This window comes from Macaca fascicularis, chromosome 9, assembly GCF_037993035.2.
Source record: "Macaca fascicularis isolate 582-1 chromosome 9, T2T-MFA8v1.1".
Classification (NCBI taxonomy): Eukaryota; Metazoa; Chordata; class Mammalia; order Primates; family Cercopithecidae; genus Macaca; species Macaca fascicularis.
Window position 1 is genome coordinate 58,601,592 of NC_088383.1, and position 144,179 is coordinate 58,745,770.

At 41.2% G+C, this 144,179-nt stretch overlaps 1 protein-coding gene across 29 annotated transcripts; it reads right to left on the minus strand.

The window, feature by feature from the left end:
- Positions 1 to 31,736: 31,736 nt before the first annotated feature.
- On the minus strand, positions 31,737 to 116,021 carry LOC101866198 (DNA excision repair protein ERCC-6). Of its 29 annotated transcripts, none has more exons than XM_065520724.2 (22): positions 115,907 to 116,021; positions 109,664 to 110,095; positions 107,969 to 108,089; positions 107,167 to 107,286; positions 105,626 to 105,734; positions 101,312 to 102,062; positions 83,188 to 83,316; positions 77,834 to 77,992; positions 70,089 to 70,224; positions 60,330 to 60,500; positions 59,673 to 59,849; positions 55,031 to 55,147; positions 52,929 to 53,024; positions 50,743 to 50,958; positions 50,192 to 50,302; positions 49,628 to 49,747; positions 49,097 to 49,191; positions 47,723 to 47,868; positions 46,932 to 47,639; positions 38,129 to 38,333; positions 37,154 to 37,232; positions 31,737 to 36,003 (listed from the first exon to the last, which is right to left on the minus strand). In XM_065520724.2, the coding sequence occupies exons 2-22, from the start codon at positions 110,083 to 110,085 to the stop codon at positions 35,584 to 35,586; spliced, it is 4,608 nt and encodes a 1,535-aa protein (XP_065376796.1). In that variant the 5' UTR covers positions 110,086 to 110,095; positions 115,907 to 116,021; the 3' UTR covers positions 31,737 to 35,583. The 29 variants fall into 29 exon arrangements, 27 of the variants coding, with proteins under 27 accessions (XP_065376796.1, XP_065376795.1, XP_065376798.1 ...); XM_065520723.2 differs by having other exon boundaries at positions 109,664 to 110,099; XM_065520726.2 differs by lacking the exon at positions 115,907 to 116,021 and adding an exon at positions 115,647 to 115,742 and having other exon boundaries at positions 109,664 to 110,099.
- Between the last annotated feature and the right edge of the window lie 28,158 nt (positions 116,022 to 144,179).

Genomic DNA, 144,179 nt, shown 5'->3' on the forward strand with positions numbered 1-144,179 from the left:
TTGTTCAGTGACCACAGGACAAAGTATATTCCCATGTGGTTCCCAGGGATCTTAGAGCTCAGCTTCAACCTTTGGCCCTGTGTTTGCTGCAGAGCTTGGAGGGTTGCCCATGGCCTCCTAATTCTCACAAAGAAAGAGAGCACAGCCCAGGAGGAAGGCCCACAACCTGCGGAGTCTGCACCCCTGCCTCCATTCAAGCAGGCTTCGGTCCTCAGGAGAGTGAGCTTGAGCAGGTCACTTACTCTCTCAGGACCTCCCTGTCTCATTGTGTGACATGGGACAACAATGCCACATCAAGTGCTGGAGGGAGGATTAAAAGACAGTGCTGGCCTGGTGCAGTGGCTCACACCTGTAATCCCAACACTTTGGGAGGCCGAGGTAGGCAGGTCACAAGGTCTAGAGATCGAGACCATCCTGGCCAACATGGTGAAACCCTGTCTCTACTAAAAATGCAAAAATTAGCTGGGCGTGGTGGTGCATGCTTCTAGTCCCAGTTACTTGCGAGTCTGAGGTAGAAGAATCACTTGAACCTGGGAGGCAGAGGTTGCAGTGAGCCAAGATTTCGCCACTGCACTCCAGCCTGTTAACAGAGTAAGACTCCGTATCAAAAAAAAAAAAAAAAAAAAAAAGGCAGTGCTAAAGGACTTTTAGGACAGTTAAAACTATTTTAATGGTAGATATATGGCATTTGACATTTGTCTAAACTCATAGAATGCACAACACCGAGATGAACCCTAATGTAAATGGTGGCCTCTGGGTGATCATGACATGTCAATGCAGGTTCACACACTGTAGTAAATGGGCCACTCTGGTGCTAATGTTAACAGTTGAGGAGGCTGGGGGTGGATATATGGGAACTCGCTGCACTTCCTGCTCAATTCTGCAGTGCATAGAAAACTCCTCTACAAAATAAAGTCTATTTTAAAAATTAAAAAATATTAAAGACAGTACTGAACACAATGCCCAGCATGTAGCAACTGCCCTGTGAACATCAGCTGCAACTGTGGCATTATCATTATTATTATTGTCTTGCTGCTAGGGCCACGTTCCTGGAGAAATGCTCTTGTGAGCTGTTTTAGGAACTTACAGATGGCACCTGAATCTTCTGGTGGTCTCCTAAATTAGCCCCGTCCCCTACCAGGCAAAAGCCACAACACCCTTGGGAGAGCTCACACTTGCCTGTCTGCCACACTTAACTTACTTCCTTACCATTTTTTGTTCTTCACACTTAATTGCCTGGTTTGTTGTACTGTACCCAAAACACCTATTTTGCTAGAAAACCTAAACAAAGGTCCTTTGAGCTGGATCAAAGGCATCTTATCCAGTTAATAGAAATGTTTTAGAAATTTAAATCCATTGCCTTTAGATTGGGCATGTCAACTTTACTTGGTCACAGACCTCACCATTCCCTACTACTTTCCCCTCTCCAGGCTGTGTAACCCCCCTGGCTCCTGCAGTTATCTGTCTTTCCAACCCTTGACATAAATTCTATGTGAGTCTATCATTATTTTCAGACTAATAATGACTTTTTGTCAAGTGTTAGGATAAGAAAGGGGTATGTTGAGGAAGGCCAAGTCCTCAGCTTCTAGCATTTCAGGGTCTCATTCAGTCCATTTCAACCCTTCTCTCCTTCTCCCTTCTTGCTTTCTCTCTCTCCTTCTTTCTCTCTCACTCTCTGTCTCTCTTCTTTCTCTCCTTCTCTCTCTCTCTCTCTCTCTCTCTGTCTCTCTCTCTCTCCTTTCTCTGTCTCTCTTTCTTTCTCTCCCCTCCTTTCGGGTATCTAGCACCTACTCTGTGCTATGCCAGGGTATGCAGATCTGAGCTCACAGCCCTGGGGAACCAGCCCCTAGGGATTCTGGCTAGGGAGGGAGATGGGGACACAGAGGGAAAGGAAACTGGTACCACATGGAAACAACACCCAAAGGTACTGGATCCACTGGACCTTGTCTCCACCACCCTAGAGGAACTTCTGGATGGGCAGCTCTGAGAACATAGCTCACCTCCACCTGGGGAGGAGTTCCTGTCCTTATGTGCTCTCCTGCAGCTTCCAATGGAGAAGAGCCCAAAGACACAGTATCTCTGTCCCAGAGTTATCGCCAGAGGCTTGTCGAGGGGTCATGACAGGGCTAAGCATCAGCCATCAGCCTCCTAATGGGACAATCTTGAGGGGCTGGACTCCACATTGGTCTGGGAGACCTCCTCTGGGTACACCCACAGGTTCAATTTCTAAGATCCCAGCATCCAAGACTGCTCTAATTGACTCACTGGAGTCACTGACTTGGAGCAAAATATTTTTATAAGTATTTAGTTGTAAGTCTAGCTATTATTAACATGCAGTAATGAATTGCTAATAAGAAAACTAAATCAATCTAAGGAAATCTCAAACTGGGACCGACCAGAAATAGAAGAAAGATCTCAGTCTCCAAGTCTAAATTATTTCACCAATAAATCTCTAGAAAATAAAATAGCTTTCAAGGTCAGCTCTTGGGTGCAAAGCTCTTTGGGTGCATTCATACGACTTGAATGGAGCTGTGGCACATGGAGAGGGGACTAGGAACAGCAAAGGCAGGGTTGGCGGCCAGTCCTCCTGATCCCCAGCACAACACCCCTGGCTGCTCCCTCCTAAATAGGACATGGCTTCCCTCAAACAAAATGCACATTTGATTGCCCATATTAAGTGCTCAACAAATGTGTGGAATTTAATGGAAATGACTATGGAAGGAATGAAGTAAGTTTGCTACATGAATAATTAGTAAACACAATGAATCTTTTCCATTTCTGAGACTTACATTATGTACATAGCTGCAGCAGGAGGGGTACGGGTTTTCAACCAGGCGAACTTGGGGTCAAGTCTGGCCTCTTAAACCTCCCTATTGACAAGGCCCGCCTGTCAGTACTTGATCCAGGCATCAGTAGGTTATTCTTGCTGCTCCCCATCACTCTCTCTTCTTTCTCTCTTTCTCTATCCCCATCTCTCTCTCTTCCTTTCACCACTTCTTTCTCTTCCCAGCCCTCTCTCCCTTCCTCTTTTTTCTCTCCCTCTCTCTCTTGCTATTTCTCTCCTTCTCTCCCTCTCCCTCTCTCTCTCTTCTTTCTCTCCTTCTTTATCTCTCATTCTCTCCTTTCTCTTCCTTCTTTCTGTCTCCTTTCTCTCTCTCCCCTTTTTTCTCTCCCCTTCTGTCTCTCCTTTCTTTCCTTCTTTCTCTCTCCCCTTCTGTCTCTCCTTTCTCTCCTTCTTTCTCTCTCTCCTTTTCTCTCTCTCCTTCTTTCTTTCCCTTTCTCTTTCTCTCCCTCCCTTCTTTCTCTCTCTCCTCTCTCTCTCTCCCTGCTACTCTCTCATACACACAAAGACACACACAGTGAGTACTTCTCAGCTGTGACTTCACTGTCACGCTTTTGCAATCCTGGATCTGCAGGGCGCTCTGTCTCCCCACCTGACCAGCCCACTCCCATCCACATTGGTCCCACCTCACCAGGACTGCCCTCTGGCCCTCCCCAACGTCTCACTGCTCTGCTCTTGGTGACTTGGTTGGCCATCACCTTGCCTGGCATAGCCAGGCTATAACAGGGACTCCTCAGCACATTTCCCAGGGGTGGGGCACTGCCTCCCTCTCCTTCCCATGGCCTCAGCCTCACTCAACAGCAAACTCTCCGAGCACTCTTAGATCCCAACAGAAATTTTTATTTCATGAAATTGCCCGCTGTCTAAGCAAAGCTGGCTCAGGCAATTCCCACCTTTCAGCCCCATCCCCAATCAGCCCACACCCTCCACAGACCAGCCTAGCAAGAGACAAGGTAATACACAAGGGGCATGCCCCTTTGCCCACTGATCCAACCGCCTCCTCATCCATTATTCAAATAGCTATGCAGCCCTGGTTCTGTGGTCAGGTAACATTCAGCAGATGTACCTGGGGACCTGGGGAGTTTGGGGTGTTGGGAGGGCCTCATACAGCCATTGTAACAAAGCTTGCCAAATCGAGACCTCCAGCAACAGGCAGCAGGTCCTCTGGATGCAGCCCTGGAGGGGACCTCAGCTGTCCAAGGCAGCCCCTCAGCCCTGGCAGCTTGGGCTTAGGGAGTCCCAGCCAGCCAGGGTGGCCATGGCGTCTTCACTCCCCAGCCGCACCAGCCCAGCTCAGGACCAGGCCTCCCTTTTGCCGGAGGATGGAGGCCCCTCCTGTAGCCTGCATATTCTTCTTCTCCCTTCCCCATTCATTTCTTCAATAGACGCTCACTGAGAACCCTGTTCGTGCCAGCCTTACATGGGGACAAAAGAAAAGAGATATCATTTCCTTCATGATCCTTAAAACTTTTAATATAATATTTGTGTGTGTTTGTGTATGTGTGTTTACCGATATTATTTCCCCAACTAGATTGTAAATGCTGACTGTAAACAGCAGGTCAGCATGGGCTTAGCAGTGCCTGGCACCTAGTAGGCATAAAATAAAGATCTGTTCAATGCATACATTAATAAGACAAGATCTACAGCTTCAAGTCACAGAGGACATAGCCGTGAACAAAGCATTTGGAGATAAGTGCCTCAGACAGCGAACAAAGCCAGTGCCTCCCTGCAGTGCTGGGCTGGTGTCCTTCAGTGCTCTCCGGGACAAGTCAGGCCTTGAATAATCGCATTAATTAAAGAGGGACAATCAATCGTCTCTTCTTTCCCGTATCTGTTACTAAAGGTTGCTAAGGGCCTTTGGAGAGTCACCTCCTACATGGTCATGGGGATACGTGGTGTGCGAGCCAGGTGGACACCCTGTCCAGTCTTACTGGAAAGGCTGCAGCAGTGGGAAGGCACTTCTCCCTAGCCTGCTTCTCTTGACTGCACCCACAAACCTTCCCAATGGCTACTCTCCCCCCATGCTGCAGCCAAAGTCATAGAATGGATATGGGGCTTCATGTCCCAAATCCTTGTTGCTGCTTTCCAGCTCTTGGGTTGTCTTAGTTTTTTGAGCATCATTTTTCCCATCTGCAAAGCCGAAAGGATTCCCATCATGGAAGAACTGCTGCATGAACTGGTAACATTTTCCACAGCTGGTGGTGGTGATTAGCAAGTGTGACAGCCTTTCAGAAAATGGAGGAGGCAGGACAGCCCTTCCACATCTGCATATCTGTCCTCAATCCTGAAATGTCCCCCTTTCTCTCTCTCTCTCTCTCTCTCACTCTCCTCCCTCCTTTTCTTTCTCCTCCTCCTCCTCTTCCCTTCTTCCCACCCTCTCTGCCTACTCTCCCCTCCACTCCCTCCTTCCCTTCCTCTTTCCCTTCCCTCCCACTCCTTCTCCCTCTCTCCTCATCCCTTTCTCTCTCCCCTCCCTTCTGTCCCTCTTCCTCCTTTTCCTTCTCCTCCTGCCTGTCCCCACCCAGGTCCAGCCTCTGTCTGGCAACACCTATGCCGAACTCTGCTGTGTCCAAGTAATGCCTATTCCCCATTCCCTACGATGGCTCTCCCAGGCGCACCTGCCTTGGCTCTCATGGCCTCACCCCTTTAACCAGAAAATTGTGTCTGGAGTTTGGGCGGTAGGAATGCAGAAGGGGTGAAGGAGAGGGGACCCTTATTTCTTACTTTGGGCAAAGGTTACCTTCTGGCTGTCCAGCCAGGGTGAGAGTTGTGTTGTTTGGCCAGCGTCAGTATTAGCCTTGTTTTATATTTTCTAAAATGTGAAAACAATTGCATGGACTGCATCTGGCCAAGGTCCTGGTCCCTTGGAACGTCTCACCCCTCACACCAGGATACTTTCTGTCTCATGTCTGAAGGCAGCTGAACTTACAATCCCTGAATGGATTTTTTTTAAGTGGTTTGTTTATGGCTGACTTTCCTTTTATTATGCTCTTCAGAAAAAGTTGTCTAAAGGAAAATCAATCAATCAATGAATTAAATGTTTAAAAAAATTTTAAGGAAGCACATAAGACAAAAAATTAAAACTAGCAGTGAGTGGTGGCTCATGCCCAGCACTTTGGGAGGCCAAGGCAGGCCCAGGAGTTCAAGACCAGCCTGGATAACATGGCAAAACCCCATCTGTAGGAAAAATACAAAAATTCGCTGGGCTAATTTTCGTTATTTTCTTAAAACAAACTTTCAGTAGATAAATGATTTGATCAAAGAATAAGCATATTGCAGATGCCTCAATTTACTCACACTGCTTCCCATTTCTGTGATAGCCCATCAGTGACCAGTGGCATGCAAGTATTTTTCTCTTCAGCTTCACTTCCACCTTGAGCACCCTTCAACGTCCCCTCCTTAACCAAGTGGCCCATCCTTGTGGATGGTGAAACACCCATGAGCATAGCTCCACGTGGAAAACTACATTCATCATGCTAATCCCACAGGCCTCTGAGTCAGCCACTCTAGTCAGTGGTGGCAAAGTTAGAGCCAGGCAGGGTCTGATGGACAGCCTGAGATGTTGGACATTTTTGTGAGGACCCAGGCCAGGGACAGAGGTCTGTAGGGAAGCCCTGAGCCTCCAGATAGATGCTTCAATAAAGAGGTTGGCTGGAGGAAGAAGTCATAAGCAGGTAGCCCAAAGTCAAAGGTCTCTGGGGTGGAGCTGGAAGGCTGTAGAGGCAGGTCCTAGGACAATCAGGCATCAGGTCAGGGGTCTGTTTTCCGTGGCCAGGAAAAAAGATACTCATAAGTTCAGATAGTAAAGATGTCAAGGTCAAGGCTGCTGGCTGTTTCTCCCAGGCAGGGTCATCTAGCATGTGGCATATGGTGGTCCTCAGAGCCTCCCCTGAACCCACTTGGCTCCACCCACGGTCTCAGACGGCTGTCTGCAGCAGATGGGACTCTCTGCCTACAGCCCTACAGAGAAACTCCTCAGTGACCATACTTTCTGGGTCACTGGACAGAACTATACACTCCATTTAAATGTAAATTCAGGGTAGAAACCACTGCCTCCGAGGGAGAACAGGGTAAACAGTGGGAAACCAGGTAACCTGCCACCAATCGTGGGAAAAGGGAAGTGGCGGCAGGGAGGGGACTCTGCCTTCCCAGCATTCTCCCAGCTCAACTTCCTCAGACTGGGCTGAGAAGAGGCATTAACCCACTTGGTACTTTCTGAAACAGCTGCTGCTGTCCTGAAGTTGCACAGAGCCACCCAGCCCAGAATCATCCTCACCGATTTCAGCCAGAGCCAACAGCTGCCACCAGGTGGCACCAAACTGCAGAGTAGCTCCTTTTCCACTGGAGAGGCAGCTTCAAGTGGATGGCAGGAGCCAGGACCGATCTATCTGGGTGTTCCTGCTCCTGCTAAGGCCCTGAAACAGCCTGGGGTCTCAGAAATTGCAAATGCCTGCTGGTTGGAGAATGGATGGATAAGTGGGTGGATGGAAGGAGGAAGGAGGAATGAACAAATAGATGGATGAAGGGACAGATGATGGAGTTCATTCTACCTCCCTAGCCCCACAGGAGCCGGGCACCCCTTTTCCTTTAAGTGGAAACCACAGGTAAAGCTGGAGATGTGCCCTGGACCTCACAATGAACTCCAAATCAAGAATATGCCCTCCCAGGTGCCTCTGCCTCCAGCTCCAGCTGAGGTACACAGCCTGGAGAGAGGGCCTTTATTGAACAAATTAGTGGAGACAAGGTCTGCCCTCTGTGTCACAGGGTAGAGAGCAAGAGGTCACTGGGGTGTCCTCACACTCTGCATCACACCAGGAGCAATCGGGGGAAAAAACCCTTCCTGTACCCAGTTCCTACCCCAGCCTGGCCAGACACCATCACCCACCTTCCCACCAGTCCTTGCCCTTCCCCTTGTCTGGAAAGCTGCCCCTGGGTGGCCTTCAAGACTCTGGCCCTCACTTCATCCCAATCTCAGCTTAAAGTCATCTCTTTAAGAGAAGACTTCTGAGACGATAGAAGCCCGTTTCTCGTCCCCACCACTCTCCACCTTTATTCCTGCTTTGGTTTCCTGCTTAGCTGTTAAGTCCTTCTCGAATGCTTTATTGGCACATGCTTGGTGTCTGTCTCAGTGCTCGCATGCAAGCTCCACAGTGCACCCTGGCTTCTAGAACAGCATCTGGCATGCAGCATTTTGTTACATAAATGAGCCCCAGCTCCCCCACTGGCTGGACCAGCAATAGGCAGCCCCTGGTCCCCGTGGCTACCCCCAGCCAGACTCCCCTCCACCAGGAGAGTTCATTATCCCTGAGAAGTGCACTGTCGCAGTAAAAAGGCGACATCTCCTTAATTGCCCTACTAATTACAAGTCCTGTAGTCCTCAACTGTGCACCAACACCATTGCAAATCTCATTTCCTTACAAAGTCCAGGACAAACAAATCCAATATATTTTGTTTTAATTATTGCTGTTTAATGGACCATAATGAAACTATAGTGAGGGTGCACAAAAGGAGATCATTTGGAGTATCCACCTGTGCAGGGCCAGTGGTGAGTGGGAGCCTTAATGTTCAGGTTTCATTTACCGTAATCCCAGCTGCCTCTCTGTGCCCAGAAATCCCATCACTTATTTATCTGCCTTGCCTTTGGCTCTGAGCCCACCACTGGGGCAGGATGTCCGCTCTCCTGGAGAGCAATCCAAAACCCAGGGACCTTGTGGATGGTGGAAGTTCCCCACATGCCAGGTGCCAGGATTTGACAAGCCACACAAAAAGGCATTTTGTTTTATCTCAGGGTTTTTTTCTTTTTTCCATTTTTACAGGCTAAAAGAGTTTATCATACATATATTGACTATATTGTATTTCTTTTAAGTTGTTTGTGCCGGGGCAAAGTGGGGGGACTTCCTCTTCTTTGCTTGTTTTCTTATTGAAAGGTTCATGACTTGTGAGAGCTTTTAATGTCATAAGGCTTTCATCTTCCATTTGTCATCAGTGACACAGATGTTTTTCCTAGTTTCTTGTGTGGCAGTGGCTGTGTGTCCACTCACATGACAATCTCAACTTCCTCGGCCCTTTTAGTCTTGGCGAGGGTGGGATTCAGCCCCCAAGGCCCCATTCTCCCACAAGGTCCCTGTGGCAGGAACATCAGAGCTCCACCAGTTGGGTGAGGTAGCACACAGCACTGATTCTCTGGCTACCCAAGAAGAGAGACCCCCTCCTTGCCATCCCCCAGGAGGGCCCGTCTCACCCATCTGCCCCCCAGGGGCCCTCCTCCTTGCTGCCATCCTGCATCCCTGGCTTTTCAGCCTCGCTTTATTCCCGCCGTGCATTCAGCTCCTGGCTCTTTTGAGTCTTTGTTTCTACTTAGGAAGGGACTAGGGGAGGACAAAACAACCCTGGGACACCAAAGAAGGAAGAAGGGAGAAAGAAATCTGCAAGAAAGCCACACAGTCCAGGAGCGCATCCAGCAGGACAGCTGGCCTTCACCTGTGTGTTTTCTCAGAAAGTCTTCTAAATCCTGTGGCCCTCCCCAGGTCTGCAGGTGGGGCTTCTTCCAGAATTCACCATCATCAAAGGAGCACTAGATAGTAGGACTGGGGGAGGCTATGTCAACAGCAGACAAGGTGGAAGGACCTTTGAGACTGCCACAAGTGAAGCTGGGCTCTGCAAGCCCACATCAGGCTCCTCACTCACTGCCCTTGACCACAGAGAGCCCAGAGAGCCCCAGGAAGAAGTGGCGGACTCCCCTCTCTGGGATTCCCTGGCTCAGCCTGGGGTTGGTCCCGGGCACACAAAAACCCAGAGGGGAGCTGAGGCGAGCAGCGGGCTTTTCTGACTCCTACTTATGGTCCTGGGATTATTGGAAGAAAGTGGGTCTTGCATGTGCTGCCATCTATTCAGTCAACAAACTGTTGCCAGGTGAGAGGGTCCCAAGCATTCCCAGGGGTGTCCTGCTGTGGGGCACCTGCGTAGTGATGGGACAGCAGGCTCCGCAGGTGCACTAAGGAGTTTATTCCCATTTTGCTGCTGCCAGCAGCCTGTGCTTTTATAGATTCATTCCTGCGGTCCTGTTACCTCCCCCTCATCTTCATTAAGTAGCAGACATGTTCCCAACACCAGCTCTCTGCCAGGCCTCGGCACTGCAAAGGAGGGCTGGCAAAATCAGCTCCTGGGTGCCCCCAGCCCAGCCCTACACAATCTTCTTGGCTGGCTTTTATGTGAACTAGTGTTTATCTCATCTCCTCACTAGAGAGGAGCGTCTCTTGCTTTCTATTTGCTTACTGTGCCATTTATTCTCCCAAAAGCCCTTTAAGAGATGTGGTATTTCCCGTTCTTCGCAGATGAGAAGGCTGCCACTCACAGAGATGAGGGAATTTTCCTAAGGTCACACAGATAGGTGGCCAGGGACAGAGCCAGGTCCAAACGTGGAACTTTGAACATATCCTTGGTTCACGTAGGGCTGGGACGGGACTGCCTTCACCTCCCCAACCCTAGGTCCACAGGGCACCGAGAGGCTGTCCTCGAATGGCATCTTAGGTTGATCTAGGAGCCCTGAGTTGGGTGAAGCCTCAGAGGTCACCAGAACCTCATTCATGCCAGGTAGGAGCCCACCAGTACCTGGCAAGTGAAGCCTGAAGATGCCCCTGCCTGGCTCTCCCCACTTTCCCGCCGTGGACACCCCTGTCTCCCAGTCAGATCCAAAGAACACACAGAACACATCTGCTCTCTTTTTAAATCAGTTGGGTTTTTTCTTTTAAATAAAATTAATATATCTTCACTGAAGAAAATGTAGAAAACATAGCTAAATAAGAAGAAAATAAAAACCACACAAGATCTTACTAACAAGAGAAAAGCTTTCCAGTGTTGACTGTAATGTATTTCTGGCTGGTGTTTTTTCTATGCAAAAAGTTGTAAACAAAAATAGGATCATATTGTGAAGACTTCTGTGACCAGCTTTTTGAATCAATGTTGTTGAACATCTTGCTATAAACATCATCTTCAATGTCTTCACCATAATTTGGATGGATGGATGGATGGATGGATGGGTTTGTTTCACTTTAATCTAAGCAGTACCACACATCCACAATGGATGACAGGAAATTGTCCTATTTCTACTACCTGATTGAGAGTGGTAGCTTACTGGCATGGCAGGGCTCTTGTTCTGATTTCATTATATCTCAAATGGTCTCACTTGGGCTCCAGGGGGGTCGTCAAGAAGAGTGAAGATTAAAAAGGTTTTTCCCTCCACCACTCTGTCCCAGTGGTACAGAAACACAGGTGCCACTGGCCTCCAGCTGTGCAGGGTCTCAGCTCTGCCAGTGACCTGCTTCCCTAAGCTTTATAAATTCCACTGCTGATCACCTGCTAAAGCTGACCAGTTCCACCATCTCCAGTCAGCCAGCCAGGAGAGTTTATGTTCTGCCCTCAAACCAGGACTTCTGTACCTAAGCTGGGAAGGAGGTTGGGGAAGGTAATAAAGCTATAAAACTCTTCCTCCTGCCTTAAAAACAGGACATAGCCTTGTGAAAGGAATAGCTAGATATGATGACACTGGGCTTTAAGTGGAAAAAAAAACTTAAAAAGAAAAAGAATGACAAGAGAAACCTCTGATCCATTCATTATTCATTCAATAAATACCAAGGGCTGTCTCTGTGCTGGGCCAGTGTTGCCCTGGGGACCCAGCTGTAAGTTTTTATGGAATAGAATAACACAGGAGGCAACAGTCCCGCCTAAACTGGTCCCCATACCTCCCCTCAGCTAGCACCATTCCAGGAGGGATAAACCGAGGCTTAGGGAGAATCTACACCTCACCCAAGATCACACAGGGACCTCAATGTCATCATTAAATGAGATCTGGTGCTCTGAGCTCCCAAGTGGATATCATCTCTTCCCACACCATTCTCACTGCTCACCCTACTCAGCAGTCATGAAAAGTCAAGAGAAGTTCATGCCAGGGTGAGACTGTCACCACAGCCACACACTCCAGTGCCATGTTTGCACACTGCCTCAGCACGACCATCTTCTGTGAGTCCAAGTAAAGGAGTCTGGTGGAGTGGAGCTTGGTGGGGACATAAGATGGGTTGGAGATGTCAGGGTTCACTTGAAGTGAGAGAGGAAGGACATGAGGGAGGTGTGATGGGAGGCATTGGTCTTGTGGCCCACTGGGAAGACACATTGACCCTTGCAGTAATTGACTTGGTAGCTTGGTGGGTGGCGGGAAGACTCGGCCAATGTCCCAGAAGTCCACTTTGCGTCTCACACTCCTCAGACATCTGGGCTGGCTGGGGGTGATGTCTGGAGGTGGCTCCCACTGGGGCAGATGCTACAGCCCCAAGGGCAGCTGCACAGCAGTGGAGAGCATCAGAGGGGGCTCAGTATGACCATCCACACTTGACCCTGCCCTGCACCCCAGCTCCCTCTGCCTATGCCCCAGTCCTTGCACACCACTCCTGGCCTCACAGGCAAAGCTTTACTGGCCAACCAAGAATGACTCCTGCCTTCCAGGTGGTCCCACCTTTTCTTTGCCTCATGGCCACGAGTAACATAACCAGGAGTCAGGCACCGAGCTGTGTGCTACCCCGTGTTAACTCTGCACCAGGTGCCAAATGGGTAGGAGCTAAACAGGACGCCAGCAGCCACACTGCCTGGATTCAAACTCTGGCTCAGGCTCTTACCAGCTCAGTGACCTTTGTGTACCTTTGTCTTCCTCGCTGTATAATAGTAATAATAATGGTATAAATGTCCTAGGCCTGCTGAGAACATTAAATTAATACGACTTGGTATAAATGACAATTGATTCAATTCCACATAAGAGGAACCAAATTGACCCCAGCTTAGGGCTCAAGTGATTCTCCCACCCAGCCTCCCAAGTAGCTAGGACTACAGGTGTGCAACACTATGTCTAGCTCATTTTTTTTTCAGTAGAGATGGGGTCTTGCTATGTTGCCAAGCTAATCTCAAAGCCATCCACCTGCCTCAGCCTCCCCGAGTGCTGGGCTTACAGGGCATAAGACACTGAGCCTACCCTAATACCATAATTTTACGGCACCTCTTCTATGTTTAGATATGGTTAGAGACACAGATATTTACCATTGTGTTTTCAACCACTTGCTGTACTCAGGAGAGCAAAAGCCTGTACAAGTGTGTAGCCTGGGTGTGTAGTAGGCTATATCATCGAGGTCTGTGTAAGTACACTCAATGATGTTCACACACCAACAAAATCACCTAATGATTCATTTCTTGGAATGTATCCCCATCATTAATCAACACATGACTGTACCTACCAATTCCCCTTCAGACAAACTGAATGATCAAGTCATTGCTTCCAAGCCAGTGCACATTTGCAATGGAAAGACAACCCCAATAAACATTTTATCTTTGAATATTAGCAATAGAAAAAAATCTCCAATTTGTGCAATCTAACATCCCATACCACAAAGTAGGAACCCAGAGAACAATATCCCTGATTGCCATTATAAACTTGAGTTCCTACAGCACCAAGGTGCCCCGCCTCATTGATTGGCCTTCTGTGCCTCAGTTTCCCCATCTGTACAATAGCAGTAATACTGGTAAACCTCATATGCTTGCTGAGAGTATTAAACTCATATGCCTTGGCATGGATGAGCTGCTTCTCAAAGCCCAAGCCAACATTCCCAAGGTTGGGCATTCAGTGGTTTGCAAGGATGCCAAAGAGCCCATTGGTGTTCAGACCCAAGTCCAGCATGATGTGGTTCAGGTTTTCTTGGTTTTACTCATTCCCATTCTCTGATTTCAGCCACACTCCATCTTTGTATCTAAGGTCTACTATTGACTTCACATTTTTCTATCAATTGCCTCACTTTGGTAACCAAAAGTGTAATTTAAATGGACACCTGGTAGCACTATGATAAACCCAGTATTCTTATGTGCACAAGGATAAATTTAAAATAAATACATCATATAAATGATATTCCAAGTGCAATGTGCACAAAAAGGGCTCATTGGCTTCTAAATAATATTCCCCACTGCAACAAGGGCCAGACTTGCAAATGTTACATAAGTTTGAAATTATTTCAGAATGAAGAGTTTAAAATCAGGAGGAGGAAGGAAGGAAAAGAAGGACAGGACTCCTCAGAGGGAGGTCTGATTCCAGCCAGGATACGGAACGTACACAGTGAGCTGTGCCAGGAGGTGAGGACATGGACAAAGGCAATGGGAGCCTGTCAAAAGGCCACCAGCACTATCTCACAGCAGCTCCTGGCCAAGACCAGGAATATCTGAGCATCAAAATAAATGATGAGGCTAATGGATTATAATCTAGTGAATAAAACAAAATTCCATGAGTCCATTCTGATGTAAATAAATAAGTAGGAGTGGCTCTTCCTTCCAGTAAATGCCGATAATAAATGTAGGAGTGACAGAGTCAGAAAATCCTTTGGCAGCCCTCATAGTAATAATGCATTCAGTCAAAACTCATCAATGAGGTTAAAACAGTGGGCAAAAGGGAATTAGTGAAGTGGAAGATAGTTCTGAGGAAATCACTTAGAATGCATCACAGAGATGCAAAAAAAATAATTTTATTAAAAACCTTGAGGGGCTCAAAAACTTGAGAAAAGAATAAGAGCTGACACACAGCTGATGGGCATTCAGAAAGGAGAGCTTTCTGAATGAAGAAGGAGGAGAAGCCATATTTGAGAGATTTGTCATTTTAAAGAAATTATTAAAATATAAATCCTTGGGTTGAGTAAGCACAAGTAGTTCTGAGCACAAAAAGTAAAAATGAATACATGGGCCGGGTGCAGTGGCTCATGCCTGTAATCCCAACATTTTGGGAGGCCGAGGCAGGCAAATCACTTGAGGCCAGAAGTTCAAGACCAGCCTGGCCAACATGGTGAAACCCCATCTCTACTAAAAATACAAAAAATAGCCAGGTATGGTGGCTTGCACCTATAGTCCCAGCTACTCAGGAGGCCAAGGCAGGAGAATCACTTGAACCCAGGAGGCAGAGGTTGCAGTGAGCCCAGATGGTGCCGCTGCACTTCACACTCGGCGACAGAGCAAGACTGACTTAGAAAAAAAAAAGGAATGCATGGATATACCTCAATAAAAATCATAAAATGTCAAAGACAAAGAGAAAATCTAGTTAGCAACCAGGGAGAAAAGACCAATAACCTAGCAACCAGTATCTGCTTGACTGACCACAGATGCCTAAAGTGCAATAGAAGAGGCCTGAAGAAAAGAGAATCACGTCTTCAATGTGCTGGAAACAAACAACTTTTAACTGAACATTCCATGCCCTGTTCAACAAGCATTCCAGAGTGAGAGTGAAATGAAGTGATTTTCATTCAAATAGAGCACCCACACACACACACATACACATGCTGAGAGAACTAGTGAAGAACATACTTCAGAAACAAAGACAGAGTAAGATGCAACAAGCAGGAAAAGTAATAAACATGCAGGGAAATCTAAACCTCATGACCACAAACTGTGTGAAACAACACTAATGATGAATGGGGATCATTAGAAACAGGGTGGACCTAAAATTAAGACAACAGAGCATGAAAGTTGAGGGAAAGATACAATAATAATAGTTAAGGAGTTCTGTGGTTCTTTTATTCTGGGGAAAGAAGATGAAAATACCAGCTTTAAAAGTGCATATTAAATTTGTAAAGACTAGGAATAAACTGTGTAACTTCAGTGAAAAAGGGAAAGGGAATACACAAGTCCAATTAATTCATAGAAGTCAGGGCTGGGTGTGGTGGTTCATGCCTGTAATCCCAACACTTTGGGAAGGTGGGTCAGGTAGATCACATGAGGTCAGGAGTTCAAGACCAGCCTTGCCAAAACATCGCTACTAAAAAAATACAAAAAATTAGCCGGGCATGGTGGCAGATGCCTGTAATCCCAGCTACTCACAAAGCTGAGGCAGGAGAACTGCTTGAACCCGGGAGGCAGAGGTTGCAGTGAGCTGAGATCACACCACTGCACTCCAGCCTGGGCAACAAGAGCAAAACTCCATCTTAAAAAAAAAAAAAATTAGCCAATATCATACTGAATGGGCAAAAACTGGAAAAATTCCCTTTGAAAACTGGCACAAGACAGGGATGCCCTCTCTCACCACTCCTATTCAACATAGTGTTGGAAGTTCTGGCCAGGGCAATCAGGCAAGAGAAAGAAATCAAGGGTATTCAGTTAGGAAAAGAAGTCAAATTGTCCCTGTTTGCAGATGACATGATTGTATATTTAGAAAACCACATTGTCTCAGCCCAAAATCTCCTTAAGCTGATAAGAAACTTCAGCAAAGTCTCAGGATACAAAATTAATGTGCAAAAATCACAAGCATTCTTATACACCAGTAATAGACAAACAGAGAGCCAAATCAGGAATGAACTTCCATTCACAATTGCTTCAAAGAGAATAAAATATCTAGGAATCCAACTTACAAGGGATGTAAAGGACCTCTTCAAGGAGAACTACAAACCACTGCTCAGTGAAATAAAAGAGGACACAAACAAATGGAAGAACATACCATGCTCATGGATAGGAAGAATCAATATCATGAAAATGGCCATACTGCCCAAGGTTATTTATAGATTCAATGCCATCCCCATCAAGCTACCAATGAGTTTCTTCACAGAATTGGAAAAAACTGCTTTAAAGTTCATGTGGAACCAAAAAAGAGCCTGCATTGCCAAGACAATCCTAAGTCAAAAGAACAAAGCTGGAGGCATCATGCTACCTGACTTCAAACTATACTACAAGGCTACAGTAACCAAAACAGCATGGTACTGGTACCAAAACAGAGATATAGACCAATGGAACAGAACAGAGTCCTCAGAAATAATACCACACATGTACAGCCATCTGATCTTTGACAAACCTGAGAAAAACAAGAAATGGGGAAAGGATTCCCTATTTAATAAATGGTGCTGGGAAAATTGGCTAGCCATAAGTAGAAAGCTGAAACTGGATCCTTTCTTTACTCCTTATACGAAAATTAATTCAAGATGGATTAGAGACTTAAATGTTAGATCTAATACCATAAAAACCCTAGAAGAAAACCTAGGTAATACCATTCAGGACATAGGCATGGGCAAGGACTTCATTTCTAAAACACCAAAAGCAACGGCAACAAAAGCCAAAATTGACAAATGGGATCTAATTAAACTAAAGAGCTTCTGCACAGCAAAAGAAACTACCATCAGAGTGAACAGGCAACCTACAGAATGGGAGAAAATTTTTGCAATCTACTCATCTGACAAAGGGCTAATATCCAGAACCTATAAAGAACTCAAACAAACTTACAAGAAAAAAACAAACAACCCCATCAAAAAGTGGGCAAAGGATATGAACAGACATTTCTCAAAAGAGGACATTCATACAGCCAACAGACACATGAAAAAATGCTCATCATCACTGGCCATCAGAGAAATGCACATCAAAACCACAATGAGATACCATCTCACACCAGTTAGAATGGCGATCATTAAAAAGTCATGAAACAACAGGTGCTGGAGAGGATGTGGAGAAATAGGAACACTTTTACACTGTTGGTGGGATTGTAAACTAGTTCAACCATTATGGAAAACAGTATGGCGATTCCTCAAGGATCTAGAGCTAGAAGTACCATATGACCCAGCCATCCCATTACTGGGTATATACCCAAAGGATTATAAATCATGCTGCTATAAAGACACATACACACGTATGTTTATTGTGGCACTATTCACAATAGCAAAGACTTGGAATCAACCCAAATGTCCATTAGTGACAGACTGGATTAAGAATATGTGGCACATATACACCATGGAATACTATGCAGCCATAAAAAAGGATGAGCTTGTGTCCTTTGTAGGGACATGGATGCAGCTGGAAACCATCATTCTCAGCAAACTTTCACAAGAACAGAAAACCAAACACCGCATGTTCTCACTCATAGGTGGGAACTGAATAATGAGATCACTTGTACTCGGGAAGGGGAACGTCACACACTGGGGCCTATCATGGGGAGGGGGGAGGGGGGAGGGATTGCATTGGGAGTTATACCTGATGTAAATGACGAGTTGATGGGTGCTGACGAGTTGATGGGTGCAGCACACCAACATGGCACAAATATACATATGTAACAAACCTGCACATTATGCACATGTACCCTAGAACTTAAAGTATAATAATAATAAAAAAAAATATATATATATATATTTAAAAAATAGCTAGAAAAGAGAAGTTTGAATGTTTCTGGCATAAAAAATGATAAAATTTTGAGGTGATGGATATGCTAATTATCTTGATTTGATCATTGCACATTGTATCAAAATATCATTGTGTACCGCATAAATGTACAATTATTTGTCAATTTTAAAAAAGTGATCAATATTTTAAAAAAAAATCATAGAAGACAGGAGAGGAAAGTAAAGTTAAAGATGAAACAAAGCATGATAATAAATACAACACACACACAATGACAGAAATAAATCCAAATTTATTAGTAATCTCAGTTATACATTGACTATGTTTGTATACTGATGAAAATTATTTGCATTCTGATGAAAATTATTTGTAAAATGATAAATGGAAAAAACATACTAGGCAAATATAAATCAAAAGAGAGCAGTTATAGCTATACTTACATTAGACAAAAAAAACAAGACAAAAAGCATTATTAGGGTGACAGAAGTTATCATGTGATTATAGGAATAACTTCTATCACATATGACAATGAAAATTCACCATAAAGATATTTTTAAAATCCAGAATCTGTATGTTTCTAACAATATAGCCTTAAAAAAGAAAAAGCAAAAATTCATAGATTTATAAAGAGAAATTTTAAAATCCATATAATAATGGAAAAGTTCACATACCTTCACTCAGTAATTGATAGATTAAGCAGGGAAAATAAAGATTAGCAAGGACACAGAAAATTTAAGCAGCCCAGTTTACACACTTGACCTAATAAACAGTCACAGAACACCCAACAATCAGCACAATCTAATCAGCTGCTAAACAACAAAACTGGCCGCAACAAACACCAAAACCGCCGATCCCACGCACAGCACAGTCTCTGACCACAGTGAAATGGCATTCAAAATTAATTACAGAAGACAGTCAACCTTGCAAATGTATTTGAAAATTCCACACTTTAAATAGCTTATGAATTGAAGAAGAAACCATACTGAAAATTAGAAATTAGAACCAAATAATGATGACTGCATAGCATATAAAAACTATAGGATGAACCTAAAGTGGTACTCAGAGGGAAAGTTATAGCTTTAAATGCAAGTATTAAAAAGCAAGAGGGCAGGGCATAGTGGCTCATGCCTGTAATCTCAGCACTTTGGAAGACTGAGGCGGGTGATCACTTGAGGTCAGGAGTTCAAGACCAGCCTGGCCAACACGGTGAAACCCCATCTCTACTAAAAATACAAAAATTAGCTTGGCGTGGTGGCAGGCGCCTGTCATCCCAGCTACTCAGGAGGCTGAGGCAGGAGAATCACTTGAACCTGGGAGGCAGAGGTTGCAGTGAGCTGATATCATGCTACTGTACTCCAGCCTGGGCGACAAAATCAGACTGTTTCAAAAGAAAGAAAGCAAAAAAAAAAAAAAAAAAAAAAAGCAAGGAAGACTAAAAAACTATGAAACAAGGGTCCAGCTCAAATTATTATTTGAAGAATTAACAGACTAAATTCCAAAGCCACCAAAGGAAGAAAATGATGTCATATTCATTGGTGAAACAAATGAAATTGAACCTCTACCTCTCTCTATGCTTAAAAATTAATTCTAGCTGTATTAAGTAATTAAATGACAAAATTAAAAATTTCAGTAGGAAATACAGGTAAAAATCTTTCCAAATGTAGAGTAGGAAAAGACTTTTTTAAAAAGACACAGCAAACACTAGCAATAAAATAAAAGATTGATAAATTTGACTATATGTAAAAAAGTAAGCTCATCAACAAATACCTTAGCGAAACAGAAAGACACATTAGAAACTTGGAGATAATATTTACATAATCTATGCTGAATCTGAATCAAGAATACAAAGAACCCCTACAAATCAATAAGAGAAGGACAAACAAGCCAATAAAAATAAACAGGAAAAATAACTGAAAAGGAAACACACATGAAGAAATGTCTGAAACCATTAGACATAAAGAAAATCAAATAAAGGTCAAAATGAGATTTTAAACTCATATGGTCTACAAAAATTGAAGTCTGATAGCATTACATATTGGAAAGGATACAAATCAGCAGGATTTCTTATAAAGTGTGATAGTTGGCACAATGGGTACAATTCCATTCTTGGCTCTATGTCCAAGAGACAACCTCACTCACATGTACCGGGAGGCATATATCAGAGTGTTAATAGCTGCAGTATTTATAATGGAAAACACCTGAGATAACTGAATGCCTTTCAATAAGAAATCACATAGGAAATTAGAAATTAGAACCAGGTAAGAGAGAATAGATAAATTGTGGAATATTTACAAAATGGCCTATCATACCATGGTGAAACATAAAAAAAAAGTACAGTGATACGGTTTGGCTGTGTCCCCACCAAATTTCATCTTGAATTGTAGTTCCCGTAATTCCCACCTGTTGTAGGAGGCACCCGGTGAGAGATGATTGAATCATGGCGGGTGGTTTCCCCCATGCTGTTCTTGTGGTAGTGAATAAGCCTCAGGAGATCCGATGGTTTTATAAGGGGAAACTCCTTTTGCTTGGTTCTCATTCTCTCTCGCCTGCTGCCATACAAGACATATCTTTGTTCTTCCCTTGCCTTCCACCGTGATTGTGAAGCCTCCCCAGTCACGTGGAACTGAGTCCATTAAACTTATTTTTATTTATAAATTGCCCAGTCTCAGGTATGTCTTTATCAGCAGCGTGAAAATGGACTGAAATATATAGCTACATGCCATAATGTGGATAAAACACACCAGTATAACACTGACTTTAAAAACGAAGTCTCAGAATATTAAGTAGAGCAAGATCCCTTTTGATTACATTAAGAACAACTAAAAATAATGTTATTCTAGGTATACACAAACATAGAAGCAAGGAAATAGTACAAAGCTGAGAATAGTGTTTACTAGCTGTGGAAGAAAGGTGGATGAGAGGAGAGGAATAAACAGGTAACTGTGAGTTATTGGGGTGTCCTTTCTCTTATGCTGGGCAGTGGGTTCATGGGTGCTTACTAGTACAGGCACAACCAAAATAAAACAGGCATGACAGGATGACAGGGAGCCTCTTCTGCCAAGAATTCTGGCTTATCTGGTTCTGAGCACCTGAGGTCTGTTAGAAAGTTAACAACAGAGTAATCAAATAAATAATAAAAAGCTGATTTTTTTGAAGAGGCTAATAAGAGAGACAAATCTCCAGCATGAGATCAAGGTGAACAAAGGGAAGAAAAACATGGAAACAGTCTTAAAAATATTAAAAAAAAAAAAAAAAAAAGTAATTAAGTTAAAGTCAAAATTTAAATAACCATTTGAGAACAGGACACATGTGCATTTAACATAGGCACATCCTCCTGTGTACTTTACATCATTTAAAGACTACTTGCAATACCTAATACAATGTAAATGCTATGCAAATAGTTGTCATACTGTATTGTTTTTTGTTTGTATTATATTTTATTGTATTGTTATTTTCTAAAAAAGTATTCTTGATCTGAGGTTGGTTGCAGATCCAACCACACTGCAGATCCAGTGTGGAAACCAGGGACAGCGACGGCCAGAAAGGCATGGTCAGTGAATGAAGCACGCCCGGAGACCAACACACATCAACTTTAGAAGGGGAGTACATTAGTCTGTTTTCACCCTGCTGATAAAGACAACCTGAGACTGGAAAGAAAAAGAGATTCAACTGGACTTACAGTTCCACATGGCTGGGGAGGCCTCAGAATCATGGCGGCAGGCAAAAAGGCACTTCTTACATGGCAGTGGCAAGAGAAAATGAAAAAGTAGCAAAAGTGGAAAACCCTGATAAACCCATCAGATCTCATGAAATTTATTCACTATCACAAGAATAGCATGGGAAAGACCAGCCCCCATGATTCAATTACTTCCCACTAGGTCCCTCCCACAACACATGGGAATTCTGGGAGCTACAATGCGAGATTTGGGTGGGGACACAGCCAAACCATATCATTCTGCCCCGACCCCTCCAAATCTCATGTCCTCACATTACAAAACCAATCGTGCCTTCCCAACAGTCCCCCAAAGTCTTAACTCATTTCAGCATTAACCCAAAAGTCAACAGTCCAAAGTCTCATCTAAGACAAGGAAAGTCCCTTCTGCCTATGAGCCTGTAAAATCAAAAGCAAGCTAGTTACTTCCTAGATACAATGGAGGTACAGGTATTGGGTAAATACAGCCATTCCAAATGGGAGAAATTGGCCAAAACAAAGGGGTTTCAGGACCCATGCATCCAAAATCCAGCAGGGCAGTCAACTTTTAAAGCCCCAAAATGATCTCCTTTGACTCCAGGTCTCACATCCAGGTTACGCTGATGTAAAAAGTAGGTTCCCATGGTCTTGGGAAGCTCCGCCCTTGTGGCTTTGCAGGGTACAGACTCCTGCCCAGCTGCTTTCACAGGCTGCCATCGTCTGAGGCTTTTCCAGGTGCACGGTGCAAACTGTTGGTGCGTCTACCATTCTGGGGTCTGGTGGGCGGTGGCCCTCTTCTTACAGCTCCAGTAAGTGATGCCCCAGTAGGGACTCTGTATGGGGGCCCTGACCCCACATTTCCCTTCTGCACTGCCCTAGCAAAAGTTCTCCATGAGAACCCTGCCCCTGCAGCAAACTTCTGCCTGGGCATCTAGGCGTTTCCATCCATCTTCTGAAATCTAGGTTCCGGAGGTTCCCAAACCTCAATTCTTGTCTTCTGTGCACCCTCAGGCTCAACACTATGTGGAAACTATCAAGGCTTGGGGCTTGCACCATCTGAAGCCACGGCCTGAGCTCTATGTTGGCCCCTTTCTGTGACAGCTGGAGCAGCTGGGATGCAGGACACCAAGTCCCTAGGCTGCACACAGCTGGGGGACCCTGGACCCAGCCCATGAAACCACTTTTTCCTCCTAGGCCTTCAGGCCTGTGATGGGAGGGGCTGCTGTGAAGACCTCTGACATGTCCTTGAGACATTTTCCCCCATCGTCCTTGATTGACATTTGGCTCTTCATTACTTATGCAAATTTCTGCAGCCAACTTGAATTTCTCCTCAGAAAATGGGTTTTTCTTTTCTATCACATTGTCAGACTGCAAATTTTCCAAACTTTCATGCACTGCTTCCCTTATAAAACTAAATGCCTTTAACAGCACCCAAGTCATCTCTTGAATGCTTTGCTGCTTGGAAATTTCTTCTGCTAGATACCCTAAATCATCTCTCTCAGGTTCAAAGTTCCACAAATCTCTAGGGCAGGGGCAAAATGCTGCCAGTCTCTTTGCTAAAACATAACATTGAAAGTTAAGAAATTAACAGAAAAAAATTGGTCCCAGGCTGATAATACCCATGAGACACAAGCACATACAAAAACCATGCTGGTAAGAAAGCCCCTTTGAAGATGACTCACCCATCTTTACACACACAAGAGTCACACACACAAAAAAAACCAATTTACTGTGAGGGAGAGAGCCAGCAGACACCACAAAGAGCAGGATCAACAGCAAGACCTGCAGCCAGTGCAGTAATCCGATGAAGACTATGAAACAGTGGTGTTTAAAATTATTATAGCCACAAGAAGAAAAAATAAGAAAAAAGCATTGTAAGACAAAATCGGGAAGCTTAGAGGGGAGAAAGAAGCAATTTTAGAAATCAACATTATAATTATAAAATTAAAAATTCAGGCTGGGCACAGTGCCTCATGCCTGTCATACCAGTGCTTTGGGAGGCCAAAGCAAGAGGATCACTTGAGGCCAAGAATTCAAGACTGGCCTAAGTGACACAGCAAGACTCTGTCCCTCTGAAAAACTTTTCAAACTTCAGCCAGGTATGGTGGCACCTGCCTGTAGCCCCAGCCTCTTGGGAGGCTGATCACTTGAGCCCAGGAGTTCGAGGTTGCAGTGAGCTATGGTCAAAAGTTTGCAGTGAGCTATGATCAGAGCTATGATCATGCCACTGCACTTCAACCTGGGCAAAAGTGAAACTATGTCTCAAAAAAATAAAATAAAAAGTCAATGGATAGCCTAACCAGAAAGTTAGAAATAAAAAGTTCCAGAAGGGTGAAAGCAAATGAGGAGAGGCAGTATTCAAAGAAATAATGGCTACAGTCTTCCAGAACTGTTGAAGGACATGAATCCTTAAATTCAAGAAGCACACACTCCATACAGGAGTGTAATAAATCCACATATCTCTGAGGACTGAACCAGAAGGGGAAAAAAAATCACATAAATCAGAATGAAACTGCAGAACACCAATGACAAACAGATGATATCCACAAAGGAACAACTTTTAAAAGAGACAAAATAAACAATTTTCTAGAAAAATCTTACCAAAATTAACTGAAAGCAACACGGAACACCTGAAGGAATTTTTTAAAGTGTACAAATCAGCAGCCTTTAGTACATTCACAATGTTGTGCAATCACCACTTCCATCTAGTTCCAAAGCACTTTCATTACCCCATAAAAGAACCCTATACCTATTAAGAAATCACTCCCCATTCCCCCTCCCCACCCCAGCCTCTGACAACCATTCATCTGCTTTCTGTCTACAGAATTTCCTGTTCTGTGTATTTTATATAAATGGAATCATACAATATATGCTATCTTTTGTGTCATACATGTTGTTGCATCAGTATTTCATTCCTTTTGTGGCTGAGTAATATTCCACTGTATAGATATACCACATTTTGTTTACGCATTCATCTGTCAATGGATGCTGCAACTGTTTCCACATTTTGACTATTATGAATAGTGCTACTATGAATATTCACAAACAAGTATCTGTTTGAGCAGCAGTTTTCAGTTTGTGGAATATTCCACAAAGTATAACTGTTGGATCATATGATAATTCTATGTTTAACTTTTTGAGGAACCACCAAACTGTTTTTCACAGTGGTTGCACCATTTTACATTCTCACCAGCAATGTACAAGCGTTTGCTTATCCATGTCCTTGTCAACACTTGTTACTGAGTTTAAAATATTTTATTATAGTCATGCTAGTGACTGTTAAGTGGTATTTCATCACGGTTTTGACTTGCATTTCCCTAAAGACTAATGATGTCAAGCATCTTTTCATGTGCTTTTTGGCCATTTGTATATCTTCTTTGGGAAATGTCTATTCAGATTCTTTAAGCATTTTTAATTGCGTTGTCTTTTTGTTAAGCTCCCAATTTATCTTGCACCTTATGTTAATTATGTATTAACAACTGTACTGAGATATAATTCATATACCATATAACTCAATTTATTTCAGTAGCACAATTCAGTAGCTTTTAGTATATTCAAAGATATATGCAACCATCACCACCTCAATTTTACATTTTCATCACCTGAAAACCTAAAAACACCTCCAAACCCCCAACTTTTTAACTATTGTCCTCACTTATGACCCTTTACGCAACCTACTTACCACTTTTTCTTTAAGCAACCACTAACCTACTTCCTATTTCTATAGATTTCTCTATTCTGGACTTTTATATGGATGGGATCATAGCATGTGGTCTTTTATGGCTTTTTCACTTAGCAGAAAATTTTAGAGGTTCGTTAGTGTTGTAGCATGTATCAGTCCTTCACTGCTTTTTGGGGCTGAATAATATTCCATTGTATAGATACACTGCATTTTAAAATCCATTCACCTATTGATGTATATTTGAGCTGTTTCCATTTTTTTACTATTATGAACAATGCTGCTAGAGACATTCATATACAAGTTTCTGTGTGGACGTATGTCTTCACTTGGTTATATACCTAGGAGAAGAATTTCTAGGTCATAGGCTAGCTCTGTGTTTAATCATTTGAGAAATTGCAACTGTTTTCTAAAGTGGCTGCACCATTTTACATTCTCACCAGCAGTATCCGTGGCTTCCAACTTCTCTACAATCTCAACACTTGTTACTTTTTTATTATTTTAGCCAACTTAGTGGGTGTGAAGTGGTATCTCATTGTGGTTTTGCTTTGCATTTCCCTGATGACTAATGATGTTGAGCATCTTTTCATGTGCTTCTTGGCCATTTTTATTTATTTGGGAAAATGTCTAATCAGATCCTCTGTCCATTTTTAAAGTTATTTCTGAGTCTTTATTAGTATGATTCACAAATATTTTCTCCAATTCTGTAGGTTGTCTTTTCCCTTTCTTGATGGTATCCTTCAAAGCACAGAAGCTTTAAATGTCAATGAAGTCCAAATTCTCTTTTTTCTTTTGCTGCTTGTGTTTTTAATGTCATATCTAAGAATGCTTTGCCAAGCCCAAGTTCATGAAGATTTACCCATTTTCTTCTAAGAGTTTTATAGATTTTGCTTTGACAGTTAGGTCTTTCATCTTTTTTTTTTTTTTAGACAGAGTCTCACTCTGTCACCCAGGCTGGAGTGCAGTGGCACAATCTCGGCTCCTGGGTTCAAGTGATTCTTCTGGTTCAAGTGATTCTTCTGCCTCAGCCTCCCAAGTAGCTGGGACTACAGGCACATGCCATCATGCCCAGCTAATTTTTGTATTTTTAGTAGAGATGGGGTTTCACCATATTGGTCAGGCTGGTCTCAAACTCCTGACTTTGTGATCTACCCACCTCGGCCTCCCAAAGTGCTGGGATTACAGGCGTGAGCCACCACGCCTCGCCTCTTTCATCTACTTTTTTTTTTTTTTTTTTTTTTGAGATAGGGTCTTGCTCTGTCACCCAGGCTGGAGTACAGTGGCATGCTCATGGCTCACTACAACCTCGACCTCCTGGGCTCAAGTGATCCTCTCACCATAGCCTCCTGAGTAGCTGGGACTACAGACGCACATGACCATGACCAGCTAATTTTTTTTTTCTGTAGAGACATGACTTTGCCATGTTACCCAGGCTGGTCTGAAACTCCTGAACTCAAGCAATCTGCCCCTTTGCCTCCCAAAGTGCTAAGACTCCAGACATGAGCCATCATACCCAGCCAACTTTTTAAATATAATGTAAGGTAAGCGTTCAGCTTTATTCTTTTGCACATGACTATCCACTTGTCCCAGCACCATTTGTTGAAAAGACTGTTCTTTCCCCACTGGATGGACTTGGCACCTTTGCTGAAAATCAGTTGACTACAGATGTTTGCATTTATTTCTGGAATCACCATTTTTTAAAAAATACAATGATCTATGTCTATGCTTGTGCCAGTAACACACTTCGTAATTACTGTTGTTTTGTAATTCAAAATGAGGAAATGTGAGTTTTTCTACTTTATTCTTTTTCAGGATTTCTTTGGCTATTCTGGGTTCCTTGCAATTTCATATAACTCTTAGCATCAGCTTGTCAATTTCTGCAAAGAAATCAGCAGAGATTCTGACAGAGATTATGCTGAATCTGTAGATAAGTTTGAGGAATACTGTCATCTCAACAGCATTATACTCTTCTGATCCACAAACATGGGATGTTTTTCCACTTATTTATGTCTTCTTTAATTGCTTTCTGCAATGTTTTGTAGTTTTCAGAGTATAAGTTTTGCACTTTTTGTTAAATATGTTAAGCACCTTATTCTTTTTTATGCTATTATGAATATTCTTAATTTCATTTTTGATTATTCACTGCAAGTGTGTAGAAATACAATTGATTTTTAAATACTGATGTTGTATCCTCCCATCTTGTTGAATTCATTTATTAGCTTCAATAGTTTTTTTTTAGCGGATTCCCTAGAATTTTCTACATACAAGATCATGTTATTTGCGAACAAAGTTTTTCTTCTTCCTTTCCACACTTTTTTTCTTCTTGTATAATTGTAATGGCTAGAACTTCCAGTACAATGTTAAATAGAAGTGTGATAATGGGCATCCTTGTCCTATTTCTAATCTTAGTGGGAAAGCATTGTTTTTCACCATTAAGTATAAAGACAGCTGTAGATTTTTCATAGATGCTCTTTATCAGGTTAAGGTAGTTTCCTTCCATTCCTTGTTTTTCAACCATTTTTATCATGAAAGGGTGTTGGATTTATTCAAATGCACCTTTTTTTTTCATCAGTAGAGATGACTTTTAAAAATTATATTGACATACGTATTACATTGATTTTCACATGTTAAGCCAATCTTATATCCCTGGGATAAATCCTACTTGGTGACGGTGTATAATTCTTTTTATATGTTGCTGGATTTGGTTTGTAGCATTTAGTTGAGGATTTTTGCATGTATTTCATAAGACACATTGGTCTGCAGTTTTCCTGTGATATCTTTGAGTGGTTTTGTTATCAGGGCAATACTGGGAAGTATTCCCTCCTATTTCTTGAAAGAGTTTGAGAATAATTGCTATTAGCATTTCTTTGATTGTTTGGTAGAACGCAGGGGTAAAACTGTCTGTGCCTGGGCTATTCTTCGTGGGCAATTTTCTGATTGCTGGTTTAATCTGCTCACTAGTGATAGGTCTATTCAGATTGCCCATTTCTGTAAGGTTGGTAGTAGTGTCTATTATTTCATATTATATCCTAGTAATTTGAGTATTGCCTTTTTATTGGTCAATCTAGTGAAATATTTGTCATATTTATTGATCTTTTCAAATAACCAGTTTCTAGTAATATTTTCTCTATTGTTTTTCTATTGTTTCATTAATTTCTACTCTATTATTTCCTTCCTTCTGCTTGCTTTAGGTTTAGTTTTTCTTTCTTCAATGACTCAAGGTGGAAGGAAGGTTACTGCTTTATTTCTTCCTCCTTAATACAGGCATTTACACCTATAAATTTCCCTCTAAGCACTTTTTTAGCTGCATCTGTACAGTTCACTTGTGTCTTAATTTTCGTTAGTCTCAAAGTGCTTTCTGATTACCTTCTTGTTTTCTTCTTTAGTGTATTGGTTATTTAATAGTGTGTTGTTCAATTTCCTAATTGTGAGTTCTTCAAATGTTCCCATTTTTTATTTCTAATTTAATCCTGTGATTATGACCACAAAATGCTCTTTGTATTATTTCTATCCTTTTAAACGTATTGAAGTTTCATGGTCTAGCATAAGGCCTATCCTGAAGAATGTTCCATGAGCATTTGAGAATGTATATGCTGTAGTGCTTGGGTAAAGTGTTCTATAGATGTCTGTTAGGGCCTAGTTGGTTTATAGTGTTGGTCAAGTCTTCTATTTCATTAACCTTCTGTCTAGTTCTGTCCATTATTGAAAATAGGTTATTGGAGTCTCCAGTTACTATTATGGCCATTTTCTTTTTTCATTTCTGTCAGTTTTTGCTTTCTGTGTTTTGATACTGTTATTAAGTTCATATATATGTTTACAACTGTTATTTTTTTTTTTTTTTTTTTTGATGAGTTAACCTTTTTATCATTATAAAATGTCTCTATCTCTAGGAGCATTTTTGTCTTAAGATCTACTTTGTCTGACACTAGTACAGCCAGTCCAGCTCTTTTGTGGCAATTGTTTGGACTATTTCTCTATCCTTTTACTTTTAATCTATCTGTGTCTTTGAACCTAAAGTGTGTCTCCCATAGATAACACAGAGTTGGAATGCATTTTTAATCCAATCTGACAGTCTCTGCCTGATTAAATTAACATTTATTATTGATAAGTTGAATACACATTACTTTGTTTTCTATTATCTATTGTGTTCTTTTCATTCTCTTTTACTATTGCCTTTTGCATCAAGTGAGTATTTTCTAAGGTAGTATTTTAATTTTATTAATAATTTTTCAACTACATTTCTGGAGTTATTTTCTTAGTGGTTGCTCTAGCATTTACCATATACATCTTATCAGAATCTAGTAGAATTACACAAGCTTAAGTCCAATAATATATAGAAGCTTTCCTCCTATATAGCTATATTCCCTTTCCCCCTTTTTGTGATATTTTAGGTATACATACTGTATCCATTAATGTTACAAATCCAATACATTGTTATAATTATTATTTTACCATCTGCCATTTCATTAGTCTATTACAGCTTTGCTCCCAGCCACCTCCTTTGTGCTGTTTTGACAAATGTTATATATATGACATTTCTGAATGTTATAGACCAATACATTACATACATATTATTTGATACAGCTGCATTTTGAATCAGTTGAGAGGAGAAAAATATGCATTTATGTGACTTTTATAATTATATAATTGCTTTTACTGGTGCTCTTCATTTGCTTTCAGCCTAAAGAACTTCCTTTAATACTTATTAGGCAGGTTGGTTAACAACAATTTTTCTGTTTTTGTTTATCTGGAAAAGTCTTTATTTCACTTTCATTTTTGAATAATACATTTGCTGGATATAGGATTCTTGGTTGACACTTCTTTTCCTTCGAGCACTCTGACTGTTATACCTGCCCTCTGGCCTCCATTATTTCTTCTGAGAAGTCAAGTATTAATTTTGTTCCCTAAGTGATGTATCTTTTTTTCACTCACTACTTTCAAGGTTTTCTCATCTTTGTTTCCAGCATTTTTTACTATGATGTGTCTGTGAATCCCTCTGCATTTATCATGCTGGGAGTTCACTAAGCTTCCTAGATGTTTTTCAATCAATTTGGAGAGTTTTCAGTCATTATATCTTTAAATATTTTCTTTTTCTTCTGTCCTTCTTGTAATCCCATTACATGCACACTTAATGGTCTTCAATGGTGCATATAATGGTGCTTCACATTTCTCTGGGGTTTTGCTCATTTTTCATTTTCATTCTCTGTTCTTTGGAAAGCATCTCTCTCTTACTCTATCTGCCAGTTGGCTGACAATTTCTTCTGCCAGTTCAAATCTACTATTGAACCCCTTTCGTGCATTTTTTCCTTGTCATAGTTTTTAACTTCATGAATTTAGCTCTTGCCACTTGGAGCTGCAGGGATAAGAAATGCTGGCATCTTGCCCCTCCCTGTGAGGTACCATACCTCTGGACAGGGAGCTGAGGGAGACGGAGCTCTGTTTTCTTGGCTGCACCCACTGAAATGGGAGGGAGGGGGGAGTGTGTTGTGGCTGAAGAGTCTGACTCACTGTTCTTACCAAGATTTGGATTTCCTTGAATAAGTGTTTCTTTATTCTACATGCTTTTAGGATAATTTTCAGTACATTAAGTGTTTGTGTCTCTCTGTATAAGAGGAAGGTGTTTATTTTTTGTTCCAATTTTCACCAGTTAAAGCTAATTCCGAGGACAGGGGGTCCAGAGGGCCCTTCACATTGCCATTCTGGAAGTGAAAGTCTAAAGGATATCTCAATGTTAGAAAATTTAACTGTGTACTTTACTACACTAAGAAAAGCTATACAGTTATATCAATATATACCAGAAAAGACTTTGAGGACAATCATTCTACCATGTGTGATAACCAATTATGGCACCACAATGATAAAAACAGTGGGTTACTAGCAAAGTTAGATAAATGGACCAATTTAACAGAATGCAGAGCCAAGAAACATTTCCATAATTATATGTAAATTGGTAAAGGTGGCATTATACATCAGGAGGAAAATAATAAACTATTTGCTAAAGGTGGTAGGGAAACTAGTCATCCGTATGGGATTAATAATTTATGAGAATGTATTCATGACCTTAGCTAGGGAATGGTTCTTACAGAAACAAAAAAAATGGAAAGACTGAATTTACTGTATTTTAAAACTTCCATATGATAAACATCACAAAGTAGATATGAGAATATGCTAATTCTCCATATTTTTATATAAAAGTTAAAAGACTCACAACCAAAACTAAAAATCTGTAAAACACCTAGGAATAAGCCTATTATGAAATGTGCAAGAGATTTATGATGAAAGTTACTAAAATTTCATCCAAGAATATAAAAGACTTTAATAAAATGAGGCCTATCATAATACTAATCAGAAACATAATATTAATTATAAAGAAGTCTTTTATTCTTAAATTAATGTGGAAACAAATGCAACCCTAGTCAAAAGAACACCACAATTTTACTGGAATTTAATAAACTAATTCTTGATTCAGCCGGCACAGAAAACACCCAAGAATAAGACACTGAAGAGGGGGAGAAAGGAAAAGCAACTTGCCCATGAATGGCAAAACACAACGCAAAGCACCAAATGACAGCGTGAGGAGTGTGGTTGGTAGAACCAACACCTGGATCCACGGGTCAGAAATAGACAACTTAGCATGTGATGAGTTGAAAGCTGACATTTTAAACTGGTGGAGAAAAGAATATTTGTTGATCATTGGAATAATTGCCTTTTTGTTTTTGTTTAGGGGAACAATCCTAAAAGATAAACAACCCACAGGAAAACTAGGCAAATATAACACAAATAGGCAAAGTATGGTAGAGATCTACAAATGGCCAATAACACGCAAATGTTTGATTTTATAAGTAATCAGGGAAATTCAAGTGAAAAAAAGGTACCTTCAATCATGAGATTGGTTAAAACAAAACAAAACAACCTACCGATATTGATACCACTTACTGTTGGCAAGGGTTTGGAGAAATGGGTCCTTTTATGGAGGGTGAATTGAAGCAAGCAATTTTGCTACATCAACTGACATTTAAAATCTACATAATTAATCCAACAATTCTATGCAGGCAGAGCTATACTTACAGGAATAGAAATGTCTTGCACATAATATTAAATGAAAAGTTAGTTGCAAAATAAGGATGGTATCACCCCATTAATATAAATTACATATTTAAAGCAAACTCGTTGCTGTAATAGACTTCAAAAGACAGTAGTTTAAGCAAGTCAGTATTTTATTTTACTCTTAAATAGCAAGTCAAAGGAGAATAGTTCAAGACTGGCAGGCCAACTTCTCCTTCCTCAACACATGACTTCCATCTCTTGAGATGCCAGGTCACTACTGAAGCTCTCATTGGCCTCCCAGCCAGCAAGAAAGGGGAATGTCAAGGAGAGTGCATACCCTGCTTCTTTATTTAAAGGGCCAATTTGGAAGTTTAAAACTTAGTCATATGGCCACAATTAACTTTAAGGGAGGCTAAGTAGCAGTCTTAAGCTGAGCAGCCAGACGTCCAGGTAAAACTCAGAAATTTTATTAGTAAAGGAAGAATGAGAAAATGACATTATAGCAGCAGTCTGTGTCATGTAATTCTCTAAATGCATGGAGAAGACACACCAAACATAGGACTGTACTTAGCTGTGGAACAGGTGCAAGATGGTGTGGGGGTGGGGAGGCAGACTATTGCTTGAACATTTTTAATGGTGATGGTATTAACATATTTAATTTTTTGACAAAATTTTAAAATCCTTTATTTGTGCTGATAAAGCATGTTAAATACATTAAATCCACACTGTACAAAGCTTTTAAAGTTCCAAAAATTAGATTTTTATCTAAATGAATAAACTTCTCTGCATTGTTAAAACCATTCTACTTACTGCAATGTTCTCCAAGTCCCTCCATCCAGGAGGCATGATGACAATGTGTGCAGATCTCCTCACTGAGACACCACCTTCCCAAGATCATGGTACGTCAGAAAAACTGAGACAAGAACTGGAACAAGGACCACCTTGCTCCTACTGCATTATAGCTTTTGACAGTATTTGTTACTTGAAGAGAAGGCTATACCTTGTCTAGCTCAATACAGTTTATGTTTCAGACACTATAAATGTGATGCCCAAATGCTTCATATGAGTGAACAAGGTCAGTAGATCACCCTGAGAACAAGGAAGACACAATTTCCTTATAGGCTAATGATTATAAAAATAGAAATTAAGAGCTCCCCAGAAACAAACCACTTAGTCAAAAAGGAAGGAGTTTTGACTTCCTTCTAAACCAAGTATTCAAGTTTAAGACTTATTGGCCTGTTTAAAAATTCCTTCTATGACTTCTCAACAATGATGGCAAAGTGACAAGAATAATGTAATCATCATCTTCCCTCATTATATATAAACCAAACTAAAAACCAAAGAAATGAACAAGCTATAATCCAAAAAAACTAGAAAATCCTGGCAGGAATCATAAAGAACATCTCTAAGAAAAGGATTCTTGGCTTAAGCAAAATATTAGAGCAGAGAAAGCAAAACTCATGTCCTCTCATGCAGTCCGGCAAGGCTCCCCCTGCCCAGGACCCTCCTGTCTGAGTCACAGGGACAAGCAGACAGAAGATCTGGACACAGCTATCCATGTTAAGCATGAGCGAGATGTAAAGAAACAGCACGGTAGGAGGGCAGGTATACTACAGAAAATGAGAGAGGAAAAGAGCAGACCAGAGAACACAAATCCAAGAAACAAACTGCACTGAGATAGCTACAGAAGAAATTCAAGGAATACAATGAATTTCAGAAAACAACACTTCAAAGATGAGATGATAAAATCATCCTGAGAAGGAAACAAGAAAAACACAGGTAAGAAAATAAACTGGGCTAGGCGCGGTGGCTCACGCCTGTAATCCCAGCACTTTGGGAGGCCGAGGCGGGCGGATCACGAGGTCAGGAGATCGAGACCATCTTGGCTAACACAGTGAAACCCCGTCTCTACTAAAAATACAAAAAATTAGCCGGGCGTGGTGGCGGGCACCTGTAGTCCCAGGTACTCGGGAGGCTGAGGCAGGAGAATGACGTGAACCCGGGAGGCGGAGCTTGCAGTGAGCAGAGATCACGCCACTGCACTCCAGCCTGGGCGACAGAGCCAGACTCCATCTCAAAAAAAAAAAAAAAAAAAGAAAAGAAACTGAGGATCAAAGCAACACCATCACAGAACCATAAACACATAAACAGTAGCGAGATACAAACAGCCTTGGCTGGAATCCAAACCACAGAAACAGGAAAGCCCGTCACAGGGAATGCAAAGGCAGGCGCAAGACAAAGGCAACTGGAGAGAAGACAGCCTGCCAGCCTGCAGATAAGAGAGGTCTGGAGTGGTGTCACTTCATAGTAATAACAGCTGGGTCTGCTGTGGGCTGCAGTGATGTTTGTGTGCATGCACATGTGTGGTTTTTATGTACCTACTTTTGGCTTTAATTGGATTTTTTTTTTTAATAGCACATTTTGTGACTGTAGGAGGGAAAAAGATGCCCTTTTGTGACTGTAGAAGGGAAAAAGATGCCCTCTGCTTAAAGGAAAGCCAGGGTAAACTGAATACCCTACAACTTTCCACAAATACATGTCTTATCATTTATTAACAAACTGTTTCATGCTTTACTAATAAAAATACCCACCAATTTGCCAGTACCTTGAAAAGAGGATCTTTTCAAGAAAATTAATATAATTATCAAACAACAAATAACAAACCTGACCTTTGTGGGTGGCAAACAGTAAATTTAAATGTTTAAAGGTTATGCATCAAAATAATGCTATTACCAGATATTGATGAACTTACTGAACAGGTTTGACTGAATATAAAACCTGTTTTTAGCACCAATAAAAAAAATTATTGAGATTTCTGTTCTGCAAACTTCTAACTGTGCTCCCTGACAGCATCTTTTGGGTAAAGGAACAAATGTGCTCCAAGGAGTAACCGTTAGGTCCCTGATTTTTTAACATAATTCAGAGTGCCAAAAAAAGAAATCAATCCAAGTATTTTCTCCTTTAGCTAGCATTATTAAAACTTTTTAACTTTCAGAGAAGAGTTTCGTCTTCTTAAAGTTTTAATTCTGAGGTAGATGTCATGCAAACAAACATCAAGTGCAGCCAACTTCCGTTGACAAACATGATTATTAATAATAAATTAATAATCAGAAATGCCCATTAGAAAAAGTGACTTGAAAGTTTAGGAAGCAATGTTGTTTAGCAGTATTCTGGCTTAAGTTTCCAAATTCCTTCACCACCAGAAGTTCTATGAAAAGTGCACAGATTTCTCAATAGTTCTCGGAAGACACAAGACTGCGATGCAGATAACTTGGATTCAAACTCCTGTAGTATCTCCCTAGTGCTGGCCTGGCCATCAGTGTGGGCCTGGAAAGCGATGAAGTTTCTCATCTCCACCAGAAGGTCATCATGTTCTGTGGTGGGAAGCAGGGCAGAAGCTTCCTGCAGGTGCCCGCTTTCACTTTCTAAACGCTCTGGCAGAATCAGGTGGTTTCTAGCTCTCATTTTAGCCAAGAGTGAGGAGGAAGCGAGGGCCCCGGACGAAGAGTCTGCATCTTCTGCTCTTCCACTAAAATGCTCAGGGACATTATCTTTTCCCTCCTTTTTCATGATGCCATCCTGGAAAAAGAAGACCACTATATTGATATATTTAATCTCTAGTTTATGCCCCTACTTCCTTCCCCAAAAGCTGTGAGGGGTCACCAGACAACACATGTGCCAGGGTGGTGAGGTTGACGGGGTAAGACTAAGACTCCACCTAATGAAAAGGGAAAGGAGGAGGGTCCGGTATCTAAATCCTCCCACTGTTAAGAGACCATTTCCTAAAAAAAAAAAAAAAAAATTAAAAGGGGGGCAACCAAGCCATTCCCTTAGTCACCACTCTGCATGGTGGTGGAAGGAAAGGCAGAGTGGAGGTTTCCAGGCAAGGTTTCAGGAAAATCTGTCTCTAGGAGGCCCAGGACCACTTTCAGTGCCCGTGGGCTTTTCCTATTCTTCCTCTCAAATGGACCCTGACCTGTACACTGTGGATAAGGAACAGTATCATAGCTATACTTCTTTTTCCTCACTTTTAAATCTTCTTACTCTTTCCTACCTTACATCTAATGCAAGTTTCCTTAAAAAAACACAAATCTAACTCTGAAAGGGTCTCAAATCCCTACTGCTAAAAGCACAGAACATGGGAAGTCAAAAAGGTACTCATATTCCTAAACACGTTCATATTAACTTAAAATTGGAGTCTGAATCTGGGAGTTTTAACATAATCCTTAATCAGAAAGACCAGAAAGACTTTCACTGAATGGTGGAGTCTGGACTAGTTTTAACCACTGTAGCACTCAAGGCAAGCAGGGCATTCTTGAACAGAGAAAGACAGGCACTCTGCTCTAGCAGCTAGTGAGTTACAGACACCAACATTCAAGGCAGTTTTCTGGACCTTTATTTCAGAGGGTTGTGGTCTCTGGAGCTGGCACTTCCCCTCTAGACAAGGCAGGCTGTCCTAGCAGCGACACACCCATCCCTGTGTCAACCTTCTAATGGCAAAACAGAAATGCTGCTACGGATCTTGGGTTAAAGACTTTGTCTTTAGGAAATCAGCAGATCCTTTTAGATTCAAGTGAATGTGCATCATAAATCAGAGCATGCAACACAAATATCAGGTGTCATTACACCAGAGATAACCATTTTCTTCACACCCAAAATCAGGTGAAATTTTCATGGCATTCAATCAAGCAAATCTCACCCTGGAAAGCAAAAAGGTTATCTATATTACCTGGCACTTCTCTGTTGGAGATGTCGATGAAGAATGCTGCACAGAGAAGTTAGAATTCCTTTTCTTACCAAATCTACTCCTAAAGAAGGAAAATAATCACAGTAGATTAAATGTTTGCTTTTGCGACTCAGAGATCAAAATACTCTTTCAACAATGAACTTCTTCCTGGAAACATTTCCATTTGCATGGTTATTCTTTCACAGCCACGCCATTTCTGCTCTATCCCCCTCGACTCTTCCACACCACCCTCCTAGAAAGTAACTGCTGGCCGGGTGCAGAGGCTCATGTCTGTAATCCCAACACTTTAGGACGCCGAGGTGGGCAGATCACTTGAGGTCAGGAGCTCGAGACTAGCCTGGCCAACATGGTGAAATCCCATCTTTACTAAAAATACAAAAATTAGCATGGCATGGTGGCGGGAGCCTGTAATCCCAACTATTCGGGAGGCGGAGGCTGCAGTGGGCTGAGATCACACCACCGCACTCTAGCCCGGGTGACAGGGCGAGACTCCGTCTCCAAAAAAACAAAAAAAAAGGAACTGCTGCATCTCAGAATGAGAACCACTCAGTTTCTTGTTCAAAAGATGATGGGAACCATTCTCAATTCCAGGTAGGAAAATCATTCTAAAAGAGCATACTGAATAACAAAGTAATTAATGTGTGTTGTAAATTGGCTAATTATCTCATTAAAGTTTAATCATTATCCTGGATCTCTTACTATTTTTAACAACACCATCTCTCAAATAAAACCAATCACTTCTCCTGAAGCCACTTTGGAAAACAGGGGATGAAAGCAAGTAGGAAGGCAAAGTTGTAACAGTATTTCTACAAGTCACCCAGATTTCGCTGCTATAATCTTTCCATGAGGGATTTATTCCTGAAGAGAAATAACATAAGCCTCCACACCTGCTCTGATTTTATTTCTAGCCTTAGTTGTTTGGCCTCCTTGCAAGTATGGCATGCAGCAATCTCTTACTTTGTTCCTGCTGGTGCACCAGAAATCCCCCTGTGGCCAGTCCAGGTGGGAACACCAGACACTGCTCCCAGACACCGCTGACGAGAGAGCCTCAGTGCTTTCAAGGCATCCTGAGCCACTCGGTTGGCTTCTGCTTCCACCAGTACATAATCTGGGCTGGCTCCATCCATGATGGCATCGTGCTTCATGACACTGTGCACGCCAACTAGCAAGAAAAGAAACAGCAAAGTGATATTTCACTTTGTACACAAGAAAGACACTTTTCTCCTCTGTATAAGTACAATATTGTGGTAGACAAAAAACAAAGTCATAGTAAACTTAGATAACCCTAGAGAATCAATGATAAAAAATAGTAAAATAATTCAGGCAACATAAAAAAATAAAATTCACATACAGAAACCTGCAACGTTCCTATTTACAAACAATAGCCAGCTAAAGATAAAATGGCAGGAAAATTCTACTTACAGTAGCAGAAAAGACAAAACACTTAGGAATAAACCCAAGCAATGTGTAAAGCTTGTATGGAGAAGACATGAAAACACTCCTGGGAAGAGAGACCATCAGACTTAAACAAACAGAAAGATATCCCTTGCATTTGACAAGAATGACTCAATAACCATTTTCCCTGAGTTAATTTATATGTTTAATGCAATCTCAATAAAAATATCAAGCTTTCTTATGAAGTTAGACAAACTGATATTAAAGTTCATATAGAAAAATAAACCTTCATGAATAGATCAGAAAACACTGAAAAGGCAAAGTGACACCCTACTGGACAATAAAACATGCTCCAATTACAACAGTTTGGTGCTGAGGAAGGAAGAGACACAACAGGAGATTGACCAGAAACTAGAAATAGATCGAACTACATATGGAAATGTATTACATGATAAAGGCATCTCTCATCACTGAGAAAACCATATTTGAAATAAATGATGCTACAAACGTTGGGGCACAAATGTTGGGGCATTTTATCTTTGAACCAAGATAAAATCCACACCTCATACTCTAAATGGATCAGAAATCTGAATGTAAAAAGCAAAACCATACAAGTAGTACAAGAAAACATGGTGAATTATCATATGATCTATGTGTAGAAAAGGCTTAGAACTACAATTCCAATTAATAAAAGACTGACAAGCGTTTTTTTTTAAAAAAAAAACCTGTTTCATAGGAAAAAAATTATCATAATAAAAGACAACCAATGAGGAAATACTTGTAACATATATGAAAAATGAAAAGTTAACATCCCTAATATATAAAGAACTCTTTAAAAAGATTTAGAAAATGGACAAAATATATGAACAGACAAATTCACATAAAGAAAAATTTTTTAAATATAAATGGTTCTATAAAAAGTTCAATTTCACTCAAAGAAAATAACTGCAAATTAAAACTTAATATATCTTTTCTCACCTATCAGACTGGGAAAAATTAAAAGTATAACACCACACTCTTGACAAGGCTCTGGGGAACAACTGCTGGTGACAATTCAAATTGATCTAAACCTTACAAAAGGGAGTTGGGCATTATTCAAACAAACAAAACAACCTTACATATGTGTTCACCTTTTGATCTAGCAATCTCTCTTGTACAAGCACAGGATTATTTAGTGCAGCATTGTGGCTGAAAGAAGCTATAAACAATCTAAATCCTCATATGTGGATAAACTGTGGTACAGGTTTAATATCTCTTAATCAAAATTCCTGGGACCAGAAGTGTTTCAAATTTTCACTTTTTTGGAATTTGGAATAATTGCATATACAAAATGAGACATCTTGGGGGTGGGCCCCAAGTCTAAACACAAAATGTGTGTATTTTTAACATACACCTTACACACATAGCCTGAAGGTAATTTTAATATAATACGTTTATCAATTTTGTGCAAGAAACAAAGTGTTAACTGTGTTTTGACTGTGACCCATCACATGAAGTCAGGTGTGGAATTTTCCACATCTGGCATCATGTCAGTGCACAAAAGGTTTTGATTTTTGAGCATTTTAGATTTCAGGTTTTGGGTCAACATAGCAGAGCACTCTAGCAATAAAAATTGCTAAAGGAGGAATAGCTCTCTGTTAACTAATACAGGAGTGGCTGTCAGGATATATGAAGTTTTTTAAAAAAAGAAACAGAAGATAACATAATGTACAACCTTTTGTGTAAAAGAATAAGGGAATATGAAATTATACATGTGTCTGCTTATTTCCACAAAAAGAAACTGATACAGTGCAGCTGTGTCCCCACCCAAATCTCATCTTGAATTGTAACTCCCACAATTCCCACGTGACAAGGGAGGAACCCAGTAGGAGATGATGAATTATAAAGATGAGTCTTTCCTACACTGTTCTCATGAGTGAATGAGTCTCACGAGATCTCATGGTTTTAAAAATGGGAGTTTCCCTGCACAAGCTCTTTGCCTGCTGCCATCCATGTAAGATGTGACTTGCTCCTCCTTGCCTTCTGACATGATTGTGAGGCCTCCACACCCACATGGAACTGTAAGTTGATCAAACCTCTTTTGTAAATTGCCCAGTCTTGGGTATGCCTTTATCAGCAGTGTGAAAATGCACTAATACAGTCCATCTGTACCAGTGGGGAGGTGCGCTGCTGAAAAGATACCCCAAAATGTGGAAGCAACTTTGGAACTGGGTAACAGGTAGAGATGGGAACACTTTGGAGGGCTCAGAAAAAGACAGGAAAACATGGGAAGTTTTGGAACTTCCTAGAAATTTGTTGAATGGCTTTGACAAAAATGTTGATAGTGATATGAACAGTAAGGTCTAGACTGAGGTGGTCTCAGATGGAGATGAGGAACTTGTTGGGAAGTGGAACAAAGGTGACTCTTGTTATGTTTTAGCAAAGAGACTGGTGGCATTTTGCCCCTGCTGTAGAGATTTGTGGAACTTTGAACTTGAGAGAGATGATTTAGGGTATCTGGCGGAAGAAATTTCTAAGCAGCAAAGCATTCAAGAGGCGACATGGGTGTTGTTAAAGGCATTCAGTTTTATAAGGGAAGCAGTGCATAAAAGTCTGGATAATTTGCAGCCTGACAATGTGATAGGAAAGAAAACCCCATTTTCTCAAGAGAAATTCAAGCTGGCTGCAGAAATTTGCATAAGTAACGAGGAGCCAAATGTTAATCCCCAAGACAATGGGGAAAATGTCTGCAGGGCATGTCAGAGACCTTCATGGCAGCGCCTCCCATCACAGGCCCAAAGGCCCAGGAAGAAAAAGTAGCTTCATGGGCCTGGCCCACGGTTCATGCTGTGTGCAGCCTGGGGACTTGGTGTCCTGCGTCCCAGCCACTCCAGCTGTGGCTGAAAGGGGCCAACACAGAGCTCAGGCCATGGCTTCAGATGGTGCAAGCCTCAAGCCTTGGCAGCTTCCACAAGGTGTTGAGCCTGAGGGTACACAGAAGTCAGTAACTGAGATGTGGGAACCTCCACCTAGATTTCAAAAGATGTATGGAAACACCTAGATGCCCAGGCAGAAGTCTGCTGCAGGGGCAGGGTTCTCATGGAGAATCTCTGCTAGGGCAGTGCAGAAGGGAAATGTGGGGTTGGAGCCCCCACACAGAGTCCCTACTGGGGCACCACCTAGTGGAACTGTGAGAAGAGGGCCACAGTCCTCCAGACCCCAGAACGGTAGATCCACTGACAGCTTGTACCATGCACCTGGAAAGGCTGCAGACACTCAATGCCACCCATGAAAGCAGCCAGGAGGGAGGCTATGCCCTGCAAAGCCAAAGGGGCGGAGCTGCCCAAGACCATGGGAACCCACCTCTTGCATCAGCGTGACCTGGATGTGAGACATGGAGTCAAAGGAGATATTTTGGAGCTTTAAGATTTGACTGCCCTGCTGGATTTCAGACTTGTGTGGGGCATGTAGCCCCTTTGTTTTGGTCAATTTCTCCCATTTGGAATGGCTGTACTTACCCAATGCCTGTACCCCTTTTGCATCCAGGAAGTAACTAACTTGCTTTTGATTTTACAGGCTTATAGGCAGAAAAGACTTGCCTTGTCTTGGATGAGACTTTGGACTGTGGACATTTTAGTTAATGCTGAAATGAGCTGAGACTCTGGGGGACTGTTGGGAAGGCATGATTGGTTTTAAAATGTGAAGATATGAGATTTGGGAGAGGCCAGAGGTGGAACGATATGGTTTGGCTATGTCCCAGCCAAATCTTATCTTGAATTGTAACTCCCACAATTCCCACGTCATGGGAGGAATCTGATGGAAGGTGACTGAATTATGGGGTCAGGTCTTTCCTGTGCTGTTCTTGTACTAGTGAATGAGTCTCATGAGATCTGATGGTTTTAAAAACGGGAATTTCTCTGCACAAGCTCTTTGCCTGCTGCCATCCCCGAAAGATGTGACTTGCTCCTCCTTGCATGATTGTAAAGCCTCCCCAGCGTGTGGAATTGTAAGTCAATTAAACCTCTTTCTTTTGTAAATTGCTCAGTCTTGGGTATGTCTTATCAGCAGTGTGAAAACAGACTAATACAGAAACACGTGAAGGAAATGCCAGAAACTCAAGAGACTGGAAAGGGAAGGAAGGGGTGGGGACAGGGTGGGGGATGACACAACTCTGGTATTTCTTTTTGCATATTTTGTCTTTTGTTACTATGTTAATGTGTTGCTACTCAGAAGATAACATAGAGTCAACAAGGATGGGAGGAAACCCTAAAGTGGAATACAAACAAATAAATTAACTAACTATATTTTAAATTGATAGCACACACTGAAAATACAAAGAAGAGAAAAAAGAACCAAGTTTTTTTTGACTCAAGAAGTGTTTTGACCAAAAACTTAAAGACAAAAATAAATAAAAACAAATACTGAACTCTAGTTAGTATAAATAAAAACAAATATTGAATTCTAGTTAGTATAACTGTTTTTGCCGTAGTTCAGGTTAGAAATTCTAAAAAACTACCATGTATCCTAGGATTGAGGAGTAACTCAGTACGTTGTGAATGAAGGTCTTGAAGAGGGAAGCTACAAACATGGAAAGGGCCCTAGGGCACTGAAATGAAATTGGAGACAACAGTATCCCCTCATTTTATTTTGCTTTTTGGAGCTTGTTAGAGTGTAACTGATATGCAGTAACTGCTAAAGTACAGAATTGGTAAGTTGTGACATTATGTACATACCATGAAACTATCACTACAATCAAGACAATGAACATAGCCATCACCTGTAAAACTCACGTCCCTTTGTAATCCCACCCTCAAATACCCCATCCCCAGACAACCAAGCCACTTTCTGTCATGACTGTGTTTTCTAGAATTTTATGCAAATGGCATCAGAGTATGTACTAATCTTACTAGTCTGAAAGTCATCCATGCTGTAGCATGTATCAATACTCTATTTCCTTTTATTGTTGAATAGTGTGTATATATATATATATATATATATATATATATATATATATATATATATATATTTTGAGATGGAGTCTCGCTCTGTTGCCCAGGTGGGAATGCAATGGTGTGATCTCGGCTCACTGCAACCTCCACCTCCCAGGTTCAAGCGATTCTCCCGCTCAGCCTCCCAAGTAGCTGGGATTCCAGACACCTACCATCATGCCTAATTTTTGTATTTTTGTAGAGACAGGGTTTCACCATGTTGTCCAGGTTGGACTCGAACTCCTGACCTCAGGTGATTCACCCACCTCAGCCTCCCGAAGTGCTAGGATTATAGGTGTGAGCCACCAAGCCTGGTCTGTTGATTAATATTTGATCATACGGATATGCCATGGTTAATTTAATTTACTTGTTGATGGACATTTGATTTCTACATTTTGGCTATTACTAATAAAGCTGCTATGAATATTCACATACAAGCCTTTGTATGGACATATTTTCCAGTTCTCTTGGGCAAATACACATCCAGGACTGAAAAGGCTATATCATAAGGAAGGTGCATGCCTAATTTTTAAGAAACTGCCAAACTGTTTTCCAAAGTGATTGTGCCACTTTACATTCCCACCAGGCGTGTATGAGAGACCCAACTGCTTCACATCTTTACCAACACTTAGTATGGTCAGTCTTCTTTCATTTTAGCCATTCTAGAGGGTGTGTAGTGGTGTCTCATTATGGTCCTAATTGGCATTTCCCTAATAATTAATAATATTAACAAGTTTCATATATTTATTTGCCATCTACATATCTTTCTTGGTAAAGTCTGTTCAAATTATTTGTCCATTTTAAAAACTGGGTTATACATTTTATTTATTTATTTTTTGACATGGGGTCTCACTCTGCTGCCCAGGCTGGAGTGCAGTGGCATGATCACAGCTCACCACAGCCTCAACCTTCCAGGCTCAAGCAATCCCTCCACCTCAGCCTCCCAGGTAGCTGGGACTGCAGGTGTGTGCTACCACACCCGGCTAATTTTTTTCTACTTTTTGTAGAGATGGGATCTGACCATGTTGCCCAGACCTGTCGCAAACTCTTAAGCTCAAGCAATCAACACACCTCAGCCTCTCAAAGCACTGGGATTACAGACTGAGCCACCACACCCAGCCAGTAATTTTTGATTGGGTTCCAGACATTGTGAATTTCATCTTGTTGGATGTTGGGTATTTGTATATTCCTGTAAACTCTCAGGTGGAGCTGAAGCAGTGCTCACTCCAAGGCTGATCATTCCCTACTACAGAGGCAAGACCCCCTACTCTGTCCTATACCCAATGCCCCATGAAATATTTTTCCAGTCTTAGCTGGTGGGAACAGGCACTATCCCTGGCCATGGGAGAGCACCAGACATCTCTCCTCTAATTCAAAAAGTTAAAGAGGAAAGGCCTTTTCACTGACCTTAAGTAGTTTTCTTGCACAATGTGCTGGTCAGTATTCAGCTGAGTGCCAAAGGAGATTCTGCAGACCTGTGGGGTTCTCTCCCTGTGCAGAGCTGTCTCCTCTATCACCTCTTTCATGTGAATGCCAGCCACCCTGGCCTCCCCTGATGTTCAGCTCTGTTTTTTCAACAGAGGGTCTGCCTTGGACTCCCATCTGGTTTCTTCCTCTTTCTGTCACAGCATGAAAATTCTCTCAAGGCAGTAGGGCAGGGCAACTGGAGAGTTCAGTTCATTTGTTTCCCATCTCTCAAGAGATCACCGCCCTTTGGTGCCTGAAAACCAATGCTTCGTACGTTTTGTCATTGTTTTCATTGTTTCACATGGAAGGATAAATGTTAATCTGTCTTTGCTGGAAGCCAAACTCATGGTTTTTATAGACATAGAGATAGGTGTATCTGTGCAATTTGTTGTGCACATATATGCATGTATGTATATGTATGTACACAACAAACACATACACACACATACATACATCTATTTCCTGATGTTGGCTACAAAAGCAATGACATACTAGCAGCAATGAACACTCTCAGAACCCAGATCCTAGTTCCTAAATACCATTCTCCAGGGCTCCTTGAAGAAATGGCTGATTCCAGGGCTGGCACAGAATATCAACTGAGCTCAGCATATATTAGTATAGCAAGAAGAAAGGAGGTGCTCAAAGAATGGGGGGGACATACCAGAGGGACAAAGGAGCCTGCCTGAAGGAGCTCCCACCCACGAGGCAAATCTAAGACAATATGAGCATCATAATACCCCTACTAATGGATTACAGTTATGGAAAAAAAGAATCCATTAGTCCATACTGATCTAAAAATAAATTAATAAATAAATAAGGGAGAAGGAAAACCTTCCTTATAGTAGAATGTTAATCACCACTTGGCAATCACTGTAGTAATAACTGACTGAGGAAAGAATCATCAATGGATATTAAAACTAGTGGATAAAAGTTGGATGAGAAACAGGATATTTACACAGTCTCAAAGCATATTCCTTGAAAGTACAAATTAATTACAAAGGGAAAAATATTAACATTAGCATTGAGAAACCTGGCAGACTCCACCTTAATCTTGAAAATTAACTTGTACTAGGTCAAACCACCATGTGTCTCCTGACAGATGCATTGAGTAAGATACAGTATCACCTCTGTGGTATTCCTGCCAAAAAAAACAATGTATGCATAGATGGGTGTGTGTGTGAATGATAAAGCAAAAGCTGAAAAATGTTAATAACTTAGGTAAAGGATATAGGAGAGTTCTTCGTATTATTCAAACTGATTTCTTTAAGTTTGAAATTACTTCAAAATATGAAATTAACAAAAAAATTAACCATGCTAAATAAAAGTCTTTCTGAAATGCTACACATAAACCTGCCTTCTTAAACTGAGTGCCATAAGCAGCAATCTTTGGTAACTCAAGGTCATGACATTGTGAACACAGTGACTGCTAAGGGATCACTAAGCAGGGCTATCTATACTCCATGGTCTTGAGCAATTGTTGAGTCTACATCTCCTAACTTTTCTCCCTTGACGTAAGTTATCAGCTTTCGTACTTCTAGAATGTCTGTCTCTAGCCACAAGCCTGTCTCTTTCCCTTAAAATGTTACTTTAATCTCCTATGGTTGGAAAATCAGATTAATGTAGCACATAGCATGTAAAGTAACTGCCTACTAATGTTCAGGTAGTACACATCTATTTAAGAATTGCACACTTCCCATAAGTGGCCATAAGTACTACCGTTTTCCAAAGTTTCAAATTCTTCTAGGTCTTCAGAAAAGAGGCGTAAATACAATTTTTAAAATGTCAATATATTTCAAATCTAAATTTTTGAAGAAAAACGCTTCTGGCTGAGAGCCCTCTATGCACCATCAGTTAAAGACTGCTACTGCTAGAAACAGCCTACTCATTTTCTGGTCCTAGCATCCCTGTGGCAAATGTATCAAACGGATTACCTGATTTTTTGAAAAGCTTTTCCAAAACATAATCATCATTGCTCTGTTCCTTGGCCTCACTCTTGTTTTCACTATCTTGCTTCTGGTAACGCCTTTTCTTCACCAGGTGCGGAATTCGAGTTCCTTCAAACTTGGCGTCTCTGCAATGCTTAGGGTTCTTAGGCTTTTGCTTTGGTCTCAGATGCTTCTCTAGGGTCTCTTCTTCTGCCACACTATGATGTTTTGTTTTTGACTTGTGCTTATAAAAATTATTTTCCATTTGTTTATTCTCCCAAAAAGATTCTGTTTGAGCCTGGCTGGGTCTTTCTCTTTTGTAAGAAAGACCCAACTTTTCATCAATGCTTTCATCACCAGATGGCCTAGAAGTTTTGCCTGTTCCTGAAGAATTTGAACATTCCCCATTTCCACTAATCACTGACGACTCTTCCAGTCCAGATACTGCATTTGTCTCTTCTCCAAGCCTATCATTGCTAGCTATATTACTACTCATGTGAGGGTCATCTTTCAAAGGATCACTTTGATTAGAAGGTACTACATTTACTTCAGCTCCTTTAGCCTCAGATTTCTCTTCAGATGATGTGGCATCATTTATTGATATGCTAGAAGCAGGGAACTTTTTGCGTTTTGGAACATCATGGTCTGCTCCAAAGGCTGGTTGAATCTTTCTTTTTAGATGGCATTTGGGTGTCTGAACATCTGATCCAGTTCCTGTAGAGGAAAAACACCACTAATACTATATTGTATCATCTTGTGCAATTGATTACTTTAAATTAAATGATTTTATGTAATACCTGCAAAAATCGCACTTGTTTCAGTGCTCTGGGATGCATCAGGGCTAGTCAGAGTAAATAGCTCATAGAGATCATTGGATTTGAAAAAACGCCTTTGTTTTGGGTCTTTTAGCACTCTATTTGTCAAAAACTGCTTGAAGATTTGTCTAAAAAAATAAAAGATAAGCTGGTATAAAACAATGTGTAGCTCTACCTAAAAATTCAAGTTATAAAGCAATATAAGAGAGATACGATAATAGCTGCTGCATGAATGGCTAAATAATCCCCCAAATTTTCAGCCTTGGAAAATTACAATTCAGAAAATATATAATACATCAGTTAATCTCCCACATCTTGCAGAATTTAAATTAGAAATAATACCTTATTATTTACACCAAATGAGCTTTTTCAACCTCTAAGATCTAATCCATTTCAAGAAACACCTTTTCACATGCCATCATGTGACTCATAGCCTCTCTTAGCCTCCCTGACTTGAATACCAAGGGTCCTGCCCTGCCTAGAACCTTCCTATCATAGGGCTCAGCAAACTCTCTTACCTGGGCTTTGCAACATCTCCACTCTGACCTCTCTCTCCCTGCTCCCACCTGCAGGTCCACACTCTGCTGAAGCCCCATGCCACTGCCACTCTGGAACAGGCATCTCCACCAGCCACACTGTCCCTCTCTGTCATATATTCTCCTGGCTAAAGCATAAATCTGTAAGAGGAAGCTCTATTCTCACAGGATCCAACTCGTCCTCCACCGTCACACAACAGTCCCTTGAGGAAGATGTAATGTTCCCAGCATGTGATGAAGGGCATAGAACTTCCTATAAAAGCTGGGCTATGGCTCAAGGAGAGTCTGTGGTGGGGGAGTGGGAGAAGCTGGCAATGTGTTGAAGTTACCACTGTCTAAAATCCCCTAGTCATTACAGAAAGACAGAGGAAGAAACAGGCATCCTGTCAACTTCTTTGTAAGGGGCCTCAGAGTCAAAGACCGCCAGAACACCCACACTGATCCCACCTGCATAGTATGTGTAAATACCAATATGGTAACATTTAACCTTGTCACTTTTTAAAATTTTTCTGAAGGCAACACACCATAGTAGGCAGAAATATTCCTTTCAAATAACAATACGAAGTTTACATGTACGTGATTCTTGAGGTAGAATAAGGTACAACAATTATCAGGTTCAAAGACATTTTCTGACAACTCACAGTAAGCCATCTAAGCATATTTTAAAAGGAAAGAAAAAATACAAAACAAAAACCAAAACCTTAACTTATAGCAACTATTATTCTAAGATGTTAAGACTTTTAAAAATAACACTTTGGAAAAATTCCCTGCTCAAGACTCTGGGAACGCACAACCAAGAGCGGCCGTCGTGTGCACTGACCGGTGGTAGATCTTTTCTTCAATGGTGCCCGCAGTGAGGAGCCTGTACACAGTCACCTGCTTCTTCTGGCCTATTCTCCATGCTCGCTCCCGGGCCTGTGGCAGAGAGAGACCTCTCAACAAGAATCCTTCCCAATGACAAGCACTGACTATAAGAAACAAAGCTAGCCGGTCACAACCTTTCACTCCCAGAGTCAGAATTTTGACTCGTGATGTCAAGTACACCTAAGGCCTACTCAGGAAGATGAAGAGCCAGTTGACAAGATATCTGTACTTGAAAAAAATGTTTGTAACTATGCCTATGTTCTTTTTGCCCCAACTCTAGGAAAGAATGCTATGGATAAACTGTTGAAGATGGTTCCTGTCCACGTGGCTCTGAAGGGTGTCTTCTTCCACGTTGAAGAACAGCAGACAACCAAAATGTGAAATGTACTCTGAAGTCAACCAGAACATCAAAGGACAGTCACAAGCACTAACCATGAAACTATATTTCTACTAACATATTCCTTTCTTAAAAAAATAAAAAACAAACCTGTGTGTCTGTGCTTGGGTTCCAGTCGGGGTCATAGATGACAACTCTGTTTGCCCCTGTCAGGTTGACACCTAAACCTCCCACCCGCGTGGTCAGAAGAAACACAAATATGGATGTGTCCTAGAGAGGTAAGACACACAACACTGAGCACACACACTTAAAACCAGTTATAGCTCTCAGCCTCTGCCTCCACATACTGTACACACGGAACTACTGGGCTGTTCCCAATACAAGGAATGGTAATGTCCTAGAGACCTCTGGTGAATCAAAATCTCATTTCACACCTTTTACTTTTAATATTTAATAGAAATATTGAAAAATTGGGTTTTTAGGAGGAAAATACATTCTGTGGAAAACACATTCTTTGTTTGAACACACACATGCCCACCCCCACCCCCAAATATCTAGAAGTGCACAGAGTTAAAAGCAACAAGTCTTCCCTTAGGCCCCCTCCCAAGCCCAGATGTCAACGCTGCTTCGGGGGGTAAGGGTGTGGATACGCTTAGTCCTTTCCCTCCACGTACAGCAGCACCGCTCAACTTTCCTGTTACATTCACATGTTACCTCATTGTATCTTGTAATCAGTGGCTGTCTTGAAGCTATTGTAGTGGTACCATCCATCTTGAGATAGGTATACTTTTGGGCTCTAAGGAATACTTCAAGTATGTCCAGCATCTGTTTGGAGGTGGAGGATAGGAATTTGCAAAGCAAATACACATTCCCAGTGAGTGCTTCTCTATTTGTGTAAATGGTCACACCTTTCCCCAACAGGCCTATGTTAAAAGGAGTTTCTTGCTTTAGGACAGATAAACAGAACTGTTAAAATAGTAGTTTTAGTATATCCGTATGGTTAATTCTTACTTTTGTAAACAGCCAAAGCTCAGGCCTAAACTCACTTGCAGACCAAAATCACATGGTGAGCTTTTTTAAAAAGTCAACTTTTAGATACCAACTCTAGAGAAAGATCTAAACTCCCAAAGAAATCCGCAGACTGCCACCTCAGCATCAGTGGTAGACTTGCTTCAGAATCATTACTCTAGACTGAATCCCATTTTGTGAGTTGATGGCTGTCATAAAGAACCAGCCTGTTTCCTGTCTGAAGTCTGTGCACTCACCTGCCTTGACTGAGAAAACAGCAATACTCGCTGACCCTGCTTGTGCCATATTTTCAACAAAGATTCAACAACAATCATTTTCCCAGAACGTTTCCAGTACCCAAACTGATCTTCTTCTAGTTCATCATCAGGAAGACCTTTGAGATTCTTGGGACCTCCAGAAAAGAGATCAGGGTGGTTGCAAATTTTTCTTAGGGCTATGAGTCCGGAGAAAATCTATGATAAAAAAGACCATATGTACACTCAGATGACCCCATGTAAGGTAAGATTCCCTAGGCAAGGAGGCTATTCAACCTATAACACAGACTAAAAAACAGGTCTCCACCAGTTTCTTAGTCTTCTCTAATCACAGCATTATCAGGAGCTGGGAGAAATTAACTTTCACTCATCTTGTTTCCCTGATAGAACAAGTTCTCGGAAACAAAAAAATTCTACTGGACTGAACACGTCTACAGGGGTCATATACAATTGCTGACAATTCATTTTCCCTCACTAGAAAAAAGGCACGCTGTTCACAGCATTATAAACTTAATATAAAAAAGGAACTTGCCTTTTAAATATAGATCAGAAATGTCCTATCAACCTAAACTTGAAGACATCAGTCATGTGACTTATCAAATGCATTTAAATATTACACTCCTAAGTACCTCACTAAAAGTTCTGCAGTTTAATATGAGTCTGAGGTTGAGGATCCATTTACCTTTAGACTATTATTATATCCGAAAAAAAAAAAAACTGCATGAAAAATGCACGAATCGGAAACATATGAAGTATGGTCCATGCAGAAGGGCACAGAAGATGAGGGGTGAGTGCCCCTGGCCCATCCCCACAAAAGGACATTAACAAAACTTCAATAATGGGGCTCTTCCAGCCTTGAGAGGATGACTCAAATCAAACTCACTGGTATAAAAGCTTGAGCAAAGAAAGGAGAAATCACCATTAAGCCAATAATCAAAGGGTAGGGTAGCTATCACTAGTAAACAGCAATTAAACAGATTAACAATAAATGATCTGAATAAGGCAGGAACACTGGCAAACCTCCCCAGAGTCATCCGTGACTCATTTTTCTTCCTTTCAATCTGCACTGTCCAATGCAGTAGTCACTAGTCACACGTGGCTCCCGAGTACATGAAGGGTAGCTAGTTCAAATTGTGATGTGCTGCATTTGTAAAATACACACCCAATTTCGAAGACAAAAACAGGAGTAAAATATCTTGCTAATCATTTTTAATTTTTGATTACATATTAAAATGTATTTTAGATACATTAGGTCAAATAAAATATATGATCAAAATTAATTTCACCTGTTTCTCTTTTTCCTTTTTAATGTGACTACTAGAAAATTTACAATTCCAAGTGTAGTTTGCATTCTCTCTCCTGGATAGTGTGATCTAGACCTTCTAACTTGGAGAGACCTGAAGAAGTTAAGGGGAGATTCATGGAGACGAACAGATGTGAATGACTGAAAAAACCTCCTGTAGCTACCAATAAGAAATGAAATAAGAAATTGTGAGAGATGGTTAAAAGAAATGAAATGACCTAATCACACTCACATTAATAGAGTCTTTTGGAGAAAACACTAGCTAGGAACTTCTGAAATCTGGACACTAGTAGAAAGAGAGCTTTCTCAGTATTGAAAGGAACAGAATCACCATAAATAAACTACTGTCCTACCCCGGGGACAATGAGTATTAGAGCCAGGGACATTTGAACTAGATTTATATCTGGTTCCTAATATGGCAATGGTTCATAAACATTTATTGGGGAATAGGGCTCCTTTAGGAAGCTGATAAAAGTTATGAATCCTCACGATCCTCTCCACAAGATATATAATTTTGGTCATAATATCTGGGAAAACCCAGTTATGTACCTGACACTTGCCCACCTACCAAGTAAGACCCTCGGAAGTAACAGTAACTGCACAGCTCGCAGCTGCATTTGCGTCTGGGTTCAGATCCACAGTGCACAGCTCTGCAACCTTCCACCTTCCACCAGTTACCTAACTCCTCTGCACCTTACAGCTCCAGGCCATAGGCTGACTGCACATCTACCATGCAGGACTGCATGCAAGTGAAGTGAGATGACAGTATGTGAAAAGCCTGGCATACTACAGATCCTAGTTTCTTTTCCTCCCTCGCTTCCCTTGGTCCACAATTCATTTCTCCAGCTTCTATTTTTTAGCTGACCTGCATCTCTCCATTGAGAATCCTGTAAACTTCTTTGGAATCAACGAAATTTTGGTAGACTTTATGCTGCTCATCTGTAAGACGGCAAAATAAGACCTACGGAGGGGAAAAACAAGGAAACTATAATTTCAAAAAAAAATTAACAGAAATAATTAAAATATCAACAAAACTTCCCGATCAAAAGAGCACAATGCATGCGATTTTAATGATATCCCTATAATTAATATGAAAACAACAAAGGGTGATAATACTTCTCACCATACCCTCCATCTCTGTCACTCATCTACCTCCAGGGCCCACCCCACAGTCCCCAAAGACTGGCTTCCTGCTCATGAGCAAGTTCAGGGCCCAGGTGCACAGACCATCCTCCATGTTAGCCTCCAAGTGCTCAAACCATCCCACCTCCCATGACCATGCCATGACCAGAGACCACAACCTCACCTGGAGTTCTCCCTTTCCTGGAGCTCTAAGTGCAGGCCCATGAGTTACCAGACTCGCCTTGGAAGGCAATCCCTACCCTCCCAGCCCACTGCACCAACCACTCCATGCCATCGTGCTCTGTGACCCTTCACCTCTCAACCCTCCCTCCTTCGTGAAGTCCACTACCACCAGTTACATTCCCATGGATGCTCATTTAGCTACCCCTCTGTCACCTACCTGGACTGCTTTCAACTCCCTGCCTCTTCCCTGTAGACTTCCAAATACAGGTCAACTCAACCATCAGTCTTCTGTAGGCCTATGGTCAGTGCCGGTGCTGCTGGAGAAAAGCTCCTACCCGGCAGCTTCCTGCCATGGCCTGCCCTGCTCCAGGGGGTCCTCTACGCATGCCCACCCAGAGCCTTCCATAAGCCCAGAGCAACTGTGCCCATGCTCCTCACCACCTAAGCCACCCACACCTCTGTCTCAACTTCTACTTAAAAACAATCAGACAAATAAAAACCAAATGAAAATCAAACCTGAACCTACCAGGATCAGGCATGATTCCCTGGTTTTCACTCCCTAACATGTCTCTACTTCTGCATCCACCTCATCTTCCTTTATTCCCAAAGAAAGAGGTTCCTGAACGGGATGGAAGGCAACGCTTCAACCTCTGCACTGCATCTGAAGACCCACTCATTCTCCTCAGTATAGTGTGCCTCACCTGTTAGCCTCCAAGTGGAAGATGGGGGCTTCCCTGAGAAAATAAGGTACAATCCCCACCTCCACTTCCTCACCTCCACTCACTCATGAAGCCTACACACAGAGGAAGCCTCACATGCACCTCTGTTGATGTCACTGAGGCATCACTCATGACTTCCTAGTGGCCAAACACACTGGGTCCTTACCAGGTCACCCTACTCACCTTCCGACGCCCAGGCCTTCACTTCTGCTCATGCACCTGTCTGCGCCAGCCTCCCCAGTCTTCCCAGCTAGCTCCTCCTCTTCTACCCTCCTCCTTGCTCTCAGCCCCGACCACACTGGCCTCCCTGCTGTCCATGGAGGCCCCAAAGCACTGCCACAGCCCACCATCTGCAATGCTCTGCCTTCAAAACCTATATGACTTGCTCCTTCGCCTTCTTTAGGCCTCTGCTCAAGTGTCAGTTCATCAAAAGTCTTCTCTGACCATCCCTTATAAATGGCCCACTTCCCCAAATCCTTGCCCTCAGCATTCCCAGCTTATCCTTCAACCCTGCTTCATTTGTCTCCACACTTACTGCTGCTACCTGACATCTTCTAGAGTTTCTGTGACACTCTCCCTCAAGAATAAATGTGGGTTCCCACAAGAACAAAACTTGCTTTGTTCACTGCTATATCTCAGAGCCTAGGATCATGACAGGCACATGGTTGGCACCTAATATAATTTGTAGCATGAATGAATTAGGGGCCTAAGGAGAATGGAGATGTTTAAAAGAGCAATTGTAGGAACCCATGTGTCAATAAGAGGGAGGTCAAAGCCTGTGGATTAGAGAAGAATCCACTGAGGGCAGACGCCACAGCAGGCCTAGCCTGACCACAGTTCCAGGATCATACCTCACCAGACTCACCCACAGAGGAGAATCAGAGTGAAGAGAAAGGCACACTTATGCTTTAGGAATGCTTTGTTAACTCCTGGATTTACAGACCTGTTCATTTTTATCTGGCAAAGAAAGGCTCATCTTGACATCTGACTTCATTCTCCGTAGTAGATATGGATTTATGGTATCTCGTAATACACATGCACACTTGTAAGCAGTTTTGACCTTTAAAAAGAGCAGAGAAGAGAACAATACCATACACGTTTAAGGAATGTATTTGTTCTTACCTCTCAATAGATTCCATTCCTTAAAAAAAATAAAAGAATGACCAACAGCTGTACAAAGTCAGTGGGAAATGATTGCAAAATGGTTTGAAAAAGCTAGCATAAGTTCCATATACTCCAAGGGGTGGTAGCTTTCATAATACTATCAGTTAAAAAAATTATCTCATTAACCACAATGTACAACAAAACTGATAATTTTGTGCCTTATTTCTCTTGTACACTTTCTTTTAATTATTACTGTACAGTTAAACCCTAAAGTAGAGACTTATTGGGTTCTTGACCACCACCCCTAGGGGAAAAACTGCTTTTGTACAAATCTCTGTTTATGATCTTGTATTCTCCAAAAGCTACAAAGGCACTCTGTAAAGCTGAAGATCAAAAGCTAACTCTAGGGAAAAGCTGCAGTGATGGAGCAGCCAGCCAATAAGCAGAGATTAGTGCCCACTGGAGACTTACAAGAGTAAGTTCAACAAGAGCCCTCTGATCCTAGAAACGAAAGGTCACTCTGCCCTAAAATGCAGCATATGGTTCTGTAATGGAGCACGGCCACATGAGATGAGTACTAAATATACGCAAAAAACAAAGCCCCACAGCCCAGAAAACCACTCCCTCTGCAATTCACTTACAGGCAAAGCAGTCAATAAATTATTGCTACTTCAAAAAAAAACTAAATAGGCTTAACAACTTAGTAAATTACTATTTCATGGAAAAAATTCCAACCAAAGTTTCAATTTAAGAAAGTCAGTTGTAAAATGAATGATAATAAAAAAGAGCTTGAACACACAGAAAAAAAGTTAAAAAATTAACTTGTTAAAAAATATTTTTAAAGAATGCTAAAAATACCTCACTCATGCACATATATGTATGTGTGTGTATCTGTTGTGTGAACGCATGTGCATAAATATTAAAATAGGCTTTATTTGGAATAATACATAAAAAAGCTCAACTAATCAATGACTTTTATTTATATATAACCCCTTAAATATATCATTCAGACATTGATAAAAATCACCTTGAAGATAATGATGAGGTACCTATTACTATTTCTGATGCAGAGATGATGAAATTTCAGAATTTAAAAACACAGTCCCACCAAGGAAGCATGAATGTACAGTCTGTAAAGAAAACTGCCCCCACATCCTTCCTCCACCCACACTCCCTTCCGCAGAAGAATGAGCATGATGGTTGGAGGTGCTGGTTAACTACACCAGGGCTAGGCTGGGGAGCGGCCGGGCTGTGGCTCCTGCTCTTTCCTGCATGCCACCCCACGGAGATGATCTTCTGTTTCACTCCCAACTGGCTCCCAGTCTGTTTCTCTGTTCATAAAAATACAAGGTGGGATCCAGCTAGATTTCTCTACCAATGCTCACATCCCAGTGCTGTGGAAAACGGACACCTTGCTGAGCATGCCCACGCTACTTCCTACTCTGACAAGGAAGAGTTCTGCCTCTTCCTGAGCACAGTGGCCTTAGGCGAGTCACCAGAACGCTGGGAATCAAAAACCTTGTGTGTGGAATGAAGAGGGTCAACTAGGCATCTCTACAGGCTCTTCTCAGTTCTCACATGCCCTGCCCCAGCTGAGCACACCAACCCCAGCAGCAGTCTGTATTTGGGCTGCTGACATGCTCCCCCTCACCTTCCTCACCTTTCAGGCCCCAGCTTAGTCATCCCTTCTCCAGGAAGCCTTTCTGAGCTCCATAAGCTCTGACACTGGGCATCTCCCCTGATCACAGTTGTCACTGTCCTGTACTGGGACCAGGTTTATTTGCCATTTTCCCCTGTGCCCACCCCTACTGGACTGGAAATACCTTCATGGGAAGGTTCTGGTTTCCAGCTCCTGCCATCATTTTAGCACCAGCATGACAGAATAAATATCGGCACACAGACTATCTTCTTAGAATTCAATAATGCACGGCAACATGGTCTTTTTTTTTTTTTTTTTTTTTGAGATGGAGTCTCGCTCTGTCGCCAGGCTGGAGTGCAGTGGCCGGATCTCAGCTCACTGCAAGCTCTGCCTCCCGGGTTCACACCATTCTCCTGCCTCAGCCTCCCGAGTAGCTGGGACTACAGGCGCCCGCCACCTCGCCCGGCTAGTTTTTTGTATTTTTTTAGTAGAGACGGGGTTTCACCGTGTTAGCCAGGATGGTCTCGATCTCCTGACCTCGTGATCCGCCCATCTCGGCCTCCCAAAGTGCTGGGATTACAGGCTTGAGCCACCGCGCCCGGCAACATGGTCTTAAACAAAAAGGAGCAAATATAACCAATGCTCTGCTTTCAAAGATCTCACCCGCTAGGAAGGGGAGAAAGATAAGTACACAGATTCCTGAAACAAGAACTTCAAGGAAAAAATAGATCATAATGACATGTTCTCAAATCATTTTTCTATAAATGACTTATTAATGTCAAAGGAGAAGTGGTAACTTCACAGAGTTTAGATCTGGCCAACACCAACTTAAAGTAATCAGAGTTAACATCACCCATAGTGGGAGAGACAGACAGACAGCATGTTCCTCCAGATACCACACACTGAGGAAGACACATCATTTCTGTGATATTCCTGGTCAAAATGTATAACCTGAATCCAATCATGAAAAAATGTAAGGCAAACCCAAACTGAGGTACATTCTACAAACTAACAGGCCTATAGTCTTTAAAAATGTCAAGATAATGAAGGGCAAAACAAACGGTCCCAGATTAAAGGAGACTAGAGACACAGAAACTACTGGAACAACTGACAAAATATGAGTGATTATAGACTAGATAACAGACTCCTATCAATGTTAAACTTCCTTCTGATTTTGTTGCTTACACTGGCTATGTAAGAGGCTATCCTTGTTCTTGGAAATACACACTGAAGGATTTGGAGAAACGGGCATCAGATCTGCAACCTGCCCTCAGATGGTTAGAAAACAGTAACTTCAGCTGTGAATCTACATGGAAAGAGGTGCGGGAGAGGGAGGGGAGGAATAGTAAAGCCAATGTGGCAAAATGTTTGCAAAATGCTAACAATCAGTGAATCTGGGTGAAGTGTTAAGAGGGTTTTCTTGTTTGTTTGTTCTTTTAAAATTCTTACAACTTTTTGTTAAGTTTGAAATTATTTCAAAATGAATTTTTTTTAAAAAAATAGAATGGTATAATGGGAGATTGAGAGAAAGAAGAGAGTCCTTACAAAAGTTAGCTGAAAACAATTCAATCTCAAAATGTAAAAGATGTTAAAATTGTTTCTGACAATCTTTTAATCTTAAAGGTCTAAAATTCTTTTTCTAATTAAATATTCCAAAATATAAGAGCTTCTCTTTTGGTGGAAAGTCTCATCCCTGGCTCAGCCATGACCTGGTAGGCACAGGCCAACCCAAGAAGGGCTGCCGAGAAACCCTGCCTCCCATCCAGGCTGTAGCCTGCCCTACAAGCCACAAACTGCCCTGTGGCTAACTTTACCTCCTGGCATTTCTGCTTGTGACCACCCCATTCCATCAGGTGCCCGGGCCTGAAACCTCAGGAGTCAGTCAGTCATTCACAGCAAGCTTAGCCCCTACTCCATCTCCTCGATCCTATCAGCCTCCAAACCTTGTTTGTTCTGCCTAAAAATGCCACCTGAGTCTCCTGCCCCACCATCTTTCTCAGACCACCACCCAAGATCAGGTACAGGTCCTCATGGCCCTCACCCCAGTGGTTCCTGCAGGTCACTCAGTGCCAGCCTCCCTCCTGTGACTACCCTGTAGCATGACGAACCCCTGAGAACCAGCATCTTCCAGAGTCCTGCTCAGACACTTTCAGTAGCCCAGTCCTCCCCGAGTGCCACTGCTTCCCTTTCAAGGCCCTTCAGTTCTGGCATCCACAGCTTTCTAGCTATGCCCCCACAAGCATCTCCGATCCAGTCAAGTGGGTCTCTTCACTGCCCCCAGCCACATATGGTGGCTGCATTCACACTGTTGCCCTAATCAAGGATGCCCTCACCCTCCATGGCCTACAATCCCAGAATCAGGTTAAGGGCCATGTCTCATTAAATCATCCCTGAACAGTCCGATCCTCCTGGTGTTTCTAAGTTTCTCCACCACTTTATAAGATGCACTACCCCAATTTGCAGAACTAAATTACATGCTGTTCCAAATGATTTGTCCTTGTTTCATAATTTCTAACTGCTCTTCTGACCACATGTGACATCTTTTTAAAATTTGTTGTCTGACTAAAACATCCCAGGAACAATGCCAAAACTGTTTAATTTCCATTAAACAAAGAGATATTTTATTCTAGGGCTTTCCTCTCTGTGAATATTTTTCATGATATTTTAAGTAAAAAAATACGATCAAGCAAAAATAATTTTGTGATTTTTTTTAAATCAGATACCAATTTATAAGCCTGGCCATCTTTCTCACATTCTGAATGACTTGGCTACAAATTATAGTATTTAATAGGAGCATTTTAAATACTAAACTGCCAAAAGTATTATCATCCTAATATATTACCTGTACTGGGGAAGCATTTGAATATCCCCCCATGGTGATGGGGACGGAGAACTGCTCCATAAACACAGGCAACGTGCCTAACTTTCCCGGGAAGATGAAGTCAAAGAGTGACCACAGCTCTCGGAGGTTATTTTGCATTGGTGAGCCAGACAGGATGATCCGATGAGGGGTGCGAAACTATTTGAGGAAAGGAAACACCTTTTTATTAAATTTACCTTTTAGCAATCACCATTCCTACCCCAAAATGCTCCTGTGCAATATTATTTACACATTTACTCATTATTCTTGCATCATTTTGGTACTCTCTAAAACATACACATTTTATGCAATTACAAATCCTTAATTGCATTTAGATGAAAAAATTACAAAGAATTTTTTCTTATTGTTGAAGCTGAATACTATAGAGTTGGGTTTGGTTACATTCTAACAACTGGCCCCTACAAGAGACACTAAATAACGTGAACAATCAGAATTAAAGACATGATCAAGGGCAAAACAAATAAGGAGTTCTTTGCATTAACGAAAACGCATATTTTAAATTCCTTGTGCAGTTGGCACAAGAAAAGATTAATAAATGTGTTACTAAAAGCAGATCGTTTATTCTGAATTAAATATTCTTCTCCACCTGGAAATCTCCCTTGTTATAAGAGGTCATACCTGTTTGCAAGCAAGGGTGACAGCAGCATTTGGATTTCGAATTTTGTGTCCTTCGTCCAAGATCACATAATGCCAGTCATACCTGCTAATGTCATCCTGCATCAGTCGAATGTAGGAGTAAGATGTGATCAAAATTCCATGACAATGAGCAACATCTCGAATTAGTTTCTCCTAAGACCATAATAAAATGGTAAAGTCAGTTTTAAATAAGAAGTGACACCCTTTCAATCATGACACAATCTAAAGCACTTTATAAAAATGCATAAATACAAACATAACATGTACAATCATAGACATTATCAGCACTGGAAGTGTATTTGTTAACCTGGCAAGTAGTAAACAGTCATTATTGGGGGAAGGAGACTCTCAAAAAGATGACAAAGTTATAATACATATTTATATAAATATATACATATATTAAATTTTTATTTTTATTTTTTCAAAACATCCTTTGTGTCCATCCTTGTTAAAACAACAATGTGAATGGAAAATATATTAATTTAAAACAAAAGCAAGAAAATAAGAGAAAATCCAAAGACACACGGCAGACAAATCTAGGATCTCTAACAATGTATAACAGGAATTCCAGGACTAAGTGGAAAGGATATAAAAGCAATGATTTTTAAATGATAGAAAAAAAGCCAGTACAGTGGCTTACACCTGTAACCCCAGCACTTTGGGAGGCTGAGGTGAGTGGAATTCTTGAGCCCAGGAGTTCGAGACCAGCCTAGGCAACATGGTGAAAGCCTATCTCTACTAAAAAACTTTAAAAGTTAGCTGGATGTGGTGCCAAGCACCTGTAGTCCCATCTACGCAGGAGGCTGAGGTGGGAGGATCCCTTGAGCCCAGGAGGTCAAGGCTGCACTGAGCGGTGATGGCACCACTGCACTCCAGCCTGGGTGACAGTCAGACTCTGTCTCAAAAAAAAAAAAAAAAAGAAAATGATAGAAAACAATCTCCATAAATGGAGCCGAGATTTGAATCTACAGAACAAAACATCTCCCAGAGTGTCAGGCAGAGACACTAAAAAAAAAAGACATATCTGTAGACGTAGCTTACTAGATGTCTGAATTCCAAAAATAAATAAAAACAGCCAGGCAAAGTGGCTTATGCCTATAATCTCAGCACTTTGGGAAGCTGAGGGAGGAGGATCTCTTGAGGCCAGGAGTTCAAGACTAGCCTGAACAACAAAGCAAGACCTGTCTCTACAAAAAATAAAAAATTAGCAGTGCATGGTGGTATACAGCTGCAGTGCCAGCTACTCAGCAGGCTCAGGCAAGAAGATCCCTTGAGCTCAGGAGTTTGAGGCTACGGTGAGCTATGATCTCACTACTGCATTCCAGGCTGGGCGATGGCGCGAGATCCTGACTCAAAAGAGAAAAATACTTTTAAAAATAAGAAGAAAGTGTCATACATTCTAGTCAGAACGAAACAGAAAAAGAAAATAGTCCCTTCAGAGGAAAAGGACTGCCTGCATCAGACATCTTTTCTGCAGCACTAAAAATGTCCGAAGGCTAAGAGGAAAATCTTTACATAATTCTAAGAAGGAAAAGTGGTGACCATAGATTCTACATCAATCCAAACTAGCAGTCATGCTTGACGAAGAAAATAAACAAATTCCAGCTTCAGATAGGAAGGACTTGGAAGATCAGTCACCAACAGATTGGCTAGCTACCGTGCACTGTACCCAGACAGTGGAGTGGCGCAGTCGTGGACAGAGGAAGGCATGCACAGACGCTGTGACCTGAAGAAAGACAGCAATGCTCCCGCCTCGCATCCTCACCACAGCCCATGCTCACAGCAGCTCCCCAAGGAAGGACAGAGGGGCCATCACTAACTCCATTTTACAGATGAGGGAACTGGGGTTGGAGATGGTAACTAATGTACCAGGTCATGCAGCTGCTAAGTGGTGGAGTCAGAATTCAAATGGAGAAAGGTAGCCAAATCCAAAGCTAGTACTACTGATATTAGGCTACACTACCTCCTACTAAAATATAAAAGAAAAAATTTAAAAAGAAGATTATATGTGATATACATACCATTTCTTAAAATAAATCATTAAAGCATAACAATAAAGCCTAAATATTAAACACTTAAATATGAATGAAACTGTTAAGAAATGATCTAAAATATTAAAAGGTATATATTTTTAAGTGTTACTGTAATTCCTATTTAGTTTCATAAAAGCTGCAGTGAGATTAAGGGAAAATAAAAGCGGACTAAAAATTCCACCCTGTCCAACGGTAGAATGGGACACAGGAAATTGATAGAGTTTAATTCTTAACCATGTCAGAAAAATATGTTAAAATACATTTGTCAAAACTTTAAGCTGATTACTGAGTAACAGTTGCTACTTCCACATAAATACTAGAAAATAAATAGAATGTAGAACTCTCAAACCATTACAAGGGAAAATAATAGAAAATAGCAAAAATCAGGACAACAGAAAACAGAAAACAAGATATCAGGTTTCAGACTAAACCTGGTAACCCACCACATGACAGTGGGTTATTAACAGTGAGACATTCCACTGGGTAAGGCAAAAACCTAGCCTTCTGTTTAAAAGAGACCCAAATCAGACTGGTACTGAAAGTTGTAATATGGGAATTATCAAAGATATATCAAAGAAATGCAAACCAAAAAAGGGCAGGATTAGCAATATAAATATGAAACAAAAAGGAGTAAATAGGAAGAGGGATATTTTATATTTTAATGGGGATGCCACAACAAGAAAAAAAAGCCATGAACCTTTACCTACCAAAAAGCGCAGCAATAAACACAAAAGCAGAGCCCTTAGAGCTGTCAAACTGACACACCCACAGCCTACCCAGAGAGCGGACCACAGCCTGAGAGAGAGTCAGATCAAAGAAAATAAAACATTTAAAAAGAGGATGCAAAGGATTTGAGTATCACCATCAGAGCTCCTTTTTACTGTGATCAGCAGCACTTTAGACTATACAAAGAATATTCACTCTTTACAAACACTCTATTAAGAAAAGATGAAATCAAAATGAGCAGTCAACTTAGCCTGCTAAAAAAGGAAAATAAGAAAATTAGTAGGATAAAAATTAGTGGGTACTAAAAAAACTGGTAGAATTGATGAAGCAAATAATAACCCTTTGGAAAGACTAAACCAAACCAACCTCTGAAAAGTAAGTCAAAAGAACAGACTGAGATGTACAGCATCAAAAATGTTAAAGGAACACAATTACAGATGTAGAGAATACAAAAGTGTTAAACAATATACATGCCACAAAATCTGAACATTCTGACAGATATGATAGCTAAAAAGTTCATTGCCAAAATGGACCCAAGAAAAATCAGACCAACAGAACGAACCAATACTGAACAATGTGAAAAAGATGTTACACTCTTCTCACCAAAAGTCTACCAGACCCAAAGGGGTTTTATGAGTAAAGTAGGAATAGATCCTATTACTGAAATTGTTCCAAAATACAGAAAAAGAATGGATTCCAAATCATTGTTACAAGGCTAGCAAACCCTGTTTTCGAAACTGACACACCACACTTACATGTGTGCATACACGCCTCTAAACTAGAGATCCACCACTTTACAGATAAAACCTAGTAATATATTAACCTAATAAGGCTTAACACAGGAATACAAGAATAGCTATCAGGAAGCCTAACATAATTCATGTAATCACAATCATCTCATATAAATTTTATAAAATTCAACATCTTCAAAAAATGGTAATTTTGTATCTTCTTAAAGAACTAGGATTAAAATGTGTTTTAATTCAACAGAGTATAAAAGGGTACAACAAGAAAGGCTAAGAAAATCTTAAGGAACAAAATAAAGAAGGGACATTGTCTTCTCATATGTTGTAATTCATGTAACATTCAAAGAGTTAATACAATTGCTGCAGAGAATAACCACAATGCCTGGACCTATTAATAATTTGACAGGTGTGTGCCATATTTTTATTACTATTATGACTACTCCTCTTCCATCTTCCCATTCACAGAATTCAACACCTGCACAATACCATATTGAAGGCCACACCTGAAAGAACCATTTCCTAACTTCTGACCTCACAAGAATACAGCAATAAACACCTTGGAGTGCACAACGGCCTTAAAAACACACATACGGGTCCTTCAGGACTCCCTCGCACCAGCCCCACTCAGCTGCTGGTGCCAGTGAAGAAGGCAGTCTGCCCAGAGAAAAACCGTCCACCTCCAGCACCTCACCTGGTCAGACCTACGACCTTTAGAAGCCAAAGCCGAAATGAATTCTGGACATCACCTAGTGTAGCTGGAGCTTTCCCATAGTTATCAAATGATACACCAAGCTTCTCAAATGTATATCACTGGAATGATGTTTAGTTTCTTATGCTTGTTTAAGGATTGAAGTTTATTTGGAAAATTCTAAATACTTTTATAGGTATAGAAATGTTAGCTATAGAAATACAAAACTTCGACTGTGTTCAGGAAGATGTATTAATGATTAACAAGAATTTAAAAGATGCTTATGTAAAAAGAACAAGAAATTGTTCAAAATGTCCCAACCGAAAATATAATCTCCACTTAGCCACTGGGTAAAACCCCATCTAAGATCATTTATTATCACCTGATTCAATCACAGAATTCTATAGCTGCCTAGACTGGAGTTTCAATAACGGTGAATTGTTGAATATTATGAACGTCTCTATCCAAACACTTAAGACAAATCATCTCGGGCGGTTTCAAATTAAAAGCTTGTAAAATATGTAACCTCTCCTAGTTTTTGCAATTAATAGGGTACATCTGCAATTAGCCTGACTTACTGAATGCAGTGCTGTTGTCATTAAAAGATGTCTGTGAAAGTGCTGCTGTTATTATGCAGGCTCAAGAGACCAATCCCTCCTAGAGGGCAAACAGTGGACTGGTGGAAAACAACAGCCATAAATCACACTGTCAGGCGGCGGGGAGAGGAGTGAAGCACAGGCACATGAAGGCCATTCACGGGAAACACGGTACAGCCGCTTCCTAGGCAGGATTTACTGCACCTGTAATTAATTAAAATTTCCTTCAAGCTAAATCTTTAATAAACAAGGATTTGTGCTGACAATAAGGAAAAAAAAAAGGGGGCTCCAGCAATACAATTTTACAACATACCTCGCAGAACAAGCCCAGCATCTATCATGTCTTCTATCAGGTGTATACACTGACTCTAAAGTTAATAGGAATGATACCACTTTGCATTCTACTATAATTCGTGCACTTAGAATGTGTCTGAAATATTTCAGATGCTTGAGGAATAATGTGGCTTTTTTTTTTTTTTTAAGTTTTTTACCCCGTCTAGCTTTTTAAAAAGCCATGTCTTTTTGCTCTAGTTTCAGAAAACAGGCCCTTTTAAAGAACGTCATGTTGACGGGAGTTTCATCGGATGGCCAAGTTTTTGTGTTATTTTCTTTTCTTTTTTTTTTTTTTTGAGACGGAGTTGCCCAGGCTGGAGTGTAGTAGCACGATCTCGGCTCACTGCAAGCTCCGCCTCCCAGGTTCACGCCATTTTCCTGCCTCAGCCTCCCAAGTAGCTGGGACTACAGGTGCCTGCCACCACGCCCGGCTATTTTTTTCTATTTTTAGTAGAGACGGGGTTTCACCATGTGGCCAGGATGGTCTCGATCTTCTGACCTCATGATCCGCCCGCCTCGGCCTCCCAAAGTGCTGGAATTATAGGCATGAGCCACCGCGCTGGGCCATTATTTGCTTGTTTAACCACACCTTGCACTTCACTGTTTCCATTTGGGGCCAAATGTATCTGAACACGAGAATAAAAGGTCTAAGTGATGTTGAATGACCACGAACATTTTTGATAAAGTACATGTGTACCTTCTCTCTAGACTACATATTGAGTCAATCAGCAATGCCTCATTCAGCATCTTTCTTTTCCCAACCTCTGAGGTGAAGAGGCCTAAATATTCTTTGTTTCTAACAATAGCAAGAACTACCTGAGTAAATGTTACTATTAGGGACCACACTAAGCTCTTCATACATACATATTAACCCAAAAAGTCCTCACAAGTTTACCAAAACTTAACCATTTTACAGGTGATCAAATCAGGCTCAGAAAGGCAAGTGACTCGCCCAAGCTTGCAAAGTTATAAAACAGGAGATCCAAGATTCAAACCCTGGTCTTATAAGCACAAAACCAATGCACTTAAAATTGCATGCTCTTGTTGCTTCTCCCACTCTTATGCATCTACATGTCATGAATTGATTAAAATGAAACAAAACTCTTTAAATTACCTAAGATGTTACAGAACTACTAGAGCCTACATAGCAAAAAAAGATAGGAGAGAGACAACTGTTTCAGAACATAAGCAATTTCTCATTATATATCTTGCAATAAATTGAAAAAAGGATCCTTAATAATTAAATAAACTTTACAAGACAGTGCTAAAGATGTCACCACCTACTGTGAATTATGGGATAGGTATCACAAGACTGCCTTCTTTCATATCTCTTCATTTATTATATTTTCTTTCCCCAAGAAAACAGTTGGCTTTTTAAGGTTAGTTAAAAACATCCTTTTTTTTTTTTTTTTTTTTGAGCCCTAGCAACATCAAACACCTGAAATGCAGTGTTTCTGGTTGTTTTAACAACTAAATATTAATCAACTCACATGAAAGTTGCTCTATACTAGAAAAAAAGATCACAAAATATAATGAGAAAAAGGAAATCTTGAACTTTTATTAAATGAGATTTCAAGTGACCATTAAAAGAGATTCAGAAGCCTAAAAATTTCTTTATCAGATTTCATCATTTGGTTGAAACTATCAGCTGTATATTTTTTTGCATGGCTGCTGGGTGTGCATTTGACAATTCTAAATTATGCTGCCAATCAAAGACTATTAACAAAGATAACATAGCATCAAAGGGTGAGAGAGGTGGGAAGCTAAAGGGCAATCTGGGGAAGAAGAATGGTAGATGTGCTCAATTGAGAAACTGACCATTTGATATTTTTCCAAACGAAAAATTGTTTGTTTTTTTTTGTTTTTTTTTTTTTTTTTGAGACAGAGTCTCGCTCTGTCACCCAGGCTGGAGTGCAATGGCACAGTCTAGGCTCACTGCAATCTCCGCCTCCTGGGTCCAAGAGATTCTCCTGCCTCAGCCTCCCAAGTAGCTGGGACTACAGGCGCATGCCACCACACCCAGCTAATTTTTGTATTTTTAGTAGAGACGGGGTTTCACCACGTTGACCAGGCTGGTCTCAAACCCCTGAGCTCGTGATCCACCCACCTCAGCCTCCCAGAGTGCTGGGATTACAGGTGTGAGCCACCATACGTGGCCACTTTTCAAAATTTATGTCATACCAGCTACAACAAAGCATTTGGAAAATAAAGATAATCTACTTGAATGATAAAACAATTCTGGCATTATTATTCTTTTAAATATTTCTAAACAGAAATTCTCTTCCCTTCCCTGTTCTGTCCAGCATTGAATGTCCCAATGTCAGAGTACCATTATTAAATTTAGACAGGACAGCTGGTGGGCACAGAAAGTTCACCCACTGCAAAAAGCAATCACAGCTGATAAGGAAGTCAGGCATTAGATGCTGAGTTAGAGGACGAATCACCATAAACAGAACTTTTGAAATATGAATAAGAAACACAGGCTCTATTGTAATTTAACACACATGTAAGCCAGCAGGTATGCATGTGTGGTGACAAAGATCTGCACATACAGAGAAGATTGAAGGTGCCGAGGAAGCAAATACCCCTTCAGTAGTTGAATCCAGGAACTAAAATTATGATCTTAGAAATGTCAATATCAAGGCCTATGGAAAGAAACTATTAATACATTTTCAATGTGTCATCACCACAAATAATAAGCCAATATTAACATTAATAAAAAGTAATAAACATAGCGCTTCTAAGCAAGAATATAGTTTGATACATATAAAAGTACATCTTTTTGATCTTTTGCCTAACAGTTTACATCTTTAGTGATCTAAGATACTTTATAATGGAAAAGGAACAGTAGGAAGAAAGTTAAGAGTTTGAATAAAAACACAAGAAAACTGTAATCCTGTTTTTCCTCAAAAGTTAATTAAGAATCTTCAAGTTAAAGTCCTTGGTAAACTGTAAAACACTGAAAAAATTATTAACCACCATATGTATGCATGTGTCTATGAAGGTAAAACAACCTCAGAAGGTAAAACCACTGCAACCAAAAGTGAAATATCTCTTCTTAAAAGTTTGCCCTCCAAAGTTAAGGAGGCAAATTTCACCAAGTTCACTGTCAATTCTATTTCCATAATGAGTCCATGTATGTGGTTTACATGAAGGCAGTTCTTCAAACTATGGTGACAAAGGAACTGGAGGCAAGCTATGATCCAGGTAAAGGTGTCCAATACGCACACTTTACTACTCCAAAAGAAAATGAAAGGAAGAACATTTTTTAAAATTGCCTTTATAAGACAAACATCAGCTAATGAGTCCTGCTACAGGATTTTGCAGTACAAAACACTAAGAGATGTTAACAGATAACAGAAAAGAAAAAGGAACCACAAATGCTTTACAAGGATAGTGACAGGATAGTTTAAGGTTTGACAAACCATTTAAGGTTTGACTAGACAACAATCTAAACTGTTATTATCTTCATATTGCTAAAAATCACTTCTTTTTATAACTCACAGCATTTACCCTAATTTATTAATTATCTTATCCAGTTTATTTTCCACTTATCACTTAAAATTCTGGGCAAAGTCAGTTGGTTTTAACAATAACAGTGTAAGCAAAATTCCATCTCGCCTTACTTGTGCTACCAAACCATAGATTTTTCTGAGTCACTTCTATCAAAAGCTTGCTTTTCCATGAACACAAACACAACAGGAATCCTGGAGTTTCATGGTCCCCGTGCATCTGACTCCGTGAGGCAAACACCCCATAGCCCTTGCAGCCGGCACTGCTTTCCTGGGCCCTGAGAACTCACTCAAGAGCTCAGAAGACTCAGGAAAGAAAGAACTAGCTCCTAAGAGACTGCTGCTTCTCCTCAATAACGTAACCTGCAAATTCACAGTGAAACTGTGTGATTATTATTTATTCAGCAAATGCTTATGGGTCACCTGGGATACAAAAATGAATCAGACACAGTCCCTACTCAACAGAGCTCACAGTCTGGATGGTTAGAGAGATGAGAAGAAAAAAGGAAGAACACAACGTATCTATGCTACCCACAGGTGCACAGATAAAGCTCCTTTTCGATACTGTGATGTTACCAAACTATAAGTGAAGAAATACAACTGTCAATACATGACGATCAAGGATTCGGGGAACAAAACACAACTAAAAAGCAACAACACTTGGGAAATTCTCAAAATGGAAGGTTTCTTCTTTCACTCATCAAAAACAGATTTTAAATGCATATTAACAAATGCATTTACCAATTAAGAGTTGTTATTCTACTTCCGTATCCACTTTCCTAAAACTGTTTAAAGCCGCTAATGTCCAAAGTCTCTCCTTACTGGACGCAGCCACCTGCGCAACCAGGCTTGTGCCCTGTCTGAGACGATTCATATTTCACTGGACAATAGACATGTCACAATACCACCACAGACTGTTGGAACAATAAGACCTATATTCATAACTGTTCTGAAAACACAGAGCTCTAAAGTAAGTCAATAATAAAATAAATGCACAGGAAAAAAACAGGAATATACATTTGAGAAACACATGGATCAGAGAAAAACCAAATATGTAAAATGGAGGGCATTAAAACAAAACAAAAAGGTATTGAAATATTATGTTACCTTTTTGTGGGTATAGGAACCGGTTTCATGTAGAATTGCCACTCTGAATGGAGGCCACCACGTGTGAAATTCCTTCACCCACTGATGCATCACTGTTGTTGGACAGACAATTACAGTTGGACCCAACCCCTCAAACCTGCATCCAAACGTCCAAGAAGAAAACAACCATGAAAGAGCATATACAGTCATCAACTGCTCAAAAGATCCCCCAAAACAACAAACAAAAAACTTAGTTCAAAAAAAAATGCTAACTATGGAAATTTATTGATATTTTCTTTAAGAAAAAGTTAATGAGGTTAAAATCCAGTAAGTAAAATCTCTATAATCCCATTGATTAATTAATGGATGTAGGCGTTAAGAGAAAACACTAAATAATATATTAAGAGATATAACACCTATACTAACATAAAAGAAAATCAAACAAATATTATTTAACAAAAATACTCTTCTTTTCCCTTCTACTACAGATTAGTGAAGTTTTTATACGTTAGTGAAGTGTTTCTTAACCTAACTGAACATAACAGGATCTTAAATTTGTCTGAAGCTTTATAGTCTACCAAGATTTTCCAACCCACAGAATTTCAATCTCGCTGCCCTAGGAAGCAAGCAGGCCAGAAATGCTCCACTGATCCTGGCTCAGAAGGCTGGCATGGCACAGGTGACACGGCTACCAGGGGACAGAGGGCTGCCTAGCAGCCAGTCTTCACTTACTGCAGCCTGTCCTCACTACACCACCCTGCCTGCTCCTCCACACCACAACAGCACCATGGAGGAGCACCGCAGTGGGTGTTCTCTCCCGGGAAGCCCACACCAACCGAGTATGAGCTAGCACTGCTGTGTGGGCAGGTGGCTGGGCAGCAAAATCAAGAGCCTTAAAGGCACTCATGCATTGACCTAGCAATCCCAATACAAACATTTACACAATGGGATACACACTGGAGCATTCTTTTTACTGCAGAAAAAGTGGGCGCTACCTATGTCCATAGAGAAGAGGGAAGCTGAATGAACTATCCCATTTCTTTAAAAAGCATGGGCCAGGGGTTAGGGGCACTGCCTGGATCTGAATCCCAGCTCTGCACACATTGTATGATCTCGGGCACACTATTTAACCTCTGGAAACCTCAGTTTTTCATTTTCAAATGGGAATAATAACAGTATTGATCTTATAGGGTTATTAAGAAGATAAAATCAGTTAACATCTGTAAAGTGCTTAAAACAGGACCATACAGATAATACTGTAAGATTCTGTTAAATAAGATGGAATATCATATAACTATTAAAATCATTTTGAAGAAGTTAATAAACTAGAAAAATGTTCATCATAACTTTTAAAAATTATTTATGGAATCATCCCAATTTCCTTAGACATAGGTATAGGTGGAGAAACTGGTTGTGGCCATTGTCTCAACATCCATTCCCCTCTCTCTTTTTCCTGAAGAATCAGATTTCTGCAGGTGCGCCTCCTTCTTCCTTCCCACAGACACAGTTTATGGGACTCTGACCACTGCTTGGCTCAGGAGCAGGAATCTTGACTCATCTATAACCTGTCAGTGCATGGTACCCCCCTGAAACTCTCACTAGTCCATGAAGCTGGCCTGGCAAGACTGACCAACTTTGTAAGGAAGAATTACATTCTAGGTTGGGAGAGACTTTTCTCTCCTGGTCTTTCTAGCTACATGTACAGACCAATGGTCGCTGGGTTACAGTGGTAAGGAGATCTAATGATTACAAGGAGACCTGGCCTTAGGCAAAAATTAAAGTATCTGGGTCCCTGAAGACATCACTGAACTGCTGATCACGCTGTGTCCACAGCCTCCCCCTCTGTAGGTTTCTAGGTGTACCATATATTTGTGAATGCTTAACCCAATTTGAGGCCAGGTTTCACTTAGGTGCAGTCAAATATCCCGATACATCCTACACTGTATTCCCTGTCCGCATCTGCACTCCTCCTGCCCTTCTGGGACAATGGGACAAGTGTCCCTTTTCTTGTTTGAGACCAATCCCTTTAGCTAAGCTCTTGAGCTTATATCTCCACAAGCAACGCTCCCATTAATGTAGCCAATTTATCTTCAGTCTTGCTGGAGGTTGGGTGCCAGTCAGTGCATAAGATGAAAATTAAGCAGAAGTCAAAACTAACCATGGCAACCTCTTCAACAACACTCAGCTCATGTTACAAGAGGCAACTAAAAACTGGGACTGACTGAGGGCATCACAGGGCCACACGCCTGCCTTTCACACACCTGGAACAGAGTCACTGCACTCTGCACACAGTCATCCCTCCCCTCCACTCCCTTTTCCTGCCCCACAAAGATGTTGACTGTGTGAAGCCAAATGCACATACATTACTCCGCTGTATACACTATCCCCATTCTATCTCACTAATTCCCACAATTTCAATTCTAGATGCTGGTAATGCCAAATCTAGGTCTCCAGCCTAGATTTGAAGTTCACTCTTCTGAACTCCAAACCACCACACACTAGATATCTCACTGCCAATATCCCCATAGCACCACACACCATCCTCCCTTACCTGGCTGTCTCCCATCCCCATGCTTCCAAACCAATGGACAGAACTGTCTCCCACTGTCCAGGTGCCCAAATCAGAAACCTAGGCCTCTCCCTTGAGCAGACCTGCTTGCTCTCCACCATGAGCAACCTACACTGAGTTCACATCATTTTTACCTCCTGAATCCTTTCAGTCACAGTATCTCTCCACCTACACTGTTACTATGCCAGTTCCAGCCACTCTCCTCTCTCATCTGGCTTACTGCATCTTCAAGGATGATTATTTCAAACAGTAAAATTTGAATTCCTCATCCCCTCACTTCAAAGCCTCTAATGGCTGCCCACTGCTCTTGGGACAGAGATTAAACACCTGGATTTGGCCTACGAGGCGACAAAGACTGACCTCTGCTCGGCTCTCCTGCCTTACCTCTCACTGCCACTATCCTAACACTTGCTCCTGTGGCCAGCAGCCCACCAGCCTGAACCGTCTTCCCTTCTTTCAATCGACCTTCACCTTGTCCTGGTTACCCTCTTACCCCTCCAGCTACCTTCTACTCAACATTCAGATCTCTAGCTTCCTCAACAAAGCCTTCCCTGTCCCTTTCTCTGTAAACAAGTTAAGGACTCTTCCTTAGTGCACTCCACATTAACCCTGTCGTAACACAAATCACCTTTACTGTAATTGTATGAGATCCTCCCTAAACTCTGTGAGAGGAGAGAGAATCTCTTCTTCAAATGATCTCAATGCCTACCTAATGGCAAGCAATTAAAGAATACTGGCTTTATTAAATTAAAACATTTTTTAAGATTGGAAGAAAATATATCAACATGCTAAAAGAGATTATTTCAGAGTTGGGGAATCATAAGTGATTTTTGTTTCCTTATTAGAGCTCAGAAATAAATGATTCCTGAACTTAAAACAATTTTTGGCCGGGTGCAGTGGCTCACGCCTGTAATCCCATCACTTTGGGAGGCCAAGGCGGGTGGATCACCTGAAGTCAGGAGTTCGAGACCAGCCTGGCCAACATGGTGAAATCCCGTCTCTACCTAAACTACAAAAATTAGCCGGGTGTGGTGGCGAGTGTCTGTAATCCCAGCTGCTTGGGACGCTGAAGCATGAGAATCGCTTGAACCCGGGAGGCGGAGGTTGCAGCGAGCTGAGACTGCGCCACTGCACTCCAGCCTGGGCAACAAGAGCAAGACTCTGTCTCAAAACAAACAAACAAAAAAAATACAACTTTTACAAATAACTAAAGAGTAAATCATACAGTGCTTGAAATATTAAAAATCATCTACTATATAACTGAAAAATAATCTGTAGTTCTATAGAAAAATAACGAAACTTTGGTCAAGCCCTAACTTAAATGAGGCCTACCCTTACACTCCAACGTGACAAAATACCTGTCTACTTTGAAGCTCTCCCTGCCTCCAGCTACAGTCACCACTGTCCCTGCCCTTCAACTGGGTGGAAAGGGTCAGACTACAAGAAGCCAGAGGCTACAGGAGACTCCGACACTCTTCCTACAGAGTTTCTAAGCTATGCTCCTCACCAAGACAGGGCCTTTCTAGGCACCCCTCGAGCTCCCTAAGGAGAGTGGGACTCTGCCCTGGCCCCTTCCGTGGCAGCAAGCCTGTCTTTTTTTTTTTTTTTTTTGAGACGGAGTCTTGCTCTGTCGCCCAGGCTGGAGCGCAGTGGCCGGATCTCAGCTCACTGCAAGCTCCGCCTCCCGGGTTTACGCCTCCTGCCTCAGACTCCCGAGTAATTGGGACTACAGGCGCCTGCCACCTCGCCCGGCTAGTTTTTTGTATTTTTTAGTAGAGACGGGGTTTCACCGTGTTAGCCAAGATGGTCTCGATCTCCTGACCTCGTGATCCGCCCGTCTCGGCCTCCCAAAGTGCTGGGATTACAGGCTTGAGCCACCGCGCCTGGCGGCAGCAAGCCTTTCTAAAAGGATTAAAATGCACCAGCTTCTTTCTGTCCTCCAAGGGGAATAAAAGAGTTATCATCAATATGCACTTAGCAGGGATTAGGAAACAACCAATCAAAAGCTGTCTAAAATATTTTTACAACAAACTCACATTCAAATAAGCATAAATACATGTATATGTTTTTTCAGGTTATACAGTATTTTTTTCTCTTTTATAATATGCCTTCTGCAAACTGCTACATTGATGACTCACATTTTGTTATTTAAGGCTAGTATATTCTTCTGGCTGAACATCTATCTGGCATTATCATGATGCCCTTTAATTTCTGCCATTTTCCCTCTAGTAGAAAAATCTGGAGATTTTCATGCTGACTTGAGATCTAGAAGCAGACCTAGATTGTTGCTGGACCACAGCAGGACAATCAACTCCATTAACAGTCACGTCGTCAACTGAACCACCCTTTCCTAACCCCTAATTCCAGTGAGATGAACTTGAGTAATGGCTAAGTGTACTACAGTGATTAGCATCAATTACCAAACAGACTACAATTCCTTTAATCTTTGATTACCATTGATTCCCTAATAAATTTAGGGCAAGTCATGGTCAAATATATCAACCTGCAAGATGGAAATCTGCTAATCACACCCAGAACTTACCAGGAACAACAGAGTAAAATATTTATCCTTGAAAGTTTATTAAACTTAGTAACATTATAAATTAACAAAATGATATCCAAGACTTTAAAAAATTAACTGAAGTTTAAAAAGTCAAATTATTTCCTTTTCATTGTAAGATTGAGGGGCCTATCATTATAATATGAATGGCAAAGTGAAAAGAAGGTGGCGTATCTATTATGAACGGGGAACACAGGAACCAGTATAGATGTTTATTAACCATATGTAATATGCTTCTCTGTCTTCTAGAAACACACATACAAAACACATTTTTAAAAAACAACAAATCAAACTTCTTTTACCATGAAGTTTCTTGGTATCACAGAGACACTGTTTCACTTCAATGTTCATGGTCTTTAAAATTACAACACTAAAATCATCTCAAATTAGGGCCCCTCTACAGTTTGTAAGAGTTCACAGGAAATATACATAGCCAATGAGGCAATAACAGCTCACAGAGAACTTCATTTGACCTTAAGAGCTATTTTTCTGTAAGACATAAATATAGAGAACTCCCAAATTCATCTGGTTCCAGAGGAGGATGTGTTATAAAGTTGTTAGGAAGATGTGGTCCAGTCTGCCCTGGTACATATGAACGGAGGGGACCACACTCCTCTGTAAATTTCCACTCATGAGGAGCCCAGATGTTTGTGATGCAGCACCACATTCTCGCAAGCCACTTCCACCAATACCATCTTAATAAAGACAATCTGGGATGTAGTCCAATATGCCACATTATTTCATTATAGAGAAGAGGATATAAGAATTGATAGTTAATTGATTACAGCTGTTGTTCATTATTAGCCTTGACTTCATTCTTAGTAGGACTGTCACCACCCAAGAGAGCATGTTTTAATTTTTAGATCAAAACTACACTGCAGGGATGACTTTAGGTTTCCCAGGACCCGAGCATTAGACTCCACGTAAGTTTGATGATAATAGGAAGGGAAGCAAAGAAAAGAAATGGGAAATAAGAAAATCCCAGAAACCATTTTAAGGAAAGAAAGAGTCCTAGAAACCATTTGGAGGAGTTTGGGGTAGTCTAGTTACCAAAAACACCCAATAGAGTTGCAGAAAACAAGCCAACCAAAGAGCTTATTTGAAACAGAAAAAGCATTTTATTTGAAACAGAAAAAGCATAGAAAAAAAATAAAGTCATAGATAAGACAACACTAAATGCCCACTTTCAACTTCAACTTTTCCTTAGATCTGGAATGTTTTCACATGCTTCCAAGCAAAATGTAATAGAATTCTCATATTTGAAAAAAAATCCCCTGCTTCAATATAACTTCCTTGTAACAACAACAACAAAACGTTTAGCATTTAAAAATCTCCGAGTGTTTTCTTCCCCTTCCTACATCTATATAAATGCAACTGGGGTTCTAAAATATTTTAAAACTCCAAACACTCCTCACAGAAGTATTGATCTGCTAACTTAAAGAGTAAGAAATAAAAAGAAAACACTAAACTCTAGAGACTAAAGAAACAAGATCTTGACTCAGTATGTATATGGTTCATATTTGGCTCTCTACTAAGCATTTTGCTGCTGATGAGCTGGAGTGTAGGAAGAACTTTGGGCACTTGCTGACTTTAGGCACACTGACACTACTGTAAAGACTATCTCCAAATCATATGTAGTGAGTGTCTGAGGTTTCCAGGGCACACCCCTCTAGCAAATACCTTGCTCTTACTCTTTACATAAGCCCTGAAACACAAGGAGCTTGGACTTATCTGGGTTCAATATGATGAAATATCCTACATAATTTACCTACCAATATTTTTACCAATACCAATTTCTATAAAGTCAATTTACAGTTTAAATATGGAAGTGCTCATAGTACTTTCTTTCAAAATAAAGTATTTCAGTCCTACCACACCAAATAGATTAAATCCTTATTCTTCTGGAATACAAAAGCCTTAATAGTTTATTTAAATTTCTAAAGAAAAGAAAGATTAACATCTAAACATAGTTTTCTACCATTTTAGGTAGTCACTTAGGTTTTGGCCTTAGAATTTATTACATAAAGTTCATAGATTGGGAAAGGCAGAAAGCACAAGGATCAGACAAGTAACCTCATTCAAAAACAAAAGAGAGAGCAAGCTATCTAGAAATGCTATCATGCACACTCATTATAAAGGAAATTAGGGAGAATGGCTTCTTCAAAGCTCCAGCTCTCCCCATGAATAGACTTTGTACTTACTGTAATGCTCACCTGGTCTCCTGCCAGAACAACTATTTTAATGCAAAATTTAATAAATGGAACTAAAGGTATTATGTCTAATTTAAAATTCCATATTGTGTAAACTATTGATATTAACATAATTGAGTTTGTAAACAATCCATTTGTAGAAGCTAACCTTAGACATCGTATTGACCCAAAATATCTAGTGGGGCTCATCTGCAAAATGAAGCATCAATGCCTGGAATTCATTAAAAGTGTTACATGTTTAATTTCTCCTGCCCTACAGCTCCATTGTCTCGTAAAATTTTTCCTTTGATGTCCCCCACTAAAAGAATTAAAGGAATATTGTAATTGAAATATCATCAATAATTCACAAGACCCTCCTCCACAGCAATACATCTGATGAAATATTAATTGAGCTCCACAGACTGACAGTCTGCAGAGGAGCACTTGCCTGTAATTTGAACCACGAGTCCTGATCTTGCTGTAGCTCAGACCTGCCAAGAAGGCAATTATCTGGATGGTCTTGCCCAATCCCATTTCGTCTCCCAGAATTCCTCCTGCCTGCTGGCAGTGCAATTCCCACAGCCACCTAACACCTGTCTGCTGGTACCTACAACAACAAACACCAACAAGAAAAGAGAAAATGGCAAATGGTGGATAATACAGATCATAACAGAAAGTACTCATGAATTAATCATTTGGCTAGGTTCTAGTACCAGTCAGAGAAACATGCGGGATGTGTGTTTTACATGAGTATTATATTTATAAGGTCATACATTTTTGATCACCTAGGCATAAAATCACAAATTTTTCTTTACAAAACGTTAACACATTTCTCATTAAACTGATAGATGGGGTAATTAGAGACTATTTCCTTTCTTTTCAACATTAGAAATAGCTTGCTAAACAAGCATAAACTTACTATTTTTTACTCACTTTCTGGGGGGAAAAAATCCCAAACATTTTTCATAAAGTTCCATTAATTTTTCTACAAAACAGAGGCACTAATGTTTATTTTTTCAATCTGAATAGCATCAAAAAAGCAGGACAGAGAACACCACAACCTACAGCTTATACTATTGAAAAGTCATTTGGTAATCATATTATCTTTTAATAGAAAAAACTAAATTTTAAGGTCATAAACAAGTCTGAATAAATAGGGCTGCTCTCAAAATTAGGACATAACAGATGATTCTGTCATATTACTAGCAGATGCAAAAAAGAACAGTTTAAAGACTCAACAATACAAAAGGTCTTTTTAATATTTCAAAGCAGAAATTGATTCAGGGAGTTTACCATAGGTATAAAAAGATCATAGCTATTAAGATTTTAAATAAGGAATACGAGCCAAAGAGAAATAATTTAAACCACCCCCCGCCCCGCAAAAAGTAGAAGTTAATATTTTTCTTTCTCCATCAATGATATGTTTAATCTAAAACCTAAAAATAAAGTTAAAAAAGGAAAAATACAAAAAAATTTTCTGAGAGTGGAAGAAACACTTAACAACAGGGAATGGTATGAAGATTATATCCCAAGTTACAAAATCTAAAGCAAATACCACTTGAATTAAAAGATGATGGGTTAGATGAGGTGGCTCATGCCTGTAAATCCCAACACTTTGGGAAGCCGAGGCAGGAGGATCACTTAAGCCCAGGAGTTCAAGACTAGCCTGGGCAACATAGTGAGATCTCATCTCTACCAGAAAAAAAAAAAAATTAGCCTGGAGTGGTGGCACATGCCTGTGGTCCCAGCTACTTAGGAGGCTAAGGTGAGAGGACCGCTTGAGCCATGGAGGATGAGACTGCAGTGAACCATGATTGCACCACTGGATTCCAAACTGGGCAACAGAGTGAGATCCCATCTCTAGTAAATAAATAAATAAATGATGCAAGATAAAGGATTTTTTTTTTTCCAAAGAAAATATCAAGGCTAATGGGCTACCCATCTTAAAATAAGATGGTTTTGTTGTTTTGCTGCCCAAATATTTACTATCTGGTACCTGGTATGTCTACCTAAAATCTCATTTTGGACTTCAGCTCATTTAACTGGTTTTATTTAATCTCCTCTCAGTAAATATATCATAATTAACTTTCTCCCAGTATTTTGCAAAGCAATTCTAGAAGTTTGACTCTAGCTGTTCCATTATTACCTATTACATAATGAAAACTCTGAATGAGAATTTTGCTGCTTATTAGGTCTGCTAATTATAATACACACACTGGATATGCACCTTGGAGAAAAGGACTAAAAATCAAAACACGATGAAGTCTAGTACAGATATAAGATGGTTCAATTTGGGAAGAAGGACAAATTCCAAAAATATGTGGTATATAATCAGAGAATAATGGCTACCACTTAAGGAGCAGGCTGCTGAGGAGGCACAGGCCAGGCGGTTTGGACATAGCCTCACAATCAACCTGCACAAAGGAGATTATCAGCACACTTTATCACTAGGAAACAAAAGCTCAGAATGGTTAAGTAACTTGCCAAAGGTCACATTGCTAGAAAAAAATGAGCAAGCCAGAGCTGAAATCCAGAACTGTATGTTTCCAAAGTGATTCTAGAAATGATCTAGACCAATAGTTGTCAGCCAGGGGTAATTTTTCTTCCTATGGGACATTTGGCAATGTCTAAAGACATTTTTGTTACAACTGGAGAAGTGCAATAGTAGAGGCCAAAGAAGCTGTTCAATATCTGATACCGCACAGGACAGTCCCCACAGCAACAAATTATTTAGCCCTAGACGTCAATTGTGTCAAGGTCGAGAAACCCTGATTTAGAACAAAAGTTGGTTCATGAACTGGCTACACTAGAATAATCTCAACTTTTGAAAAAGACATACTGCAAAAAGCTCTCCAAAAAAACTGATGTGCAATTAGTTTCCAGAATCACTAAATTCTAGTCAATTGACCTATTTTTGCTGAGATACAGAACAACCATGGGACCAGCTCCTCCAGTCAGGGAACAAAATCTCCCAGTGATTATTCTAGTGTATTATTCCTACACCACACTGCCTCCATCCTACATGGGTCCAACAACTTTTTTGCTTGGGGCTCATCAACTTAATTAAAGTGGGGAGAGTATGGAGAGGAGCAATTGAGAAATTATTAAAGGAATGGTAAATAGCATAGGATCCCTGAGAGGGGATCTCTCAGCAGGAACCTGAGAGGGGGTCAAGACAACTAGATTCTGTGTGGCCCAGGAGAGGCAGCATACAATGTGCTGGATGTTTCCTCATCTACAAATCTAATCTTTGAGGGCTTCCAAACAGCATGTGAATGTGTTTACAAGAAGATGAACAGCACTAAGAAAACGACATTAAAAAAAATATCTTACTAGGCAGCATGTAAGTCATATCTCGAGTAGGATCCCTAACAACTAGGGATAGTTACAAAGACAGCAAAGAGTGGCTCTTTCTTTCCACACAACACATGAAGGCCCTCAGATGGTATTTAAAGGAAATTCACTTGCAGATTGAAAGCACTAGCCACACAGCTGGTAGATGGTATACATAGCTGGTATTGCTAGATGAGGAGTAAGCGGCCTGACTCAGGTTTCAGCGGTGCCACTAACTAACTTTGGTTTTATTGCTTTACCTTCCTAATAATAAACAGTGTAAACCAATTACATAGTTTAAATAAAAAACATACTATAGAATCTAGTTTTCAAAATTTTTGAAAAGCATATAAAAATTACTTTTTAGGGACAGTTAAAGATTTTTGTAACTATACAACATAAAAAATTTATTCTGCTATCCCTTGAGACTGAGGCATCACGATGTGACCACAGACAATTGGTGTGCATTGGCATTGCCACACTAACCCAAGATTGCATTTACTAGTGTGGCTGAAGGTAAGCTCAAAAGATTGAAGTTTGTCATTTGACTGCTAAATTAGATAGACAAATGTACTTGCTGGGCAAACTTTCAAAACAGAAATGTAAGTGTTAAACATTATCTTGCAGAAAATAGTACTTAAATGGCTAATTGTACCTTCTGACTCCCTTGTGTGCAACTCTATACCCTGTTAATTCAATTCCATAGAATGCAGTAAATACAGTAAAAAATACATCTACAGTTTAAAATTAAATTGGCCCCACTAAAATGTAATCATAAAAGAAAAATGGAGACTATCAATCCTGTTAATTTTTTTCATACAGCAAAAGAAAATGAACAGAAGTTTTATGACATTTATAAAATATTTAAAATCCTGTTTTTGCAGAGATTAAAAAACACATTACTTTCCAGGAATGTGCAATTAAGACTAATTTTTAAAAAACAAATATTATTTATATTAACTACTATAGAGTTTTGTCAATACACTGAATCCTAAATACTTTTAGTAAGCAAAGTTTAGTTCTATTAATTGTGAAATATCTTTGCTAGAAAATCTGACATTTATACAAAAATGCAGACTCAACTTGATCCTTGAGGATATTTGCCAAATCACTTACTACACATACACAGAAGCATCCTGTCTCTTTAAAATCAATTTAATCTACAATTTGGGTGTTCCTTTTGCTAGTACAACACTGATGGTATTTGGCTTGTTTCTTAATAAACAATCACTTTAGAGAAAACAAAAAGAGTTGCCAATAAATGTGGCCTTTATTTACCTTTCCATAGTTAATTTTCATTTGGGAGAAGCAATAAACAAAGCAACCACCTCTCTGCAAATATTACTACAGATTCGGATTTCAACTTCTGCATGGCTGTTCCTCTGTCCAGTTAAAGCAATCACATCAAGACACTTCACATCTTCAGAGTTTGGCTTTCTATAATGTTTAGTGGGATAAAATAACTACTCTTCGCTCTCCACTCCCCCATGGAGAGAAAAATTAAAACTGTAATATAAGCTCTTTGAGAGAAAATATAAAGAGCATGCTGTTTTTAAGTAAACTTCTTCCACAAGTTTAGGGCATGGCTGACAACTGAATCTATCAAGGAGACTAAACTTAATCATCTCAAAGAAAGAACTTTGCATCCTGCTCCCAACTACAAATTGATTATACAAAAGAGACAGAAAGAAGCTATGTAATGGTTTAACTTCCTACATGCATCTAAGAAGCCTTCCTAAAGTATCTTGTTAAGTAAATCCCAGGAGTGATGAGACTGAAAATGTTCCTCAGTATTTACATTCATCACGGGAGACCGGCCAGCCCTTAGAGATGACATGCACGCATCTATCAGGCAGCATCCGGTCATCTCCAATGCTTGGCCACTTACACATGAAACCTAGCTTCAGACAGCAACTTAATCGTCAAGGTGTTGCCCATATCTTCTCTTTTGACATTAGAATGACATCCTACATAAAATATTTAGATGCGCATTTGGTCAGCTCAAAAATATTATACCCTCAGGTACAATATAAGACACTCAAAACATCTCAAAAGTTTTTTATTCCCACATATAAGAAAAAAAATCCTTCCCAATATTGATTTTAATATGCAACTCTTCCTATTAATCTGATTTAAGAAATTAGGAGTTTGGCACCTTAAAATTACTAAGAACAAAAAAATTATTCAACATAGATGGCTTTTAAATGTGTTGCTTTTAGTCTGCTGAGACAGGTCCATATAGATTCATCAGTTTACAAACATACCCAATGTACACTTTAGTCAATTTATTATCATCCAATTTTAATGAACAGCACGTGGCTATAATTTCATTTGACAGTATCTGTTTTTGCAATAAATTGCTGCAAGTACCTTCAGGGCCCACAGGTAGCTACTATGTAATTCCTAAAATGTTAATTTGTACATAATGGCTTGACAGCAAATAGAAAGGAAAGAACACATGGTACATACTTAAAAAGCTTTTTGAACAGAAAACCTGGCACTTTAAAACCTTCGTCAAATTCAGCATCGCTTTCCTCAGAATCGTCCTCCAGCTTCAGACGTTTCTCTTTGTCCTGCAGTCTCAGTTTATTCCATCTCCTACCATAAAAATAAAAATCGTATTTCCATTATTTTGATCACAAGATAGATTTAAAAAGATAGCTCCTGATAATATACAAGAAAAAACGGGCAAATTAAAATGGTCTCTTAGGTTAATGCTGCCATTATTACCCAAAACACGGATATTCAAAGAGGAAAAACAATTCTCTTCTCCGGCCATCTCAATTCATTTCTTATGTAAATTATTACAGCTGCTCTAGAAATATTTCTTTAAGGTCTCATTTCATTATCAAAACTACTTTCTCCTCTTCTGGCATACCCTAAGGGAAAATTTCTCTGCTAGTTCGTAATACATGAAATTAGTTCTAGAAAAGACTCAGTAAAAATTTCAATATAATTGAGTGTCTTCACAACAGCAATACTATGTAACAAAAAATAGATTTTATTTATAATTACTGTTTCTGTGCTAAAGATATGATAATCACAGCATAAAACAACAAAGTACCTTAAACATAAAGCAAATTTTGGGTCAAAAATCACTGAATCAGGTTCACATTACTGATTACTTAACTGGGGGAAGAGGCATCAGCAATATATAAGCACTGATAGTGCTACCACTCAAAAAAATGTGTTCACTGAATAAAATCTAAGTTACAAATTTAGTAATATACTTTCAGATATAAAATAAGGCGAACACTTATATTTCAGAAGGAAATATATTTCATCTAAATATCTGAAAGTCTTAGCAACACACCAAGGTTGTGGAGAAGGTGCACCCATTTAACGAGACTAATTTTGCATTTATATAACTATAATGGACCCTAGTTGTCATGAGTGGGGGAAAAAAGCCTCAAATTCTATTCACTTTCAAAATAAAAAGATGACTTTTTTCATTTGGCATGGTGCAACTGATGCTCTGAATTTCACAAAATGGTGGAAATGGAATAAAACAATAATACAGAGAAATGCTTTCAAACTACAATAAAAAAAAAAACTCACAGGAAGTAAGAGCGGCAACACATATACAGCATTTATCTGCCACTGACTATGCAAGAGTAAGAGAGAATGTCTGAGGCAAGGCAAGAGAAAATGAAAGGGTAATACTACACATGCTGCCTGGTCAGAGGTATGGTGTGTTGTCCATTACAAAACCAGCACAGAGCCCAATGCTAGTATCTGAGTAGCTGCTGGTGGGCCTTAAAGCACATCCTCTGATAAACTCTTGCCTTGTTGAAAATTTCAACTCTTCAAGGTAATAAAAAGAAGGGCTAGCTGAAATTTTCTTGTGATCAATAAGAACTGGTGATCTGAAATTGCACTGCACGGTAGTGAAGGACCTATAAATAAGATCAATGAAGCACTGTTGGTCATTTCCAGAGAAGAACAGCAAATGGAAGAGGCAGTATATGGCCAAGTCAAGGAAATAGCTATCATCTGACAATAGTTTAATAAGTGATACTCTTTTTATAGAAAAATTTAATGTCCTTTTTGTGCTTAACTTCTAAAGGCAATCTCTTCTTCTCCACTGGTATTTTTCTTCTTTAAAAATTATCACTGTGTAATGGACAAAATGAAGTATCTCTAGGTGGCTATGAGTCTTCTGGGTTTCATGTTATTTACAAATTTAGTTAAATGCAATGGTGTACAACAACCGTTCTTGACAGGGAGCAATTCTGTCCCTTCAACCCCACCCTGGGGTAATCTGACAATGCCTAGAGATATTCTTGGTTGTTACAACTGTGGAAGGAGTCGGGAGGATATACTACTACTGGCATCTTCCATGTGAGTCCAGGTATGCTGCTAAACATTCTACAGCACACAGGACAGCCCCCAAACCCCCCAGTAAAAAGTTATCAAGTCTCAAATGTCAATAATGTCAAAGCCAAGAAGCCCTGGCATATAGGTATCCCTTACTATCAAAACTTAGAAACTGAACAGATATACTTTCCTGATACACATATCTGAATTCTTGCTACTCACTCTGTAATTCAGCAATCAAGCAGTTTACATAATGAGAGAGTCCTCAGTATCAAAACTATGAACTCAGAGCCAAACTTCTGCATAACAAAGGATACTTGTATTTAGTAAACTTGTGGATAACATAAACGCTGGAAGAATCACAGCCACTTAAACATACTTCACTTTGCAATTTCTCCAAGATAATTTTACAGAAGGAGAAATAAAAACACCAGAATATATTGCCTTTAGAAGTCTGGCACAATAAGGTCATTAAATATTTTACATACAGGGTATCACTTTTTAAACTTCATTGATATATGACGACCATTTCCTTAGACTTAGCCAGTCGATCTTTGTGGCTGTTAAATTTCCCACCACATCACTCTGCATCGACAAGATTCAGCTTCCTCCTCCTCCCTCCCTCCTAAAATATATAGGCATCTTGTCACCACAGAACTCAGCACCTAGGAAACCACATAAGCCACTACAGAAATGATTGTATTCTAGTGCCTTCCACTTCATAAAGAAAGATGAAAAGGGCCAAACATTTATTCAGTTTGGCTAAAGGATGACTAAAAGTGGTGGGGAAAATCATTATTGCCTACAAGTATTTGTATCATTGTGAAGACAAATCGCCCCAGTAGAATTATACACATATTAAAGACAGAAAATACCACGGTTATAAAACCACACGTATACAGAGAGGCGAAGAGATTCTTCTGTTACATAAGCAATACTTCCTCATGTGACTTATCGCCAAAATAGACCTGACCATCTGATAAGGGTCCACTGAAGCAGCACAGCTGAAGGTGGGGCCGACAAGTACACCACAGCACACTAGGGAAAGGGGGAGAACCAAGTTCATCCACACATACACAGAAACATGTCTTCCCCATCCCAGATGCTGCCAAGAGACTTTAAGGTGCTCTCTTTAACATGTCTAACCAGCCTGTCCTGTAGTCTGGCAGGCTGAGCAGTCTGTCTGGCCAGCAGATGTAAAGGATTCTGTATACGAACACACTGGGTTTGACATACGCAGAAGCGCAGGCACAGGCACAAAAGTCTGAGCTCATACTGGCTGTAGTCAAATCCTGGTGCCATTTACTAGCTCATGAACCCTCAGCAAGTAACTTAACTTCCTCCGCATCTAACTTTCCTCCACTGTGAGATGGGGAGAACAGCAGCACCTACTTCACTGGGTTCTGGGAAGGATTAAATAAGGTGTCACATACAAAGCACCTTAGCACAGAACCTAGATTAGGAAGTGCTTAATAAACTGATATAGTATTATATATAACCACATACATTTTCTGAAATCCTCACAACAACCCTGCAGCAGATACTATTATTATGTTCACTGAAAGAAGAAACAGGTTACATATGTGGCCCAATACAATGTGCATATTGCAATGTACCCTGTTTAACAGAACTATCTGAACATGTATACCTGAACAGAAACTGTGATAGCTCATCAAATGGATGCTCAGTAAATTATTACGAATAATGTGTTCACCATAGGAGTAAAGACACCTAGTCTTCAGATGGTACCTGTTGGAATATCTCAATTTAAAAATTCTGTCACAAATTTGTAAATAGTAAACCGCCATTAGGTATGGCAGTCTTTTACGTGATAGTAACAAAAATAGATACAGATTGACTTAAAATTGGTAGGGAGTGGGTAAGAATTAAGATCTGGGCCAAGTAAGCTGAAATCTTAAAAATTAGAAATGACCTCAAAATGTCTAAATTCTGTTATTTCAATAAGTAGACCAGTTAACTGAGAAAAAGCACAAGGGAGCAGTAAATAGTCCAATATTTACCCTTTTAGAAAACAAATAACTTTTTCATGTTCTCTATTCTCTCATTTTAAAAAATCCACACACGTAATAGTCACAGCTGCAGCCACATAAAACGAAGTGGTGGGCATGGTGTTCACTGGCTGTGTTTCTAGCTCCTCACAGAACTGCCAGATTCAGCCTGCTGTCAACTCCACTGGCAGCCAATTACAAGAGAAGCTGGGAACAAACATAAACCTAAAATTCCAGTCAGATGCAGACAGAGAAAACACTCCCTGGTTTCCCTACATTCATGCAGGAATGAGAATCTGGCCCAGGCTGTGGGGCCTGGGGCTGAGACTGCAATAATCATCTGTCAGAAGCAACTCAGACCCAGCACAACTAGTTGAACGACACTAGGAACAATGCTTCCTCCAGTTGTAACCTATTAGGGTGCCTTGTCAATGGAACCCTAAAAGCTAGTTGCTGTCATTTAATATATTTTAGAAGAATTTTCAGCATTCCGAGGATGTTCAAAATAAGTAAGTGGAAAGACACAGCTAGCTACCACTGTGCCATACCATGTATGCAGCCTCATCTCTGTGCACCTGCATTCCTGTACTGTCCCCAAATCCTTCCCCTAACACACATATCCACACATTCAGCAGACCTTTCACACCCTCACTCATGCAGCACCTCCACTCACAGAAACCTCCCATGACCAGCCAGATTTAGGCGTCCTGTCTTCTAAGGGCCCTCCCAATCCCGTGACATCTTGGACACACCTGGGAGCTCTACTACAGTGCCCATCAAGTATAGCATACTGTGAAATCCATACCAGTGTCCTCCACTGGACTTGAAGCCACCTGGGGACAGACACTGTCCTAGCCATTTTTATAGCACTAGAGACTGGTATAATGCCTCCTCATGGCAGACAGTAAGTGCTGAATGAATGAATGAAGTTCATAATTGGGTTAGGGAAAAGGAAGATACAGACAGAGAAGCATGGCTTGAAAATGGTCAAAAGGGGTCATCCAGAAATAGGTTCTAGAAACTTTCTGTTCTATCTCATTTAGAGCCTACCTCTTGCTGCATTTCCTACTCCTTCTACCCGTATGACTTTAAAGCACTGCTCCTAGCTCTGTCCACTGGATAAAAATGGTTAAGGTTCGCTACAAAAAAATGACCCATAATGAGGGTGGCTGTAACATCAGATAAGTTCTTAATTTAGAATCTTATAACAAAAAAAAGATAAGGAGAAGGAAAGCTCATTATTTTGAACAATAAAAAGGTAAATAAATAAAATAAAAATTGTGTGATTTAAGTCTGAGCTCCATTTTTTGGGTTCATCACCAGCAGGTGACGGTAAGGAGCCTGGTTTCTGCACGCCAGCTGATGGGAAGAACCAGGAGCCCTGAGTTTGGTCCCAAGCTTCCCCAGGACCAGGTGGGAAAGGCTGGGCAAAAGAAGTACCTTCTTATGAAAGAATTCTTATGACGGGAAAAAAGTCTAGCCTTAAACTGTCTTTACATTACTAGGAAGGAAATAGTGTTTTTGATGTTCCTACTTTCATTTGTTTCTTTAATATATACATGTAAAAGTCACAGCTGCACCCAAATAAAACTAAGTGTGTTGTTCATCTTATTTTTTTCTTTTTCTTTTTTTTTTGAGACAAAGTCTCACTCTGTCACCTCAGCCAGAGGGCACTGGCGTGATCTCAGCTCACTGCAACTCCCACTTTCCAGATTCAAGCAATCCTTGTGCCTCAGCCTCCAGACTAGCTAAGGACTACAGGCGTGCACCACCATGTCCGGCTGATTTTTGTATTTTTTGGTGTAGATGGGGTTTTGCCATGTCGGCCAAGCTGGTCTCAAACTGACCTCAATTGATCTGCCTGCCTTGCCTTCCAAAGTGCTAGGATTACAGGTGTTAGCCAACATTCCCGACCCATCAAGGCATTTTCTAACTCCTAAAGCCCCTGTCAGGCTCCAGTGGTGGCCACTAGAGGAGAACCCAGCAACAGACACAGATTTAAGATAACCACAGATAAGTGAAAACTAAATGTAGGCAAAAGAGGTGCATTACAGGCCTTTAACTAGTAAGGGGAGGCCTGAACTTTAGAAAACATAATGTAACATTATTGAATCTGCCTCCTCCACCACAAAATGAGCCAAATAATGACTTTTTATGAGGACTAAATGAAATAATGTATGTACATTATACTTTTGAAACTACATAAATTTCAGATGCTATAACAGTTGGCAGATTACACAAAAAGATTGAGAAATTTTAATTAATTGCAGGTTAAATGGGAATAAAAAATAGCAAATGTCAAAACACCTATTGCAATCTTAGGCCAGCAGGAGCTCAGTTCAACCCCCAAGCATAGAAGACTGTCATGCCAGTTCACTCCATACTGGTCAGTCAAGATCGGCAGGACATTCCAGTCAGGACATCCTATCATCCAGGACAGCAAGGAGGCTGGAAATCAAGCCAAAAGAGAAGACACAGAAGAGGTACAAGAGAAGGATCTGGTACATCTACCTCAGAATACAACTGTGAGAAACCACACCGCAATCTTGACCTACCTACACTTAGAACCAAGGGGCATGTTGCATGGTTTGTCCCCTAGACAGATGTCTGGTGCCCCCTAGTGTGTTCAAAGGAGAAATAATTATATTTCTTCCCAATATTGATACCGTACTTATATTTTTATAGACATTTTATCATTAAGTGGGCCTTAAGCTTATTTTTAAAAATGTATAAAAGGTACCAAAAGCATAACATCAATAAAACAAAATTTGTAACAGCTAACGATTTTGCTATGCTTATGACAGGTTGAACAGTCCTTATCCAAAATGCTTGGGACAAGAAGTATTTTGGATTTTGGAATATTTGTGTGTATACACAATGAGATATGTTGGGATGGGACCCAAGACTAAACGTGAATTCATTTATGTTTCATATTCATTCATTACGTTTCATAACTTATACACACAGACTGAAGGTAATGTTATACAATATTTTCTGCATGAAACAAAGTTTTGACTGTGTTTTGACTGAGACCCAACATATGAGGTCAAATATGGAATTTTCCACTTGTGGCATCAGGTTGCTAAAACATTTTCAGATTTTGGATTTTCAGACCAGGGATGTCAACCTGTGGTATCAATTGTTAAACTGCCTTTACTTGTGAAAGATCACATTTTCATATCAATATTTATACACCCTCCTTCATGGTTCTCACAGACCCTCATTTCAAGCATCTTACTGCCTTGGTGGAATCTCTGTCATAACTTTTAGCTAGTGGGCGTGTAACAAGAATAGCTAATATCTACTGAGTGCCTGATGTATGCCAAATATCTTACACATATCATCACCCATGAAGAAGGTACTGCTGTGATCCCCAACTTACCCCATCTTGTGAGTGGACACACAAGACCTCAGAGCTACTCGGCAAGGCTCTGGCACTCACTCCACGGCCCGTGGTGTCTAACCCGTATGCTATTTACTGCCTCCTTAAGGAAAGTCAGCTAGCTCTGGACAAGTTTTGTTTTGAGATTACATATATACCCATACATACATATTTTTTAATTGGGTCAGAAAACAAATAGTAATTATGACTGACAGTGATACTGGGCACTGGGCACTATTTTAAGTATTTCACATTATTAATTCATTTAATCTTTACAACTTAATAAGGAAGATACTGTATGTATGAGTCCATTTTCACACTGCTATAAAGAAATACCCGAGACTGGGTAATTTATAAGGGAAAGAGGTTTAATTGACTCACAGTTCGGCATGGCTAGGGAGGCCTCAGGAAATGTACAATCATAGTGGAAGGTGAAGGGCACCTTCTTCACAAGGTGGCAGGAGGAAGTGAGTGCAAGCACAGGAAAAACTTCCACTTTTAAAACCATAAACTCTCGTGAAAACTAACTGTCATGAGAACAGCATGGAGGAAACTGCCCCCATTATCCAGTCACTTCCCATCAGGTTCCTCCCTTGACACATGGATTACAATTCAAGATGAGATTTGGGTGGGGACAGAAAGCCAAACCATATCAATACTATTGTTATTGTTATTCTCCCTTTTTTCTTTTTTTTTTTAACAGTCAAAGCAGACAGAGAGAAAGAAAGGAAGCTGTCCAAGATTACCAATGAGTTAAGGAAAAGATTCAAACCCAGATAATCAGGTTCTAGAGTCTATATTTCTATCTGTTACATAATACTGTCTTCAAAAAGTATTTTCCAAACTCCCTAGTACCACTGCTTTTCTCACAGTGCCAGCAGAAGGGTCCTCTTTAACTGCCACAGAACAAAAGCAATTGCACAAGAACAAACCAAATTCTAAAACTTCAAACCATATGTTGTCTTAAAAAAACATCAGGACTAAGGTTTAAAGAAGGGAAAGATTGCCTTCATTTTTGTACAATAACAAGATTCCTTCTCCACCTTAATACTGTGCAAGGTAAGTCAAAACTCACTTTTCACTACACCCCTGCAAACTTTTCCAAGTAACAGTAAAATCAGTGTAGCAGTTCTTCGAACTATACATAATCTAGGCTTAACAATCATGTAATATACATTTTATACTAAACAAATCAATGTACACAACTGCCCATACCAACACACAAAAAGGACAGAATACACATTAATGGGAATTGTCAAATATTAGTAGCCCAAGATCATATTAATAAAACAAACATGCCGTCTCCAAAACTTCAAGGAAGTCACCTACCGTGGTGCTCAAATTTCAAAACATACCTTATTGCTCTACTGTAATATTTTTATGTTGCAAGGGTCACTGTACACAGAGCAGTTTAAATCTGCACTGTCTGTAAGGAAAAAGCTGTGTATCACACAGTTAAATCATTCTTAATAGAGTGACATTTCAACCTCAGGATCATTCTCTACCTATTGCAATATCCATTTAAGAAATTCAACAACAGAGGCACAATGAGTACAATTTGATTTTTAAAAATATATTCAGGCACCAAGCTGGGTATTTAATATAGTTTGCATTCTGTAGTATGATAGGCTTTCTATTTCAGACAGCTAAGAATCCCTTACAGATTAGTCTAATTTGCTAAATTGAGATACTTGGTGTTTTACTTTTCTTATCTGCCTTTTTATGGTCTATCTGGGTAAACTTAATTGGCACATCTGAGCAGATGAAATACCCTCAGTTAGGAGTGCAGATCTCATGGAGTAAATTAAGACTGATGCAGACAATTATGCCCAGAGCCAAAAATGAAAGGTGTGTAGAGCAGGAAGCAAAATTAGTCTTCATTTGTGTCTCAGCTTTGTTATTTAAAAGAAGCCAATGTGCTCTCTAAGAAAACATCTTTAACCCATTTATGTCTAAGGTTACAATTTTTTGAATTTTTGCATTAAATTCACATATGTTACCTAGAAAAATTCAAGGAACAAAAATCTGAAGATAAAAAAAATTTATTATGTTCCATTGTTATGTGACGTTCCAAAATTGGAACACTAGGCAAAACCACTGTACATAATGTATAAAATTATGTTTCTTGTCTCAGGAGGTGGTGACACCTGCTATTCAGTGTGATATTCAACGGAACACTTCACATGTAAGGCAACATCACATTTTTCACATCGAAAAGTGGTGTTCTTATGACATTCAGCGCACCGCGTTTGCTTTCCCTGTTTGACTATCACATGATTTATGCCATCATAACGGGAGTCAATGTTACGCTTCTGAGGTCTTCCTTTTTGGCCAGGTTCTGGAGGATGACCATGGGTCTCCAGATAATGGCATACCACACGTCGACGAAACTCCAGAAAATCCACTGGTTTCTCATCATATGTTTTATGCAATTGCCAAGCATTTTGTAAGACCAATTCGAAACAGAACAAAAGAGGGCTTGAATACCATTTCTTTCCACGGATTGAGGCCCGATACTTATCAATGTTTTCATCAGCTCTGTCTACGCCTCCCATGAATTGGTTATACACTTTGATCATGTTTGGCTGCTGAACTTGGATCTTCTTTTTCAATTTCTGGGAATAACGACTGACAAGACACAGGGGATGGATACCAGCACCAGATGAGGCAACAGTGACAACACTGTTATCATTCCATCTGCAGACAATATTGCCTTTGCCATCAATTCGATAATCAAATGTGCCTCTTTCTTTTTTCTTTAAAGCTACATCTGATTCCAATGGAACTTTGTCAATGTGATCCTTTCTCACTGTACCTGTTGCCTGATGTCCCATTGAACTGAGCTTATCAAGAAGTGCAATACTGGTGAAAAAGTTATTGAATACAAAATGGTATCGTCCAGGGTGTGCCTCTGTAAGTGCCTCACTAAACTGAAGGACAAGTGACGCACCGACACCATATTCCTCATGTTTAGTATTTGGGTTTTTACCCTGATACGGCTGAAACCAGCAAATGTAGCCCAGACAGGTGGCACCACACCAAAACTTATAGCCAAACCGAATGGGCTTTCCCCGAATAAACTGTTTGCACCCATGACGACCAAAATAAGGAACCATGAATTCATCAAAGCTGAAATATGTTTCATTTGGAACAAATTTCATGCATCTCTCATTGAGTTTGCTTATGAGAGGTCGCAATTTGGAAAATTTGTCCACTGGATCCAAATCTGCATTGTCAGCAACATGCAAATTAGAAAATATAGTTTCAAATCGGTCACGTCTCATGGCAGCACTAACCAGTACATTATGCACATCCGTTCTTTGTTCCCAAAACATACGCCTTCTAGGAACTGAAACATAACCACTCAGAAAAATAATTCCCAGAAAACATTTGAATTCAGAGCTAGTCAAGCCAAGATGTACACCTTTACTGTCAGCATATAAGTTGGAGTACTTGACAATGAGTTCAATGACCTCGTCATCAAGAAAAAGTTCAAGAATTTCTGTGGGAGTTCTCATTTCGGTGAAGAAATCGTTTGGTGGTGCTGTAACTCTACCTGCTACGGGTTGTACAGTTAGGTCGGCTTTTTTCCATTTGCAAACAATTTTTGTCATTTTCCTCCTCCTTGATGGTGGAGGTTGCTGCACAGAAGACGTAGATGGAACTTCATCAGGAGAGTCATCTTTAGGTGCATATGAGGGATCATCTGAGTCAGACTCAGCATCAGAGCCATCTTGAATAAGATACGCAGCTGTGTGCAACAAAGAACCTGGCAGATTATTTATTGTTCCACCTTCTTCATCTCCTGATTCCTCATCAGAAACAGGTGCTGTAGCATTTTCAGGTGGTTGTATCACTATAGCACTTGCTTCTATGCTGTCATCTGTCTCTAAAAGGTCAGTTATTTCATGTAAACTTAGTGTTCGAGGCATCTTGGGACTAAAACGGAAAAAAGGTATTATTAGTCCTAGTGGTAGTGGTTTTGCCTAGTGTTCCAAAAATGGAACATGAAAAATGTCAAACCCATAACTAATGCAACAATAATACTTTCTGTATTTTCTTTTTACTGCACAATAGCATAACTAATAGAGAAGTTATTCTTTTAAAATTACTAGTATAGAATGTAGTGCAATAAAGTTATATGTACCTGTCTTTGGATACTTCCTCAAAAATGTTTCCGAAAACTCACATCACTTTTGACAAGCTCCCAGCATGCCAGTATCTGTAGCAGTAACTAACTCTGTGCACCACGTGATAACATGCACCCTCAGGAGGCAGACGTGTGAAAAATCAGACCTTGGCAATGACATTGAGCAGCAGGGTATAAATAACTCCCACATGCTTAGCGTTCCAATAATGGAACACTAGGCATAAATAGGTTTTAAGAGTGTAACTTTTTCTTTCAACTTATAGATTCCTAAAAAAAAAAAAGAACAAGGGCATCGTTCGTTCTTTTTTTTTTTTCTCCCAGGCTCAAGTGATCCACCCGCCTCAGTCTCACGGGTAGCTGGGACTAAAGGCGCACACCACCACACCCAGGTAACTTTTTCTACTTTTTGTAGAGGTGGGGTTTCACCATGTTGCCCAGGCTGGTCTCGAACTCTTGAGCTCAAGCAATCCTCCTGCCTTGGCCTCCAAAAGTCATGGGTTTACTGGTATGAGCCATTGTGCCCGGCCAGGCTTATTTCTTGAGAAAACTGAACTCTCAGAGAAGTTAAGAACATTCTTAAAATCATTATATTTAGGTTTCTGGGTAAAATCTCAAACTTTTACTAAATTCAGATTTTGGGAGAGTTTTGTTTTTTCTCTTTAATTTGGGCTTTAAAAAAAAAGGCACGATAAAATCAACCTCCATATTGTCAGCTGGCCTTTGCTGAAGCACAGCCTAAAATTGCTAAATCCTCATCGGGTACAAACCAGGATCCAAATTAAGGACAGACAGGACAATCCCAGTGCAAACAGGTGCTAGACAGAAGGAAGAGGTTCCCGGAAGACAATAAAATGGAAACAGGCTGGGAGGGTAGTGGTTCTCAGGGCACTGCCTTTAGAAGCATTTCAAGATAGGAATGGGACAATGGGGTGGAGTTGGCCCCCATCAAGTGGAGGGAGAAACCAGGCACTGAAGCAATGCTTGTCCGAGACTGCTGCAGCAAAGCAAGCTGTGAGATCACTCTCATGTGTCCCAAACCACCTTCAGACCCCTTCTACTTCTCCAAGCCCTTCCACTGACTGCTACCTTGAGCAAATGACTTCATCTCTCTGGGCTCAAAGTCCTATCTCCTGGGTAGCTGTAAGGATTAAACAAATTAACCTATATAACAAGAAGAACCACAGGAACCACTAAGAGGTATGCATTCAAACATGTCAGCCATCATTGTTCTTGTGCACCACCCCTACCCCCGCCCCCACCCCCACTTAATGCCACCCGTGCTCAGGCCCTCAAGGCCTCAACGTTCCAAATCCACAAGACTCTCTTCATAACAGTCATCCTATTTGGCTTGACCCCTCAGCACCTGAAATGCTGAGAGCTCCCTCCTCAGAACAGTGGATGTGCACAACCCAACCCTCCCAAGCCAGGATCCAATGGGGCCCTGGCCACAGAGGCCCAGTGCTCAGGGGAAGGACAATGAAGAGTATTATCTTCACAGGAGATTACGTCTCACAGACTATTAGAAGACATGCTGTAAGACTTACACAATGAATAGAATCTTTATCAGCCCTTTACATCTCAAAGTTACTCATATAAAAAAGGTAAAAAATAGGGCACAAGAAAAACCTTTAGGATCAAAAATGTATTAAAAACCAATTATACCAACAGACATCAAGACTACAGATTCAGGTTACACCAGATCATGAAGTAAATTCGATCCCCATCCACACCATACTTGCCAGGTCTTCCATACTCCTGAGCCATCTCCCTATATCCTCATCCAATTCCCAGACCACGGGCTTAGGTTTTTGGTTTGGTTTCCAGTCCAACCGAGGTGGGGCAGCTATGTGTTGATTCTTGGCACCACCCTGTGGTCATACCTAAATATTGCACCTTCTACTCAATCCCCCAAAGGGAAGGAAACACAAGTATGTAGAGGGCCCAGCCAACTTAAAATCTCAGTTCTACTTCACAGTAAGACTGTGGGCAAGCCAATTAACTGGAGGGACCATGATTATAACCATGTAAAGATGTGTATTCACAGAACCAAAGACTGGAATGACATGTAGAAAATAAAAACATAAAAAATAGAGGTCATTTTTTCATCTTAATATTATCATACTTTTACAATAAAAAACAGGGACTCATCAGAAGTGCTGAAAGGTGGCGAGGGAGCCTTCAAACCATTCAGAGGAACCAACTCAAATCCACTTCAGGCTGTGTGTTTAGCAGCTTAGCCCAATGCACCAGGTCACCTGAGGAGACTCAGGCACCACCTACTGAAGAGTTCATTTCTGAACTCCCCACTGTGTTTCCCTGATCGGGGTGGGCACAGGTTAGGGATTTATCCCAGAGACAATTATTTGCTGGGTGTGGCCCAAAGTAGAGAAAAAAGCATTACATTCTCAAGCCTCAACATCCTTACCAACAATGCTTTCCAACTGCCTCAAAGCTCTCCTAAATGAGAATACAGTTATTTCTGAACAAGGGCCTGTGGACCATGAAGAATGTCACCAAGCTCCCCCCAGAGTCAGCGGGAGCTCAGCCAAAGCACAAGTGCAATGCCCAGCTCCTCCTGCCCCGCACCTGCCGCCTCGGACTCCCCAGGTTGAGCTTAGGCCCCTACCCACTGAAAGTGTTCCCCATGTGATTCTGACACACACAGCCCACAAGAACTAGATGATCTATGACATACAGCATTTAGCTAAGGCTCCCTGCCAGGCCCTCCCCTGTGTACATACAACTGTGCAGGGCACATAAAAGAAGATTTTTGAGAAACTGATATACAAACTGCATTAGCCAAAAGCTGCAGCCCCAAAAAGAAGAAATATGTAAGATTGACTTATTTCCATCCCTAGCTCCCAAACCTGATAGTGATCAGAGCCACCTGGGAACATATTTTAAAAGTCCTGCCCGGTGACCCCATGCTAGACTTCCTGAGTCAGCATCTCCAGTGTTGGGGGCTCCCAGTGACACTGCATATTCAGTCTGTGGGTGGGGAAGCTTTACTGTTGTCTGTGCTTGTTGCCAAGGAAGTAGTCTGTGAGGGCAACAACTTAAATAATAACTGCTGGCAGATGAAAACAGAGTAAGAGCTTGGGGGAATGAGTTTAAGTCAAATGATAAATGCTAACCCTAGTCCTGGCAGCAAGAAGAGACAAAAACATATCTGGAAGTGCATCTTCTCACTCAGGATGCAACCCATCTATGCCCACAGCCTGACCAAGCAGCGCTGACCACTGCTGGACAAAGAGGCAGGAGTCAGTGACATTTGTTTCCTATGGCAAGGTTGGCAACTACCTAGCATGAATGTTGCTAGTTCCCCACTGTGCGTATGATAGACATCACTAAGGAAATGCAGACTCTTTCCCAGCCCACCCAAAAAGGGCCTCGGAGCCCCCTGAATAGACTACCACTCCCCAGAAATCAGAGCTGGCTGGAGAGTGAAGCCCACCTGCCCTCCCTGTCCTCAGCCTCTCTGCATATTGTGGCATCACACCAACCTCCAAGGCAATCCAAATGAGAACCCTGAGGAAATAATGTGCCTCCAAAGCAAAGCAAATTCCTTCCCTTCTCAATGATGTACCTGGAGCTTAGGGGCAAATGTGTAACGTTGTTAATTGGGATAAGGGCCATATTAATATATCTGAGCTACCCAAAAAGACGAGGCCCTACACTGGATGAACTTCCTCCACAGTCTCTCCCAAATATCTCAATCTGAATTCATTATTCCCTTCACACTTGGTTAGGTCCTATTTGTGCCCAAGTCCATCAACAGACTGCAAATTTTTTGCCAGAAACCCTTGAAGCCAGTCCAAGGATGCAGACATGCATTCCTGACATGAAAGCAAAGATAAAGCTATGTGGGCTGACCTCGAATATGTCAACTGGGAAGTGAATCAACAACATGGAGGTAACAAGGACTGGGGACAAGCACCCTGATCTTTATCACCCTGAAGGGGAAAGGTTCATACGAAATGTTTGGTCTTCTGGGCCACCCAGGGCTGTCTTGGCTGCACAGCCTGGACTAGGTAAGTAGCATGTAGATGCTCACCAGGAACCCACATCACTCAAACACTGAAGGTGTGTTAGTCCTATTAAATCTTTATTTGGCACCTGGAGCTCCCAGGCCCACAATGTGCAAAGCAGTAGTATATTTTAAGAAAGCAGTAGACCTGACAACCAACAGCCAATAGCAAATGGAAACTGTGGTAGCACAAAATTAAAATGAAAAAATAATGTATGTTTTATAAGACCTGTATATCATTGACCATAGAACCGACAGAACATTTACTTCTAAGCAATGGCTCATCCATCCTGTATGATATGAAATGGTATGAAAACCAGGGAACCCACTGAGGAGCTGGCCTCGAGATACAGTTCAGTGCAGAGGAGGAGGCAGGAGAAATACGTGGGAAGGGGGAATACACGGTTTGAAAAATGGTTAAAACTTCGAAGACTGAGCTGAGGGTCTGAGCCGAGGGTCTGAGCCAAATGAAGGAAAGCAGGATCCAAGGTGCGACTGCCCAGTTCCATAAAGAAGCTATGGAAAGGGCTTGACGGGAAATTCCTAGTACCAGCTAAAACAAAGGTACCTAGTTGGGGTGAACCTAGTGCCAGTGAAAGGCCGATGGCTCTCACGCTGAGAGAATAAAGAGGATGAGATATCCAGAAGTCACCCACTCTCACTTCCTAGAGTTGAAAAGAGCATTATAATTAACAGGCTATACCCTCAGTAAAAGGTGTTAAGTTCAGCTAAGGGTGCCTACCCTGAGAACTATTTCTAAATTCTAACCCCCCCAAAAAAACTAATTTTCTATGTTGTAAACTATATGACTTATTGTAATCATCCATCGTCAAACCATTGCTAAGACAAGCAACCCTAAAAGTCTTTTTGTTTCTCAAGGGAATAGCATTACCATTTCAATCAGTCTACGAAGATCAGCAATGAGTAACAAAATATAGAGAGACTGGCAGTTCTAATATGCTTCTCAATCCTGAGCATTTGATTTTCCTTTAACATCCCCCAATCCAGATAGCACCAAAGGAGACGTAATACAAATATTTCAATGTGGATATCTGCAGTTTAACAGCCTTAATAACTGTAGCTATAAAATGTTAAGAGCTATCGTATTTTGGTGGCAATTAAGAGTTATTGATATTTCTGAAATTCATTTGAGATTTTACTGTAGCTTTAGCAAAATATTGGCTCTGGAAATAATAAATTGTTTTACAATCTTAACATTATTAAGAAAAACTTACTGCCATAAAATTAAACTAAACCCACATTTAAAATTCAGTCAAAATAAATTGCTCTTGATTAAAATACTGATATATTTTAAACATATTTAATATTGACCCAATTTAATTGGAAAAATATATATTGCTCCATTTATAATCAATATGTTGAGATTAACACTTTTATTAATTCCTTGCAGTAGTTAAGAAAAAGCCTGACACTGCTCACTGTTCAAGAGTACTGGGCAACATTCCTCAAACAACTTTACAGGTAATAAACATGCACAGAAACGAAAGCTGCACTGAGGGATGACGAATATATGCCAGCCCTCATCTGTGCATTATTACAGAAGGTGCTACTAGAATGTGAGTGCCACAACTCTAAAGAACAGGATTTAAGTCACAGGTCCTCAAATTACTGTTTAAAAGAATTCTGATGCATCTATTTTGGAAAGGTTATGGTGTCTGTAGTGTCTGGACAGGGGTTAATGAGCAGTTCTAAGTAACAAGAAAAAACACCAGGTCAACCTTCACTCACAAAGGCCAATAAATATAACAAACTAGGTCTCTTCACCTTGAGAAATAAGAAAAAACTGTTGAGGATTGGGAAAAAGCCATCCCACTATCAAGTATTTTAAAAGTAATAAAGTTCCTTGTTCCCTTTGAATTCCTTAGAGCTAAGTGAGCTCTAAATCAAGGAGACTTGAAATGTGCAGCAGTAGCACAGTGCTCAGTGGGCCACCGTGGGGAGGCCTGCAATGCCGATTATTTTTCCTGGCTCACAGAAAACGCGTGGCAATATGCAATTCAGACTTCGTGTTTCACATGTTCACCTTCCCTTTTATGGTGCTTGCTTTATACAGAGACAATGTCATGGAGCTAAAAGCCAAAGTCAGTCTCTAACATAAAAAACAACAGTGAAAAGAAAGGTATGCTGTGCACACAAAGTATACTTTTTGTACGATGGTAGTTTATAATTATGCAGATGACTATCTTCTCAAGACAAATGAAGGATTTACAAAAACAAGCTTATTCTTTCTATGCCAAAGCTTGTTTCAGCTTGTTTTTGAAGAAAAGTTCTCTAAAATTACTTTCCTGCTTCAAAAGGGAAAACAGAAACCTCTATCCAGTATGCATGACATAATTCACCCTTTTCTTTTTCCTGATACTTATTCTAGGATGACTGTAGATATCAAGGCGACACAGCTCACACTCAGCCCTCTGTATGCCTCTTGCCCCAGGCTTCCCTTAAGTTTTTCATCTTCGACTTGCCTCCAAATCCAAATAAAGACCTAGAAGTACATGCATTTGGGGCCAGCACCATTAAGGACTCAGGGGCCCCACTGCTTCCAGCAGGTTAAGGCTGCAGAAATCCAACCTCTGCATAATCGGGGGTCTAATATATTAAGCTGGATCTAGAATGTTTACATATTAATAAACCTGTCACCTAAGATAAAGCAAACAGTACAATATTATTTATAATCCCCACAGACCAACCTTAACCGCTGCTTATAATAATCTTCATCTCCATCATCTCGGTATCTTCCTACTTTCCGACCTCCTCCTCCTCCTTCTCCTATAGGAGAAGCTTCAGCTTCTTCCCCAGAACTTGGGAAAAAGTCGTCGTCAATCTCCTGCACTGGGACTTTCTTCTGCCGTTTCCGGCCCTTGGGCAGAGGCTTCAGCTCATAGTCAGTACCGTCTCCAGACAGGTCTGCCTCCACCCCCTCCACCTCGTCATCTTCCTCCTCCTCCTCCTCCTCCTCTGTGGGGAAATACTCAGACTCTTCACCCTCAGAGTCTCCCTCTGCCTCTGGCCTCATGTCTGACTCCCAGGGTCTCCTTGCCTTTGGCAATCCCACTTTCCCCTGGAACTGCAAAGCCCTCTTCTGGAGTTTCTTGATGTGCTTTTTCAAACGCTCCTCTTTTTTGGACAGAACTTTGGCTTTCTTGTTTGGTTTGTTTTTACTTTGTGTTGGGGCCGGAGGCGTGACTGAGGCTGGAGCTTTTCTAGCTGGTCTTTTATTACAAGTAGCTTGCTTCTTCCTTTCAAAAGACAGTTTTGCTTGATCTGCCAAATACTTTTCGAAGCCTGATGCTTCATTGAGCATGATTTTTCTGGGCTTTTTCTCCTGTTTCTGAGGGATCTGGGTACCAAAAGGTGTCATCTGGCCAGTGCGAATGAGCTCTTCCCAGGCAGTCTCCTGGACAGGCATGAGCATGCTGCCAAGACTGGATGGCCCAGGCTCTGAAAGAACAATGGCAATGCGTTTTGCACTAGCATGAAACTTTTCAAGGGTACAAAAGAAATGCTCACTCTTTCAAGAAATATTAGGCAGCTACAAGTAACTCATATAAAAAAAAAAGAATCATCCATGTACTAAAGCATGTTACATACGAAGGACAGAATAAAATTTATTATAGCATCACACTATATTTAATATATTCCTGTTCAAAAAGATGACTTCTCAGTAACTTTTCTCCACAATATTTCACTATAAATATACTCTCTGCCATCCAAAAATAGGCTGATTACTCTATAAATACAGTTATAAATAGTCATATTTAGCTGTGTTTCCTTATCAGCCAAGGAATAGTCCATGAGGAAGCAAGCTCTGAAGTTCTCACATCATTGCTAAAACCAGCATTCAGATGGACTTAAATTCAAGAGACAGTAAAACCAAAAACAGGCATCTCAGGGATCACCACATATCTAAATAGGAAAAACATAAATGTCAGCTCTACGCTGCCCAGCATGGCAGTTACCAGTCACCTGTAGCTATTTAAATTTAAATTACATTAAGTTAAAAACTCAGTTCCACAGCTGCACTTGCCCTTTTTCAAGTGCTCAAGAGCTACACATGACTAATGGCTACTATAATGGGCAACACAGAGAACATTTTCATCACTGCAAAAAGGTCTATTGGAGAGCAGCACTGTGTTAGATATGTGAAGTTAACTGACTTGAAGACATGAACTAAAATTGGAAGTTACACCATAAGCGTAAAGTCACCCAGAAAGTATCCCTCTTTCATTAGTTGAAATTCATTTCTGGCAAAATCACCACATAATCAAAACACCAAAAGACCTAAGGCTTAATAGGAAGGAATCCATATTCTAAAATCTATGACTCTTGCAGGCCAATGATACCCAGTTTTTCATTAAACTTGCACTGAAACAAAACACACATCTGAAAGTGCACAAATCATTAAGTGTAGAACTCAGTGAATATTCAGAAAATACGTACTCATAAACTAGCACCCATATCATATAACAGAAATTACTAGCACCACCAGATGAGCCCTTCAGGCTACCTCCCAGCCTCTATACCCCTCAAGATAATGATGGACCTGGACTCCTAATGTACAGACAAGTTGTGCCTGTCTCTGAATGCTACATAAGTAGAAATGTTTGTCCTGTGTCCACCTTCTTTCGCGCAACATTTTGAGCTGCATCCTTACTGTTGAATGAAGCTGTAGTTTGTTAACTGTCACTGTTGATGCACATTTGAGTGGCTTCCAGGTTTTGGCTACTAGAAATAATGTTATGAATATTCTGATGTACATCTTTCAGTAACATATATACACACACACACGTGTATATACACACACGTGTATATACGTATGTACGTATATATATAAGTATATATGTATATACGTGTGTATATATACATATATACATATATACACACATGTACATGTGTGTGTGTATATAATTATCTGGGTATGCTAAGCTTTAGTAGACACTGTCAGTTTTCCAAAGAATTACCTTCCAAAGTCCCATCAACTGCGTCAGAAAGTTCCAGCTGGTGCATATTCTTGCCATTCCATGTTAGCTATTTTGGTAGATGTGTAGTGGTACCACATTATGGCTATAATTTACATTTCCCTGATGACTAACAAAATAGATGCCTTTCATGAATTTATCTTTTGGACAGCCTTTTTTGTATAGAAAGTGTTCCAGTCTTTTTCCCATTTTTCTTTGTCTATTTTTTTTAAACGACTGCTAGTTCTTTATACATCCTAGATTTGAGTCCTTTGATTCACACATGTATTGCAAATTATCTTCTCCAGCTCAGTATCTTGCCTTTACACTCTCTTAATGTTATCTTCTGATGAACAGAAGTTCTTGGTTTTATATACACTTCATTTAACAAATCTTTTCCTTTACACTATTTTGCCTCAAGTCTCAAGTGTTGGCTGGTGTCCAGACGGAGAGATGGAACCAGGAGCTCAAAAAAAGAGCAAAGCCAGATGTCTACAGATCTGTATAAGGTACTAGTAGAACCTAGGTGGCTGCAAAAGCCATGGGGAATAGATGACCAGGGAGAGGCAGTAGAACAAGAAGAGGGCTCAGAGAAATCCTGAGAAACATCAACATTTAAGATAATGCCAGAAATAACTATGCAGAAGTAGTCAGAGGGCCAAAAAGAAAACCAGTAGAGAAGTAGGGATCCCAGAAGGAATAGAAGTGTCAGCTGCTGTAGACAGGCAAAGTGGAACAAGGATAAAAAGGGGCTCTTGGATTTGAGGAGGTAGCTAATAACTCTAGACAATGTAGCTATTAACCCTACTACCAAAGTAGTAGCTGTTAACCCTGAGAGGTAGCTATTAACCCTACTACCAAAGTCACAGTAGGAGGTGAAAGACAACAGCAGATCTGAGACAGCCAGACAGGTACAAACATCTGTTACCAATGAGAAACACAGTACCAAGCAGTTAAAAGCACTGGTCATAGGCCTAATGAATTCTGAGAGACTGAACTTTAAAACCACGTATTTTTGGGCTGGGTGCAGTGGCTCACACCTGTAATCCCAGCACTTTGGGAGGCCAAGGTGGGCAGATCACCTGACGTCAGGAGTTCGAGACCAGCCTGGTTAACGTGGTGAAACCCTGTTTCTACTAAAAATACAAAAAATTAGCCGGGCGTGGTGGTGCGCACCTGAAATCCCAGCTACTTGGGAGGCTGAGGCAGGAGAATCACTTGAACCCAGGAGGGAGAGGTTGCAGTGAGCTGAGATGGTGCCACTGCACTCCAACTTGGGCAACCAGAGCGAAACTCTGTCTCAAAAATATATATATGTATTTACATTTTTCTATTGTCTCAATTAATTCTTCATAACAATTCTCATCTTACTGAATAAACTTCTAAAGCTAGTAGAAAATAGTTGCTTAGAGAATTTAATGTTAAGCAGCTTTAATCTGTATTTCAAATAGTCAATGCCTAAGCAGCCACCAACAATTTGTACACACACGCACACACACAATGACTGCAAAGATAATTTAGTTCCAGAGCTTATGAATTTTCCCAAAAGGTTTTCCAAAAGACAACTATCCAAGACAGTAATGTAAATGAAATACTGGCCACAGTATAACCTGAATGAAGATGTCTTTTCTTAAACTGATGCTTGGAAAGCCTGCCAAATACGCTCCTTAAAGACATGTGAGAGCCATTCTACAAATGGGGATTGATGATGTTGGGCTTCCAACATGTAATTTAATCACGATGCTAGTTGTCTTTATCAAATTAATAATATAAGAATGTTTAAGATTTCCAATGTATTAAATGTAATAATAAATGTGTATCAGCAGCCTCCAATGAACTGAGTAAAAAGTTTACTTTAATTCTCTTTGAGAGGGATTTGGTTCTGCAAGTGTAAAGAATAAAATTTTCCTAAATCTGTTTTGACACTAAAGCAAAGAAATGGATTTTTCTCAAAACCCAGGCAAAGACTAAAGAGACACCCTCCACTGACTACAGGCATCAGGCATCAATTCAAGAACACAGAGAAACTGCTCCCAGCATTCTCACCTGCATCTTCCTCTAGACTGGCATGATCTAGTTCAATTTTCACCTCTGCTCCTCCAAGGATGGCCTGGAGATGCTTTTGTTTTGCAGTGATCTTTTTTAGCTGTTGTTCCTTGAATGGTAAATATCGAAGACAGAAAATAGCAATGAAGTGATTTATTGTTAAATACAAAAGACAGCATTATGAAATTTTAAACTTTAATCCAAAGTAAAATAAAAATAAAATATACATTACATTATATAAAAATTCCATACATTACTATTACTAGAGAGCCCCATGTGAGCAACTACCACTTTTCTAGGAGTAAAGGGGCCATGAATATTCCCAGCAGACAGGCATGCCTGCACCACCATGCTCTCCTAAGGGCGGCAGACAGCCTTCTATGTGCCCGAGCCCTTAAATACATGGACACTGACCTGAAAGGTGGACTTGTTCTACTTGGTTTCCCCCTTACACACTGGGCAAAACCCTAAACTACTCTGTGTTTCTGATCTCCGGAGCCAATGGGCTATGGAAGTCAATAGGCCATAAGATAAGAAATAAAAACGCAAATGTTCAGTTGAAAAAGTTAGTCCCCTTTGATAACCTACCATATTTATGACTGTCCTTTTAGTATTCTATCTAATCAAAAAGCCTTAAGAAAAAAATATATTTTGCCATGCCTCTTCACCCTGGCCACTCCAGACTCCTCTGTCTTGTTTCCTTCCACATCACTAGAACTCAGATATGTGCCCTTGGGCTTCATTGGGAAGGCCCAATGAACTGCGCCTGTGGTACCTGGTTCATCTTCCCAAAGTCAAGAAGTTTCAACTTCAAATATGAGTATGGGACTAGGGGAAATCCTGAACATAAATGCCACATTGCAATGACTTGCAATTTGTTTTTTCTCAGTCTTTCTCTCAGCAACATCCTGTTTAAAGCACTTTCCCTCTGAATAGTCTACCTAACCATCAAAGAGCTGTTAAAGACAAGAATGCATAATTAAGTTAGACTATGACCTGAAGTGGTCTCAAGTTTGATGCTCTACACCCTTGAAATCGCAGCCCACCAGAAGCCCAAGAAGATATCTGTGCACATCAATTTCACATGCTCCCACGAGAGACCAGATATCCCCTCTCTGATTTGGGAGGAGCCACCTGCCTTGGGCAACTGCTAGCTTTGACCTTTGGGCTTGTATTTTGGAAGCAAGTGAGAGAAGATGGGGTGGTGCAGATAACAGACTGGTAAGTGGAAAGTATAATAAAAGGAGGGCCACGTGAACTGAGTCTATGCACAGCCCTGCCCCTGAAGAGTTTAAAGAAAAGATGCAAGGACTCTACTCACTGCAGCGAATCAACTGTAAGCACAAGGACATCTGTTAGTCATTTGGGATGGCAGAACTGAAAAGGTTACAACTAGTCATTCCCATCTATTGCAATATATTTTCACAAAGGGGTACATAAATCCTAAAAAATGTTTCAAACCTCACAAAGCTGTACATAAATCCTTAAAAAAAGTTTCAAACTTCATAAAAATAATATCCGAAGTAACAAATATTCCCTACCCTTAAGTTTTCCAAAGCTAAGTACAGCTCCAGTGTGGCTGGGTGCTGACTGTACCACCCAAGGTGGGAAGAAGGGCCAGGCTCTCGCAACAGTGAGCAAAGGTGTGTGAGGGTCAACGGCTGCACTGCCAGGAAACAGAGTGGAGACAATCAGAGGAAGCAAGGTTGAAGTAGAAAAGAATTCACACAAGACCAGGAGACTGAGGTCAGTGTGACCCTAAGCCGGGCCAAAGAAATGGTGATGCAGGAAGACTAGGGAAGTGCACCCAAGTGAGGCAAGCAACACCAAAAAGGAACTTTTCTCAAATACACAGATGGTCTCCAACTTACGAAGTTCTGACTTGCAATTTTTCAACTTTGTGATGGGTTTATCAGGGCATAACCCCATTATAAACTGAGGAGGCTCTGGACTTAACTACGGTTTGACTTACAATATTTTGACTTTAAGATAGGTTTTTTAGGGTATTAAATGCATTTTTGACTAACAATATTTTCAATTTATGATGAGTTTGTCGGGATGTAACCCTGCCGTAAATCAAGGAGCAACTGTGTATGTATGGATGTGTGTATGGATGGATGTGTGTGTATATGTATCTGTGTTTTTTTAAATGCAATAGAATGGGATGTCAAAGGGAAACAGCAGAAAGATTAAACATAAAAAAGAAACCCAAAATTTCTCTACTGTAATTATAAGTATTTGCTTCACATCTTATAAGTGCTTTATAAAATACTTCCTAAATTAAGTGTGCCTAAATGATGACTTTTTCAAAAATGCAATACTGAATATGTTATTCTGAATCACCTTATTATACTTCTGTCGTTTTACAGAATCTAGTTTCCTGTTGATGTCTCTGCTGGTGGCAGCTTGAGGGCTAAGCTGTTCAATAATTTTATTGATTTGCCTTAGTGATGTCGTACATGACCTGAAAAATAAGATAAATTGTCTATTTTCCGCTCTGATAACATTTTTATAGCATAATATAAAGAGAAAAATGCTAAAAACACATCCCTTTTACTTCTTATTAACTAAAAGATAAAAGAAACTAAACCAGAATACATACCCTTATTTGCCACAAATAAAACTTGTAGGATCATTAGAGGTTTAAGATGACTGCTAGTGTTTTCTTTTATCTAGCGGATTTAGATCAGCTCATTCCCATTTGTAAGCTGCTTCATTCATTCTACAAGCATTATTTAAGTGCCTACTTTATTCAAGACACTATGCTAGAATAATGTGCAATAAGTTGTTCTTTTACATGAAAAAATGCATACATGGGCTTTTTAACCCTGCTGCGGAAGCCAAAGTTTGGAAGCATCCTAAAAATGCTTAAACATTTTCTTATATAAATCACATATCTGCGACAGTATTTTTCTTCTACATAAATGGAAGATTCACTTACTATAGCATTAAACTTTGTGGTGCAAAGAAAACAAATCAATTTAAAATAAATTACTCCTAAAATAGACACCACAGAATTGTAGCTTCCAATTTTCAAAACACAAATTCAATCTTCTTGATGCTTGTGTAATTTGCTGTTTGCATCCTCTGTGGATTACAGGATAAACAATGCATATTACTGGCTGAGATACCACATGCCACCAGCCATCTAGCATCACTCTGCATGGAGACCCCACAACTTTCCTCTGTCACCTCTGTAGAAAGAGGACACATTTCCAAGATCAAATGTAAAAGTATTATTATAAAGAGGTGAGGTCCTCAACACTCAGACTATAACCATGAATGTGCACCTGCTCCTGAGGAGACTAAAAGAACACACCAGGGAATGGTTAGCAGAAAACATGTCTTTGCAGTACCAACAGCCACATTCATGACAGCTCCACACTCCACCCTCCCCAGCTATCCTCTGCGACACTGCTCCATCCTCCATCCAGTTCAGCCCTTGCCTTCTTTCTTGCTTACCTGACACTGCCCAGAACACTGCCCAACAGGGGGCCAAGCAGCAATGATAAGTGAGCTCAACACCTCCGACTTCCCCTCTCCTGTCCTCACCTCCTACCCTGGCTCAGGTCTACAGTTGCCCCTATTTCTAGAATGCAAATCTGAAAAATTGCCCAAGGACTGAACACTAAGTTTGGGGACAGCAAGCTAGAAAGAAACTACTGCACAGAGAAAAATGTGAAGGTGGTGGAATGTATTCCTGGCATCTCGAATAGGAAACACCCGAATTTTAGGTGCACTTCTCCTGAGATCACTTTGTGTACATGATGGTGAACAGCCCGTCTCTTCTGGACATTATGCATGCGACTGGCTTTCATGAGCTGGATGGAGACTCTAACTACCATGTACAATGCCACTCCTGAGGGGAAGGGCTAGGGCTCAAAGATGAGGCTGAGGATTGCCCTTACTGACTCTGTCCTCCAAATAAAAGACTCTACACATCTCCTAAACTTCTGGAATACTAGAGCTCTCCATTACCTGAATATCCCCGTCATGTTTAACTACAACTTTTAAAGGAAGAAGATGGGCTGCACTCACGTGAGGTCATCCAGGACCGACCGATACTCCTTCTCTACGTCAGCAAGCTGGGAGGTACGGCTGGCCTCATGGATGGCATTGTCCACCTGCCGAAGCACACCCTGTTCCAGCACATCCTGGTCATAGACGTCCACACCCAAACCCTGCAGCTCAAGGGCCTGGGCGCTAGGCTCCACCGCCTGGATCTGATGTCGGTTGATATGCAGCAGGGCTGGCCCTCTCCTCGAAGCTGCTGATGCGCACCCCTCGGCAGAGGTGGACGGTCCGTCACCCACAGAACTAAAGGGCAGGTATTCTTCCACCTCCCCATCACCACCACTTTCTTGCTTGATTGCCATTTCTTCATTATTACTGACAGGTTGACTCTGTAAATAGTCTTGCTCCTGAGTTTGACTTGAGTGGGGGATTCCCTCATTTGGCATTCTCTACAGACTATCTAAAAGGAAAAAAAATTTATAAGCCTTTTCGTTATGTAGGATTCATTGTAGTTCTTAAATATTTTACAATTAAAGCAGACCAATTTCTAAAAAGATCAAGTAATAATCTTCCAACTATATAAATTCAAGTGTCCAAGTATTAATTCACTAAAAAGGGACAAACAATATATCTTCTTGAGTTCTGATAATAAATAAAAAAAATTAACCAGAAATAGAAAAGCAGTGTCATCAACAAAGAACATTTAGGCAGCCAGCTAAGAAAGCTAGCCACCAAAATCCTGGGGTGATGGCCATGGAATATTCTTCAAAACAGTTGAAATCATTTGGCTGCTGTTTTCCAAGTTAGCATCTTCATTTCATTATGACACAAATGATTTATATTATAGTGGCAAGATCAACTGTAATGCACAGGAAACAGTGATGTTAGGAAAGAGCTTCTGTGTGAATCTGAGACTAGAAACTCCTAGGCTGAACACCTACCCAGTAAGTAGGAGCTCTGAACAAATCAGAAGCTCAGCAGATTAATTAGGCCAGGCACGTGGCTCACTCCTGTAATCCCAGCACTTTGGGAAGCCAAAGCAGGAGGACAGAGACCAGCCAGGGAAACAGCAAGCTCAGGACTTCGAGATCAGCCTGGGAAAGATAATGAGGCCTTGTCTCTACTAAAAATTTTAAAACTTAGCCAGGCCTGGTGGTGTGCACCTATATTCCCAGCTACTCAAGGGGCTGAGGCGGGAGGATCATTTGAGCCTGGCAGACGGAGGCTGCAGTGAGCCATGATTGCACAACTGCACTCTAGCCTGGGCAAAAGAGCAAGACTATGTAAAATAAATCAGAAGTTTTTTTAAAAGATTAATTAAAATATTCTCGAAAATAGGCTGGGCAGAGTGGGTCACATCTGTGATCCCAACACTTTGGGAGGCTGAGGCGGGCAGATCACTTGAGGTCAGGAGTTTGAGACCAGCCTGGCCAACATGGTGAAACCCCGTCTCTACTAAAAATACAATAATTGGCTGGGCATGGTGGTGGGCACCTGTAATCCCAGCTACTTGGGAGGCTGAAGCAGGAGAATCACTTGAACCCAGGAGGCGGAGGTTGCAGTGAGCTGAGATCTAGCCACTGCATTCCAGCATAGGCAAGAGTGAGACTCAATCTCAAAAAAAAACAAAAACAAAAAAACCTCAAAAATAACTCCATTTTAATACATAGTATAATTTCTCACTCATCAGGCTGGCAAGAATGTAAAGCCTGATACATCCAATACAGACAAGGAGAATGATCCCCTCCCCCTCACACGCGGCTGCTGAGAATATAAATTAGTAAAGCCCTTTGGGGGGACAACTTAGCAATAGCTATTAAAATTTTAAACGCACATGACCTTTGTCAAGCAATTCTAGGTATTTATTCCAGAGAATTATTCCAGAGAACTAGTCAAACACAGAAGCAAGGATGTTTACTGGAGCACATTTTTAATAGTTTAATGTAGCTACTAAGTATATTCTGTAGTACTGATACAAAAGCCATGTTAAGTGAAAAAATTCATGGTATGAACGCACTTATGTTGAAAGAAGTATGTATCCTGCACACAGAATGATCTGGCAGGATACAAACTAAGCCTGCAAGTCAGGAGGGGGGAAGAGAAAGCACAGGGAAAAATAAGGGGGAACTTTCACATTGTACTCCACATACTCAGGACCTGCTGCTTTAAGGAGAATATATTCACTATATTACCCATACAACTATCACACCTAATAAATATATTAAAAAGCAACACAATAACCAAAAACCAGTCTTGCTTTTTGTTTATCTGTGAATAAACTAAGACTTCTTTGAGCACTGTCACTTTTCTGTTAAATGACAAGTTCCCCCAATGGGTCCCACTCATTCCTTATTAAATAAAATAAGCCCAGCAATAAAGCACTGGCATACAAAGATTTCAGCACCATCTACACCCGAGTGGCTATCCACTGGAGAAGCAGCATGTCAGTAACAACAGAGCAGGGCAGGTCAGCTAGCCCAGGACACGGACAAGAAGCCACATGAGCATTGAGGGACCTATATATGGTGTCTGGAGCCCAAGAAATATCACGGAGGAACTGAGATTTGAACACATGCACCGTGCATGGTCTGATAAATAGGAGGTGCTCAATATCTGCTGAAAGGAAGTGAGGTTCAGAGCTAAGTCTAATAAAAAGTTTGGTCTGGGCAAATGAGTCATAAATTCAGTCACAAAAATGAGACTCTCAAAAAGGAAGCAGATGGGAAGCAGGACTGGCAAGCAGCTTACGTGTAATCAGTACCATGTGCAGCATGCAGTCAGAAATGCACAGCTGAGCTCAAGGGAAAGTCTGGGTGATACGTGGACACATCAGCAGAGTGAGCAGTTCCAGGGTTCTTAAGGCTCTGACAGGTACCGAAGGTCATTTTGGAGGGTCCGAGGAGACTAACATCAGAAAGGTTAAAAAGTGAACAACACAGTGAGAAAGTTCCTCCTTTGGGGCCTGCTGATTATTTTCAAGAGGAAGGCTCAGCTCACCTCACTTTCCAACAGAGGGAGCAGGATTCCAGCTCAGAGTCTCTGTACTAGCTGGCAGTTAACAATTCTGTTTTCATTTTTCTTATTTGTACACACATGAGGATTTCTTTTTAAGAGAAAAAGGATGCCAATTCAACCAAAAATATTAAGTAACCTTTTTTTATTTTTGTAAAATAAATAATATTAAAAAGTACTAGTATTGTAGTGCAAAGACAAGGTTAAAAATAATGAAGTTTGGGGAAAACTTCTAATAATAAAAAAGGAGGAAGAGAGTCCAGTGAATTGGAAAGGGCTGAGTGAATTTGGATACTAACAGGTCACCATTTACCCTGGTAAAAGAAGTTTCAGGCCAGGCTCAGCGGCTCACACCTGTAATCCCAGCACTTTGGGAGGCCGAGGTGGGTGGATCACCTGAGGTCAGGAGTTCATGACCAGCCTGACCCAACACGGTGAAACCCCACCTCTACTAAAAATACAAAACTTAGCCGGGCGTGGTGGTGCATGCCTGTAATCCCTGCTACTCAGGAGGCTGAGGCTCAAGAATCCCTTGAACCCGGCAGGCAGAGGTTGCAGTGAGCTGAGAGCGCACCACTGCACTACAGCCTGGGCAACAAGAGCAAAACTCTGTCTCCAAAAAAAAAAGTTTCAGTGGAGGATGGGGTCAAAAACCAGACTGTAGTGGTTGAAATGTAGTTGGTGTGAAAGGAGCAGATGAGAAAATGGAGGCCACAAGGGAGTGGCCTGTCATTTAAGGAGCTTGCCTGTGGCAAGGAGACAGCTAGAGTGATAAATAATGGATTTGTTGGGGGTGGGGAAAGAACTAGGGCAAGAAAAACTAGAGCATGTAATGACTGGAGGGAGACAGAGGAGATAACTCCCACAGAAAGGTGTACCAAAAGAAACAGCAAAAGTGGAAGGTCCTGAGCAGAAATGAACAGGAGGCACAACACATCTTTCTCGGACTCTGGCAGAAGGAGGAATCCTGATGGATCTAAATTTGCAGGTGGAGAGGAGAGAAGCTGAAGTGGATCATAGACAAAATATCCCACAAAGTAGCAAGTTGGGCAGTTCCTGGGTCAGGAGACAAAGTTGGCACAGGGGCTGAAGACTGAGTCTGGAATAAATGTCCTGTACAAGAGAACAGGGAGTTGACAGGGAACAAACACTGATGATTGCTGTGGAGGACCTACCTGAGGATCCCCGCCCCCAGCCCCGCAGAGCCATGGACTGCTAACAATCTCCAGGGCTGTACAATCTCCTCCTTCAGCAATTAGCAGTCCTGGGGGAAATGTCACTATTGAGGATTTTCAGAGCAGAAATGGTACAGCAAAAGGGTCATGGGGTTGAAGATGCTGAGAAGAGTAGCTGAAGTAATTGACTTCAGGGTCCAAGCTGAGTAGGTTTAAAAAAAAAAAAAAAAAAAAAAAAAAACAGAAGGGGCCTGGAAATGGGAGAAAGGTGTCAAGAAGCCATTTAGTGTCTGGCAATGGCCAGAAAACCAAGTCTTCTGGGAGTGAGAGTTGGAAACCAGAAGGCTCTTATCAGGTTAAAGAATTTCAGAAGTGAAATAAATCATACATTTAACAAATAGTTACTGACAGTCAATTACACCAGGCAATGTACTAGGTTAACTAATTCCTGTCCTCATAGAGCTTAGAGTCTCATGAGAAAAACAGATATTTAAAATCCATATATATATATACACACACACACACACACACACACGTACACAATAGCGATTTCTTGGACACAATATTAAAAATAGAAGGTCAGCTGACTGATACTAGTTTCAACGCTTGAAAGTAAAAGCAGATATACAGTGGTTCCCAACTTTTGAGACACATACAAGTATAATTGTGGTGACTGCTGTTAGGAAAGTACAAGGCTTTCTGACAAAATGAGAGAAACCAAACTGAAATTATGGAGGTAGATGTGGGGTCAAGGAGGCCTCTCTGATAAAGTGACATCTGAGGACTCAGTCAGATCGAAAGTAAAGTGAACGTCTTGCAAGGAAACGACGAGTATAATTTTTTTTTTTTTTTTTTGAGACAGAATTTCGCTCCTGTTGCCCAGGCTGGAGGGCAACCTCTGCCAGGCTCCGCCAGGCTCACTGCAACCTCTGCCTCCCAGGTTCAAACGACTCTCCTGCCTCAGCCTCCCGAGAGCTGGGATTACAGGCATGTGCCACCACGCCCGGCTAATTTTTTGTATTTAGTAAAGACAGGGTTTCACCATGTTGGTCAGGCTGGTCTCGAACTCCTGACCTCAGGTGATCCACCTACCTCGGCCTCCCAACAACGTGTGTAACTTTTATCACTAGAAAGAGCTGATGCATTTGTGAAAAAGGAAGAAGGCTAGAACACCGAATATTTTACTTTATTTTTGACTTTGAGTTAAGAAGAGCCAAGAAGGGCTCCATTCATGGCCTAAGTCTTGCAGAGTATCTTCTAAGGCTTAATCATCTGGGACGCTAGTATCTTCATCGTCCTTCCCCCAGCACTGGGGCTCCCGCAGCCAGGGGAGAGCTGGGTCTGGTTTGGACAGTTGGTCGGACACAGGCACAGTTCTGAGAGGGGACAGGCAAGGGCCAGATCACACAAGGCCTGGGAAAACACGAGCATGGATTCCACTCCCAGTGCAATGGAATGACTCTGAAAACTGTTAAGTAGGGTGATGATGGCATGACCTACTTTATGCCAGAGACCACTTGCACAACTGTGCGGATAACGGATTGGAGGAGACAGAGCAACAAGAATATGATGGGAAAAGTGGAGGAGAAAAGCAAGGGCAGCCTGTCACAGGATGACAGCAGTGAAGACGCTGCGTGGAAGTCACGTAACAGCAGCATTTACAGGCGGCCTGTCCCATCCGCCCACACTCTACTAACTTGACTCTATCAACGCCCAAAACCTCGGACGTACATCTAGCCCGACTCTCTTTAAAATAACAGCTCCAGCATTTTAATCGAGATCAAAAAGGGCCCAGCTGACCCAGCGCGCAGGGGCCTTACACAAAGTCGGAGAAGTAGCTGAGTTTCTGGTCAGCCAGGGACTCCGGCCGCCTCAGGTGAAAGCTCCGCGGCGCTACTTCCGGTCTCAGGCTAGGCGGCCGGAAGCGGGCGCCTGGCCCTAAGACCGCTACAAACAGCCCTAGCTGACAGGCTCAATCACCACCGCGAGGCCAAGGCGCGGGGCCGCGGCCGCCCGAGGAGCCTGAGCCGGGCCCCGACATCCACTGCCCGACATTGGGCCGGGCCCCCCGAACACTCACCCAGGGCTGCGTGGCCGCCCACACGGAAACGGAGACTCTGCCGCTGCCACTGGCGCTGCCGCCGCCGCCAGCCGCCCGGGAACCCAGCTAGACGGGCCGTGGCGCCTGCGCCCTCAGCTCAACCGTAGACACCGCCTCTAACAGGGACTCCGACTCGGGCTGGCGCGAGGTGGCTCGCGGCGCATGCGCCTGGCTCAGCGCTTGTTTTTAAGCACGGGCAAGACCACGTGGTTTGGAGGGAAGCGCTCAGCCGCGCCTTTGTCCTTGCGTGCGAGCAGGGCCAGAACGCTGTCTCTGCTGCATGTCAGCTGGGCGGCTTGCGGAGGACGCTTCGCCCCTAGCGAAAAATACCCTGCTAGTAAGGCAGTTATGAAAGTTAAGACATATTTCCACGTAGAGGGGGATGCGGGTGTGCCATGCGAATGTAAATCCTCATAATTAACCTTGAACCCTGCAGAGAAAGTCCGCTTGGGCAGGGGAGTTAGCCCCAGGCTGTGACCTCTCCTGTCATCTGGCACAACTTAACACGGGAAGGATAGAAAGCGGTCTGCTTCTCTCTTCCCCCTCCGCCACGCGCGCACCTGGGCGCAGTGAGTGCCTACAGAGCCTGCTTACATGTGTACATTGCATTACATCCAGCGTTTAGTATCCGTCCTCAGATCTCAGAGGTAGGCAGGGTTTCGAGGCAGGCAAGGATTTTACCGTGGAGCGTTTGAAAAAAGATGTCCACACAGAGGTTCAGAACAAAGGGAAGAAGTTGAGCTTCGCCTGGGGAAAGAAGCAGCCCACGATGCATGGTGGCTGTACCAGACAGAGCTTCTCAGCTCAGGATCGGCGCTAGGAGAAGGTGGACGTTCCAGGGCCCCGAGGCAGGATGTCCTCTGGGAGCGCAGTGACTGCGGGTCACTGCCTGGGAAGTGCCGTCCTCACTTGGAAGCCTGAAGTCGGACAATAGGGAAGTGGGGTCAGAAAGCGGCCCCAACCCACAATGTAACTTGTTTTTGTTGGTGGTAGTGGGTTTTTTTGTTTGTTTTTTGTTTTTGTTTTTGAGACGGAGTTTTGCTCTTGTCGCCCAGGATGGAGTACAATGGCGCGATCTTGGCCCACTGCAACCTCTGCCTCCCAGGTTCAAGTGATTCTCCTGCCTCAGCCTCTTGAGTAGCTGAGATTACACGCGCCCGCCACCATGCCCAGCTAATTTTTGTATTTTTAGTAGAGACAGGGCTTCGCCATGTTAACCAAGCTGTCCTCAAACTCCACCGGCCTCGGCCTCCCACAGTGCTGGGATTACAGGCGTGAGCCAACACACCCAGCCTGTAACTTGTTTTTTTTAAAGAAGAAAGAATTTGGTGATTTCTTGGATAAAATATTAAGAATAGAAGGGCAGTTGATTGACATTAGTTTCAATGCTTGAAAGTAAAAGCAGATATATAGTGGTTCCCAACTTTTGAGACTGAGGTTCCCTTTGCAGTGTACTATTTTGGAGACCCTTCCTATATCAGAATTTGGACAGGAAAAAGATGATCCACTCAATAGGGGAAGTTGAGAGTTATTATTTACAAAGACGTGGGCAAGGTTCAGGAAAACAACTCAGGGTGATATAACTGGAGCTATTAAGGGCCGAATTGTGTCCCCTCCCCAAAACTCATGCTGAAGTCCTAACCCCCCCACCCCCACCCCAGGACCTCAGAATGTGGCTGTATTTGAAGATAGGGTCTTAAATGAGGGAATTTAGTTAAACGAGGTCCCAAGTTATTTAGCAAGTCGTCCAACCCCTTTTATTCTCCTGCCCCATCTAATTTTTCTGCATCATTTGTGTCCTTCACTCCCTGGGTGCCTATGCTCAGGATTTAGGGAACTACTTACTCTTCTCCCAGGAAGGATGTGCTGCAGTTGGCTCCTATGGCCTAGTAAGCATACTGTTCACCTCTTTCCAGCTGTCTTCTCTCAGGCTGCCATAACAAATGCCATAGACTGGGCAGCTTAAACAACAGGCATTTATTTCTCATAGTTCTAGAGACTGGGAAGTCCAAGATCAAATGCAGGCAGATTTAGCTCATTTAGGGAAAGCTCTCCTCATGGCTTGCAGATGGTTACCTTCTCACTGTGTCCTTACATGGGGGAGAGAGAGGGCTCTCTCTCTTCCCTTTCTTCTAAAGTATCAGCCCTATTGGATTAGGGACTCACCCTTATGATCTCATTTAACCGGAGTTACTGCCTGAAGACCCTGTCTCCAAATAGTCACATTGAAGGTTAGGGATTCAACATATGAATTTGGGGGGCACCCAGTTTAGCCCGTAGCACCAACTCTGCTTTGTTGACTTCACATTAATAGCTTGAAATCAGCCATGGTAGGAGTATTTATACCACAGAAATGGACAAACTATAAACTGGAACTTTGAAGGAGGGGCAATTATTAATCTTTTCCCACATACCCCTACTTGTTATTCTGTCACTTCTGTGATCTTACATGATCTTACAAGCAGGTCCTTCTGCTTAGAATTCTCTTACCCGTTCCAAACTCAGAAAAAGTTTATCTTTTCTGAAGCTTTCCCCTACCTTCTGACAGCAACTGGCTCTTGCATCTCCTGTGTACTCCCAAACCAATATTTCTAATGTCATTATAGTAGTTATTGATTTGGATTTTAATCCATTTTCCCTACCATTTTCTAGCCCTTACTCTAAGCTAGGCATTATTTTAAACACCCCACCCAAGGGGTTTTTGCTGCCCACTGCATAAAGAAAGACCATAGCATTGTGGTAGAAAAGGAGCTTAATAGACACAAGGCCCACCATGCCAAGTGGGAGATGAAGGGCATACTCAGATCGTCTGATCCAAAGTCTGAAGCTCATAGGCTGGGAGTTTTTCAAATGCAGCTTGGAGGAAGGGGTGGGGGTGGCCAGGTAACAGTTGCTTGCTGCTGATTGGTTGAGGCTGAGATGAAATCACAGGGGGAGTCAAAGCTGTCCTCCTGCAGGCTGAATCACTTCTGGGTGGGGTTGTGGGAGTGGGGTTGGCAGTCCAGGTGGAGCTATGGTTGTCAGACATGCAAAAAACCTGGAAAGATATCTCAAAAAGCTACAAATAGTGGTTGTATTAGTCCGCTCTCATGCTACTAATAAAGACATACCCAGGACTGGGTGATTCATAAAGGAAAGAGTTTTAATTGACTCACAGTTAAGCATGGCTGGGGAGGCCTCAGGAAACTTACAATCATGGTGGCAGGGGAAGCAAACATGTTCTACTTCACATGGTGGCAGCAAAGAGATGTGTAGAGTGAAGAAGGGGAAAGCCCCTTATAAAACCATCAGATATCATGAGAACTCACTCACTATTAGAACAGCATGGAGGTAATCACCCCCACGATTCAGTTACCTCCCACCAGGTTCCTCCCACAACACATAGGGATTATGGAAACCACAATTCAGAATGAGATTTGGGTGGGGACACAGCCAAACCATATCAGTGGTGTTATTTGCAGGAGTAATTGGGAAAGTTGAGCATCTTATAACCTCCAGAATAACGACTGACAATCGTTCATATCTGCGACTTAGCAGGACTCAGGCTCCTCTCCTCCCCCACAGCCTGATGGCTTCCCATTAGCTTTACAAAAACAGTTGAGTTTCAGACAAGGTCTGTTATCATGTAAACTACAGCCTAAATGTTTCTCAAACTTAGCTGGCCCCAGTAGCTTAGAAATAATTAAGGGAAAGGCAAGATGGGGGTTGGGGGTGAGGTGTTAGCTCAGACCTCTTTCACTGTCATAATTTTCTAACTGATATAATTTTTGCAAAGGTGGTTTCATTGTCTTGAGTGCTTTACTAATGTTAACTTGTTTAACTATGACCATATTCATCCTTGTGCCTTTATTCACATTTAGTGTTCAGTGTAAGGAACCACTGACCCTACAGAACAGAGGTTTGAGTTGACTCTCACTTTTCAAAACTTCTGGATAATGGCAGTGCAACAAAACCAGTTTGGTTCTCTGATCCTCATAAATGGGGAAAAACTCATGAAAAAAAATTAGATGTACCGGAAGCACAATAAATACTTTGTAAAAATTATACATCAAAAAAGAAGTAAAAGCATATTATTTAGAATTGTGTTGGCAACCGCTAGAAAAACATGTTAAATGTATGTTAAATAAATGAACATGCAATCTTAAAAGCAATGAATGTATAAAAAGCATCCATTGTGAACTGTTACCAGAAGGGGTTCCTGATCCAGATGCCAAGAGACAGTTCTTAACCCTTGAGCAAGAAAGAATTCCGGGCAAGTCCATACAGTAAAGTGAAAGCAAGTTTATTAGGAGAGTAAAGGAATAAAGAATGGCTACTCCATAGGCAGAACAGCAACTTGGGCTGCTTGACTGAGAATACTTATAGTTATTTCTTGATTATATGCGAAACAAGGGGTAGATTATTCATGAGTTTTCTAGGAAAGAGGTGGATAATTCCCAGAACTGAGGGTTCTTCCCGTTTTTTAAACCACATAGGGTAACTTCCTGACGTTGCCATGGCATTTGTAAACTGTCATGTGCTGATAGGAGTGTCTCTTAGCATGCTAATGCATTATAATTAGCATATAAGGAACAGTGAAGATGACCAGATATCACTTTCATTGCCATCTTGGTTTTGGTGGGTTTTGGCCAACTTCTTTACTGCAAACTGTTTAATCAGCAAGGTCTTTGTCACCTGTATCTTGTGCCAACCTCCTATCTCATCCTGTGACTTAGAATGCCTGCCCTCTTGGGAATACAGCTCAGTAGGTCTCAGCCTTATTTCACCCAGCCCCAATTCAAGATGGAGTTGCTCTGGTTCAAATGCCTCTGACATATTTCTCCCTTCCCTTTTACAAGGGAACCCCTAATCCAAAGGGTAGTAGAGGGATGAAGATCCATCTGCTGTAACTTCTTCAGGCTGAATCACGGCTATGCTATTCCTACCTAACTATTGTGGTCTCTTGTATTCAGGGTAGAGAGAAGCACAGTCAGAAGTCATCACTATGGTGAGGGCCATTCATAACTCTTGAGGGCAAAAGGTAATATCTGGAAGATTAAAAAGTATTCAATTTAATAAAACATTGAGTAAGCTTATCCTGCACTCCCACACAGAGTACAACAGCAATATATTCCACAATGGTAAAGCAAAATAAGTAAAACTATCCCAAGTAAACTAAATTAGAAGGCTTTCCATGAACTTGGCAATGGTTGGAACTGGTCAAGCTGATATGAAGTTGCTGTACATGCTATATGTTCCAATACATGATCAGAATTAGAATATTGATCCAGATTTTTACATTACCCATTTCTGTTATTTTTTTCTGAGCAGCAGCCAGAGATCACTGGTTAGTTGGCAGGAATAAGTAGGGTTAGTCTAAATTGCAAGAAAAAAAAAAAAAAACTTAAAAATAACTGATGAGACTAGAATCTAATAACAGGTGTACCATAGTTGGAACATAACTTTTTTCTCTCTTCAGGTTCCCACTTTTATTAAACACAAATCATGGTAAGACTGATTTGCTTCCAACTAAATAAATTTAGTTTTATACTTGGCCTGATTCTTTGTAAAGAGTGCAGCAAGAATAATTATTTTTCACATAGGGTTTTGTGTGTGTGTGTGTGTGTGTGTGTGTGTGTGTGTGTGTGTGTATGTTTGTAATTGGATTTGATGGATATTTCTTCTATAAGGAATTTTAAATAAGCCTTTTTTAAAAACTGAGCCCAGCCATGGGTTGCTGCCATCAAATACCTATAAGTTAGGTAAATTCCTCTCCTCCTGAGGTCCCAAGATATTGGGGTTCCTGGGCCTATGAGAAAGTTGCATTCTTTACTTATCACAGGCCAAGAACCCTGTATAAGGACTATGTAGATAAGGTATGAGGCCAGTTTTCCCAAGGGGTTTTTATTGTCTCTGTAAGTCAAGTTTGATTCCTTAAAGCAGTTTGTTTATATTTGAAAGCATGCCATTCCAGTCAAAGGCTTGGTAAAATAACCAGTTCCTCCAATTGTGTCCTGTTGTAAAAGAAAACAGATTCTTATTGCACTTATGCAAATAACCATATTGCCATAAGAATACTCACAAATAGTTTCCAAATTCTGGAGAAATCGGGTAGAGAGAAATATGCTTCAAATTTTGTTTATAGGTGTACTCAGCTGCTACAAGTTGTAAATAAAAGTTTTCTTGACTGTGAAAAACAAAACAAAGGATCAGCAACACTTTGAGAAAAAAAGGCAAAAAGATTACTTTAGGCTTCTATTAGTTTACTCCATGCAGTTGACTCCTGTTCTGCTTGATAGTCATGAATATTTCAGCTCTCCATGAGAGTCCTGAATGTTTTTTCCTCTATTCTAATGTCACAATCTCCTAAGTTATCAGAAACCTGCATTTAAGAGCACCTGTCAAAGTCCTGTAGTTGATTATAAATCACCTTTTGAAGAGAATCAATACAAGATAACACTTATCTGTGGATGACAAAAAGTCTTAGGACAGCCACTATTAAAGTCACAATTGACCAGGAATTTTGGTTACTTCTGTGCATACAAAGACTTTTCATAATTATAATTATTAACAATATACACTAAGTCATATAAGAATTATAGGAGTTTCTCGGCTGGGCGCAGTGGCTCACACCTGTAATCCCAACACTTTGGGAGGCCGAGGCAGGCAGATCACAAAGTCAGGAGATCAAGACCATCCTGGCTAACACAATGAAACCCCCATCTCTACTAAAAATACAAAAAAAAAAAAAAAACAAACAAATTAGCCAGGCATGGTGGTGGGTGCCTGTAGTTCCAGCTACTCGGGAAGCTGAGGCAGGAGAATGGCATGAACCCAGGAAGTGGAGGTTGCAGTGAGCCGAAATCACGCCACTATACTCCAGCTTGGGTGACAGAGCAAGACTCTGTCAAAAAAAAAAAAAAGAAAGAAAGAAAAAGAAAAAAGAATTATAGGAGCTTCTCATAATTTTGGAACAGATACAAATAAATATTTATAAAAATACAGCCCAAAGAAAGCCAAACACCATTTCATATTTGACAGTGCTTTCTGTATGATTTTTATACCAAATAAGCCAAATTTCACCATGGGATTAGTGCATTATTGATGTTAAACCAAATTCTTAATAAAACCTTAAAGATGAATCTATCCAATTTTAATGTCTGACCATAAGGTAAGATTCTCATAAATCTTTTATAACCCTTTACAAATTTTTGTTAAAGAGTAGATAAATGCTCTAAGAAAAACCTGTTGTGTTTTTATTCCAATGTTCAATTTATGAAAAAACTGAATAATACCCCTTCAACTTTAGCCAATATGTTCATCACAGAATTTCTTTTACAATATGCATTTTTCACAAACCTTCCACCACTTGCTCAAACCTTCAACTTTATCCTATCTAACTTAAACCAATCCTTTAACCCTGTGAACTAGGCCAAAAGAAAAAGTCCACATTCCCATGCCTTCTTATAATATTTTACCAAAAATACATTTCACTTTCCTTACATACCTTGCTTGTAAAACTATTTCCCTAGTAGTCCTTTTTTTTTTTTTTTTTTTTCCTTTTTGAGGCAAGGTCTGGTTCTATTACCCAGGCTGGAGTGCAGCGACACAATTTCAGCTCAATGCAACCTCCACCTCCTGGGTTTAAGCTGTGCTCCCACCTCAGCATCCTGAGTAGCTGGGGCTACAGACATCACCACCATGCCCAGTACTTTTTGTACTTTTTATAAAGACAGGGTTTAGCTATGTTGCCCAGGCTAATCTGGAACTCATGAGCTCAAGTAATCTTTCCACCTCAGCTTCTCAAAGTGCTGGGATTACAGGCATAAGCCACCATGCCTAGTATATTTCTGGTCATCTTAATTACGTGTTACAATATTAACTCTTAGCAACTTTTACTTTTGGTGAAAAACCTGGTAAGTAAGTGATTCTAATTTTGTACCAGCTTTGGAGCTTAAGACACCAGACAAAAGTGTAGATAAGGTCTGACTCTTTCTAGCATAACCAGGAGGCATGGCTAATTCTACATGCCCTCAGGCCTTACTTAGAATCTAATGGCTCCAAAGCAGGTACTAGAACAATTTTTAAAAGTAAAAGAAGCAGTTGACCTTAAAGCATTCAGCAACCAGTGTAATTTAGATGAAATGTCTTAATTTTACCAATAATCTGTAAAGCTGTCTTTATTTCCCAAAGATTAAACCAAGTAATCAAATAATCTTTGGGAAATAAAGATTGCTTGATGGCTTGATTGATTTAAGTTCTTATTATTTTTAAGCCAATTAATCAAAGCTCTTTCCTTTATACACATCACACATACAACACATTTAAATAGACAGACAGATCTAGTAGTTGTAAGATTTTTCATTTGCCAGCTTTTAAGTTTCTCTTTAAAGTATGCAATTTCTAGGGCCTAATAAGCAGGCACAGCTGGAAAGCGAAACAGATTCCCCAAAATTGAGGGTCCCATTTTTATACCAGATCCTGGATCCCAAAAAGAGGAAATCAGCCCATTTCCCATGGGAGTCTTATCTCTGAGTGGTGAGTGGGGATATTTCCATACCTTCCAGGGGGCCAAGAGCATGCTTCTGATCCAAACGTGCAAACAGTTGAGTATCCCCCCCATAACTGTCATTAGCCATCCCTAAAAGTACATTTCCTCCCTAGTTATTGTACACTAAATTTCTCTCATAGTGTAAATTTCTCATACCCCCAACAGTCAAAAACATCAGATAATGCAATGCAAAAGAGAACAGAGTCTTAGATTTTGAGAGGGATCTATCCACTTTCAGTTCCTGGGGTTTTATGAGGAAAACAGAGATTTTTCCCACAATGAGGTCTGTGGCACCTCCTCTGTTTTTCCCAAGGAGTCCCATGCTGCTAGAAATTCTTAGGTCCTCTCATGTGTGCATCAAGAGTGGCAAGAAGACAAAATGGAGTAAAACTGAGAAGGAAAAAAAAGCTTTTTTTCCAGAAAAACATATTCCAAGAAGAGACGAAACAAAAGCCTTTTTAAATATATGTAGAGCTTGGCTATCTACTTTTAATTAAGCTAACGTTTAACCATAGCACTCTTTTTAAAATGTCCTTTTAAATTTCTTGTTACTGATCTCACCCAGGCCAAATGGCCAATATTTCTGGCTTTTGAATTTTACCAACAGTAACCTCACAGGCAAAACCAGTAAGCCTTAACTAAGGTTATAACTTAACCACAAGTCAACAGGTTTTTTTCGAAGAGATGGTTAGCAGTTTTTACAAAATCTAAAATCTCCAAATGTAGCTCAGAGAAAGGAAAATTCAAGAAGAAAGTCAGAAGTTGTTCATGGAGGGGCAGAGAATCAACAAATGGCAACATTCACATAGAGAGGAACCAAAAAGTACTCATTCCCTGGGCCAGGATTTGAACCCTGAACCCGGGCCCCCATTGTGAAAAGACAAAGCCTTAGCCACTAAGCTACAACACTGGGCAGTTTCCATTACTCTTCCCAGAAGGAGCCTGGAAGCAGCCAGTTTTTAGCTTGCAAAAACTTTTAACTGCTCAAGACAATTTTTAGGGCTATGACGTGAATTCCAAAATTCCTATTCTCTGGATGGTGGAAAAAGAGAAACTACTTCCCCACGGTTACAAGATCAAGCTCCCAAGAATGTAGAACAAGATAAGAGGGAAACCTCATCCAGTTTCATTGTTTCGGGGACCTGCAGCAAAGCTTGTTACTGACCAGTTTGCTGGAGTGACTTGAACAGTGGTTTCATGGGATCCTAAGCCCATGTTCTCTCCTAAGGTACTCTTCTTTATGACAGAATGATACAGAAAGACAAATTTATAGCACAAAATACATCAGATTCACTACAGCTTAAGACTAGCCTCAGAAATCCTTTTTCTCATTAAGTAAAATTGCAAGAGATAATGCAAGAGATGGTGATCCTTTTTACCATTCCTACAACCAGTTTGCACAGAAAGAGAGGAAAGGGAAGGGAGAAAAGCATTGCCTGCAGTAGAGTAGGGAAGGCAAAGAACTCATGGAGAAAGATCCACAGAGAAAGACCCACCCATTGCAGTGACACTGAACCAGAAGTTCAGATGGCCGCCTGTCAGTCACAAGCGGATCTTTTCCAGCATGCCCATCAGCTCTCAGTTGTCCCCCTTTGGGGAGGAAAAAGCTCCCTATGTCCCATGGTCCTGTACATGCTTAATTCTGTCACCCACAGCCATCAGCAAAGAGTGCAAGACATATTAATCCAGAGAGAATAATAGTTAATATCCTGCAGTACCAAATCCATTTTTAACCAAGAAGGACTTCACTGACAGGGGACTCTAACCCCCTAAATCTTAGGAAGGACTCTAACCTTCCTAAGTTGAGCTTCAAACCCAAGTTCAGTCAAGCATCCTTGCCTTTTCTTAAAAGAGGCCTTTAACCCAATCTCATCCTTTACCTGAGTAAAATGTACCCCACCATGTACCCAAAGTTAGCCAATTGGTGCTGCAGTCTATTTCCTTTGGGTCAGGGTCTCCTCAGTGTAGTCCCTTTGCGGTTCACCAGGAAGATGTTGCCAGAAAGGGATGTCAATCCAGACCTCAAGAGAGGGTTCCTGGATCTTGTGCAAGAAAAAATTTGAGGCAAATCCATAGAGTAAAGTATAAGCAAGTTTATTAAAAAAGTAAAGGAATAAAGAATGGTTACTCCATAAGAAGTGCAGCCCCAGGGGTTTCCCATTTTTATGGTTATTTCTTGATGATATGCTTAAAAAGGAGTGGATTATTCATGAGTTTTCTGGGAAAGGGGTGGGCAGTTCTCAGAACTGAGGGTTCCTCCCCTTTTTAGACCATATAGGGTAACTTCCTGATGTTGCCATGGCATTTATAAACTGTCATAGTGCTTGTAGGAGTGTCTCTTAGCATGCTAATGCATTATAATTAGTATATAATGAGCAATGAGGATGACCAGAGGTCACTTCACTGCCATCTTGGTTTTGGTGGGTTTTGGCTGGCTTCTTTACTGCATCCTTTTATCACCAAGGTCTTTGTGACCTGTGTCTCATGCCGACCTCCTGTTTCATCCTGTAATTACAAATGCCTAACCTCCTAGGAATGCAGCCCAGTAGGTCTTAGCCTTATTTTACCCAGACCCTATACAAGATGGAGTTGCTCTGGTTTAAACACCTCTGACATAACCACCCAACGGATTCACCTTGCCTGCTGCCTATTATAAAGAGCCAATTTATAAAGACAGAGGAGCTGCAATAGAGAAAGGGTAATTCATGCAGAGCTGGCTGTGCAGGAGACTGGAATTTTATTATTACTCAAATCAGTCTCCCTAAGAATTTGGAGATCAGAGTTTTGTTTTGTTTTCCTTTGTTTTGTTTGTTTTTTTGAGACACAGTCTCTCTCTGTTGCCCAGGCTGGAGTGCGGTGTTGTGATTTCAGTTCACTGCAACCTCCGTCTCCCAGGTTCAAGCAATTCTGGTGCCTCAGCCTCCTAAGTAGCTGGGATTACAGGTGAGCACCACCAAGCCTAGCTAATTTTTGTATCTTTAGGAGAGACAGGGTTCCACCACATTGGCCAGGCTGGTCTTGAACTCCTGGGCTCCAGTGATCTGCCCACCTGGTCCTCCCAAAGTGCTGGGATTATAGGCATGAGCCACTGTGCCTGGCTGGGGATGGGAGTTTTTAAGGATAATTTGGTGGGTAGGGGCCCAATGAGTCATGAGTTCTGATTGGGCAGGTCAGAGATAAAATCACAGTGAGTTGAAGCTGTCCTCTTGTGCTGAGTCAGTTCCTGAGTGTGGGCCACAAGACCAGATTAGCCAGTTTATCAATCTGGGTGGTTCCAGCTTATTCATTGAGTACAGCAAAATATCTCAAGAACTGATCTCAGGTTTTACAATAGTGATGTTATCCCCAGGAGCAATCTGGGGAGGTTTAGAATCTTGCAGCCTCTAGCTGGATGACTCCTAAACCATAATTTCTAATCTTGCAGCTAATTTGTTAGTCCTGCAAAGGCACTCTAGTCCGCAGGCAGGAAGGGGGTTTGTTTTGGGAAAGGGCTATTATCATCTTTGTTTCAAAGCTAAACCATAAACTAAGTTTCTCCCAAAATTAGTTTAGCCTACACTCAGGAATGAACAAGGACCTCTTGGATGTCAGAAGCAAGATGGAATCAGTTAGGTCAGATCTCTTTCTCATAGTAATTGTCTCCGTTACAATTTTTGCAGAGGCAGTTTTGATTGCAATACATGGAGCTCCATAGAGACTAAGCCAGGACAAGTGAGAGCCAGATGGGCACTGGGAGGAAAAATAACTAAACATGGACAAAGGAGACCCTAAGAAGTTGAGCAGCAAATTTGTTATCATATGCATTCTTTGTGCAAGCTTGCCTGGAGGAGCAGAAGAAGCACCCAGATGCTTCAGTCAGATTCTCGGAGTTTACTAAGAAGTGATCAGAGATGCGGAAGTCCGTATCTGCTAAAAGGGAAAGGAAAAATCTGAAGACATGCAAAAAGCAGACAAGGTCTATTATAAAAGAGAAATGAAGGCTACGCACGGTGGCTTACACCTGTAATGCCAGCATGTTGGGAGGCCAAGGCGGGTGGATCACGAGTTCAGGAGTTCAAGACCAGCCTGGCCAAGATGGTGAAACCCCGTCTCTACTAAAAATACAAAAAATTAGCCAGGCGCAGTGGCAGGAGCCTGTAATCCCAGCTACTTTGGAGGCTGAGGTAGGAGAATCACTTGAACTCAGAGGGCAGAGGTTGCAGTGAGCCGAGATCACACCACTGCACTCCAGTCTGGGTGACAGAGTGAGACTCCATCTAAAAAAAAAAAAAAAAAGAAAGAAAGAAAGAAAGAAAGAAAGAAAGAAAGAAAGAAAGAAAGAAAGAAAGAAAGAAAGAAAGAAGAGAGAAATGAAAACCTATCTTCCTCCTAAAGGAGAAACAAATAATAACTTCAGGAATTTCAGTGTGCACAAGAGGAATCCTCAGGAATTTTTCTTATTCTATTCCATCACCCCAGAGTCAAAGGAAAACACCTGGACTATCCTTTGGGGATGTTGCAAAGAAGCTTGGAGAGAAGTGGAGTTGGCTTGAAAGGAAGTGGCTGAGGCAAAATTAATATAAGTAGAGAGTTTATTTGGGCCAGCCTTGAGGACTGCAACCTGGGAGCACAGATTCAAGTTGCCTTGGATATACATTCTGTTAAAAGTAGGTTTTTAAGGGAAAAGAAGAGGAGCTTCTTAAGTTGTTTACCAAGAATTTACATTAAAATGACATAAACTATTGATTGTCTAGATATTGTTCTGTGTGTAGGAACATGAAGATAATTCAAATTCCAGGAACAGGAAGATAACGGGTGAGGCATATAGTCAGGAACAAGGTGTCTCTAAACAATTGCCCTCGGGCATGGGTGTAGAGGACATGACTGAAGTCCCATACTTATGTCTCTGTGGAATGAATAAATTTTGCATACTTCACATAGCTCAGAATGCTCTAAACTATTTTTCTTTTCTCAGAAATAATGATACTGCTGCAGATAACAAGCAGCCTTAGGAAAAGAAGGCTGAGAAGCTGAAGGAAAAATACAAAAAGGAAATTACTGCATACCAAGCTAAAGGAAGCCTGTCAAAAAGGGAGTCATCAAGGCTGAAGAAAGTAAGAAAATAGAAGGAGATGAAGAGAAGGAGGAATATAGAAGATGAAAATGATGATGATGAATAAATTGGTTCTAGCCCGGTTTTTTTTCTTGTCTATAAAGCATTTAACCCCTCTCTCTACAACTCACTTATTTTAAGGAAAACAATTGAAATGCATAAGATTTGTATTTAAACTATACAGTGCCTTTTGTTTGTATAGCCGACACACTACCAAATTTGTCTTTAGAGAGCCTTGATGGTATTTTCAATAGACTCTAACCTTGCCTGGTACAGTATGGAGGTTGTAAATTGGCATGAAAATTTAAAGCAGGTTCTTGTTGGTGCACAGCACAAATCAGTTACATATAGGAATGATGGTTTCTTCATCTTCAGTTTACTCCAATGTGGCTTGTATGAAATAATTGTTTGTTAACTGAATAACACTCTGTAATAGCAAAAAAAAGAAAAAAGAAGGAGAAGTTGCTGCTAAGTTGTAACTGGGTTCTTCTTGCCTGCTGTCCAGACGAAGCCAGTTTAACAAGACAGGGGAATTGCAATAGAGAAAGAGTTTAATACATGTAGACCCAGCTAAACAGGAGACCAGAGTTTTATTATTACTCAAATCAACCTCCCTCAAAATTTGGAGGCTAGAGTTTTTTAAAGATAGTTTGGCAGGTGGGGGACTAGAGACTGGGTCCTACTGATTTGTTGGGAATGTAATCATACGGATGTGGGAAAATGGTCCTCATGTGCTGAGTCTGCTTCTGGCGGGGGCGGCAGGACTAGTTGTCTTGAGTGGCAGGTCTGGATGGAGCCATCTGGTCATGAGAAATGCAAAAGTCTGAAAAGACATCTCAAAAAGCCAATCTTAGATTCTAAAATAGTGATGTTATTTACAGGAGTAATTGAGGAAGTTACAAATCTTGTGACCTCCAGAACAATGGTGGTAATTGTTTAACTATGCCTACATCTTAGCAAGATTCAGGCCACTCTCACAGTACTAATCTTGTGGCCTTTTGTTAGTTTTACAAAGACAGTTTAGTTTTGGGAAGGGCTATTATCAGCTAAACCATAAACTAAATTCCTCCCAAAGTTAGCTTGTCCTACACCTAGGAATGAACAATGATATCTTAGAAGCAAGATGGAGTCAGCTATATCAGATTTCTCTTACTGTCATAATTTTGCAAAGGTGGTTTCAGTTTTGTTGACATTCTGAATGCTTCTAAGTAAATACAGTTTTTCATTAGTAAAAAATATATATATGATTCCATTGAATCGTGTGTGTGTGTGTGTGTGTGTGTGTGCATGTGTATAGTGGGAGGGTGAAAGGTAGGAATGAGGAACAGTTCACTAACTTTTTAGTCCCACATCTACCATGGTGTTCTGTGCCTTTTTTACTCTTTTTCTCATTATTTCATATATTCTGTCCAACTTTGTCTCTGCCCTGACTTTTTGTCAAGATCCTCCCTGCTTAATTTGGGCATTGTTTTTTTGGTAATCTTTTAGAGTCATTTTGATAATCTCCAACAATCATCTTACTCTTCAAAGCTGACCTAAAAGATAGATGAGCAAAGTTCTGCTCAAACTTTAGAAGAAGACATGGGCTGATCTCAGAGTGCCTTAATTTCAGCAGCTCCACTGTTTCAATGTAATTTTATCATTAATAACCAGCATTGTGATTAATATGTGCAGTTATACATGAAAGAGATTTTGAAGGAAATGGTAATGATTCTGAACACAAGAGGAAAAGTTATTGCTGATCTATTATTCATATCAGAGGAATCTGGCTGCAAGTGTGAACATAAATAAGAATGTAGCAACAGTAAAGAATAACCTGAGGGCATGGACATGTTTTCAGGATATCTAATTCCAGATAAAATCTGCAGAAAGAAAATGTAATCATATAATCTGTATTAGTCAGGGTTCTCTAGAAAGATGGAACAAATAGGATAGAGATAGAGAGAGAAAGATGGAGATAGAGATAGATAGAGATGAGATACAGACAGAGATGATAGAGATAGGTAGAGATAGATAGAAATAAAGTTAGGGATAAGGGGAGGGATATGGGCAGGGATAGAGATAGAGATAGCTGAGATAGAGATAGAAATAGAGATAGAGACATAGAGATAGACATAGTGATAGAGATGATAGAGACAGAGCTAGGGATAGAGATAGAGATGTATGAGAAGGGATTTACTAGGGGAATGGGTTCATGTGATTATGGAGGCTAAGAAGTCACGCAACAGACCATCTGCAAGCTGAAGACCCTGGGATAGATCTAAATCCTAAAGCCTGAGAACCTGGGAAGCCAATGGTTTAACTCTCAGTCTGAGTCCAAAGGCCTGAAAACTCAGGAGGCCACTGCCATAAGTCCTGGAGTCCAAAGGCTGGAGTTCTGATGTCCAAGTGCACAAAAGCACTGGGGCAGCCAGCGGGTTACTGCACAATCACCAGGGAGCAAGCAGATCCTCAAGACTTTAAAGACCGCACAGATCACCAGCATCCAGAGGAGATACAGGAATGAGTCAGCAATGGCAGCTTCCTCCACCAGCCAGTGCTCCCTACATGAGACTCTCCTCATGCCTCCCTGAATTCTGTATGGCTGGGGCAGGGAACAGAGGAGAAGGAGGAGAGAGAGACTTGTGGAAGAGCAAGCCACGTGATCTCCTCTGCCAGCAGCTCACTGCTGAAGACCAGGGCGGAGGATCATCACATCCAAGTAAACTAAGTATTTGACTGAAAGGGGTCAAAGGTTTTAACCATGTATCAGAATACTAGCCAAACTTATGGGGCAAGAGACCAAGTTTTCTTTCCGTCCCACTTTCAGGATCAGAAAAAGAATCTGAAAAGGCAAAATTGATAGTAGTGGTTATTGTGGGGGCATGGAGGGGAGGAAATCACCTTTGCACATTACTGGATTAAAATTCCCCAATTCAGCCTGTTACAGTCTCTCATTCCTTTTTCTCTCCCTAATATTTGGAACTAGTGACATGCCCGGCCTTTGGAGAATGGAAGGATGAATGTCTGAGTCTTTGCTCATATCCTCTCCAGCTAGTCAGTCTGGTGATATTCTAGGAGTCCTCCATGATTTAACTCAAATTCCAGCCCTTTTCTAATCTTTCCCAACACCCAAGGCTCAACTCTGCCTCAATACTCAACCAAACTGTTTTGTAATTGGCTGGATCAATGTCCATTTCTCCCACTGATTGGGGAAATTGAGATCTCTGCTGCCCCTACCCACAATCTCAGTCCTCCAGGGACACAGGATACCATGCCAGCCCCATCCCTTCTCCCACAGCTTCAGGGATGTCAGACAAAGAGATAATCTCTCCATCCATCAGCTCCTGGTGACCCCAGATCTCAGACCCAGAAGCTGTTCCAAGGTCGTAGGAAGTGGTGAAGCTTCAACAACTTGCCTACTCCAGCCTGCAGGAGCCCCCACCCACAGCCCACCTCATTTCTGTGAGGTTTGTGTTTTGAGACCCACAGATTCTTCAAGGTGCTTTTTAAGACTTCCTGCTCTCTGCTGGCAAATTGTTAATCAGTTTGTGGCAGCATAAATAAAATTAGAGGGTTTAATTAAAATGAATGAGTGAGTGGAGACCAGCCTGGCTGCTTTGCTCTTGAGCCTGAGATGAGTAAATAATGAACGTGTCACCAGCAAGTGATGTGCTTTAGCAGAAGTGTGAGGACAGCAGAAAGGAGGCCGTAGAAAGCTCCTCCACCCGTAGCAATTTGCAAGTTGGTGGAATCTCCATTTGGGTGTATCTTTTTAATAAATTCTGCAGGAACTGTTTCTGTTTTCTAGGCCTTCCAGAAAAAGTGAGGAGAGGGCCACACACAGGATGCCCATTCTCTGGGTACCCCTTAATGTCATGGTCCTTGTGAAGGGGAACAGTGGACATATGGATGAGACAGCACCATAGTCATTTAGTGGATGGGGTGAGAAATTCTAACTTTCTCCATGTGCAAGATGCAGAAAGAGTTGTCTTATATCCCACAGGACTTTCAAATGCTTTCCCAGACATTCATGCAAGAGAGAGATGTTTGTATGATTATTTGGGCCTAAACCTGAACTCCATGTAACATAAAGTCCTTTTTGCACAGTTTTCTATGCAAGGCATTTTTCTAGAAATGCAACTACTGTGTGGAATGAGGTAAACTGGGACTGGCAGCACTTTTAAAACCACATCCCAGATGGAAACACCCCTCTTAGTGTTCACGTCTCTAGTATGGCATACTGTGACAGTCTGCATCCGAGACTGATGCAATGTGTTATACCAGACATGGCCGCACTCATGTTGACCCTACACACAGGTACAAACATCTTACTATTAACTTTGTCTTCAAGGCCAGGCCTACCCGAACACTTACATGTTGAAATGAATTTTTTTTTTTTTTTTTTCAGACAGAGGCTTGCTCTGTCGCCCAGGCTGGAGTGCAGTGGCATGATCTCAGCTCACTGCAACCTCTGCCTCCTGGGTTCAAGCAGTTCTCCTGCCTCAGCCTGCTGAGTAGCTGGGATTACAGGCACCCATCACCACACCCAGTTCATTTTTGTATTTGTAGTAGAGATGGTTGGTCAGGCTGGTTCTTGAACACCTGACCTCATGATCTACCGGCCTCGGCCTCCCAAAGTGCTAGGATTACAGGTGTGAGCCACTGCACCTGGCCAATATTCTTTTATTATAAATCACTTTCGTTTTATTCAGTGAAGGCATTATACTGACTTTGGAAAAACTGTGTGTGTGTGTGTGTGTGTGTGTGTGTGTGTGTGTGTGTGTGTGTGTGTATGCGTGTTTAGGAAGTATTAAGAGATATTTGTTACAGAAATGGGTGCACTGGGCAGATGAGTTTGAGAGGATCCCTGTTCATGTCCACATATGGCCGGGAAAACTGCTGAGAGGATTTTGGAGAATGTATTCTTCCACTACTGCTCCTGTTCCCAGTCCCCATCAACCCCTCACTTCTGGTTCAAGTCCTAGGAGGCATCGAGAAGCCATGTCAGGGCCCCTGGAGTAGCTTGTCAGTCTGGGCACATGGGTGCAGGTCTAAATCCTCCACCCAGCTGGCTGCCTGCCCCTATCCCCCGTTCTGTGCCCCTGCACCCTCTCAAGGAAGCCCAAGAGTGTTCCTTACCAGGGTTTCCTGACTCTCCCACCTGCTGTTATGTCTGGGCTTGGGGGCCATGAAGGTAGGGGTCCAGGCCTGACCTGAACAGAGAGGTAGCATGGTAGGCAGGATTCCTCATGTAAATCAAAGAAAATGACTGAAGTCAGTCTCAATCAATTCAGAAGTTTATTTTACCAAGGTCGAGGATGTGCCTGGGAAAAAGAACAAAAATCACAGGAACATCTGCGATCCATGTTTTTTACAAAGATGGTTTGGAGGCTTCAATAGAGAAATGAGCAGGCAGTAGAGGAAAGAGGAAAGAGAAAAAGGAGAGGGTAGATGAAAGAGGCAAATGATTACATTCTTGCCAGGCTTTGATCAGCCTTCATAGAATCCACATTGCACATGTGAAAAGAGGGAGTAGAGGAACAGTCAACTATGCACTGGTCTTGTGCTCAGTGAATCTGCATTTTTTACATAAAATAAAGGAAATATAGAGTAAAAGATGCAGTAAAATATGCATTTGTCTCAGGTGGGCAGAGGGATGAGCACAAGTCCTGTCTGTCCTATACCTGTGAAGATAGGCTGTTGATTAAATTGTCCGAGTGAAATTCAACAGAAGTTGGTTTTAGGGTAAAGATCTTGGGCCCACAGGAATTTCCTTGTAAGCGAACTGTGAGGAGGCCCCTGGGGAGGTGTGTGGCTTCTATCTTTGCAGCTACCCATTTAGGAAATGGGAGGCAGTTTTGCATGACTCAGTTCCCAAGCCTAACTTTTCCCTTTGACATAGTGAGTTTGGGGTCCTGAAATTTTTATTTTCTTTTCACACAAGATGACCTGCAGGATTTCCCAGGCCCTGCCTCTGCCTTTCTTGTAACTGCATTCCAATGGAACTTTCTCCCTCTGCCTGGTCCAGTTTACCTCCCTTCCACACTGTAGTGTTACCAAAAGCACTTCCCAATGAACTTCCTCTGCCTGAGAGTCTGCTTCCCAGGAAACATGACCTAAGAGAAATAAGGCCAGGAGTAGTTCAAGGAAGTAGACTGTAAAATGGAATTTCAGAGTTGCATCACCCACCGGTTGACACTGAGGATCCCATAACCGGGACAGGTGGAGTCGAGAGTCCCGAGCATGTAGAAGCAGGGCAACTATTAACACACGTGCCATGAACTTGAACAGCATGAAATGGGCCGTGAACAGCAGTGAAGGGATAATGCAGGCACAATGATTCTGGCACCATGAAGTAATTATTAAGCCAAACTGGTTGACCCTTACTGAGTGCAATTGATACGTCAAAGAAAGACCTCAGAGTGATTGATTATCAATTAAAGGCATAGTGTGAAAGTCAGAGAGCCTTCTTGGCAACATAAAGAGATTTTCATTTCTTACAGAAAAAAGCTGACATCAGGCCTGGGAGTTGATTCACTCTAAAAGTAGTAGAATGCTAAGGAAGTTGAATTCTCACCCCCAGCAAGTCTGCAGTTCCAAGATCAAAGACTGAGATGGGAAAGAGTAAGTAAGACTTTGAGGGACAGGGACATCTGGGTTGATGCATTTAAGAACTTGAAACTCCATGTCCCCCTGAACTCTCTGGGTCTTCAGAAGTGGCCCATTCCTCCTTCTTAAAGTCTAGAACTCTCCTCTGCTTAAAAGTAGGGGGAGGTATCTGCCTTACTAAAGAACATAGACCTCCTCAGAATCTCTCCCTACCCTCTCTCCTAATCACCAGACCAAGAACTAGGGTGAAAGCACAACATATATCCTGGCTATGAGTGCTGAGTTGACCCAAATGTATAGCTTTATCAGAAAAAAAGTAAAGTGTTCCTGGTACGTGGTATGCAGGGAGAAAAAGAAATTTAAGACCTAGCCACTATATACCAACAGAAGCTGATAGTGTGGACAGGTGGCCTGACTTGCAGAAAGGTATGGACATGAGGCAATAGAATACTGAAGTCCTAGGAACAAGAGAAAAAGGCAGTCAGTGAAGGCATTGCTCAACTATACAATCAAAAGAAAGCTAGGATGATGGGCAGAAGGCTGAGGATAGCCACTTCAATAAAAGTCAAAATTTGTTTTAGTCAGTGTGGTCTGCTATGACGGAATACTGTAGACCAGGTAGATTAAACAACAGAAATGTATTTCTCACGGTTCTGGAGGCTTGGCAGTCCAAGATCATGGTGCTAGCAAGGTGGGTTTCATTCTGAGGTCTCTTATCTTGGCTTGCAGGCTGCCACCTCTCACTGTGTGTTCACATGAACCCTTCTTTTTGCATGAGTCGGGGAGAAAGTAAGAAAGTTCTATGGTATTTCTTATTTCTTATTATAAGGGCAGTAATTTCATCATGATAGCTCCACCCTCATGACCCCATCTAGTGTTAATTACCTTCCAAAGATCCCATTTCCAAATATCATCACATTTGCGGTTAGGGTTTCAACATATGGCTTTGCGGGTAGTAGACACAAACGTTAAGCTCTAACATAAACTTTTGCCCAGTTTTTGGCACTGAGACACTTTTGGGACCTGAAACCCTTTGACTGAAAGAGAGGCCAGGTCCTCAGAAAGAAGCTCCCCCTGCAATCATTCATGATCTCCCAGCTTGAAGGAACTGTTATCTCAAGCATTCTATGTCAGCCCCAGAAGTAGAGGCTGTTCCTTGTATCTGTTACCTCTGTGTTCTTTAGCATTCTCTTTAGTTTTTACTACCCAGTCTCTCCATTCCTCTGTTATAGTTAGTAATTATTTACGTTAAACTCCCTGCATTCTAATTATCGTGTGGTTTCTCTCTCGTGATTGAGCCTTGCCTGATGCTGAATTGGTACCCTGAATGGTTTTATCTCCCACCCTCTAACTTGCATATATGTAACTAAGGCATCAAAAGAACTTGCTACTTCCTGCTCCTCAGATCTCAGCACAATGTTATCAATGCAGTGGGCTACTGTGATATTTCATCAGATGTCAAGATTATCCAGACCTCTGTAGACTGTAATGTGGCAGAGAGCAGCAGAATTGACTAGCTCTGAGGCAAGAGTGTGAAGGAGCATAGTTGAGCCTGACAGGTGAAAAGCAAACTGATTTGCTGGTGGTCCTCATAAGTAAGTATGAAGAAAAAGGTATCAGCTAGGTCAACAGCTGCATACCACGTACCAGGAACACTTTACTTTTTTTCTGATAAAGCTGTACATTCAGGACAGCAGCTGAAATTGGAGACACCATTTAAGTTTACAGCAATCCACAGTCATTCTCCAGATTCTTCTGACTTCTACACAGGCGGCACTGATGTATTACATAGGGATGTGACACCTGTCATTACCCCTACTCTTCTTAAGTCTTTTATAGTGACATCAATCTCTGCAGTTCTCCCAGGGATATAATATGGCTTTTGGTTTACTAGAAGTTAGTTCTTAGGCATTCCAATCATAATTATCTTCATCTCATAGATCAGAAAGGCCACATAGTTACCAAGTGTGTCTATTACCATTATACATTCAAGAACTGAGGGCTGTATGTGGTGGCTCGTGCCTGTAATCCCAGCATTTTGGGAGGCTGAACCTGCTTCAGCCCAGGAGTTTGAGACCAGCCTGGGCAACATAGTGAAACCCCATCTCTACAAAAAAATACAAAACTTTAGCTGGGCAGGGTAGCACATGCCTATGGTCCCAGCCACTCAGGAGGCTGAGATGGGAGGATCACTTGAGCCCATGGAGGTCAAGGCTGCAGTGAGCTGTGATCAATCCCACCACTACACTCCAGCCTGAGTAACAGAGCAAGACCCTGTCTCAAGAACAAACCAAACCAAAACATGAACTGAGGAAATAACTACAGAGTTGGTCTGTAGACCACAGGGCCCACTGTGAGTCAGACCTGGGCTAAGATTACACCACCTGACACCATAAACCCCCACTCTGACTGGTGAGCCACTGTGGTATTTTGGGTCCTCAATAATCAGTATCAACTCACAGCCAGTGTCATAATCTTGGAAAGGTCTGGGAGTTCTCTTCTCCCAAATGCAGTCACTCTAATAAACAGCCACAGGTCGCTTTGGAGAAGGCTTAAAGTAAGATTTACAGTGGAAATTTGCAATAGTGATGTAGGGTCCTTCCTCAAGGGTCTTCTTTATGCAAGGAACATGCTAAGTACATACATTGCCTTAGGTCTAGAAATGGGGTGAGAGGCTGTGACTCAAGTCAGACTTTTGGCTACCAGACCTAAAGTTCTTCCTGTTATACAGATCAAACAATGTAGTAAGCTGTCCATCTATTTGATTCCTGGGAATGCCATATCAATTGACCACTGCCAAATATCTCTGTAGGTCAAGGCATTCTGACTGCCTGCACAGCCCTGCTGCCCTTTACAGTGAATGTGCCTTTGGCAGTTAGGTGCTGCCTCTCGGCCTGTGATCCTCTGGGATTTCAACCCTATTGAAACCAGAGCCCATCTCAATGCAACATCCCCTGCAGTCATATCTGCCCTGCAGAAGAAAGCTACTGCAGAGCTGACCAAGGGTGCAGATGCTTTGCTCACTAATGCATTTCTCAATGCCTTGACCAAGGGAGTGTCTTCTGGGGCTCCTCCTGGAACATAGGTTGAGGGTAGATGCACATTTGTGCATGATAAATCCAGCCCAACACTCCTATCTCCATAGCCTTTGGAGTCCATTTATCAAATCATACCAGGGAAGCTCTAGTACCTCAACTTTATCAAATATAGGCCACTATTTTGTCCAAGTTTTAGTCAACCAACCAAGTAAGCCATTAGAATCACCTTCAGCTGCATGAGCAAACACCCTAAATCCAGAATCTCCAATAAGTGCACCCATATTCACAATCAGGGCTGATCTAGTGTTAGATTCCACCCGCCTTGGTCTAACACCCTTAGAATGTACTTCCACACATGTACCCTAGGCTTCTGACAATATACATTAACAAAACCTTATCATTCTTTCTGTGTGTAAGCTATGTCTTTTTGGGTCACTGTGTATTCCTGTTCTCTGGAGCATGCTGAGATTTGACACTAGTTATGGCTCTATGTGCATATGGTTTGAGTGGGTCTTGAGGATACAGGGCATCCCCTTTCAAAGCATCTGCCTCAGGTGAGCTTATCACAAGATTCTCAAAGAAAAGGAAGGCTATTATTCTCAGACACCGGGGGCAGGCTTCTTCCATGGGTAAAGGAATATCAGAGCGACTTGGAGGTCTGATTGTCAGTTTCTTCTGGGTTCAACCAGAAGCTCCCCTTCCAAGTTTCAGAATCCCATTCTTTACCAATCAATGTTCTAAATTTCAAGTGCAATTCGGCAAAAAATTAAGTTGGTGTTTTATTTTCAGCATTATCAGTCCAGTTACAAAAAAATAAGAGATTTTTTTAGGGCTCTCCAGTTTTCGGACTGTGACTCAAGCTGAGAGTGAACAGAACTGTACTTCCCATTTTCTGTTTGTAAGCGCCCAAGTGTGCTTAAAAAGAAAATCCGCCTCACATCGCAGTCCTCATAGTCATCATGACTGCCACCGCGGTTCAGTGCAGTGGCACTTGGGTTCCCAGGACTCTTGCTGCTGGTTCTTCATCACAATCAGCCATGGATGACAGCTTGATTCAATGTGGCACCGCCACATGCCATGGGTTTCTAACATTCCACTGCCCATTGGCAAGGAGCTCAGAACTGCACTTAAGCCCAAGGGTCTGACCAAAACGATGCTGATTTCTGCCTGTGTGGCCTCTCTCCTGGGATAACTCCTGACATCCATTCTGTACCAGTGAGAACCCAGTCAGAAGAACAAAACCAGACAGTAATTTTATCGGGAAAAAATTCAACATAAAAAATTATTAATATATCAGAGGATGAGCATGATGAAGTATTCTCTGGTAAAAAGTCAAGAGAACTTGAAATAACATCAGAATGGCAGCTAGAAAGAGCAGCCACCACCCCTAGGGCTGAGATGAGGTCGCCAGAGAAGAGGTCCCTCAGGCTGAGATGCAGACCTTGTAGGAGAGGGCGTGGCCAAGGGTCACTGAATGGCAGAGAAGTCACAGTGGGGCTGCAGCTAGGAAGAAGAGCCTCATGGAGAGGACTTCCTGATAGGAGATGCAACATGAGGCAAACCTGCCCAGAGAGTAAAGACCCTGGCCTCACTGAAGGAACATACCTCAAAATAATGAGCCATTTATGACAAACCAACAGCCAACATCATACTGAATGGGCAAAAGCTGGAAGCCTTCCCCTTGAAAACCAGTACAAAACAAGGATGCTCTCTCTCTATTCTCCTATTCAACATAGTATTGGAAGTCCTGGCTGGGGCAGTCGGGTAAGAGAAAAAATAAAGGGCATCCAAACCGAAAGAGATGAATCCAAGCTATCCCTGCTTCCAGACAACATGATTCTACATCTAGAAAACCCCATAGTCTTGGCCCAAAAGCTTTTTAAGCTGATAAAACAACTTCAGCAAGTCTCAGGTTACAAAATTTATGTACAAAAATCACTAACATTCCTATACGACAACAACAGTCAAGCCCAGAGCCACACCAGAAATGCAATCCCATTGACAACCACCACACACACACACACACACACACACACACACAAACACACAAAGAAAAAAATCCTAGGAATACAGCTAACCAGGGAGGTGAAAGACCTCTACAAGGAGAACTACAAAACGCTGCTCAAAGAAATCAGAGATGACACAAACAAATGGAAAAACATTCCATGCTAATGAATAGGAAGAATCAAGATAGTAAAAAAAGTCATACTGCTGAAAGTGATTTATAGATTCAATGCTATTCCTATTAAACTACCATTGATATTCTTCACAGAACTAGAAAAAACTATTTTAAAATTCATATGGAACCCCTAAAGACCCCAAATATCCAAGGCAATTCTAAACAAAAGGAATAAAGCTGGAGGCATCATATTACCCGATTTCGAACTATACTACAGGGATACAGTAACCAAAACAGCATGTTACTGGTACAAAAACAGATACATAGGCCAATGGAACAGAATAGAGAACCCAGAAATAAGGCTGCACACCTACAACCATCTGATCTTTGACAAAGCTGACAAAAACAAACAATGGGAAAAGGATTCCATATTCAATAAATGGTACTGGGATAACTGGCTAGCCATATGAAGAAGATTGAAACTGGACCCCTTCTTTACACCATATATAAAAATCAACTCAAGATGATTGAACACTTAAATGTTAAACCCAAAACTATAAAAACCCTCAAAGGCAATGTAGGCAGTACCATTTAGGACATAGAAATGGGCAAAGATTTTATAACAAAGACACCAAAAGCAATTGCAACAAAAAGCAAAAATTAACAAATGGGATCTAATTAAACTTAAGAGCTTCTATACAGCAAAAGAAACTATCAACAGAGTGAACAGACAACCTACAGGATAGGAGAAAATTTTGGTAAACTATGCATCAGACAAAGGTCTAATATCCACATCTATAAGGAACTTAAACAAATTTACAAAAAAAAAAAAAAAAAAAAAAAAAAAACTCAAGCAATCCTATTAAAAAGTGGGCAAAGCATACGAACAGACATTTTTCAAAAGAAGACATACATGCGGCCAACAAACATATGAAAAAAGCTCAACATCACTTATCATTAAAGAAACTCAAATCAAAACCACAATGAGAGACAATCTCACGTGAGTCAGAATGGCTATTATTAAAAAGGCAAAAAATAACAGATGCTGGTGAGGTTGAGGAAAAAAAGGAACACTTACATACAGTTGGTGGGAGTGTATATTACTTCAACCATTGCAGAAGAGTGGCAACTCCTCAAAGACCTGAAAACAGAAATACCATTTGACCCATTACTGGGTATATACCCAAAGGAATATAAATCATTCTATTATAAAGGCACATGCACACACATGTTCATTGCAGCAATATTGACAAGAGCAAAGACATTGAATCAACCTAAATGCCCATCAGTGATAGACTGGATAAAGACAATGTGGTACATATACACCATGGAATACTATGCAGCCATTAAAAGCAACCAGATCATGTCCTTTGCAGAAACATGGATGAAGCTGGAGGCCATTATCCTTAGCAAACTAACACAGGAACAGAAAACCAAATACCACATGTTCTCACTTATAAGTGGGAACTAGATGATGAGAACACATGGACACATAGAGGGGAACAACAGACACTGGAGTCTATTAGAAGGTGGAGGGTGGGAGGAGGGAGAGGATAAGGAAAAATAACTAATGGATACTAAGCTTAATATCTGGGTGATGAATAATTGCACAACAAATCCCTGTGACACAAGTTTACCTATATAACAAACCTGCAAATGTACCCCTGAACTTAAAATAAATTTTTTTAAAAAGACCCTGAGCTGGCTGTTTCCTTCATGTTATCTCCCATTGGGAGTGGCCTTTGGCCAAAACTTATTTGCTGTCGGTTTGACCCTCTGGGCTCTTGATTCGGTCTTCATCATTCATCCTTTGTTGTGAAAAGTAGCACAGCTGAGAGCAGTTGACCCCTGAGCAATTTTGGGGATGGGGCACAGGCCTCTCACCCAGTTGAAAATCCGAAAATCCATGGATAATTTTGGCTCCTCCCAAACTTAACTACTAGTAGCTTATTGGCTGGAAGGCTTACTGGTCATGTAAACAGTTGATTAACACAACTGTTTTGTATGTTACATGTATTATATACTATATTCTTACAATAAAGTAAGCTATAGAAAAGAAAATATTATTAAGAAAAGCATAAGAAAGAGAAAATATATTTACTATTCACTAAGCAGAAGTGGATCATTATAAAGGTCTCCATCCTCACTGTCTTCACATTGATTAAGTAGGGGGAAGTGGAGGAGAAAGAGGAAGGGTTGGTCTTGTCTCGGAGGTGGCAGAAGTGGAAGAAGTGGAGGAGGTAGAAGGGGGAGCAGGAGAGGCAGGTACACTCAATGTAACTTTTATTGAAAAAAATCTAGGTGTAAGTGGACCCACACAATTTAATCCAACATTGTTCAAGGATCAGCTGCAGTTTTCTCACCCTGTTTCCTGCCAGGAGAGTCTCAGGGGTTCAGCAGGCATCTTTCATTTTGCACTCTCTGTCTTTTAGGACTCTTTTAGTCCAAGCTGGTAGAGTTTCTGCCAAAATAATTTTCTTAAAAATTTCATGGTCTTGTGTATTACATTAGGGTTCCTTCCATTAGACAAAACCCACACCCACACATTGTTTGAAGATAATCCCTTCTCTGTTTTTGTCTTCTGCTGAGATGACTAAAGACAACACTCTCAAGCCTAGAAGCCCTCCAGTTTGGCCCAGAAGATCCGTGAGGCACACCCTTAACCTCAACTTGAAAAACCCCCTTGCATGACTAAATATTCTGACCTTTTGGTCTCTCTGAGGTTTTAGCAAAAGTTTGTGCAGTCACACCCTTGGCTTTTTCTCTATGCCAGATTTTTCACATGCGATCTTTTCTCTTTAGCATTTTTGCCAACTGGATAAAGTGAGAATTTCCCAAATCATCAAGAACAAAGTTTTTTGTTTCACTCTTCTTCCCTCAAT

Bases quoted from the DNA above. Each gene is read 5' to 3' on its own strand.
- LOC101866198 (XM_065520724.2), bottom strand. From the start codon at position 110,085: ATGCCAAATGAGGGAATCCCCCACTCAAGTCAAACTCAGGAGCAAGAC. The intron at 53,025-55,030 runs GTCTGTAAATCC...TCCCCTCCGTAG, and splicing joins TGCCAGATAAAAATGAACAG to GTCTTATTTTGCCGTCTTAC. The intron at 50,959-52,928 runs GTCAGCTAAAAA...TTTTTATCATAG, and splicing joins TTCTCAATGGAGAGATGCAG to ATTTTCTCCGGACTCATAGC.